Source organism: Sorex araneus, chromosome X (assembly GCF_027595985.1).
Source record: "Sorex araneus isolate mSorAra2 chromosome X, mSorAra2.pri, whole genome shotgun sequence".
In the NCBI taxonomy this organism is placed as follows: Eukaryota; Metazoa; Chordata; class Mammalia; order Eulipotyphla; family Soricidae; genus Sorex; species Sorex araneus.
The window spans coordinates 234,273,739-234,388,331 of NC_073313.1; the positions used below are offsets into that span (position 1 = coordinate 234,273,739).

The 114,593-nt window shown below is 39.1% G+C and overlaps 2 protein-coding genes across 5 annotated transcripts; one reads left to right on the forward strand and one right to left on the reverse strand.

Moving 5' to 3' along the window:
• Nucleotides 1-7,211: 7,211 nt before the first annotated feature.
• TRAK2 (trafficking kinesin protein 2) lies at nucleotides 7,212-78,803 on the reverse strand. Of its 4 annotated transcripts, XM_055120147.1 has the most exons (17): nucleotides 78,587-78,803; nucleotides 52,055-52,345; nucleotides 44,672-44,866; nucleotides 38,527-38,541; nucleotides 36,622-36,692; nucleotides 34,544-34,660; nucleotides 33,561-33,770; nucleotides 32,306-32,384; nucleotides 27,777-27,907; nucleotides 27,331-27,405; nucleotides 24,098-24,232; nucleotides 22,299-22,378; nucleotides 21,816-22,016; nucleotides 19,891-20,192; nucleotides 19,174-19,440; nucleotides 15,550-15,655; nucleotides 7,212-11,401 (listed from the first exon to the last, which is right to left on the reverse strand). In XM_055120147.1, the coding sequence occupies exons 2-17, from the start codon at nucleotides 52,143-52,145 to the stop codon at nucleotides 10,723-10,725; spliced, it is 2,754 nt and encodes a 917-aa protein (XP_054976122.1). In that variant the 5' UTR covers nucleotides 52,146-52,345; nucleotides 78,587-78,803; the 3' UTR covers nucleotides 7,212-10,722. The 4 variants fall into 4 exon arrangements, with proteins under 4 accessions (XP_054976122.1, XP_054976123.1, XP_004601329.2 ...); XM_055120148.1 differs by lacking the exon at nucleotides 38,527-38,541; XM_004601272.2 differs by lacking the exon at nucleotides 38,527-38,541 and having other exon boundaries at nucleotides 36,622-36,698.
• A 120-nt stretch (nucleotides 78,804-78,923) lies between these two features.
• On the forward strand, nucleotides 78,924-110,431 carry STRADB (STE20 related adaptor beta). Its single transcript, XM_004601273.2, has 12 exons — nucleotides 78,924-79,227; nucleotides 86,137-86,256; nucleotides 92,257-92,337; nucleotides 96,455-96,554; nucleotides 99,495-99,616; nucleotides 103,231-103,339; nucleotides 104,778-104,901; nucleotides 106,215-106,386; nucleotides 106,681-106,785; nucleotides 106,941-107,185; nucleotides 108,206-108,248; nucleotides 109,554-110,431. Exons 2-12 carry the CDS (start codon nucleotides 86,245-86,247, stop codon nucleotides 109,695-109,697), a joined length of 1,257 nt encoding a protein of 418 aa, XP_004601330.2. The 5' UTR covers nucleotides 78,924-79,227; nucleotides 86,137-86,244; the 3' UTR covers nucleotides 109,698-110,431.
• Nucleotides 110,432-114,593: the final 4,162 nt, after the last annotated feature.

Consider the following 114,593-nt stretch of genomic DNA (forward strand, 5'->3'; position numbering starts at 1 on the left):
CTGATGGCATATGGGGGATCAAACCTGGGTTGACCTCATGCAAGGCAAACACCCTACCTGCTGTTCTATTGGCCCAAAGTACATAAGTAGAGAAGAGAAGGTAATGAAATCACCACAGTACCTAACTGTGTAGATAGCAATTAATCTCAGTTCTATATATCCAGGCCAGGCCACTTTCTCAATGCCAGCTTATTTTAGAGCAAATCTGTAAATTAAATTAGACTTAAGCCAAATCTTTAAGATAAGAGTTAGATATCTTACTGTATCATGACTCTAAATTTCTATTCTGTGAATGTACTGATTTATTTTTAAGCAGCTTTCTATTCATGAACGTTTGTATGTTCCCTTCCCCTCTATTATAAACAATGCCTTGGTAAATATTCTTTGCCTCTTTAAAAGTAAACGTTTTTGGGGTCAGGGTGATAGAACAGTGGGTAGGGTGCTTGCCTTCTGTACAGCCAACCTTGGTTCCACTCCCAACACTACAGATGGTCCTTCAAGCAGCACCAGGAGTGATTCCTGAGTGCAGAGCCAGGAGTAAGCACTGAGCACAGCCAAGTATGGCCCCAAAACAAACAAACAAAAAATTCTTAAAAAACAAAAACCAAAAAGTAAAGCTCTCTTACTCCAACCACTCAGGGGGTTGATACTGAACAACCAGTATGACAACGAAGCTACTAAACAATGAGGCTAGATGCAAACTATATTGCTGAAAGAAGCTGCAGGGGACTCCATCCACTCCTACAGGTGGTCCTGCACTCTGTAGGAGTAAATTCTGAGGATATCTGGAGGTATCAGATGAGGAGTTTGGGGCAATGAAGGTGACAGAGAGGACATTAAAGGACATGAGGGCAATAACCCTTTCCATTTAGTCTGGCAGTGTTTGATACTTCAGTCGCTGTAGATACCAGGTAAACATCAGTCTTCAATGTCCTTCCAGTTCCCTCCCAAGAGGGAGCCATTGCTGTTTGTTTTAAATTAGGAAGGTTATCCTTCTAGGATGAGCTGGAGCACAGCAGGTAGGGCATTTGCCTTGCACTCGGCCAACGGAGGTTTGATTCCTCCGCCCCTCTCTGACAGTCCGGCAAGCTACCGAGAGTATCTGGCCCTACCGGTGGTGTACTTGATATGCCCAAAACAGTAACAACAAGTCTCACAATAAAGATGTTACTGGTGTCCGCTTGAGCAAATCGATGAGCAACAGGATGACTGTGATACAGTGACACAGTGATCCTTCTAGGATTGGTCTATGAATGCATATATGTATATTGACTTGTAAAGGTTTTGTTTTAACATATATGAGAACATGCATCATGTATTGCTCTTTTTACATAACTTAATAGCTAATGGATATTTCCAAACCTCCACAGGGTGTAACTACTGCATCCAGGAATTTGATGTGGCACTATGTGGCTCTACAAAACTTGTCTGTGTGCACATGTGTATACTTGTGTCTTAAAGATTCAGTTTTTCTCCTTTCCTGTATTTCTTCCTGATTATTTTACCAGAAGCCTGAATAACTGAATGTAATTATGGGTGACATCAAAGAGTCAGTTGAGCCTTCAGAGAGGTCATGATCAGTATTAAAATTCAAAAGAAACCTACATAAAACTTACCTTGCCCAAATATTTGTTCCACCTTTGTAGTTTCCTTCCAATTTCCTTTAAGAGCCTTTAAGAAATCACAAGGTGAGAAATCCTTTCTCGTCAACATAAAATCAGAATTAGGCCAGCTTCTGAGGTTCCAGAACTCAAAATTTTAACTGTCATTCCAAATGCTTGAAATGTCAAAGCAGAAAACCCTGGTATATGTTATTGCCGTGATAAACTTCCTGTAAAACCAGTCCAGATTTTCATCAAAGGCTATTATTGAAATGAGCACAAATTTCCCTTGTAAAGATAATTCCATTTAAATCTTCAAATACTTCGAAGGAAGTCCAACTAGAGGAGAAGATCACTTTCCCATTCAGTTTCTCTTGACTTGGGGCATAAATATTGTTTATAGTCTTGGGAGGTGGCCAGTGAAGGTTTGTTTCTTTCATCACTATGGAAACAGAATGGCAGCACCTCATTGGCTCAGACACTCTGCTTTTAAAGACTGAAGGCTGGAGAACCAGCCAATTAAGAAATTCTCAAGCCAGGCCAAAATAAACTACACTTTCAGGAGATAGTAGAACTAAAAAGCATTCCTAGATTTATTTTTTAGAAGCCAGATATTAAAATTTTATTGTTAAATGTTTTTCTTATTTGCACTTTATTTAAATTAAAAAATTAATTTTCATAAAGTTTTTCACAATAATTGATTACATTCAATATTTCAACACCAATCCCACCACCATTACACCTTCCCACCACCATTACTATTTTTGTACTGCTTGTTATGAATAGTATGAGATGTCTGTGATTTAATAAAAAAGTAAAAAAAAAGTATGCAATGTTACTCGGCTGTGAGCTCCTGGAATTCTAAAATTTTAAATAATTGAGGTCCAGAGACATCTCTGCAGTGAACTGCTCTGTTCTGAGATTCATTTGCGAGTCTCTGGATCATGGCTGTTAATGTGCTTACGTGGCACCCAGAAGCAGTTCATGGGCGAGACAACCAGGACCCCAGAAGGGCAGGAAGATGGGAAGAGACCATCCATTCCTAGCTTCTTGAGGCCTGGAATTTTCAGTCCCTGGTCCTGTATACCAGGGGTTTTCAGCAGATTCCTTCTCTTGTGTGGGATGCTCAGGACAAGCCTGTGAAGACTGGCCATGAGGGTGTCAGCGATTGGGTTCGGGAGGTTTGTGGCCACTGGAGTTCATTTAGAAGCAGGCAGAGGGACAACGATATCTCCCATCTGAGGTTCTCTGGTGAAATCAATCTGGTGCAAGGTCCGGACACATCTCTGCAGTGAGCTACTGTGTTCCAAGTTTCATGTGTGAGTCACATTCCTAGATTTGTGGTGGTACCAAGTACTGAACCTAAGGTTTCTTCATGTGAACCATGCATTCCAGCCCTTTGCACAATCTCCCTGGTCCATAAGAATTTTCATTAAGATTTTTCATTTAATTACTTTTTGAAAGAAGAAGAATCAAATTAGCTTCCCATCTATATGATTTCCAATCCATTTAGCTATTTCCCTGTTCCATAAGAGTTTTCATTTAAATGAGAGAGAGAGAGTGAGAGAGAGAGACAGAGAGACAGAGACAGAGGAGAGAGACAGAGACAGAGGAGAGAAAGAGTGGGGGGAGGGGGAGGAAATACGAAAAGAATAACCTTCCCATTTGTATGATTTATGTGATCAAGCTATTTTAAAAGTAGGCCGGGGGGGCAGATAGGGAGCTTTCCTTGAATGTGGTCAATATGGATTTAATCCCTAGTACCGCATAAGGTCTCCTGAGGGCTGCAAAGGGAACACAGAGCCAGGAATAAGTTCTGAGTACAACCAGGTGTGCACCCCCCCCAAAAAAAAAGTGTAGAAGGTGCTATTTTGAGGAAAGAGAAACATGTTTGAGCCACATTCTACAATGCTCAGGGCTTATACCTGGCTCTGTGCTCAAGGATCATTTCTGGCAGTGGTTTGGGGACCATATATGGAGCTAAGGATTGAACCAGTGTCAGCCACGTGAAAGACAAACCCTTAACTCCTGCATTATTTCTCTGGACCAGAAAGTGCTACTTTTTAAATGGTTACTGCTTCTGTATCTAGCCTTCATATCTAGCTATTCATATTTGCTTGAAGTACAGTATTTTAAGTATCTAGTTGTTTTCAAAACACCAAGCATCATGATTTTACCCTTCAAAGTGATAGGTCCTGATCACTGGTAGTTTCTCTTAGACTGACTGGAGATACCCAGAGGTCTACATACATATATCACTGTCACTGTATCACTGTCATCCCGTTGCTCATCTATTTGCTCGAGCGGGCACCAGTAATGTCTCCATTGTGAGACTTGTTACTGTTTTTGGCATATTGAATACACCACGGGTAGCTTGCCAGGCTCTGCCGTGCGAGCTAGATACTCTCGGTAGCTTGCCGGGCTCTCTGAGAGGGAAGGAGGAATCGAACCCCGGGTCGGCCCCATGCAAGGTAAACACCCTACCCGCTGTGCTACTGTATATTATATATAATATATATACACATATATGTGTATATATGTGTGTATATACACACACACACACACACACACACACACACACACACACCGGCAGAGCCTGGCAAGCTCCCCATGGCGTATTCATTGGCCAAAAATAGTAACAATGATGGGTCTCATTCCCCTGACCCTAAAGAGCCTCTAATGCAGCACCATTGGAAGCACAAGTAAAAAGAGGTTGCTAAAATCTCAAGGCTAGGACTAATGGAGACATTACTGGGCCACTCGAACTAATCGATGATCAATGGGATGACCATGATACAATGATTCCTAGATTTAATTGCTTCTGGCAGTAACTCCCAGACAGGTTCTATGATGGATTTTTTTTTTTCTTTTGGTTTTGGGCCACATCATGTACCACTCAGGACTTACTCTGGACTGCCTTCAGGGATCATTCCTGGCGGTGCTCAGGGAGCTATTGAAGTGTCAGGGATTGAACTAGGGTTGGCTGCATGCAAGGTAAAGGCTTTAACCATTGTACTATCTAATGACAAATTTTTGAATTCCTTTGTCATTTGCAGAAGCCTTAAAATCTAGGGGCATAGACATAGCATCAAGGGCTGTGGTGCATGCTTGGCAAGGTGTGGTTGGTTCTCTTCTGGGTCCCCTCCCGTGCCCCCTAGCACTGCATCACTTGGATTTATCACCTCTTCCCCTCCCCCAACCCTCACCACACACACAGACACCTTAAATTCTATAGTAGTTATTGTCTTCCTTAAATTTAAGATACTGAAATCTGTAAATGTACAAATTGGTCAGAGGATTCTTCATTTACTAAGGAGTTCAAATTTTTTCCTCTTAAATAAAGTTACCCTTTCTTATAGGAAAAAGTGCTTAGTATGGGCCAGTGGGTTTCATTTTCATTTTATTGCAACTTATTATAATAGATTTAACAATTTTATAACAAAAAGTTGCACAAAAATTTATCTTTATTAAATACTATTCTTCCTACAACTAAAGCTAAATACAATGCCACTAGATTAATTTCACATCCACTGGTGGATCACAGCCTGCACTTTACAAAATATTGTTAAAATTCTTTTATTCTTTCCACTTCTCATTTATTATCTACTGTGTGCCACTGTTGTGAGGTGTGTGGCTACATACCTTTCTGTGCTCCATAGAGCTTAGAGACTTTGGAAACAAGACAGAAAACCTCCTGACTCAACAGAGCATGGGCATGTAAAGCAGGGATTTTCCCCTCCATCCTCTGTTTAGGTGTCAGTTTTAATTAGAAGAGGTATCTGACCAAATGAGCACTTTATAAAGATTGTGAGGCCAAGAGAGGTTTCCGAAAAATGATTCTGTAGTAATGATCAAATGAGACCCAACAATGGTCTCAACTAAGAAGCAGCAATGGGGCAATGGAGATGGAGAGCTGAGGAAGCAATAAAATTTGACGTCTGATATCAGGGTGAAGAAATCTGGACTATCTGGGCTCTAGCTCAGGTATTTGAGTAGGTGGCTGAACCATTTGAGACAGGCCAGTCTCGGGGGTAAAGACAATGAGAGGCAGTTTATAACTTTATAGCCTTAAACAAACTGAGTTTGGGGTGCTAGGGAGGGATTCAAGTGGTAACACTTGAGATTATTAAATATTTGGAGAGTTCATAAGGAAAATCTGAGGAAGAAATACTTGAGCAGTCTTCAGAGTTGATAACATTGAAAATTGGGCCAAAGAGATAGTACAGATGGTAAGAAATCTGCCTTGCATTTGACCCTGACCCTGGTTCCATCCCTGGCATACCATATGGTCCCTTATCCTCACCCCTGTGCACCACCAGGGGTTAATTCCTGTGTGCAGAGCCAGGAGTAACCCCTGAGCATTCCTGAGTGTGGCCCAAAAACCAAAAAATCAACTCTTCACTCCCCCGCAAAAAACACCCCAACACATTGAAAATTATTTTCACTCCTATAAGAAGAAGACCAAAAATCTTGCTTCTCAATAACTGTGTTGTCTGAGAAGGCAAGAAAATAAAAATTCATGAAATACTATTTTATGTATTTTTTTTACAGATAAAATAGTATTTCATGAATTTTCCTTTTGAAAATTGAATTTTCCTTTTGAAAAAATCCGTATACATATGGATACTGGGCTTTCACCTTTCACTTGGCCAACCTGAGTTGATTCCTCCTCAAGCTACCGAGAGTATTGAGCCCTCTCAGCAGAGCCTGGCAAGCTACCCATGTATTGGATATGCCCAAAACAGTAACAATAAGTCTCTCAATGAGAGACGTTACTGGTGCCTGCTCGAACAAATCGATGAGCAAAGGGATGACAGTGACAGTGACATATGGATATCATGTTTTTCTGTAACACCTCACATTGCTTTTTGATGTTTTCATGCAGACCTTCTTAAAGTGTTTACAATGAAATTCTTTATCTTATTGCTGGCAACACTCTCTACAAACCCACTTACATCTAAGCATTCATGCCAAATTTGCATAATAGTATTTATTCATTTGAAAATCTGGCTGCTATTTTATAAAAATCAACAAAGAACAGAAGAGCTGATCTTCATAGTAGTGTAACTGATATAATGAAAACAAAGACGAAGTCAACAGGATACTGATAGCCTCAAACCTTTACTCTCATCTGAAGGTTTTTGGACTTTAACACAAACAGTGATAGCCATGTGTGATGTAGATAAGAGAACAAGCATCAAAGAGCCTTTTCTGCTAGAGTCCAATAATTTACAAATCTAGTTTCTTGGAAGCAGTTTATAGAGTATCAAAAGTAAGTTGCAGAGTAGAGGAATAGAGTTGTTTCATACTTCCAGAATGTTTTCAAATCACTGACTTTAGATTTTTTTGTCGTTCTAATTTTGCTAAGAAGATCTAACCTCTCTCTCTCTCTATATATATATAGTATATGTATATATATATATATATATATATATATATATACATACTCTCATTCTAGCCTAAGAAAATAGATCTGTTTACAATCAACTTTTGTGGTTTTGGGTTCGTTTGGCAAATAGAAGTTGTTTTATATACCAAAAGCAACACAATGGGAAAACTTAAGTAGGATCTATGCAAAGAACTGGGACACAAAACATAGGGAGACAAATGAAAAGTTAAGATACTCATGTTTATTATCTGATTTACATTTGACAAAGCAAAGGTAGGTGCACAAAGAGCTGTTTGACAAAGTCCAGTTCTAGGTATCAAACAACAGTATTTGTTGGGTGCCCCAGAGGGCACTTCTGCCCCTCCTAGGTGGTTGGGCAATGTAATGCAACCACACAGTGCATACACTGTTGTGAAATTTGACAAGCCTGCATGCATCTGACATCAAAGATGCGAACTACTGATCACAAAGAGCTCTAGTTTCAGATGTCAATGTTAGTAATACTAAGTACTAGCTGTGTACTTGAATGCTCAGAAAAAGAGAACAGGCTTTGAATACTGTACAAAATACACCTCTTATTGAGAACAGGTTCTTGTGAGCTGCCTTTAACTTCCTTCCTTAGCCAAAGTGTGTTATTCATGTCAAAGACATATAGTATAAAACTTAAAAAAAAACACAAAAAACCCAAATCTACTTAAACTATGGTAATTAACTTCTGTCAGACCCATGTGTAAGGCTATTTTTACATAAGATTTGGGTCATCATAATTTAGAAAAACTTTCAATTCTGAGTTCTGGAAAGTATCACCCTACTAGATTACAGGATACTCAGAAATACCTGAGGTATAATCACCGAGAACCTTTTTTGAGAAAAAAAATACTAAAGTTTTCTACACAATTATAGAAAATATGAAAATGGGAATAGTATTAAACAGACTGAGGAAGAAATTGCTGTAAGGCTCCAGTTCCTTTTTACTATAGTTTGCACACAATTTTGTTATAATAGAGATTCTCAGGCTGTATCCAAAATGATTTTAGGTGGAAAATTTTAAAATGGCAGAACCCAGTTTCAAAGAGGATTCATCAAGTGATAAGCATGCACCAATAGGAAATTATTGTGCTTCTGCTGAAACATCACCATCAGTTTAATTTTCAAAAACCTAAGTCTGATTCTCTTTAATCAGATGTGCTTTTTGGCTATGACTATGCCCTCAACTTTATGAGGCAAACTGATCATGTTAGCACTCGTTATAAGAAAGTGGACTAATTATTTGGAACACTCCAAAATCTACCTTAATTTAGAGCCACTTAAGTGACGTACATAAATCTGGAAGTTTAATGGGGGGTACTACTCTCTGGCTCTCCATTTCACTACTTCTTGGTGTTATTTAGAAACTGGAAACAGGAAGATTATTTTTTGAGAGAATAAATAAGTTTTAAGAACTGGCAAACATAAGCACCCCAGTATTTTTATAAAATAGAAATTTAAATACTATTTTTGAAAAAGTGAATTGGGATATCTTAGAAACTAAAACATCAGTCATCCTTCATCCTTCTGACATTCGGCATCACTTACATTCACTCTGGGCCTGCTGGGATTCTGACTGTGTCTGCTTCAGTCTGCTAGCCGTGGCATTGATTGATGAAGTTTAGAGACTGGGGAAAGGGCACTCACTTTGTGTTAAAAACATTATTTGGAAATGTTTATTAAGAGACTCTAAACAACATAAAAAAACTAACACTCCTACCAGTGCATGCACACTACCTTTTCTATTCTGAGTACAAGTTCTTGGTGCAGGAGAGGTATCTTAAAGGAGAGAAGGAAGAAACATCTTCTCTGTGGATATCTGTGGGAACCCCAGAAGCAAATTTCTCATCAGAAATCTCTCTGAAAGCTGACTTTCAGTTAAGTCAGGATAAATGAGAAAGCATATGCGAACTCAGCACCAGAGAGATGATGTCTTATATCCTACAGAAAAATAGTCACTACTTCGTTCCTTCCCTCATTTCATAAAAAGTTATGTCTGAACTGCTCTGTCTAGATGAAGCCCTGTCTTCTGACAAGGGGCAGACCTTGATCAGCAACCTTCATAAAACAGCCGCTTCTTCCTTAAATACTTGCATCCAAAAGAATAATGCTGAAATCCAATCTTGTTTTACTTTATCATTTTACAAAGCTTGTTAAAAAAGAAAAAAAAATGCCAGAGAAAAAGGAAAAGCTTTTGACTCTCCCATTAGAAAGGCTATTCATTCTAAAGATATCAAGAAAAAGGAGGCAGATGAGTTTTAATTTTATCTTACATTAAGAAAAACCCACAATCAAGCACCTGGATTTTATTTCAGCTTATAATAATTTAATTTGCCTGAGAATTTTTGTGCAAATACAAGTAATCTTTCATTAAAAATATGCATAGCACACTTTGGGAAAAGTTCAGTTGCAGCCAACTTTCCTTACAAAAAATTTACATACATAAATACATACATAAATTTCCTAATTCCTATTGATTGCACACTGGTTACCTGGGATTGCCTTCCAGCTTCCAAGGAAATTGAAATTGAAAACATTTAATTATATTCATATTCCTTGGCTACTGCACTTGTCCAGAAGAAATGCTCTGAAAACAAGTTTACTGTGTTCCAATTCACACATTTTCTCCTTAAAGTAAAACCCTCCCACCCCAGAACACATGCTGGTTTTTATTCCCCTCCCTTTTTTGGATGTTGTATAAAAATACAAATTTAAAACATGAACTTCCATAAGTCACAATACAAAAGGAATATGGGAGTGTTTGGGTTCTCAGTGGCTCAAGGGCCTGAACAGCAAACAGGGAGTCCTCACTCTTCAGATCTTATGAAAAAGGTCAAACTCCCTGTTTGCTTGTGCAGTGAGCAAGCCATTTGACAGAAGCGTAATTTCACCAGACAGGAACAGGGGCAAACATAAAAGCCACCTCAGTGTTGTCTCAATAACAGACTGCCATCACTTCTGCAGCCTTCCAGAGACGCAAAGCTGCTCCGGTTCCTTTTCTCTTACTTTTTTCTTTAGATGGGGAGAGGACTCCTAAGTAGTGCTCAGGGTGCCAGGGGGCCTCCAGCAATACTTGGCTAACCAATTACCTCAGGTCCAAGGATGCAGCACTGCGTGGGCCTGACAGTGCTTGGGAGTGGGGGTGGGGCTAGGGATTGGCACCAGGTGGTGTGTGGGGCCTCCAGAGCTGTACCCGGTGATGCTGGGGAAGAGGGGCACGTGGTGCCAGGGCCATGAGGAGCCCTGTGGGGACTTTACTGAGGTCCTGTGCATACATGCACATGCCCCGGACCCTGATCCACCTCCCCAGGTCCCTCATTTTCTCTTCTCATCCCCTAACCTGGGCTTTCCTTGCTTACACTTACTAGAAACAAATGTGCATGCAACAAGTTCAGGACTTCTAGTATTTTTCAGTATTATGAAATTTATGTTCTAGTCCTTTTATTTCCAAGACAAGAAAACCCAACTGGACAAATACTTAAATCTTTCTTTCAGTCTTATCTCTAAAGACTCATGGTCATTCACGTCTACTTTCTGTTTAGCAAGCCCCTTTCATTAGAGCCTGATTCCAATTCTCTTTTCCTGCTTCCCTTTCTCACATTCACAACCTTCTGCAATCTTCTTTTTCTTTCAGAACGGACCACCAGTAGTGCAAGCTATCCTTCATGTGCTAATGTGCAAAGGAGGTCAGTTAACTGCTGGTCTTCAGTCCTCCTTCAGAATATCCATTTTGGGTGAGGGTGTGCAAACTGGGGTACCAAAGCTACCCATCATTACTGGAAGACTCTGATTCCTTCTCAGTCCACTCAATAAATTGCTACCTGAATTTAAATAAACAGCAGAGCCTGGTCTTTGAAGACCAATTTCTGCTTCTTGGCTTCTTCCATTTTCCTGGGCATCAGGAGTCTTGACCACTCTGGCAATCCCCAGTCTCTTCAGCCTGTCCACTAAGTTCATTTTCAACTGGCCAACATCAGGAGGGTTCCGGGAAGGCCTCAAGCCATACATTTCCTGGAGGAATGTTTCAGCTGGTCGAGAGGCCAAAAAATTTTCAGAGGTATGCACTCGAGGTTCAAAGGGCAAAGGAGAAGGGCAGGGTGAGTGAGATGGTGAGTTTGGCGGGGTGCAAGGGATAGCTAGGGCTTTAGAGAGAGGCTGAAGGAGGGGGCTCTCTGAAATGGGGCTATGGTACACTTTAGCAGAGATGCCTCGTTCTTGTAGGAGTTTGGCCAAGCCCATGGTGCTGCTGAAGGTTATAGTGGAATCTCGTCGGTTGGTGATGGATTCACCAATGCTGAGTCTATAGGACATGGCTGGCGAATTCACCGCTGTGTTTGAGGAACTGCTACTGCTACTTCCACAGGACAATGAAGGAAACCCAGAGCTAAAGAAAAAGAAAAAGAAAAAAGAAATGAGTAGGAGAGTTTGCGAATTTTAAAAACATCTTCAAAATAGCATTTAAAGTATTTAAATAGCAGTTACATGATCCTTAGTAAATACAGAACAGGTTAGCACATTAGAAACTAAACACTGGCCGCCAAGATGTGATCCCGGGGGCTGCACGTGTGTGCAGCCTCTCCGTAGCTGCACGAGCGTGACTCCAGACGCCAGCTAAAGTTTTCGGCATGGGTAGCTCCTTGAAGAATGTCTCCAGACTGAGAACTAAGCCGCGGCCCCATGCCCGCCCAGGAGGAGAAAGGTATTTCTTTCTCTCGCCTCTTCCTTGCCGGGGGTGAAGGGCGTGGTGACCGCCATATTATGACGACCACAGATGGGGTTTACAAGCTTGCAATGATCCAATATCTGGAAGAAATCTCCCTGGACTTAGTCACTAAAGTACAGAAATCCAAAACCTCATATCTCTTCACAACAGGTCTGACTCTAGTGGGGTACTCCTAACAATAATAGTGAGGTTTGTGTTGAAATATTGAATGTAACCAAAGTAAATAGAAAGTAAAGTGAAGTTTATCAGTTACAAGGCGGGGGGAGTACGGGCGGGGGGGCAGGATGGGAGGTATGGGAGGTGTACTTTTTTTTTTTTTTTTTTTGGTGGTGGGATATGGGCACTGGTGAAGGGATGGTTGTTTCTGCAATTGTGTAACTGAGACTTAAGCCTGAAAGCATTGTAATTTTCCACATGGTGATTCAATAAAATAAAATTCTTAAAAAAAAAAAAGAAACTAAACACTATTATAAAATAGATTTGAAAAGCAAGTGTTGGATACTAGCCCCAAGTGTTTTAGGCTTCATCCATGAATTGCCCGTTTTCCTTCTCCTAGAGCTTACCATGCTCTTGCTAGCATCCCTAATTTAGTTAAAGTTTATCTTTAACCTTTCCTTTGTATTTTACCTCTCATTGTCACAGTTCCCCAAGTCTGTCTTGATTACTTGTAAGTCAAAACTTTCTGGTAATTCTGAACTTTGTATTTGTACTGCTTTGCATTTGAAGTGCTGCGCATTTGTACTTGCTTTTCTATTTCCCCTGTAACCTTTTTATATTTCTTTGGTTAAACACAGAAAGACCATTAATGTTATGATCCTAATATTTAGGAGTTGACTGACTCTAAATATATCTACTCCTGAGCATCTGTCATAATTACTTGACTCAGGCTTCGGTTGCTGCAGTTCCTAACACCCCAAAAGGGAGGTCCTGCGATACGAATGGGGTGGACCTCGGGCAAGTGGCAAAGCTACACTGGCACCGAAATGGGACACTGTAAAAAGCATAAATGCATGGTCTTGATGCAAGTTATTACAACTTAGAGACAGGGCACCCACGGGGAAGGCCAAGCTGAATTGGCCTGAGGACTTAGTTTGGGATTTACAGTAAAAGCCTTGCTTGCTCTCAGAGTCCAGAGAACTAAGTGTTGGGATCTTTGTCTCTCACTGTTTATCCAAACAACTGCAAGTATTGATAACTTAGAACTAGAGGGAAGGATGAAAGCAATGTAGATGTCCCTGGGAGACGGAGAATATCTTTGGGTTAGTCTCCCCAACAGAATTTCCTCATCAGATGTTTATCTATGTAGATGTAAATCACACCTATGTCCCTACCTCAAGCCCCCTCAGATGTTCTATAAGTATGCTAGCAGCTCTGCATTAAATGACATTTTCACCATCAGTTTGTGGTTTCCCAGTCTCCTGTCTCTCTTCAGGGGAGGCCTGGGGAGGACCCGGAGGCAACTCTGGGCCACCGAATGCACACAGGTCACAGCAGCAGCCCCCGCATTTGACTTTGTGAACTCAAGGTAAGAATTTTTTTTTTTTTTTTTTTTTTTTGCTTTTTGGGTCACACCCGGCGATGCACAGGGGTTACTCCTGGTTCTACACTCAGGAATTACTCCTGGCGGCGCTCAGGGGACCATATGGGATGCTGGGATTCGAACCCGGGTCGGCCGCATGCAAGGCAAACGCCCTACCCACTGTGCTATCGCTCCAGCCCCTCAATAAGAATTTTGATGTTACTTTTAATAAGGAGGGCTGGCCTATGCCTGGCTGTGTTCAGGAATCACTCTTCCTGCTGCTTAGGGAACCATATGCAGTATTGAGGATTGAACTGGCCTACCAGGCAAAATGCCTTACTAGCTGGACTTCTCTGGCCTAAGGGCAATTATATAAAATGTTATCTTAGTTCTTTTAGAACAATGTAGAAAAATTGTTGATATGCCTGCTCATTATAGACCTTACTGAAATCTTCATTGAACAGCATACAAATCTTTTTCTAAATAAATAATCTGCTTCTACTTTATAGACATTATGTATTATAATCCTATTTTTCTTACACTGGCAGCTAAAAATTTGACTCAAATACAAGGTTCCACATAGCAAGTTTGTAAGACTTTATGATACCAATTTATACACTGGTTTTATTCCTCTATTCATTTTATATCCTTACTCCTAATATTTGTTTTTTCCTTGTACTTCACTTCTAATTAATAATATCTCTCTAAGTTTGTAGGTATCTTTGAGATCTTAGATCTATTTGAGAACTGGTAAGTTAGAAAGAGCTGCAACAAATGTGGCTTAATAAATCTCATGACTACTGGTTAAAGAAACATTGGTACATCTACACAATGGAATACTATGCAGCTGTTAGGAGAGACGAAGTCATGAAATTTGCTTATAAATGGATAAACATGGAGAGTATCATGCTAAGTGAAATGAGTCAGAAAGAGAGGGACAGACATAGAGGGACTGCACTCATTTGTGGAGTGTAGGGTAGCATCACATGAGACTCACACCCAAGGACAGTAGATACAAGGGCCAGGGGGATTGCCCCATAGCTGGAAGACTGCTTCATGAGCGGAGGGGAGAAGGCAGATGGAACAGAGAAGGGATCACTAAGAAAATGATGGCTGGAAGAACCAGTTGGGATGGGAGATGCATGCCAAAAGTAGATAATGGACCAAACATGATGATCTCTCAGTGTCTGTGTTGCAAGCCATGATGCTCAAAAATAGGGAGAGTATGGGGAATATTGTCTGCCATGGAGGCAGGGGGAGCGTGGGAAAGGGAGGGTATACCCAGGATATTGGTGGTGGGGAATGTGCACTGGTGGAGGGATGGGTGTTCAATCATTGAGATTGTAACCCAAACATGAAATCTTGTAACTACCTCATGGTGATTCAATAAAATTAATAATAATAATAATAATAAATAAATCTCATGACTTGTATTTAGTATCTGTATACTGAAAAACTGTATATCTGAAAAACCCTCTACACTTTGGCTTGATTGAGCTCACCTGCTGACAATCACCTATGTCCACTGTCACATTTTGATACCAGAAAGCAATGAATCCTGAAAAAAGGAAACTCTACATGTAGAACCCTCCCCAACTTTGATGCATGTGTCTAAACATTTGGCTATTTTAGCCTGTGTCTTTCTTTTTTTTAAAATTTTTAAATTTTATTTTATTGAATCACCGTGAGATAGTTACAACCTTTCATGTTTGGGTTATATTCTCACAATGAACACACACCCATCCTTCCACCAGTGCACATTCCCCACCACCAATATCCCTGGTATAACCCCCCTTTCCCACCCTCCCCCTGCCTCCATGGCAGACAATATTCCCCATACTCTCTCTCTACTTTGGGGCACTATTTAGCCTGTGTCTTTCCTTTGAAATAAATAGTACGTACAAGCAAAACAACTTTCGATGAGATCTCTAAGTCATTCTAGCAAATGACTGAGCCCAAAACCAGTTTGATTCTGTAGGTGGTATCAGTAGTGAGGATAGCCTTGTGTGAAGACTTCCTCCTCAAATAGAACTATTTGGCTAATTCTGGGTATCACCCTAAATAGGTTATTTACTGCCCTTGGATCAGACCTTTGAGCCTTAAATGCCTCACTTTCGCAATTTACATGATATATCCACTTGCTCCATCAATTTCAAAGAATTATGATCAAATTAAAAATCACAATGTGAAAAAGTTCTAAACGCAGAGTATCACAGAACAATAATTAGAATTCTAGGAATTAAAACACAGAGTTGTGGAAAAGAAGGTCTCAAGTCACCCAGCCTCTTACCTGGGGGTAACCTGAGTGATATCAGAAGGATGTAATATCCTACAGGTGGTGAAGGTGTAGGTTGAGTTTGTGCCTGAAAGACACTTTCCTGGATTCAAGGTTGCGGCTGAAATACAGATTTTTGGAGAATCAAACACAAAATTGAAAGATTAGGTTTAATGGGGTAGGAAACTCATGATTATTATTAATAACATCTATCAGTCTTTTATACAAAACTGTATCTGGAAATGAAAATTACATAAAAGTTTTATTCAGTATCCCTCATTTATACATCTAAATGTTTCCCAAAATGGGTAATAAAACCCCCCCAGGTCTGATTCATAATGATATTAGCAACTGGGGGAGGGAGCACTTTCTGTTTGCTTAAAGAAGGTAGATTTTTCTTGGGGCCACTGAATAATTTTTTTTCCCTTAAAATGGGGCGGTAGGCCCAAAATAAGTGTGGGAATCTCTGATACAGTCTAATCCATTAGTATTTTAAAACTAAATCAAAAGGCTTAAAAATGGTACAGAAGCAAGAGAAAAATACCTTCTGAAATTATGCTTTGAAAGAAAACAATATCTCATCCGATCTTTCTAGCTAAGCTCTCTACTCTAGTGGTTCTTTAACCACTAAATCAAGCATACTTTTTCATAGATTGTTGCAATGTTTCAGAAGTTGACTGTTATAAGTTACAAATAATTAACCAGTCATTTATAAGAAACATTAAAACTCTTATCCTTCAAATCTGTTTCACAGAGTTTAGTTACTGCATTCCTGCTCTTCTGTATTTACTACAGATCACAAATGTCTACTGTGACTACTTTAAATACTTTAATTGTGGCCACTCAAAATCTACAGGTCAAAATTACTTCCCCAGTAATGCTGACACACTGTCTGATCTTCAGCATATCTTTAGGGTTGTTCTTTGTACAGTCGGTATAAAACCATTGTGGCAAGATTATTGGCTCTTCAATACAAATCAAGGCACAGGCACCAAGTTATAATAGTATTTTCCATTGCTGTCCACTTATATGTTGTTGTTTATTCTGAGGGGGGCCACACACGGCAATGCACAAGGTTTACTCCTGGCTCCACACTCAGGAATTACTTTTAGCAGTGCCTGGGGGACCATATGGAATGCTGGGGATTGAACCTGGGTCAGCTACGTGCAAAGCAAGCTCCCTACCCACTGTACTATCTCTCCAGCTCTGTATTATTATTTTTTAAACAAGAGTCACTGATTTACAAATTTTATACCATACAGTCTTTGAAGAAGCAGCAAAAATTATTAAATATTGATTCTCACATCTTCTTAATATTCTGCACGTTTAAACAGAAAGTGGGTAGTAAGTCCTCTATTGGCCTTTCGAATGTACCAGGGTACATTCGAAAGGCCATCTAGAGGAACAGTACTTGTGCAACTGAGCAAATTTTTTGTTGCCATAAATTTTTTTGGTCACATCAGCTGCACTCAGGGGTTATGTCTGGCTCTGCACTCAGGGATCACTCCTGGTGGTCTCAGGGGGTCATACGTAGTGATTTGGATTGAGCCAGGGTCAGTTGCATACCTGACTAGCACCTTACTGGCTGTATTCTCTCTCTAGTCTGTTGAACTAACTGTTTTGTTTTGGGGCCACACCCAGCAATATTCAGAACTTACTCCTAGCTCTGAGATCAAGGGGACCATATTAGGTGCTGGGGATCAAATCTGGGTTGGCCACATGTAAGGCAAGCACCCTACCTGCTGTACTATTTCTACAGCCTTGAGTTAAAGGTTTTTAATGGTACTCCACTTTCACTTGAAAGAACAATGAACAAACTGTCATTACTCAGACACGGGTATTTAGCAGAAGTTTTCTTGCAAATGAAGGCAGAGTGCCCTATTTCTTCAAAACACCGCTGACAATTTTGCTGTCAGTGACAAGAATTTGACTTTTCAAGTGAAAACAAGAGTTCTGGAAGACTTATATCCACTCTGGAACTTGAAAGTTCCCTAATACTAGATCACTTTCTCATAAGATGGTGTGATTCTAGTTATTTTGTTTGTTTTGGAGCCACACCTGGCAGTGCTCAGGTCTTAATTCCTGGCTCTGTGCTCAGGGGTCACTTCTGGTGGTGCTATGGACCTTATGTGGTATCAGGATCGAACTTAATTTAGTTGTGTGCAAGGCAAGTGCCTTGGATAAGGCAAGTACTACCTCTCTGGCCCCTTGATGTGATTTTTAATATATAATTAAACTTGTCAACATACCAAAGATCTGAGTAACTCAGTGAACTAATACTTTCTAAACTATACATGATGTTTTAGTCATGAGGGGACAAAAGATGCTTTCAAACTGCAGGACAGATCAATAGATTTTAATGTAACAAGATATAAGAAGTTTACTGATAAGGCTTCAGATACTAAACAGCTATAAATCTTAAGGAATTAAATTATTACTTATCAAATTTTGGTGCAACAACAAAGAAAATCCACAAATACAGAAGAAGCAGTTAAAATATTCTTTCCTATACCAACTACATACTGGCTGAGGTTGCATTTTCTTCCACTTTTCAGCTAAAACATGCACCCCAGGAGACTAAATGTAGAAGCTGATACTGAGAATCTAGCTATTGTCTCTTAAATCATAAATTAGACCAGCAATGCTATAAAATATAACACTTCCTATCACTACTTAAAAAGCTGCTACTTATCAGAGTTAACACGTAATTATTATTTTTATCTGAATTAATTCATCATCATCATCATCATCCCGCTGATCATCGATTTTCTTCTTCTTCTTCTTCATCATCATCATCATCATCATCCGTTGATCATCGATTTTCTCGAGTGGTCTCAGTAACATCTCCATTTGTCCTAGCCCTGAGATTTTGGAAACCTCTCTTTACTCATCCTTTCCAATGGTGCTGCATTAGAGGCTCTTTCAGGGTCAGGGGAAAGAGACCCATCATTGTTACTGATTTTGACATATGAATACGCCATGGAGAGCTTGCCAGGCCCTCCCGTGCAGGCAGGAAACTCTCGGTAGCTTGCCAGGTTCTCTGAGAGAGAGAACTAGGCTATAAGATGTCTTCCAGGGGTTTGGTTTTATAGTTTCTGGCTGCTGGCTGCTGATGGGATTACACAGCGCCGGGGGTAGTTTCTGGGTGTTTCTGGGTGAATTAATTATGTTTTTAAATTTTATCAGTTTTTATTTCTAGTGTGGTAATTATCAATCGATACAATCCACAAAAACAAGCTCTCAGGAGTTCTCAGTGATTGTTTTTGCGGGACAGGCAGTGTCTGGAGTATCCCCAGAGGTCCTCAGGGTTGCTCCATGCAGGGCAAGCATCTTAACCCCTGTGCTTATCTCTCTAGCCTCTCTCAGTGTTTTAAATATAAAGATCTCCTGAGCTGAAAGGTCCGCAAACCACCGACTGATCATTCTCCTTCTCTGCCCAATCTATTTATGTAGATTGGATAAGATAATGTGGAGATAATTAGAAAGTTCACTAACACTAGAGATTTTCATTACCTTACAGTCAACACTGAGTACACCTAGTGAGATTTATGCAGAAGAAGCCAGCTAATCACAGAATATGCTGGGCTGCACAAAGTACTATCAGCTAGGAGCTTGTAGTCAATCCAGCTTTCTTCTCACCTGTAACCTGCCCACCTGCTGAAGTGATGGGCGGCAGGAAGATTCCTGTTACTGGCTCGGATACTGAAGGTTTCTGTTCCACTTGAAGAGGTGGCTGAACCTGGAATGTGATGCCTTCCTCATCATCCTCTTCTAAATCTGAGAGGTGATAGACGGCATCCTTGGGTAACTGGGTAAAGCCTTTAGTGATGACACCTGGTCTTGGATCGAGGATGGTTCCTAAATTTGGTTGAGCAAGTTGCTGCCAGTGGTACAGAGTTTGTGATCCTGGATGTGTGAGAAAAAAAAGGGAGAGGATTTCATGTTTTATTTTGATTTATTCTTTGTTTTTCGGGGCTATACCTGACTGTTTCATTTTACTCATGACTCTACGATTAGGCATCACTCCTATCGGTGCTCTGAGGCTCTAGGTTTTCCTACTTACCTGACCTGCTGTGTGATCTCTCAGCCAGGGGCATGTTTTAAATTCCTCACAAATATTAAATTTTGGAGCAGAAGCTAAAAATTAGATATGCAGAAAAGTGGTAATAATAAAACCATTTATTTGGACTAAATGTTTTTTATATAATTTTCAAATTAAAGTTCTCGTGGACAAGATATTAAAAGCTATCTTCTATACATCATGCTCTTCAATTTAAATAGAAATCATATTTTCTGGGGAAGGAAAACCAAGATTGCTATTATTGCTAAGGACAGAAAATGACCCTTGTTGATTACCTTCTAAGGGTTTGACAATTTGCAATTTTTCAGGCATAAATCCTCGAAGGCAACTGACAGTGCTGAGGTCGGTGATTTCTGACTGGTTGGTGCACAGTGAGACAAGACTCTCTGGAGGGGTATCACAACCACTAACCACTTCTTCTTTCTGGTCGGCCAGAACCTGAATCTTCCGCTCCCATTCTTCAGCAAAGAATTGCTTCTCACTCAAGTAGTTCTGCCGCCGCAGACTCAGGCGATGCAATGCTGTAGCCAAATCACTATCTGCAGAGGGGTCTGATTGATCTTCATTCTGGGTGTTCCTATGGGAAAATCACATTTATTCACTAGACCTGTAAGGGTCTTGACATCTGGAACCTTTTCCTTCTACAACCGTGATTGTTCAAAAGACTAATCTGTGTTTTATGGGCTTTTTTTAGATACCTGTAATACAAAAGTAATGATATCAAATCAAGATAACCAATATTACCTATAATTCTAGCGATCATTTTAAGTGATTTCAGATAGGCACTATAAATAAATATATTTATAAAAAAAATTACACACACATTTGGTTTCGGGACCACACCAGCAAATGCTTAGGGCTTACTCCTGGATCTATGCTGAGGATCATCTCTATACCTCCTAAAGCGTTTTGGGGACCATATGGTGTGCCAGGGATTAAACATGGGTCGGCCGCATACAAAGCAAGTGCTTTCCCCCCATATTATCACTACATCCCTGCACAAAAATACTTTATTACTGCTGTTTTTCACCTAACTTTTATGGAGGGACTACACCTGGTGACGCTCAGAGTTCCCTCCTGTCTCTGTGCTTAGGCATCAATCATGGCGGTGCTTAAGGGACCATATGGGATTCTGGGGATTGAACCTGGGCTGGCTGTATACAAAGCAAGCACCCTGCCCACTGTACTATCTCTCCAGTACCTCACCTAACTTTTCTAATTTACTTTATTTATGAAACTACAGATACAACCATCTATAAATTCAGAGTAAGTAGTTAAAAAAATTACATTTCATTCAATCAGTGATATCACTGATTGCAAGAGGTACCTTTCTATAGTATGAAAAAAGAAAAAAGTAGGGGCTGGAGCGATAGCACAGTGGGTAGGGCGTTTGCCTTGCACTCGGCCAACCCGGGTTCGAATCCCAGCATCCCATATGGTCCCCTGAGCACTACCAGGGGTAATTCCTAAGTGCAGAGCCAGGAGTAACCCCTGTGCATCGCTAGGTGTGACCCAAAAAGAAAAAAAAAAAGAAAAAAGAAAAAAGTAAACTCTAATCTACTCTAATCAACTCTACTTAGTTGTTGCAAAACATAGTTAAAAATATGTAGATGTGAAAATGTCGGCTTTGAGCTGCACAATCCTCTATGAATATTATAAACATGTAAAAGAAATTCAGAATTGTAAATACTGCATTTATAGTTTTGCAGTATACCTTTTTATTTTTACTTTTCCGAACATGTTTGAAACTGGAGGTATCTTATGATTGAAGGCAAGGCAGCAATTGCTCTTGGCTACTATGTATCAGTTCACAACGATTGATGTTTGTTACATTTTTTTCCTGAGATAACCTATAAAGCCATTGTGAGTTCTGAACATGCTCACAACAAACCTGTCAACACAAACAGGACAATGATATCTGCACTAGATAAAATTTCTCTCAGAGAAGAGATAAAGAATTCCAAACAAGAATTCTTTCAAAAGCTATCGGCTCACTTTTGAATGTTGCCATTTATTTTCCAAACTTTCATGAAATCAACAACCTGTCTTACAAGTAACACAGAGGACACAGTTACTGAAAACTGACAGGTCCAGAAGGCCCTTGGGATAGCACAGAGCAAGGCAGGAGATGGAATATGGGCGCCTTGCATATGATCACCACAGGAAGTGAAGAGTCACAGTCACGATCCATGTTTCTTACCCCGGATTCGCCTCTGAGTTGTCAGCCTGGTTCAGGAGCATTTTGTCCTCTGCCTGCTGTAAACCAGACTCGAAAGGCTTTGCTGTCATGATGACACTTGAACGGTTGGATCCTGGAATGGGCAGGGCTGCGTACGGGGCAGCGCGGCTCCGTGTGTCATTTGCAACCTTGACAGTGTCAAATACCCGTTTCTGCTGGGCTCTGTCAAGACACAAGTACTCATTACTGCCACATGCCACATAGGGTATGGTCCCCAAAACTCCCCTCCCAAGTCACCCTCCCCCCACCGACTGATGTCTAAAGTCAAGAAGTCATTAGAAAATACAATTCAGAACCACAGAATTTTCTCACAGAAGAACTGCTGTGAGGGAAAAACTGAAGAGTAAGGTGATTTGCTATTGAATCTTACCACTTTGCACTGTGGCTTGAAAAAAAAAAATTCATCCTGATGGTTGAGTGGCAACAGATGTGATCTGGACTTACTTTTGCTTAAAAACAGAAGATTCTTCATCCAAACTCAACTTTTTACGCATGGTTCCCTCAATCTCAGCTGCCAGGGATTCCTAAGAAAAAAAATTTGGATTACTATAGTGATCATGTTAGAAGCCTGTATGGAAAAATGAACTGTTGTTAAATTAAAGTCTGTTTTTAAATTTTTTCTTTTTGGGTCACACCCAGTGATGCATAGGGATTGCTCCTGGCTCTGCACTCAGGAATCACTCCTGGTGGTGTTTGGGGGACCATATGAGATACTGGGAATTGAACCCGGGTCGGCTGTGAACAAGGCAAATGCCCTCCCCGCTGTACTATCACTCCAGCTCCCAATAAGAGAGTCTTCAGAATCCCACACTTTTGGTATAATACATTAACAGAAAACATAAGAAAATAGTCACAGGCTAAAATTCAGATGGAAAAGAGACGTTCTGAAAATGTATCTTTTAAATAAGAGCCAATTACTTTTTTCACGATAGATATTTACAAGTAAGCAGTAGGAAAAAATGTGATAAACTGAAAATAACAAAAAAAGAAAGACCTGGAAGGGTTATTAACTAAATACATGCATATGGGTGTAAAGTATGGATGGAAAGATAGATATAGATGTCTTTGTGTGGGTTTATGTATGAACACACACACTTTCCCTAGTTCTCCTGCTGAACAAGCTGTGAAGTAATGATACTCTAGCTACAAAGAAGTTGACTAGCACCAGGATCTTGGATTCTAACCACTTCCTCTTAGGTAACAAGAACTACTTGAAAAATTGGAGATTCCAAGGCTGAGCACAGGGGAAATGGAGGACAAATTTGAAGATCAAACCATTACCAGGGACAAACTGAGTACCGAGACAAAAAACAATCAAAATGAATTATAATCCAATGACTAAAACAGGAATCCATTTAAGTCCATACTAATATAATTAAAGGAAGAAATGAATGAATAGTAGAATTTTTAAAATTATCATTTGATACTTACCATAGTAATAGCTCTAACCTATAAATAACTGAATTAGGTAAGAACCAACAACAGGTGCTCAGATCGGGTTTAAAAGTTTGACAAAGAATAGGATATTAAACAGTCTCAAAGAATCTCTCCATAAAATGATAACTTTTTAAGGATAATATCTGCAGATACTGTCCTTAAACATTTTCATCACTGTAAATTTAATTGGCAAGGCTAATTCAATTCCTTTTTTTTTTTTTTTTTTTTTTTTTTTTGGTTTTTGGGTCACACCTGGCGATGCACAGGGGTTACTCCTGGCTCTGCACTCAGGAATTACTCCTGGCGGTGCTCAGGGTACCATATGGGATGCTGGGATTTGAACCCGGGCCGGCTGCATGCAAGGCAAACGCCCTCCCTGCTGTGCTATCTCTCCAGCCCCACAATTCCTTATTTATTAACATCACTTAGTTAATAGTGGCAAAGATCAGCAGAAACTACTTTAACTAAGTGATTGAAGTTAAACTGACAGTCATCAATAATGGGACAGAGACAATGCATGACACCTACTTGTGGTGGGAGTAGGCCCAATTTCCTTAGGGTTAGTCCCATAGCCTTATAATAAATCTGAAAGGGCATCAGTTAGGTGGAAGGCTACAGTAATTAGGAGTACTTATGAAAATTGATGTTGATATACATATTTAGGTCTGAATTAATAACTGGATTCTAGAAACAAAGAAAAACCATGTCTCAAGGTGCTTAACCTTTCCAGAAAGCATATCACTTTTAGGAACATCTACTCTTAAACAAATTTCCTTAAAAATGTAGTAACTTTCTTAGTTCCTTACCCCAGAAAAAGCGCCATATGACTGGGAGTAAAGATGAGCAGCAGGGCCAGATCTACTACGAAGTTCCTTTATTTCTTCTTGGGATTCATGTAACATTCCCAGACATTCCATATTCCTATCTTGTAACTCATGCAACTGAAAAAAAGAATGACAAATTAGTTTATTTTACTAAAGATAAACTATAAAACCATTAAACTATTAAATAGTTACTATTAAAACCAAAAATAGTAATTCTTAAAAAAACAACACAGGGCTGGAGCGATAGCACAGCGGGTAGGGTGTTTGCCTTGCATGCGGCCAAGCTGGGCTCAAATCCCAGCATCCAATATGGTGCCCTGGGCACCACCAAGGATAATTCCTGAGTGCAGAGCCAGGAGTAACCCCTGTGCATAGCTGGGTGGGACCCAAAAAGCAAAAACAACAACAACAACAACAAACCAAACCCATTGAGAGAGTATTCATTTTGTTCATAGGACTAGTTAACTTTAAGAATATAATCTCGATACAAAGACACTGAAGCAAACTAAGGACGGTACGTCCATTTCAAGTTGCCAGATTTAAGGAAGTCCTGACCAGAATTATACATAAACATAATTTCCTTAAAATCTGAGATGTAACACAGATAACTATAATTGTCAATTAAAAATTTAGTACTTCATCACCTTAAATAAACTTAGAGGGGGAGTCAAGTTAGATTCAGATGATGTGTAAACCATCTCCTTGAATAAATGTTTTGCTATTACTTTGATAAGAAAAAATAAATCATGTATTGCAGTGAAAGGGGGATGCTTCGATTACCCTTGATCCCAGAGTTTAGAGAGGAGGAAGACAGAGAAGGAAAGAAATCAAGAGAAGAAGAGAATAGGAAGTAATGGGTGAACACACATCAGGATTCCAGTTACACTGGTGATAATGATGTCAGAACACTTAATCACAACAAATGGTATCTTGTTCCTTTACAGAATTTTCTTTATAGGTATATACGTAAACATGTTAAAGAGGTTTTATTTTAGATTTTTTTTTCTTTTTGGGTCACACCCGGCGATGCACAGGGGTTTATCCTGGTTCTACACTCAGTAATTACTCCCGGCGGTGCTCAGGGGACCATATGGGATGCTGGGATTTGAAGCCGGGTAGGCCGAGTGCAAGGCAAATGCCCTACCCGCTGTGCTATTGCTCCAGCCCCAGTTTTAGAATATTTTTAACTTAAAAATTGCCACCAGTGTACTATGTAGACCAGATCATCAATGTCAAAAGGCTGGGACACTTATATAATGTGACACTATAGTGTGTAGATTATAGGTTTTCTCTTTGGAACTGCTTAATTAGAAACTTTTATGGCTAACTGAGAATCTACATTTAAAACTCACTCTGCAGTCTTCTATATGCTAAAGAATCACTGGATTATATCTAGCATACAGAATTAATGTTGAAATTTAGAGATCTTTGCTATTTCTCCTAAAAAACATGAATTCTTTTTTTTTTAACTTAAGTGAATTATTCTTTTTTTTTTTTCCAATTTTTTAAATTTTATTGAATCACCGTGAGATAGTTACAAGCTTTCATGTTTGGGTTACAATCTCACAACAATCTAACACCCATCCCTCCACCAGTGCACATTTCCCACCACCAATATCCTGGGTACACCCACCCTTTCCCACCCTCCCCCTGCCTCCATGGCAAACAATATTCCCCATACTTTCTCTATACTTTTGGGCATTATAGCTTGCAACACAGACACTGAGAGGCCATCATGTTTGGTCTATTATCTACTTTTGGCATGTATCTCCCATCCAACTAGTTCTTCCAGCCATCATTTTCTTACTGATCCCTTCTCTATTCCATCTGCCTTCTCCCCTCCGCTCATGAATAGTCTTCCAGCTATGGGGCAATCCCCTTGGCCCTTGAATCTACTGTCCTTAGGTGTCAGCCTCATGTGATGCTACCTTACACTCCACAAATGAGTGCAGTCCCTCTATGTCTGTCCCTCTCTTTCTGACTCATTTCACTTAGCATGATACTCTCCATGTTTATCCATTTATAAGCAAATTTCATGACTTCATCTCTCCTAATAGCTGCATAGTATTCCATTGTGTAGATGTACCAATGTTTCTTTAACGAGTCATCTGTTTTAGGGCACTCAGGTTGTTTCCATATTTTGGCTACTCTGAACAGTGCTGCAATGAATATATAGGTACAGATGTCATTTCTACTGTACTCTTTTGCATCTTCGGGATATATTCCCAGAAGTGGTATTGCTGGGTCATATAGAAGTTTTTGAAGGACTGCCCATATTGTTTTCCAGAAAGGCTAGACCAGTCAGCATTCGCACCAACTGTGAAGGAGCATCCCTTTTTCCCCACATCCACACCAGCACTGGTTGTTTTTGTTCTTTTGAATGTGTGCCAGTCTCTGTGGTGTGAGATGATATCTCCTTGTTTTGATTTGCATCTCCCTGATGACTAGGGATGTGGAGCATTTTTTCATGTGCCTTTTGGCCATTTGTATTTCTTTTTTGAGGGAACTTCTGTTCATTTCTTCTCCCCATTTTTTGATGGAGTTGGAGGTTTTTCCTTATACAATTCTACAAGTGTCCTGTATATCCTGGATATTAATCCTTTATCAGATGGGTATTGGGTAAATATTCTTTCCCATTTTGTGGGCTCTTTCTGTATTTTGGTCACTGTTTCTTTTGAAGTGCAGAAGCTTCTTAGTTTGATATAGTCCCATTTGTTTATGAAAAACACGAATTCTTAAAAATTACCTTTTGTTTTAATCAAATAGGTGAGACGTTTATTATTTTCTTTCCCTTTATTTTTCAAATTAGGATGAAAAAAACTTAGCACTTAAAATTCCATATTTTTACCATAAATTAAATTTGAAGTTCTATTTATCCTGAAATATTGCCTGATTTTAAGTGAACAGACAGAAATTATCTTGTTTTTAAGAACTGTTGGGTTATTAGTTAAGGTAAACTGCAAGAGTCACATATTACTAAATAATTTTATAAAAATAAAGATTTTCTTCCTATTAATCAAGAAGGAGAGCATATTATAGTTTTAGAGACTGACTTTTTAAAATGCTTTCCTTTCTAGATCTCACAGTTAAAATAACTTTGTCTTCTGTTATTTTAAAATCTGGTAGTTCTCTTAATAACTTTTACTTACGAAGATGAAAGAAACTTTTCATTTCTTTCCTCCCATACTATACAAGATAACAGAAGATCTCATTACCTCCATTGTCAGTTGTCTTTGGGCATCTTTGGAAGCTTGGAGGTGAAGCCTCAGTTCTTCTTTCTCAATCACATGCTAATAAAAACATTAAAAAAGACATATAACACCTTCCCATATAAAAATATAGCCTACACTCTCTTGATGACATCTTAAAAAGTTCTTCTGAAGGGCCTAATCTAGAAGTCTATAAAAAGCTAATCTTTCAAAAGTCAAATAATAACAATAAGATTAGCAGAAATACTAAGTCCATCAAGGTGTTCAGAGGATAATGATCACAAATCAATAATCCTACCTCAACCTTCTGAGAATACTTTATAGATAGAAATAGTGACTCAAAAGTAGCACTTAAGCACTTTAAGAGGGCAGGGACTTTATATTTTGCTTATGTATCTAACCAAATGTACTCTGTTAATGCTTAACAGTATCTGTTGAAAGAATAAACCTACTTCTTTAAGTTTGTGCTGAAGATCTACAATCTGAGACAAGAGAGAGGAGATTTCTTCTTGGTATCTGAGCAGTTCATCACTCTTCCCAGACAATTCTTCAGTCATTCTGGACATCTGAGCATTTGTTTCACCTTGGGAATAAAATGAAAATTAAATACCATTATAAATTAGGGTAGGGTGGGTTAAATCCTATTTGATAACAATTGTAGATTTTAAAACATCACTTTAAAACTAAACTTAAGGAAAAATAAAGATTCTTTAGAAAAAGACTAATGTTCAGAATTAAAGAAAAATGAAATTAAAGAGAGATGATGACTCAGAGGCATATGGCTTCAAGTTTTAGTTAGAAGCATTTTATGAAAAGGAAACGAACATTTCTTTTTGAAGAAGGCATGTGCATCAAGCCAATCTTTTCCCAATCTTTTCCCCCCCTCTCCTTTGATTTTTGGGCTATATCCATTGGCACTGGGGCCTACTCTTGACATGGTACCTAGGGGACCATGCAGCGTTAGAGATTGAACCCAGGGCTCCTGCAAACAGAGCATGTGCTCTAGCCCTTTGAACCAGCTCCCTCTTTCCTCAATTTTTACTTTTCTTTTTAAAGTTTTTTGTTTTGGGGAGAGGATGGGGGTTGGGTCACACCCAGCTGCGCTCAGAGTTTACAACTGGCTCTGTGCTTAGGGATCACTCCAGAAAGTACTTGGGGGATCAAACCCAGGTTGGTCACATGCAAGGCAAGCAACCTACCCGCTGTACTATCTCTCCAGTCCCTCCAATCTTTTTCTTTATGAAGAACAAGACAGCTGAAAGGAGACAAGTGAATTATATATCTTTGCAAATACCAAGACATAACCTCATTGATGTCTTTGAGAGCTCTTCAAGGACATTAAAAAAAAATCCCACAAGCAATTTGTTTAGGAAACAAAACAAATCTAACAAAGAAACATTTTAGGGGGCTGGAGAGAAGGTAGAGTGGGTAGGGCGCTTGCCTTGCACATGGCTGGCCTGGGTCCAATCCCCACCCTCCAGCCATCCAGGAGTGATCCTGAGCACAGAGCCAGGTATGACTCCCAAACAAAACCAAAACAAAACATGAAACATTTCCAGAATGAAACAGTTACAATCACTTAAAGATACTGTGGTTTTCTATAGTAAAAGAAGGACTTTCTGGAACACCAGGTACACTGAACAGGGTCTCAAAAACAATCCTTAGAGAGACACCACAGCTGAGGCATTTAGGGAGGCCCCCGTCTGAGCTAAGTCCATTGCCCCAGTGCCGACACCCCCCCCCAGTATATAAATGGTCTAGCTCCATGACTAATCTTGAAGAGATGCCAAGTTGCTTAATCATTCCAGTTCCAAAGCTCCAGGGGCAACATCTGCAAATTTCACAGTACGGACAGCCCAGCAGGGGCACAGTGAATCTTATGGGAAAGTTGTGAGGAAGCCCACCAAGCTCAGTGAGCGAAAACAGTAACACAGAAGGCTCAGCGAACACTTTACAGTTCAGGAAATCATCGGACAATGACTTTGGCAACACCACTGTGAGATATATGTTGTAACAAGCAATATAAAGTAAATTATATTGGGCCTGCTAAGGAAGCAGGTCTGGGAGGAGTGGGTGGAAAATGGGGGACACTGCTGGAGGGAGGTTTACACTGGCGGGGTGGTGGGATTGGTGCTGGAACACTGAATACCTGAAAGTTGTTTTACAAACAATTCTGTAAATCACGATGTTTAAATAAAGTTTCAAACATTTAAAAAATTATTATAGCTCAATATTATTGCAAGCACATACATAAAAAAGATCCCTCCCCGAGTTTCACTGAGAAAATACACATTTATTTCATATGAAAACTTGGACATCGAAATACTATTGTCAAAACTATTTCTCAGTGTCATGTAAAACTATTTTAAAATTGACAGAAAGTCTGTAACATTCTAAAGGATAGCACCAAGGATGCAGGAAAGTGGGTTTGAACTCTGGGCGAGTCACACTGCTATTTTTTAAACAAGTATAGAAGGTGGGTAATGATAGAACTGAAGGAAAATTTTCATTTATGTTACTTCTGGTTCTTTATTACTCTGTTATTCTATGAAGGCAGCAGAGTAGTACAAATAAATTGCTATAATGTGATAATACTTTTTCTAAGTAAAAGCCATACTTTTACAAAGTAAAATAGATATAACTTGGTTTCACTGCATATTGCAATTCCCCTTTTATAAACTGAAGGTTTATGGCAGCCTGATACGAAGCAAGTCAATGGAAGGTATTTTTCTTATAGCATACATACACTTTGTGTCTCTGTCATTTTCTGATTAAGGTAGGCATATTTTTATGAACACTTAATAGGTTGCAAAATGGTTTATAACTTTAATCTGCACTGCAAAACCAAAGAAATTATCTGAATTATTGTGATATTAGCTTTACCGTGATTTGGAAGTGAACCTGCAATACCATGAGGTAGTACTGTAGCACTGTCATCCAGTTGTTCATCCATTTGCTCAAATGGGCATCAGTAATGTCTCCATTGTGAGCCTTGTTGTTACTGTTTTTGGTATACTGAATACATCACAGGTAGCTTGCCAGGCTCTGCTGTGTGGGCAGGATACTCTCAGTAGCTTGCCAGGCTCTCTGAGAGGGGCAGAGGAATCGAACCCGGGTCGGCCGTGTGCAAGGCAAATGCCCTAGCTGCTGTGCTATCGCTCCAGTCCATATTCTAACTAGAGCTGGGTAATCAATTACTTGTTAAAATGAACTCTTATTGTCTGAGTCCTGGTAATAGATTCCTGGTTGGGTAACTTAGAATTCTTTAGGGCCAGTTACAATCAATTTAATGCCACAAATCAGTGAAGAGAAGCCAGAACGTAGTCATGTAAGCCAGGGAAAACGGGCAACAGGCACGGGGAGTTCTAACATCATCAGACCATGAGCTGGAACAGACTAAGTGAGTTCAAATCCTGTCCTACTACTTTCTCGCTGTGTAAGGAAGAGTCAATTGTTTTTAACTTACTCCTGTTTATTTGTTTCCTCACCTTCAAATTGAGTTTAGGTTGTTTCATTTAGGTTGTTCTGATTAGATGTAAAGAGGCAGGCCACTGCCCAGTGTATCATTATAGTTGCCGCCCAGGTAATTTGCAAAGGAGCAAGAAACGATTCCAATATAATCTCTTTACCCGGGCCCTTAGCTTGAGCCATTTAAACATCTCTAGGATGTTAATGGTTAAAATGGTGCTTAGAAATTCTCATAGTACCACAGCACTTGTTTACCATGAGGTATATGTGTATATTTATAGATAAATTAAATATTATTCTCTAATAAAACCAATCATTGTCCAACTGATTTATTTAAAAGAATTGTTTTGGCTAACATCATGTCAAGCCAAAATATTTCAGAGTTTACACATAAAACCAGTTGGTACCTAATAACTCTTTCTGAATTATTAGGTTTTATGCCATTATAAGACCTAGCTCTGCCATTTATCAGTTTTCTATCTTTGGCAAATCGTATTTTCTATAAGATTTTTTCCTCATCAACAAAATAGAATTTTTGCTCCTTTCATCTTAATATCCTGTAACTCATAAATATGTCTGTGTAGTAACGATGGCAATCTGAAACAAAAAGATGGTGATTTTATTTATTTTTTTAAATTTTGCTTTTTTGGGTTTGTTCTGGGGCCACACTCAACGGTGTTCAGGGCTTATTCCTGGCTCTACACTCAGAAATTACTCCTGGTAGGCTCAGGGGACCATATGGGATGCTAGAGATTGAACTCAGGTTGGCCGTGTGCAGGGTAACTGCCCTACTCACTGTGCTATGGTTCTGGCCCCCAAATGGTATTTTATTTGTCGTGTGGACTGAACGAGCATTACAAGATATTTAGTAACTATTTAAACCCATTTCTTGAGATGTTTGTGCTGAACCCATTAAACTAATTTCTGATTTGGCAGTGCCCTCCAAAGAAAGTCTTTGCCCTACCAGAGAATGAACCTACCAAAGAAAAGCCCTGGAAGCTGCACCCACACCCCACCATTGAAGTCACACCAAGGGCTCAATACCACCCTTTCACAAATATTCACTGCAGGGTAGCCAAACTGCAAATAATTTCAGGTACCTGGTGCCCAGGCTGAGGACTCTGGTGTGTTTCAGAGTTAGGGGGGGCAACCTTGCCCCAAGCCCCACCTCCCCGAGCCCACCATCATGTCAACTCATTGGCCCAGACCACAGATCCTCAATACTGAAATTCCGGCAGGAGCACACCAAATTAGATGAAAAAGTCACATAGAAGCTGACTAAACTCCACAAATAGTAACAGATGGTTCAACTAGCAACAAACAGCTTCAAAAATTCTTAGATAAGGACTTAACAAACTCCTCCCACCCCCCATCAGATGTAACAATCTCACATAAATTTTTGTAATCTTAAATATTGGAGCTTTGTTACCTAATCAATTTTAATTCTAAAACTGTGTCAACAATGTGGCTTTTTTCTACATTAAAATAAATAAAAAACTAAAAAGAAACTTACGAAGCTCCTTAACGCAGTCATGGACAAGCTGTTGTTCCTTCTCTTCGTAGGTAATAGTTTCTGTCTTTATGTGACAAGCCTTCAAGAAAAAAAAAATTAGTAAGTAATAATATCTTCTTCTTCTTTTTTTTTTTTTTGCTTTTTGGGTCACACCTGGCGATGCACAGGGGTTACTCCTGGCTCTGCACTCAGGAACCACCCCCGGCCGTGCTCAGGGGACCATATGGGATGCTGGGATTTGAACCCGGGTTGGCCGAGTGCAAGGCAAACGCCCTACCCGCTGTGCTATCTCTCCAGCCCCAGTAATAATATCTTCTAATGGTTCTATGGTGTTAATTTTTAAAAAAACCTCTCATTTTCATTTGAAATACAAGTTCATTATTTACAAACGAACAAAAAAAACCAAACAAAACTGTAGAAAATTTTACCAGAATTTAAAGGTATGACAAACAACTTCCCTTTATTTCCTTTTTTTGTTTTTGGGCCACACCTAGTGGTGCTCTGGATTTAGACCTAGTTCTGTGCTCAGGGATCAGTCCTGAAGGGCTCAGGGGACCATATGGTGTGTCAGGGAGCAAACTCAGGTAGGATTCATGCAAGATAAGCACCTTAATCCCTGTACTATCTCTGTAGCCTCTTCCCTTTATTTCTTTAGGGGTCATTCAAACATGCTAAGTCTATGGCCATAGCACCCTGAACTCGTCCAATCTCGTCAAAAACATGCTTGACCATTCCCTGGGTTCCCTCCCTTCCCATCATACATCTCTGTACTTCTAATTCCTAACCTCAGCTAAGATGCCCACAACAGAATTACTTTGACTCCTTCTTTTTGTACAAGCTCAGAGAGTTTTGTAATTATTGGACATAATTAATTTCTTGGGTTTGGTTTACACTAAGATACTGCATAGGGATAAAATCTAGGCCTCCTGCACATAAAGCATGTGCTTCAATCCTTTGCTCTCTCTCCTCGGATCACTGACAGAGTTCTCACATGGTTGCAATTACACAGTTATTTATGCAAACTCTACAAGATACAGACTTTCTCTGGTTCATCTATCACCTTGCCATTATCCATGGCTACTAATTATCCACTATCCATTTTCTGGTTTCATTAGGATTTAAAATAATTAAAAAAAAAAAAAAAGCAAAGACATGTGCCTTGGCTGCTGCAACCAATTAAAGACCACCCTAACTCCCCCGGAACTGAAGAGTTAAAGCAAATCCTCAGTAACAGAGTATTTCATCTCAACACTACCTTGGATCTAAGGGCCATATTCTCCTCTTCCAGTTCTCTGAGCTTTTCTTGCAGCATGTCCAGCTGCAGCAAACCTTGAGATAAGTTGAAGGATTCATTGAATCTAAGAGGTGTAGAACAGCTGGAATCAGTTTCACTCTCTTCAGAAGCAATGGACACAATTCGAAGTAACTCATCTTTCTTGGACAGCTCATGCTGCAGTTGATTAACCTGCAAATTAAAAATGCTTGCTATATAATTTGTTCCTTATTTCCCGTTACTTATATGTAGTATGGCTTCAAATTCATGGAGCAAATGTTTTTCATCATAGATCAAATTTATAAAATCAGCCATTACATTTTACTGACTAAAGTGATAGGTACTTAAAAATGACATTTTCATAATAGTATAGTTAAAAGCAGAACAAAATAAGGAAACTTTAAGGTTATCAGAATAGATTATTACTTCAAATCCACCTCCTACGCTTTGTACTTCTAAGCTGTATAACTCTGCAGGACTCCCAAACTACTTCCACAGAATATTTCCAATGTAAAGGCTCAAATTGTATTAAACATATTGCATTTATAAAAGTACAAGCACGTTAGAATAAAAATTTGTCAAAAATTAAAATCTAACCATTCTATTAAGTAATATTCAGTACTTATAGGCACTCGAGATCTATTAATCATGGGTATACACTGTTTGAAACAAAACAGCATACAAAATACACACATGAAGGGGTGAGACAAGGGTTAGAGTCTAATCAGGGAGCCACCAGCATCAAGGCCTGAAAACAGCTTTTATATTAACCAAGGTAGAGTCACATAAGCACTTTGTACAAATACATTTCATCTCTATACAATCGGTTCAATGACTGACAAAAAGTCAGAATGTATTGGTGCTATCTGCCTGGTGTCATCTCTTTAGAGATGCCGAAGAAAATAATTTTGTCATTGCTTAAGATCTAACTGTTTCAAGCTATAAAAATGTGACCACAAGCTTACTTGATCAAAGGCTTGTCCCAATTGCTCCTCCAAGGATTCATTCTGCTCAGATAAGACATGGTTCCGCTTTAAGAGAGCTTGTCCAATTCGAGCAGCTAGCTCCAGATCACGGTCCCTCTGTTAAAACATTAAATAGACCTTCTTTAAGTCACAAAACATTAAAAGGGATTTTAGAAACTCTGCACTCAATTTTGCTCAACTCAATAGAATGTCCTAAAAAGCACCATCAGAAAAACCCATTACATAGTTACTCAAATACCACAATAAACAAAGGGCCTGGTACATATAGGTATATAACACTTATGTACCTATAAAGATAAGAGGGCATTTCTTTTACTGGTATCAACTGTGATTTATTCATGATCTTATTACAATCCAGTAGCCTTTGAATATATGATTTTGGGAAATTAGAAAGTCAGTTATTATCTTTAAAAATAAGGAGAGGGCCTGATCCACATAAAAAGTCCAACACAATTTTGTTGATTGTATTTGCCAATCAAGCATGATAATGATACAATACTGGGTATTTATAATATGGGGACCAGTGAGTATGATGAAAAATGTTTCAACCAGGGCATAGTACTTGCCAGAGGCTTAGGGGATTGCAAGTTAGGAGACCAGTTGTCAAGTGGGACACAGTGATAATGTGAAATAAAATAGAAGACAAAACACTAAAAATTGAGGTTATAGGGTTCTACTCAAAGTACAGAGAAGGGATTCTAAAGAAGCTGGTAGTAATGATGCAGGTAGGACTGCAGAAAAGGCAAGAATTACTTTGAGCAGATGGTGATATTCAGCAAAAGCACAGGGCTCTCATCTATATTGTGACAGTGAGAACTATTTCACAGAGTGGGAAACTGCCAATTTATGTCCGCCTTATATACATATGAGTATAGAATCTACTTACATTCATCACTGAAAAAAAATTAGGTTTTATTCTTTTGTTTCACAGCACTTGAAAACAGGCTGATTATCCTCAAGTTTTTAAGGTTCATCACTTTGTTTTTAACATAGGCTAAGTAGCCTATATAAACTCACTAGAGATCTTAGGTAAGAGGGAAAAAGGTGCTTCAAATGAAAGGGGCAGGCGTCCATAAGGTCAAGTAAAATGAAAAACCAAGAGAGACATCTGTAATTGTCAACTAGAAGAAACTCACTATCCATAAGAAAAACATCTTGGACAAAGTAGCCTCAATTCACAGCCTAAAGTAAAAAAATAAATGATTTTAGGTGTTGATCTGCAATGGAGGGCTAGAGCGATAGCACAGCGGGTAGGGCGTTTGCCTTGCATGTGGCCAATCTGGGTTAGATTCCTCCATCCCTCTTGGAGAGGCCGACAAGACACCGAGAGTATCCCGCCCGCACAGCAGAGCCTAGCAAAATATATGTGGCATATTCGATATGCCAAAAAGAGTAACAAGTCTCACAATGAGCAGGTTACTGGTGCCCGCTGGAGCAAATCGATGAACAACAAGACGACAGTGCTACAGTGCTACAGATCTGCAATGGAGCTACTTCCTAAACACATAGCACTGTTCCAGAGTAACAAGGGAATTTAGTTAAAAAAAAAAAGTTTTTAGAAGAGAAATAGAGACAATGATGGAGTGCTAAAAGTTGGCACTTTGGGTCTGGTGCAATCGCATTGGATACCTAACACATACAAATTAACACTTGTGAGTCACATTATCACAACAGTTAAAAAAATTTTTAATTTAGGTTCGATCTGTGGCACCACATATGGTCCTCTGAGTCTGTCAGGAGTGATCCCAGAATACTGAGCCAGGAATAAGTCCTGAGCAAGACTGGGTTTAACCCCAAAACAAAAATAAAATTAAAGTAAATAAAAATGGCCTTTTTTGGACAGGAAGGCTAACCAGTTCTATTATAACAGCAACAAAAACTGAACCCTCTACCTCATAGTAATAAACTTCAGGAAGAGTTTTGTTTTGGAATGCTAGTTGTTCCCTAATTATTTGAGTTGTAATGATCTTAAAAACTCCTAAAGAACAAATATATAATCATTTTTCACTTGATTTCAGCTTTTTTTGTACTAAAGAAAGAAAAGATAAAATTCCTACCTCTGCCAGGAGGTGTGTAACCATATCAATGTCATTGTAAGTTCTGGTCATCTGCTCCACCCTGTCTGTACCTAGAACTAAGACAGTTAAAAGCAACTGTTTATAGGATTTAGGTACAATACAGGTTTAAATATTCATAAGAATTCAAATACAACAACAACCCAGACTTTCACAAAAGTTACTCAGGTGAATAGAAGTATATGCAGAAAAATACTGAGCACGTGGACTGGGGCTGTAGCTCAGTGGTAGAGCACATGCATTGCACATGAGGGTTGGGGTTTGACATCCAGTGTACACACATGTGCGTACACACACGCACAGAAATGAGTCATGCATTAGCTATCCAGGAAGCAGGCCAATTATTACAAACAACATCTCATTTGGGAAAATGAAAATATATATAAAAAACAGAAATGGTTGCTGTATTAGACACCCAAGAAATAATTCAATTATTATAAACAAAATGCACATCATACAACCAATGAAGAAAGCATCAAAGGATCACAGGCAGTCACTGTCTGACTCTCTTCATCCCTCAGTGAGATTAGAACTGTGATCTACTCATACTAGAGAATGTGAGATGGGAAAGCAGGTTAATCACCAATTGTATTACATCCAAATCAATATAAATGCACTGAGAGGTTACGGTGTTTACCAAGCAATCTAATTAGAACTTTGTTGTGATTATCCTGAACACTATGATAACCTACCATGTAAGCCAGTATCAATAAACAAGAAACGGGATTTGTAGAACTTTTATTTATTTTTGTTTGTTTGGGGGTCACACTTGGCAGTGCTCAGAGATTACTCCTGGCTCTGCACTTAGGAACTACTCCTGGCAGTGTTTAAGGGACCATCTTGGACGCCACGGATAGAACCTGGGTCAGTCGCAGGCAAGGAAAGAGCCCGACCTATGCACTATCACTAAAGCCTCTCAAGTTTGTAGAACTTTTAATAATTTTGTTATGAGTCATAGTCTCCTTAGCTTAATTAAAGGGACCTTCACTTTTTTTTTTTTTTTTTGTCATACCAGCAGTGCTCAAGACTTACTCCTAACTGCTTGCTGGGAATCATATGTGGTGCTGGAGATTGAATGGGCAAGGCAAGTGCCCTCCTACTAGACTGTCTCTTCAGCTCATTAATTTAAAGCCTGTCATCTTTATAATAACCTTCCTGGTATCTAGTATCTTACCACAATATAAACTGTATATTTTAATTATGTTACTCAACTGCAGCATTTTTCTATACTTCATAAATTCAGTATATGTATCAATCAATATATATCAAGTACATAGATCAATGTACTTGGATAATTTAACCCCATGAAAAAAGGATAAATATGACCCCAAGGATTCACAATCACAATAATTACTATCTTTCAAAACTAATGACAATTAATTAAAAAAAATCTTTAATCTTGTAGTGTTTCGCATGGCACAGACTTGAGTCTGACTTAGATTGACTTATAACTGGTTTACCTTGAAGATAAGTACATCACAACATTCTAGGCTGCTCAAGAGATCTATTTAATCTGAGTTTTTTTCCCCTCTTCTTAGCATCATTTACTAAATTTAGAAGTTTTCTGGAGTTAATTTATTACTGATAACTTTATTACTAGCTATAAGTAAAACAAAGTATTGGTTTGATGGTAGCAGAAAAATAGCTGAAAGTTATAGCTGAAACTGAAATTAAGAAACCTAAAAGTCTAGAAACATCTAAAGAAAATCTAAAACTAAAAGAAAAACCTAAACATTTTACTCCAAAATAACTTATATTTATAGATAAACTGGCTCCATAATTTAACTGTGGGGATACGGGAAACAAGCTTTTGGGTCTAAGGAACTTTCACAGCTTAATCTGGTAGCATAGCAGGAATGAAGGATAAAAACCAAGGCATATACTTACTGTTTGTGGTCTCTTCTGATCCCAATAAGAAGATGACGGGGGGAAATAATGTCAGTATATTATCCTCTAAATTTCTTACAGAAAAGTAGTCAAAGGTAGCAAAACTCAATGTTAATTAATAAGCAGATCTCAAATGTAAATGTTGATGTTCTAATTGGGGGAGATCTGAAGCATAGGTAGGAAGTAAAATACGTTTAGTTGTTCTGATGTGGTAGCAGAGGCAAAACCACTGATCCAGGATTAACATCGAAAGGAAGAAACAAGAATTCTGGAGACTCAGTTAACAAATAGTTTCTAGGGACCAGGGAGCTAGTCCAAAGAACTGGAGTGGAGCATGCCTGGACTTGGGTTTAGTCCCTGGCACTTCATGGTCACTTCTGGGTCTGAGAACACTGGGCTGAATATTGCTGAGAATGGCCCTTAGATTCCCTGAGCATTGCTTGGGAGAAACAAACCCTGCCCCCAACAGTTCTGATATAATTTTAAAAATCGAGGACATGGCTAATTCCCTGCTCATCCCAGTAATGGACTCTCTGCATCTGTTTTCACCATACCCCACTAATAACATCAAAAGCCTAACGAAACACTAGGCATATTGATTGGTGAACCTATTTACACAACAGTAAAAATCCCACTTTTGTTTTCTATAGTGTTAACTAATCTATACAAATCTAGGCACTAGAGAGGCAGGAAAAACAGACATTAAAATATTAATGGCTATTTCTGAGTAGGAACTAAGGCTGATCAGCTGCTTGTAGGCACTTGCTAATTTTTCATTAAAAAATGAACATTTTCTATGCAATCTTATTAAGAGTAGCTCTTAACAAGAAGTTTCAAAAAGAAATTTTAATTGTTTAATACTTATGGTAAAGAAACTAAGACTGTTATTCAAAATTCTTCACTTTTTATGTTTTATGTGAAATTCTATACACTACCAAGTTTTATGTTTATGTGAAACAATCTATACATTACCAAGTCTCAACTAGTGACCTAATGTATACACAGTTGGTCTATTAATATTAGTCACAAAATATAAAGGAACATAATGGATTTTTCTTTGCAAGCTGATTATTTTTTTCCTAACTTAACACACTATTCTTAATAAAGGCATGATTCTTGGGATGATTTTAAAAGCACTCAAGATAAAGCTCTTAAGCATTTCCTGGCATTTAATTATTATGAGCAAATGCTTCCAAGCCCTAGATTAAGTCCTCTAAGTAATAATATAATCAAGAAAGCACAAGGAGTCAAGTAGTCTGACTATTACATCATTTAAGTCAAATACTACTTTCCTTAGAGTTTTCATCAGTTAATATAAAAATACATTAAATGGCATAAAATGGCATAAAAATACATTAAATGGCATAAAAGTTAGCAATGCTCTGTTTGTTTTCAAACATGAATTTACCTCTTCAGAAAAAAAAGATTTACATTCTAGGGAGATGATAGAGGATACCAAACCCCAGTGGTGCTCAGGGAACACTCCTGGAGGTATATAAGGGTCCGTAAGTAATGCCAGGGACCGAACTGGGATCAGCTGTATATGAGTTAAATAACTTATCCCCTGTACTATCTCTCTGGCCCTAATATAATAAATATTTTTCAGAGCAATGTTTCAACTTGGTTTCCAAAGGCTGTTAATCAATGTTGAACATTTTTAGCATGCTAATTAGAGAGCCCAATGTTTCTTAAAAAAAAAAAAAGAGTGGTAATATAAACAAGCACCTCATCAATCCTACTTTATGCTCTAATTATGCATTATTTCACACCAAACACCCAATTCTTACATATCTTTAGAATGGGAAATAAAAGTTCATTCTATTTGATATCTTTCTTTTATATGAGATGGTACTTGACTTTATCCCTCTTTAAGATGCAGAGCACTTACCACAACCACTGATTTTTAAAAAGGCACCATTTTCATCTCTAACCCTCCCATACCAAATATATATATACATATACATACATATACACACACACACATATATATGTATATACATATATAAAACAACAAAAACACAAACATTTGTTAATACTGCATAATAAGAGGTGCAATACCCCCTGGCAACTATGACAGGTCTTGAGATTCTTATTTCATTTTTCTGTTTTGGGCAATGCCTGGACTTGTTCAGGGGTCACTTTGAGCAGGCCCCTGCAGGCAAAGCATGTGTTCCAGACCACTGAGCTACATTCCCTGGCCCCAGTCTTGAGGTTTTAACCTCCAAAGAAGGGACAGCGATGTTTGCTATTTTAAATAATGAGAATATTTCTACTGAAACAAAAACCAGTCTTCTAAAGAACTTGAGACATCACAAGAGATTGATAATATAGACCACTGAAGGTCAACTTTTCTCAACAGGGATGAAACTGAGAATTAAATCTGTATGTGATGTGAATGATGTTCTAAATTTTCATAGAAGAATACTCAGTAAATAATAGGTAACAAGTTAATTTATATTATAATGTCTTAGGGCATATGGCTTAATTCTTTTGTGGAACTGACGGACAAAGCCAATATAAGAAATTATTAAGCAGCAGACACAGTTATTATTTCTTAAACATTATCAGTTATATTTCATTTCCTGTAAGTATAGATTAATGGTTTTTAGGGCGAAATTTGAGGGAAAGTGTAACTGCCAATTAGATGCAATAATTCCCACAACAGTATTTCTCAGAGAAAGTGCAGACAACTCTCTCTTCCCAGTTTCTTAAATGTCCCCAACTAATGTCACCGTGAAATAGTCACTTAGTTTTAACTGGCAAAGTTTCCTATCAGAGGCCCCCAAATCTGAGTGTGTGAGTGCTATCAGAAGCATCTGGTAAGAATCAGATAGCTGGACTCCACCTCCAGAGTTTCTGATTCTGCAGATCAGGATGGAAGGGTCCAAGAATTAGTATTTCAAGAATCAATATTTCTAGTGAATTTCCAAGTGATATTGATGCTTGAATATAACTAATCCTACCCCCTCTTTCTCTTAAAGATTAGAAAATGACACAGGTGACCTCTTGTTCCAAAATTTAAAAATACTCTGCAAGGTACATCAGGCCTTGTGTTTGTGTTTCCAGGCACAGGTGGTGCTTTCTGATAATGCTAAGGGGCACTGATGGCACTAACTGACCCACCATTCACTGTGGGTCTCACGCTTAGTAAAATTAAGAAAATCCTGCAGTGATCTGTTCTGTATGCAGTGTGTTCTTTGAGTATCTGAAACCATCTGTGTTTCTGACAGCAACTAGGACAGAATTATTTTTTAATCTACTTATTGCCTGCATATACTGAATTTAAAGTAGACAATTTGTTTCTGATTCAGTTGGGGGAGGGGGACTTCAGAGAATCTCTAGTATCCTTTTGATCATGTGAGATAGGCTCCCAGTCCAAATCAGAAATTAGACATCTCAAGGGAATAAAAAACAGTGGGAAACAGTAAAAGAATGTACTGTGTCTTTTTAAAAACCTTTGGTCAATTTACTAAATAAAGTACATCACTTATCTTCTATATTTTGTGGGAGAATGAGTGCTTGGTTCGTATCTGAAGATACTCAAGGTTTATTCCTGGCCCAGTGCTCAGGGATCTCTCTGGTGGGGGCTGAGCGGTCTACATGGGGTGCTGGGAATTGAATCCAGGTCAACTGCATGCAAGGCAAGTATCCTACCCATTGTACTATCACTTGGTCCCTATCTTTGACATTCTTAAAATTCAATTTTATAATAAAATCTGTTATTATGGAGTTATTTGATTTATGTTCTTAGATATATATTATATTGATAGTTCAAATTTCAAGTTAAAGTGAAAATTGCACCACCAGACTAAAGAAACAAGATAGTTTTTCAGAACCTTGAATCAAGAAACTTTATCTTATTAATCGCAGTTTTTAATTATTCCACCCTTGAATATCATGGTTTGTTTGTATACAGTTCTGAAAGCCAGGTATTTTAGAATCTGCTTATCTTTCATTTATAATCTTTGTACTTAAAATTTATTCTAAGAGTTACTCCCCCAAACTATGTTCTGAGACATCTTTCCGGCTACAGTTCCACTTGTTAGCAGCCAGTAGGACAAAGAACAAGTAAACCAAGGGGCAGCACTTTCTGTGATTCTGTCAACATAAGTGATAAACTAAATATACAGATAAAACTTCAGTTTAAAATTTCTTCTCATAAATACTAAAACTCATGGAATAAGAGGAACTTGAAATCAAGAACAGTATTCCTTCAGAAAAGCATTTTCCAGAAAATCTTAAACAAGCAATTTCTTCTGCAAGGAAGTTAAGAGAAAACCTTAAGAGCCTTTATTTAATATTCAACTACATAAAAGAATTACAGAAAGTTTTAACTGAGATTAATATTCAAGTTTAAACTATGCTCACAATTCTTTTTCTGAGCAAGTAAACGGGTTTAAAAACTATTAAAACAAGTTAATGATTTGTTCGAGCAGGCACCAGTAACATCTCTCATTGAGAGACTTATTGTTACTGTTTTTTGCTTATCCAATACGCACGGGTAGCTTGCCTGGCTCTCTGAGAGGGGCGGAGGAATCGAACTCGGGTCGGCCGCATGAAAGGCGAATGCCCAACCGCTGTGCTATCGCTCCAGCCCAGTTAATGATTACTATGAAAATAAGTATTTCACAACAATCATTCTCTAGCCATAATCTTTTAAAGAAAATAGAAGCACTCAATGAGAAAATGTCTAGGAAGTGATGTAATCTCATATATATATATATATATAATTTAAAAGAAAAGAATTTCACAAATGAAAAAAGCTGAACTTGCATACTTCATTATATATTTAGCTACTAAGCACACATTTTTAGTAGTGCATAAATTTTTTGAAGTGTGTGTGCTTTTTTTCAATAAAGTGAAAAGGAAAAAGTCCCCATAATTTAAGAAGTATTTTAAGTTTAAGAAGTATTTTATTTCATTATATCGTTTTTTTTAAAAAAAAGTTTTATTAGTGAATCACCGTGAGGTACAGTTATAGACTTACAAACTTTCATGCTTGCATTTCAGTCATACAATGCTCGACTCCATGCCTCCACCAGTGCCCATTTTCCACCACCAATGGTCCCAGCATCCCTCCCCTCACCCCAACCTGTCCTCCCCCCACCCCACCCGCCTCTGTTCATTATATCATTTTTAAGGGCCTCATACAAAAGAAGTTTCAGGTAAATCTGGCTTAGTTTTATTGATAAATTTTCTATGCATATTTAAGTAAATAAAGACAATAACCACTTAAGAGTACACTTATTTCTCCTTTGGCATTATTAAAATATTCAGTGTATACTGAATGTGACCATATTTGATAAAAAGAAGTCAGAATAAAGAAGATGACGGCTCAGCTAACATGCTATTTGGGGCAACAAATATTAAGAGACATAGAGAGATACTAAAATTTAAAATAACCTCACTACATTTTTCAAAAGTTCCTTTTCATACTCATTTTGGGGAGAATCATGTTACAGAAGGGAAACTGAAAAAGTGTAAGTATGCTGACTTTTTCAGACACTCAAAAGCCTTAAGCCCTGGTGCCGGAGCGATAGTAGAGCGGGTAGGGCATTTGTCTTGCATGCTGCTGACCTGGGTTCAATCCCTAGCATCCCATATGGTTCCCCAAGTACCACCAGGAGTAATTTCTGAGCACAGAGCCAGGAGTTAACTAACCCCTGAGCAACACTGGGTGTGACCCAAAAAGAAAAAAAGAATGACAGCCTTTCCTTCATATATAACAATCAGAATCAATCACCTTTCTATGTTAACTAAATCGTCTCAAATTCAAGTATATGCACACTGAAAAATGGCTAGAGATAGCAAATGTTTTAAAAGTTAACACCAAGATCTTCACAATCTTTATTTCAAAAGAAAAATTCTAAAAGGATATAAAAAAAGTCACTCAAAGAAAGGAGGAAAATACCAAGCAATATCTTGTTCATTTGTGGAGTATAAAAAGACAAAGTACGAGAATAAACAATGGCCCATAATTACAGACCCTGGGAGTCTGCCTTAGAACTGAATTTGCTAGGTGAGAGGAGAGGGAGACCGATTAGTACTGTTGGTGGGTATGGTGTAGCAATACTAGATTCCTGAAACACTCATATTAACAGCACTCTAAATTACTGTGCCTAAATACATTTTAAAAAATACTCACTCATATAACGAAAAGTCTCTTCAGCCAGGACTGGAGAGAGAGTGTCAGTTGCATGTTGCTGCTGGTGTGGGGACTGGGTCCAGTCTTGGTTTTCATAGAGAAACAGGGAGTCCACTCTTAGCTTATACTGGGGCAACTGCTCTTCTAACAGACTCACGAGCTCTACTTCGGGGAGGTCATCACTGGAGGACACATCTAAAGGAGAGATTCCAGGGCAAAGAGATCAATACATTTCAGTTTGCTAGGATACAGGGGAAAATCAGCCAAATCATTTTTGGGAAAGGATAACTAGAGAAACATTAGTCAAAATAATTTCTTTAAAAAAATATATCCTTGGGCCAGAGTGATAATACAGTGGTTTGGGTATCTATCTGCCTTGCACATGATCAACTTGGGTTCTATTCCCAGTATCTCCTATGGTCCTCCAGGCACTGCCAGGAGTGATTTCTGAGTGCAGAGCCAGGAGTAATCCCTGAGCATTGCTGGGTGTGATCCCAAAACACACACACACACACACACACACACACACACACACACATCCTGTACAATCGTTGGTTTTTAAGTTTCTTTATCATAAGAACTTCTATAGTAAAAACACTATATACTTCAGTTGACTCCTTCTTAAAAATATGTATTTACAACATATAACTCTTTCTCCTTAAAGCTTAAAATAAGGAGCTGGAGCTATAGTACAGTGGGTAGGGTATTTGTCTTGCACATGGCCAACCTGGGTTCGATCCCCGGCATCCCATATGGTACATGAACACTGCCAAGAGTAATTCCTAAGGACTGAGCTAGGAGTAGCCCCTGAGCATTGCTGGGTGTGACCCAAAAAATAAAAAATAAAGTTTAAAATGAATTTAGACATATTTATTCCTTATCAATTTATTTAGTGCTGCAATAAAGCGATCTGATCCCAAACAACTCATATACTTGAGACAAAGGGCAAGGTGGGCAATATGAAACAACCAGCAGAAAATAGATGGTTTAAAATAAATAGAATAATAAGTTCTTTAATAATAGAATCTGAACTTGATGGGAAGAATCTTCAAACACTGGAATATTACATTTTTTTTTCTTTTTGGGTCACACCTGGTGATGCTCAGGGGTTACTCCTGGCTCATGCACTCAGGAATTATGCCTGGCGGTGCTTGGGGGACCATATGGGACGCTGGGAATCAAACCAGGGTCGGCTGTGTGCAAGGCAAATCCCCTACCCACTGTACTATTGCCCCAGCCCCCATTTTAATATATTTAAATTCATATATTTAATATATTCTGCCCCTGGATATTTTAAAAATTCACCATTACTAGTTAAATGTTAAACCAGTAACGTTAATATTCCAACTGTGTTCCAGCACTGGAAGAGAATTTAAAAAGTCCTTTATCATTTTTATTTGAAAGATGTGGTACATAAAACTCTAAATACCTTTTATATTACTTCTTCCTAATTTGTATTTTTCTTACTCTCCCACTGCACATTACCTCTTGACATACTTTGTGCCTTTGATCTTAGCTTCCTGTTACAAACAGTGCCCACCATTTAACACCTCCCAAATTTAGAATATTGCAAAAGATAAAAAGCAGACTATCTCCTCTTAATAAGCTTCAAATAATACTAGGGCTTAAAATAGAGAAAAAAACAGGATGTCCTATCCTCTCACTTTGAGATCTGCTATTCCCTTTGTGAATTAATATAAAGAAATATGCTCTAATTCTGGCAAAGATTATTAATTCTGACAAAGTCATTTTAAGAAAACAGTTTACAAGAGAAAACATGTACTATTTAATGTCAACATCAATTTAATAAACAAGTACAAAAAGGATGACAATATCATTTAACAGAGAAGCAAACATGGCTTCATAACCACAGATGAGAGAAATTTAAAATCTTAAATATGATTATTCTAAAGTTCTCAATCCTTAGTAGATCGCTTAAATCAGAGCTCTAAAAATAATACAAATTCCATATAATTATCCACATTTTCCGCCATAATTATATTACATATGTAATCTCATAAGAAAAGAAGCTGATTATTAAAAGACCCAGAAATTCCCCAGAAATTTCCTTTTAATAAGCATGAATACAATTCAGTGCAAATTCATGGTCAATGATCTCCAGCTTCCAGCAAGTAATTAAAAATATACAATCAACTTTCAGTAGATTGAACTTGTTACTTCTATTTGTTTCTTTATTTCTGGTAATGTGCTGCTTATTACTCTATTCATGGTCTAGTCTGCATAAGCTCCTCTTTACTATCTCTCTTCCAGACATTTCTCCATGAGTCTCCTTTCTAGCCAGGTTGCTCTATTTATGAGGCTACCTTTTGTTTTTCTTGAAGATGACATCTAAGTTGGTCTGTCCTTGATACACTGAATTTTCCCTTCATGTGTTCATATCTTAATTCCATCATTCTCCTACACAGGTCTGAAGGTCATCTAGCCAGAGCAGGGGCATGCCTGCTACTAGCTGTGTTAAATTCATGCCAGAATGAAGCTGATTAGAGTGTGTTAAAGACCCATGCCTTGTTCTTGCTCTCTCACTTGGCCTGTCTGTCTGTCTCTGTCTCTCTCTCCTAATCCCTCTCTCTTTTCTTCTCTCTTTTCTTCTTCATTCTTGTTTCTCCAGCTCTCTCATACTGGAGTGTGTACGCCTTAATCTCCATCTCTCACTCACTTGCATTTTCTCTCTCTGTCTCTCTAGTTCACTCTCCTGCTTTCTTTCCACCCTCCTGCCTTCTCTCTTGGCTCCCCTTATAATTAAATATTAGTAAAGCAAATCTGTAATAATAAGATATAATACCTCAGGACCAAATAGTTTTCCCCAGGAATGCAAGGATGATTAAAAATAAATCAGTAAGGGGCTGGAGAGATGGCTCAACTGTGAAGGCACATGCTTTGCATACAGGAAGCCCAAGCCTGATTTTCCAGTACTGCATACGTCCCCTGAAAACGTGGGGGTGAGGTGTGACCTGAACCAAGCACTGAGCCTGGAGTAGACCTGGAACACTGCCAGATGTGATCCCCAAATTAAAATAACAGTCAAAACAAAAGAACTCACCACCAATAAAGTTTACCATACTAAATTTTAAAATTAAAGATTAAAGAGTTAAACTAAAAATTAAAAAAGAAAAGCACTTCAATGAATGATGAATACATAATAGACAAAATGTAATACATTCAGGACAAAAATCTCTCATCCAACCAAGAAAAGAAGGATATATCCTGAATTTGCTTAAGAAACTTAATGATGAAAGACAAAAATCCTTTCTCCCAATTGTAGAAATGTGGCATAGATGTTTTCTCCCATCCCCATTCAAAAATATATAGATACTATATCCCACTCAATAAGGCAAGAAAATGGAACAAGACACATTCAGATTAAGAAGGAATATATAAAACTCCCTGTTTGCAGACATTATAACTATTCTGAGAAAGACAAACAAAAAATATTTGACTTTGGAGTCATACCTAGCATGGCCTGGGGCTTGACGGTGATTTCTGTTAGTGTTTGGAAGACCAAGTTGTGGTAGGGATCATAATGGAAACCACCCATCTAAAGGATGGACTCAAGTCCTTTCGGCTAGCACCCAGCCCTCAATTTCATCCCTGAATACTAGTGACAAACAGCTAAAGAATGAAATTAAATACAGTAGCCTTTAAAAAAAATCTCAAAATCAAATTCAATAAATTATGTGTAAGACATATAATAAAATGATCAAAAAACTGTGAAAAGAAATTAAAGGGAAAAAAAGAAAACTAAGGAAGATAGTGATAAATGGTGAGAGATAACCATATTCGCAGATTATAACCTATCGTCTTGAACTATGGACCTGAATGTGGGGGGCTGTGAAAAATCTTAATGATTTGTTTTAAAATAAATTTCTTGGGACCCGTGAGATAGTTCAATGAAATGAGCACATTTGTGTGCTGGAAGAACGGGTTCAACCCCCAGCACCACATGGCTTCCCAGCGCCACCACAAGTAGCCCCTGGGCACTACAAGGTGCGATCCCAAACCAAACAAAAATGAAAATTTTCTTATGAATTTTTTATCAGTATTTTATTTTTATACCTATTTTATATACTGATATACCTAGGGTCATGTAAAAATTTCTTGGGTGTAAAGGGGTGTGAGTGGAAAAAAAGTTTCAGAATGTCTACAGTCTGTAAAGTCTATGTAGTTCTATTCAAAATCCTAGGACTCTTTTTAGTAAAAACTGACAAGCTGATTCTAAAAAAATGTAGATGTACGAAAGATCTCAAATAGCCAAAGTAAATTCTGAAAAAGAACAAAGTTGGAGAATTGATATTAGCTGAATTCAGGATGTTTACCCAAGAGTTAAAGTAATTGAGACAATGTGGTACTTAGTAGCTTAAGACACTTGTTTTACATGTAGCTGACCCTGGTTTAATCCCTGGCACCACATGTTCAGCCAAGCCCTGCTGGGTCTAAAACAGCAGTATGGCTGTTGGTTCTTGCACAGAACCACCAATCAGGTTGTCTAAGAAACACTGAGATGGGATCCCCAAAATGTAGAGAGTCCAGAAACAGACCCAAATGTACAAAATCAAGCGATTTTTCAATGAGATGACCAAGTTAATTAATACCATGTTTTCAACAAAAAAGCAGACTACAAATAAATCTGAACCCTAACCTCATTCCATATTAATATAAAATGAACCACTGATCTAAGAAAAGCAAAAACTACACAACGTGTGTGTGTGTGTGTGTGTGTGTGTGTGTGTGTGTGTGTGTGTGTGTGTGTGTGTGTGGTGATGGTGGTGGTGGTGGTGGTGGAGCAGGTGTCACACCTGGTGGTGCTGAGGGATCACTCCTTGTGGGTTCATGAAACCATATGGAGTGCTAGGGACTGAGCCCGAGTCAGTCATGTGTAAGGCAAGCACCCTATCTGCCGTACTATTGTTCCAGCCCTGAAAAAAAGCTAAACAACTCTTTTAAAAAGAGCATTTCTGTCATCTTTCAGGACACCTATTTTACTTAGAAATCACATAAAAATATGAGCAAAGTAAAACTGAGTGTTACTAGTATTTAAAACTTCTGCTTGGGGGCTGGAGCGATAGCACAGTGGGTAGGGCGTTCGCCTTGCACGCGGCCGACCCGGGTTCGAATCCCAGCATCCCATATGGTCCCCCAAGCACCACCAGGAGTAATTCCTGAGTGCAGAGCCAGGAGTAACCCCTGAGCATCGCTGGGTGTGACCCAAAAAGCAAAAAAAACAAAAACAAAAACAAAAAACAACAAAAAAACAAAACTTCTGCTCTACAGCTTAGAGAGAGAGAGAATGCAGTGGGTAGAGCACTTGTCTTGCATGTGGGGGACCCAGGTTTGATTCCCAACATCTCATATGGTCCTCTGAGCATCACCAGGAGTGATTACTAAGCACTGAACAAGGAATAAACCCTGAACATTGCTGGATATGGATCCAAAACAAAAACACAAATAAAAGCTAAATAAATAAATAAAAACTATGCTCTTCAAAAGATACCACTGACAAGGTAAAATGAAAAGGTAAGCTACAGTCTGGGAGAAAATATCTATAATTCATTTATCTAAGAAACTTTTTATATCTATGAACATTTGTAACTCACTAGTAAAGCAAATCTTAAACAGGTAAACTGTATGAACAGATAACATAAAATAGCTAAAAAGCACATGAAAAGATGAACATCATCAGTAAACAGCAGGGAAAAATAAATTAAAACCACAAAAAGACATGAGTCAGCACATCCTTTCTAGAATGGCTTAAAACACTGATAGACCCGAGCTTGCTGCTTCTGCCTGCTTCTGTGAATCAAGGTTTACTGGAATACATCCACATTTGCTATTTCATGTATTATCCAGGACTACTTTTTAACAGAAAAGCTGAACAGATGCAATTTAGTAATATGAAGGAATTAACTACTGAGATATCCCACAACTGTGGATAAATCTCAAAAAGATTTTTTTTTAAATATTAAGAGCCAGACACAAAGATATAGAATGAATTATATGGAACTCTAGATTAGAAAATTTCATCTTGAGAGACAGAAACAGATTAGTGGTTGCCTTGAGAGAGTGGGGAGGGGTGGGGGAAATTAGGGTATGTGTGACATGTACATGAAAATAGGCTGCAGCTCCACTTAACGTGGATACACTTTATTGTATCTTGATAAAGCTATCTGTATAAAGTTGAATGGAAAATGGAAAAAAAACAGAAAACTTTAAGTCAAGATAGATTCAGAATGTTTTCAGTTTTAGAAAAGCAGTACCATGCGTTTACTGTATGGTTGGCATGTTTTACAGTATGTAGGATCCCTAATTGGTTTTGTAGCCACAGTCCATACTTTCAAGTCTGAGCCTCCCAAGCAGTGCTCAGGAGGTCAAGGGGCCCTCCTGAGGATCAGTTATTTAATACATGTAAGGGCTTGAGTATGCACTGCAGTGCTAGGGATTACCCGGGTTAATTTGGCAGTCCCGAAGGGCCTCCAGGGCTATACCTAGAAATGCTGAGGGGACCAAGAGTGCTGGGGGACAAACCATGGTCAGCCACATGCAACACATGCGCCTTACCTCCTCCACTATCACTCCATAAACTCCTCTAACACTCCATAAAGGCATTAACATATTTTCACCAAACAAAATATTCGTACTGAGATAACTCTAGAAATAACTGCATACATCAAATTTTGTGGACCCAATGGTTTTCAGAACAAAAGTTTTTTTTTTAAAAAAAACCCTTTTGAGTGTTGAGCTTTGATTGAGTTATACAGATAAGGGCTTCCCAGCCCGTACCTGTGCTTGATACCCTGTATTAGCCCAAGAGCCTCTTTGTGGCAGGTTTCCATAGAGGCTTACGGGGTGTGCAACACAAGCAACTTGTCCCTGCTTGGTGTGAAGAGGAAGCTCCTGCTCATAAGGAAATCACATAGTATAGGGGAGTTAGGTAAAGTCAGGCAACAACATGAAATTGGCTGATTTTGATAATGTGATAGCACTGTAGCACTGTCATCCTGTTGTTCATCGATTTGCTTGACGTCTCCATTGTGAGACTTGTTGTTACTGTTTTTGGCTTATCAAATACATCACGAGTAGCCTGCCAGGCTCTGCCGTGTGGGCAGGATACTCTAAGTAGCTTGCCGGGCTTTCCAAGAGGGACGGAGGAATCAAACCCAGGTCGGCTGCATGCAAGGCAAATGTCCTACCCGCTGTGCTATCAATCCAGCCTGATAATGTGACAGAGAAATGAATTTAGCATGTGTCTGAGGAAACTGAGCTGGAAAAGGTGGGCAAGGCCTTATCAAGGCTTGTCTTATACCTCAGACTCAGACATTTGCATTTTATCCTGTCAGCAACAGCAACAGAAAATTTATTTAGACTCACCAGTGATGCTCTCTGAGTCTCTGTGATTGATATTCATGAGGTTTTCTTCACCTGTTGGTGAGGTAAAAATGGCATTCTGGGACTGACTCATGCAGGATCCTTTCTTGCTTTGGCTGGGAAGGACAGCTTTGGTATGAATCAGAGTCAGGGAAATCCATCAAGCCATTCAATAAGGAAATGGACCTGGTTATATGGGTATTTTCTTTTAACCAGATTTTTCCTGATGAGTCAAATGACATTTGCAGCCAACAAGTGCTCTCATGTGATGATCAAACCCTGGACAGTCATAACCTAAAAAAAAAAAGAACACATCAAGTGACTTTAGAATTCGGCATACTCCTTAGCAAAGCAGTCTAACTATCTGAAAGAACGTTTTCCTAATTACCTGGAGGAATGTCTTCCTACCTTTCCTACACACAACACTGAAAATCTCAGTCATGCTGGATGAAGGAAGTCCAACTGAAGTGGGGGGAAAAGGTACATAATTCATGATTCCTCTTAATAAGATTCTAAAAAATGTAAACTAAAGTGATTGGAAGCAGATCTGTGTGCTGCGTTGGGAGCGATTACCAAAAAGACTGGAGAAACCTTTGGGGATGACAAATATGCTCATTATTTTGACTGTGCTGATGGTTTCACAAGCATAAACACGTATCACAATAACAAAAATGTGCAATTTATACATCTTAATTATAATTCAGCAAAACTGTTAAGAATTTAAATGTAACTTCTTAAAAGTAGACTAATAATATATTGTAGGATCAATATTCTACATTTACAGATACAAACATAATTACAAAAAAGTATAAAGGCTGGGAAGAAAAATAGAAGTATAATGTTGAAAGGCTTTTTAATATTATATATGAAAAAGCAAAATATCACTTGAAAAAAAAGATTATGTCCTAAATCCTAAGCAGACAATAAGTTAACAGTTACTCCTACTAAGTCAACAAAGGAAAAGAAATAATATAAGACAGTACTTTTCAATCCTGGTGTTAGAGACAGTTTGGGCCAATTAATACCACTGAATGTAGCACAGCTACTTACCAGTACACCAACAGAAACCTTTTTTCAACTATAGAAATCTTTCCCCAGGTCTTCTTCTAGTTCTAACAACCATTATGCCTCCAGATAGTGCTAAATATCCTGTGGACACTAGTGGGCAAAATTGTTCCTAGCTGAGAAACACGGATATAAAAATGCTCTACCTCACAATTCTTAAAAAAAAAAAGGGAGGGGAGGAAACATTTTCACCACCAGCTTAGTAAAAATGTTACATGCATTTTTTGAAGACGATATAGAGAATGGGGTATTCCTACATTGCCGACAGAAGTACCAAATGTTTCAAACTTTCGGGCCTGGAGCAAAAAAGGACAGTGGGTAAGGCATTTGCCTTGGCCCCTCACCCCCACCCCATCCTCGAGCACCATAGGAGTTAATTCCTGAATGCAGAACCAGGAGTACCCCTTGAACACCACTGGGTGTGGCTCCGAAACCAGAAGAAAAAACAGTAAGTACTGCAAACTTTCAGAAAGGCTATGTGACAAACTTTTAAATGTCACATACTATAACTTAGTAGTAATTAATCTGGTGACTAAAAAGTAGTAACTTTATGTCATAGATACATCCTCGGACTGGAGGCATTTGCCTTACACATGGCCGACTTGGGTTCAATTCCTCCATCCCTCTGGGAGAGCCTGGCAAGCTACCCATGGCGAATTTGATATGCCAAAAACAGTTAACAAGTCTCACAATGGAGACGTTACTGGTACCCACTCTAGCAAATCGATGAACAATGGGACGACAGTGCTACAGTGCTACATCCTCAAAGTATGGCAGGAGATTGGCACTGGGAGCTCAGAATATTTCTTTATAAATCCGGGCCACTTCTTAGCGAGCAATGTGGGCCGACGGTGCAGGGAGGGAGGTGCAGGCAGTGGGTACTGAACTAAATGCCTCACCCACTCCATGCATATGCATCACCTGATTATCTTCCCATCCCCCGTGCAGTATTTATTTAAAACTAACGACAAAATGTTCAAAGGAAATTGTTTAAGGCAAATGCTCTACTACTGTACTACTGCTCTGGCCCCAAACTCATATTCATGTTTAAGATCAGCTTACTATATGCAATGGAATTCTTGCCCACATATAGTTTACTGTCTGAATTGCCATTCCTAAGTCAAATATTGCGAGGGGAATGGAACAAAAGTTGGATGAAATAAAGATTTTCCTATACCCTAACCAGTGCAAAATTCAGAAGAGGCAATGGGAAAGAATACAACTTCCCACGAAGTACAATATCATTAGGTGTGTGAATCAAATCTCAACTAGAAATTATTTGCCAGCCAAGAAGTGGGAAAATGATGATCCCTGGGTGGGCAACCCAAGCTATCTGCTACCTAGTCTTTTTTTTTATTTTTTAAAAAGTTTTTTATTAGAGAATCACTGTGATGTACAGTTACAAACTTATGAACTTTTGTGTTTGCATTTCACTTATACAGTGATTGTTTACCCCTACCTAGTCTTTATGTCATATTTATCAAGGTCTTTTAAATAAAATAGTTTAAGGATCTGGACTTACAGACTGTGAATTCAGTCTAGAAGTCTGATTTTGTTTGGGTCCACATCCCAAGGTCCCTGGAAACTTAGGGCTACTCCTGGGGGTACTTATGAACCCTGTGATGCCTTGGAAGGATCATTTGTAAAATGGATCTAATAACAGGTGTTTCTATGGGGGTTAGTGAGTTATGAGATGATAATAATAGCACCTACATCATAGTGGGGACTGGAACAATAGCACAGTGGGTAGGGGATTTGCCTTGCATGTGGCTGACCCGAGTTTGATTCCTCCGTCCCTCTCGGAGAGCCCGGCAAGCTACTGAGAGTATTCCGCCCACACAGCAGAGCCTGGCAAGCTACCCAAGGCATACTCGACATGCCAAAATCAGTAACAAGTCTCACAATGGAGACGTTACTGGTGCCTACTCGAGCAGATTGTTTAACAAGGGGACAACAGTGCGACAGTGCTATAGTGTGACACCATAGTTGTAGGAAGGAACTACATGGACTAATACATATATAGCTGTTAGAGGAAACCTTAGAATAGAGAAAACACTGTTGATATTCATATTTCTATCACCATGAAACTGTGCCATGCTAACATTACTATTGCTATTGTACCTTACACAAAGTAGGACACACTGTAAAACTAACTCTTCACTGCTTAATGATGTCTCTCTAATAAAGTCGCATTTTCTTCCTTCCCTCCAATAAGTGAGTTCTGTACATTTCCCCCCTTATTTCTGATACATGTATACACTGATAGCTTTTAGGGTCCTAAAGTAGTAGAAACAAACAGCAAGTACAAACACCACATCTCCAGTGCTTTTTCTTAGTTTGTACAAACGTATTCTTAGCATTTCCTTGAACACATGTATTTTCAATACTAAATATTTACTCAATCCTTTAAGGAACAACTGATATGCCTTTCTTTATAAAACAGCGGATCAGGCATGCATTAGTAAACAAGAACATAGCCCTTGTTATTCATGCACACTGAGGAGAGAAAAAGTAATAGAATCCAGTGACTTATTTTAATGAGACTTAAAAAGAGCCACCAAAACATGACAATGATATAAATACTGCTGGCAAAAACCAACATGGTAAACAACTTAGTTTAGCTTAGCCATGGAAACAAAATGATCAAGTGCCTAAATATAGGAGCTGTGTCTTAAAAAAAATCTTGCTACTTCCTTAAAACAGGATACTCTGACCAAAACAATCCATTAAAAAAAAAAAGCTGAAATAAAATGGGAAATGCCCCCCTCAAGATGAACGCACAGTCCAGAATAATAGGAAATATAGATGTCTAATGAAACTTTTAAACTGGAAATGTATTTTAATTTTTAATTGGTCAAATCATACTTCAAAGATTAATTTAAAATACTTGTTGGCTGCAGACCAGAAGAAAAGTCAGCAGCTCTTTTAAGCTGACATCCCCAATCCAGATCAATGGGATGCTTTTATCTTTTAAAAGTCTTTATCTTAAAAAGTCTACACTTTTTTTTTTTTTTTGCTTTGTGGGTCATACCCAGCGATGCACAGGGGTTACTCCTGGCTTTGCACTCAGGAATTACTCCTGGCGGTGCTTGGGGGACCATATGGGATGCTGAGATTTGAACCTGGGTTGGCCGCGTGCAAGGCAAACGCCCTACCCTCTATGCTATCGCTCCAGCCCCTTAAAAAGTCAACACTTTAAAAAGTGTAATTTTAAATGCACCAGTTCCTGTATTAAATAGATCTGAGTGGAAGAGGGTAAATAAAACAAATCTTATTTTCAAATTCTTAAAAAATGTTCCTAGATGTGCTTCACTTGCCTATTTGGCCCAACAATGACACACATTTTCATATTCTAAATCCTCCCCAAAGCATGCAGGAGGCCTCAACTGGACCAACAGTTTAATCAAGGGCCGTAGGATGCAGGGCAGGCTTGGTCCCAGAAGTGCTGGGGATTCCTGCCACCAGGCTGTCGGTACTGACTCACAGGGTACATGCTACCCACTGTAAATGTCCTGGCCTATTAACAGTTTTCACACAAAACAAAGCAACAAAACCTTAATTAGGGGCCACACTCAGGAATCCAGGAGGTGCCAGGAGGTTCCAAGATGCTGAGGGATCAAATTCAGCATCTGCTACCACTTATGCTATCACTATGGCCCAGAGACTCGTTTTAATGGCTGTACCAAAGATAAACTTTTAAAGAAGTATTTAAAGCCAAAAACCGAACCATTAAAAAAAGGTATATGACAGTTTCCATGGTAAGACCTATAAAAAAGTGGAGTGGGGTGGTGTTGTGTCACAATCAAACTCTAAAGTGGGTAATGGGCGGCAGACCCCCACAGAGGCAGCGACCACACACCAAGAGCCTCGTTGCAATGCCGCACACACCCTGGTAGATGCCAACAGCGGCTAAATCCAGCCAAGCTCTCCTAGCAATGATAAACGAATAGGATTTTATCATGAGGAACAGATCCATGCCCAGTAAATACATGTCCCTCTTTTAAAATGATATTCAATGTAAAGATCAGTACAGTGTTCAGAATATGAAATATGTGGTCACAGCTCTACTTATAAATAGGCTGGGTTCCAAAATGGCTATCCAACTCAGTTTAAGGCTTGAACACCATTAGTGACTTTTAAGTTTATGGGGTTTGCAGTTCTTGCAAATTAATATATTTTGGTTATTTTTTTCCCCAAAACTGCCCTGTTTTATTTTTATACATGGTGAACATTTGCTAAGGCAGGCAACCCCTCCCAACCATAATCACTACCAACAGAAGGGAGGAAACATTTGTTAAGGAATCCACATCAGAGCCTCCCTGCAGATTAGGGAAGGCCTAGAACCCAAGCACTATCTGTTGTTTTTGATAAATTTCCACTGCAGCACTTTCAAGATGCCTTTGGGTGACACTCCTGACTCTAACCTAAGCTAACCTTTGACTAAATAGGCACCCACTCTAACGATGGTCCTCTACCAGAACCATTCATGTTTCTTCACCTTTGGTGGATTATCATTGCCTAAGTAAATGTTTTACTGTCACTGTCATGCCGTTGCTCATCAATTTGCTCGAGTAATATCTCCATTGTGAGACTTGTTGTTACTGTTTTTGGCGTATTGAATACGCCACAGATAGCTTGCCAGGCTCTGCTGTGCGGGTGGGATACTCTCAGTAGCTTGCCGGGCTCTCCAACAGGGATGGAGGAATCGAACCCGTGTTGGCTGCGTGTAAGGCAAATGCCCTACCCGTTGTGCTATCACATAAAAATAGAATTGTACTAGAAAATTACAGTTCTTTGCAATCATTCTTACTGTCCCATCTTAGTTAAGTCTCACTTTCCATTTTTATGCTATGTCTCTTTCTGTACCTGACAATATATCACTGGTATTGTTCTTAGGAACAAAATCGGGTTTATAATACTTATGAAATACCTCCAACTAAACATATATAAAAGAAACATACTATTAAGAACAGTAATGGCTGAGTTGGGAGTAACCATCTGCTCCTGATCAGCCAGATTCCTTGATCTGGAACATATTTATTCCTATCCAGGAAGTGCACTAGTGACAAGTTTGAGTTTGTTTTAAAAGATTTATAATATGAAAAGTTACCAAGTAAGGACAGGCATTTCTGTTCTATACATTAATGACATAATTTTAAATGTTGGCCGTGGATAGTTTCGAGCACTGGTTTCAAATCAAGTTTGGGGAAAAAAAATTATACTTCTAGTATCTTGCTTACAAAAGATAAGGAATTTTTATTCTTTCATGAAATCCAGTCCAAATTACTGAAGTGAAAGGGATAGTATTTCTACACTTTCCACCACAACTAGTGACTAGCAAAAGAGAATGGGAGGTTGCTAATAATAAGTACGATTCCTCAGAGCTTTCACATCACTGAGCTAAAATCATCACACTGAAGGTCTTGGCAAGAAATCACTTAAAATTCAATGAGCAAGTTTACAGAAAAGCAGTAACATATATAGCAAGCAATTCCATACCTTATGAATTAAGCAAATAATCCAAATGCAAGATGTATTGGGGGGTGGTCCAAGAAGGTCAGACCTACTCATTAGCAAAAGTCACTCCAATTCCAAATTCACATCTGTAGTCTCATCAACATACAAATCTAAGAAAATTCTAACCGCACTTTGGTATTTACTAAAGAAGCTAGAAAGCATTATTTATAATAAAATGTTACAAGATAATATTTTGTGGAACTTAAATAATTTTACCCTTCTGGAAAATTTAGACATCTGGTGTACCTAGTACAGCATCCAATAAATATAGTGTCTAATAAAGCTCATCATCACAATTTTTAAATTTTATTTTCAAATTCTGAAAATGTTACTAGATGTGCGTCCTTTGCCCACTTGGCCTAACAATGACACACATTTTGGTATTCTAAAGTTAAAGTAGGCCCAGGGAGACGGCTCAAAGGAACGGAACTCATGCTTTGCATGAGTGCCCAGGTCTGATCCCCAGCATTACATACCCCCGAGAATAGCAAAGAGGGGCCTCTGAGCCAGAAGTAGTCACCTCATAAGCACCACGGAATGTAGGGAGATAAACACCACCCCACCCCTGACCAAATAATAGTCCCACCACCCCTGCCAAAATAAAGTTAAACTCAGAAAATTTCAATAGCTCTTTTCTGTTTCTAATGAGTTATGCAATTACACGCACTATATTATCTCATTGTCTTTCACAGACACTTCATTAGCTCTTCACATTTCCTAGCTAGTAATATTAAAACTGAGAAATCTCATGCTGGATAACTTGATCAGCTGTGCCTCAATGTCCACATTACTAAAATGGAACAATAACACCTATCTATCTTCTAGAGTTGTTAAGTGTATCTAATGAATTAGCATATCCCTATCACTATCATTATCATCCCGTTGACCTTCGAGTAACATCTCCATTCGTCCTAGCCCCGAGATATACACCTAAATAGGATGTAGTATGTAGTATTATTTGTTAAAAATAATTAAAAAGTCGGTAACGACATAGGATCATAAATAACTGATAACAGCATTGATGGTATCTGGTCACTGGCTGTGGTAAAGTGGTAAAGTGGGGCTGCCTGGTAGACTATTTGCAGGTCAAGCTTCCAACAAATGCAGGGTGGAACTGACAGCTGCCAGATTCGGCAGTTCTAACAATCATAAACCTAAGGTAATCCTTTGACACTGTGAATTGTAAACTAATCTTTAGATGACAATTTCCCTCAAATAAAAATCTCATGGTGGGAATGCAGACTAGAGCAATCATTTAAAAACAAACAAAGAAACAAACTTTATGTACTTATTTTGAGAAACTACTTAAAATAAGTACCTAAAGCAGCCCAATGCCCACCAATTCTGCTGCTGGATATATCTATTCCTAAGGAATTCTCATTTCATGCATAAAAACATGTAGGGCACGGTCTCCTGTATTACCTTCTGTGGTCGTCCTTAAGATGAAGCCTGCTCCCTGGTGAATCAAGAGGTAAAATGTGGTGGACACATACCATGGACTAGATAGTCCTAAAAATAGAGTGCTGAGTAAAGAAAGCAAGAAGCAAAATGAGAGAGAACTCACAAATTCATTTACATAACAGTTCTCCTATTATGCTTATATTAAAATGTTTGCCTTGAGCAGCTGAAAATGAGAAGAATTAAAAACCAGGTATGGGATAAAGGGACATTAAAAAAAGAAAAGCCTACTGTTTTTTGGGGAAAGAAGTCCTATTGCTCTTCTGGCAGATTTACTATATAATTATTACTTCATCTTTTCAGCTCTGATAATCTGAACCTGTGCCTGGACATGGAAACATTTCTGAAGACAGTGTGTGCAGAACTAACAATCTCTGCAATCTAAACTATGTGGCCATGGTTCTTGACTAGTCCTTAAAAGGAAAGGTGTTATTATATTCTTGCTGAAGCTCTCAAAGAAATGTAAATAATTTCAACTTAAGGATAAACTAAATAACATAACCAAGTGAGATTCAACCTTAAAGTTGACACTTTCAGGTCTTTGGTGACAATCTGGTGTAAGCCTTTGAAGGGAAGGAGGTATTTAAATACAAAAATGAGAAAAGTTTTTAAATGGTGCATTGAAAAGCCACATTTCTTTTAAATTCCTTTCTCATCTGATGAAAATCAATTACAGCCTAAGAAAATTCCATCCCATTTTTTTCTTTCTCTGTAAAACACACAACATACTCACATATAAAAGTCTTTATTTCTGTTTCACATTGTGAATATAAATAAATGTTTATTCAAAATAATTGAAGCAGTAGATAAATATGAAGGATCAAATGTAAACTATTTTTATGGTGTCAACCTTTTAATCTTTTATCATCTTTCCCAAAGAACTAAAGTATTAGCATGCTATTAAGCAACATACTCATTTATCCATTTTATTTACCAAGTCAACATATTATCAATACATGACATCTTTTTAATGTAACCCTCTACAGATTATAAATCTATTTAAAACTCAGGAATTCAGGACAAATGTTAGTAAACTTGGTATAAGAACTCAAGCAATTCTTTGGCCTTGCAGTCACACATGGCTTCTATTGTCTATTATTTTTGTTTTCTTTTTCATCCATTAAAAATGTAAAACACTGTGCTTAGCTTATTGAACTGGTTGGATCTGGGCCACTGGGCACAATTTGCAGACCTCAGCTCTATGTCAGGACATTTTTGCAGCACGCAACAAGAGAATACAGTAATATCAAACTTTTAAGAATATACACCAAAGATCTGAATAACGAGCACCTATTTCCTCTTTTCAGAATCTACTAGAAAGGAATTTCAAGGTTAGTGTGATGTTCCAGAGTGACAACGAGTATCAACGGGGTCATCGGAAACATAAGAATCCTTTAAATAGCATTGGCTACTGGGAATAGATTACAGTTTTATGTCTTGCTCCGTCATCCTTTTTTTTTTTTCAAGTTTGTTTCTATAAAGGTGATGCCTGACTTAAAAATATCAAAAACAAGGCAAGCTATTATTTGACAATCAAAAAACACTGCTATGCAGTCTGATAAGAAAACACAGTAAACAAAATCAGCTCAAAAGGGTTGACTCAGTTCACTCACAAAATAACTTTTATTTCTTTGAGAGAAAGAGCAATTTGATATTTAAACTCTATCTGAAATTCTGCATTTTTTAAAAAAATAGTTCTGTGTGACCTTTTAAGACAGCACGATCTTCTTTGTACCATCGAGCAAAAGAACTCCACAGGAGATGTTGCGTATTCAATTCTAACAGTACAAAGTCTTGTGAAGGGGCCACAGAGATGGTCACAGGGCTGGAGCATGCACTATGTACGCAGGACCCCAGCTTGATACCTGGCATTGCATGGTCACTGCTCAGCAATCCCCAGCAGGGCTACATATCATCAACGTACAAAAGACAAAACCTTGACAAGGTTTTCTACAACTTCTAAAGAATGGAGAGTGGTCTAAAATGAACAACTGACAGGGATATGGTGCCGCCAGCAGGTCAATCTGTACATGTAGGGTGAGTGCATCAGAGCCAGATGTTGCCTTCAGACTTCCTGATACCCCAAAATTGCCACTGTGCCTCTGGCCGGACTCCAACAACTTGAGGCCAAGTTTACCAAGAAATTAAGCAGCCAAAAGTTAGGTATGTGGGAGACACACCCACAAACCACCTCTGGCTCAGCTATATAAGTTCATTTATTGGCCTTATTTCAGAGACCCATAAACCTCAAAAGAGATCAACAGACGCAGTTAGGGCCTGTAGCACGAAGGTGTGCTGGAACCCGTGACTGAGAACTCCAAGCTCGCTTGGGATGGGACTGGGCCTCCACCCCAGGTACCCAGTTTTCCAGTAGCTTGGCAGTCACACCCACAAACTGCCCCGGCACCATGTAATCGTATCACCAAGAACCAGGACTATAAACTAAAGCTCCCAGAAAAGAGAGTGTCCTGAACATTATATCCTATCCATAACAAGCAATACAAAACAAATCGTCTAACACTGCCTTTTCAGCAGGTTTGAGTGGTGGTGAGACTGGTGTCAAAATATCGAATGTAACCAAAGTAGAGAGAGAGTATGGGGGAAAGTGTCTGCCACACAGTCAGGAGATAATGAGGGTGGGGGGTGGGGTTGGAATGAGGGTGAGGGGTGGGGAATACTGGGGATTTTGGTGATGGAAAATGTGCTCTGGTGAAGGGATGAGTGTTTGATGATTGTATGACCGATGCTCAAACATGAAAACTTTGTGACTATCTCATGGTGAATCAAAAAAAGGGAGAGGGGCTGGAGCGATAGCACAGCAGGTAGGGCGTTTGCCTTGCACGCAGCCAACCCGGGTTCGATTCCCAGCATCCCATATGGTCCCCCGAGCACCGCCAGGAGGAATTCCTGAGTGCATAACCAGGAGTAACCCCTGTGCATCGCCGGGTGTGACCCAAAAAGAAAAAAAAAAGGGAGAAAATAATAGTAATAATGATAAAACAAAATAAAACTAACATTCAGAATAGAATAAAAAAAAAGTAATGTGGAGTTCATGCCCAATTCAATCAGCTTAATCAATGGCTGAATAAATGGCAGTACTCCCTCTTGGAGAACCTGACAAGTTACAGAGAGTCTATTGCCTGCTTGGGAGACTCTGGCAAGCTCCTCGTGGCGTATTCATATCCCAAATACAGTAACAGATAAATACATATTTGTTGGAGAGCCCAGCAAGCTACTGAGAGTATCCTGCCCGCATGGCAGTCTGGCAAGCTCCCCGTGGCGTATTCGATATGCCCAAAACAGTAATGATAGGTCTCATTCTCCTGACCCTGAAAGAGCTCCAATCTTTGGGAAAGATGAGTAAAGAGGGGCTGCTACAATCTCAGGGCTGAGTGTAATAGTGCCCGTTACTGGTGCCCGCTGGAGTAAAAGGACGAACAACGGGATGACAGTGATACTCCCATATTGTAAAAAAATAAAAATAAAAATAAAAATGAACTACTGAACAGTCGAAAGCTTGAAGGAGAAAACAAGGATTTTCTAAAAGAATTATCAAAGTATCTAATAAGGAACACATTTCAACACCTCACCACTGGAGATCAGGGCTCCTTTCAAGAAGGAAATGTTCAACTGGGAAATACATGGAAAATCTACTAGAAAGGGAAATCCTGCCAGCTCAAGGCAGTGTCTTTTCACTGTGTCTGAGTCCCGCCAGCCCCCCAGCCTCACGCCCTTAGCTGTGGGTGTGGAGCTGGGATACTAAATCACAAACTCTATCTACATTATTGTAAATCACAGTGGAAAAAAATTAAAAAATTAAAATGAAATAACAAAGAGTTCTTAAAAGAAGAGAAAAAAAAAAGAAAAGGCAGTGACAGTTTGCACAAGTCGAAGGAATGTGTTTTTTTTTTTTTTTCTTTCTGTGGACAGAGAAGACAAGGAAAGAAGAAAGCCCCATCCAGACGGCAGGAGTTCAGAGGCCAGCAGAACAGCAAGCTGCAGAACTGCAGGGAGGTTCTGGTTTTCCTGAAATGTAAAACTGATGATTCAATCCAACTATTTAGTTCTAAAGGGTATGTCTTGACACTCAGCTGACATTTGGTTGACAAACATATTCAAATATTAACTCACAAGAGATACTATAGACAGAATTTATGTTCTTGAGTGTAAGTAAAATCATCATGTTTGGGTTTTCCTACTTTGGATGTTTGAGCTACACCCAGAAGTACTCGGGGATTATTCCTGGCTCTGTGCTAAGGGGATCACTCCTGACACTACTTAGGGGGCAATATTCTGTGTTGGGGATCCAACTTGGGTCAGCTTCATGCAAGGAAAGTCTGTCCAGACCATCATAATTTTTCTTTTTTTTTAACCTGGTGATGCTCAGGAGTTACTCAGGAATTACTCCTGGCGGTGCTCATGGTATAACAGCTTTTGTGGCATAATATATATGTATATAAGTATAAATATATATTTATATATACATATATAAATATGTATAAATATAGAAATTATATATATATATCACTGTATCACTGCCATCCCATTGCTCATCAATTTGCTCGAGCAGGCACCAGTAATGTCTCCACCGTGAAACTTGTTACTGTTTTTGGCATATCAAATATACCACAGGTAGCTTGCCAGGCTCTGCTGTGCAGGCGAGAAACTCTCGGTAGCTTGCTGGGCTGTCCAAGGGGTTGGAGGAATCAAACTCAGGTCAGCTGCATGCAAGGCAAACACCCTACCCGCTGTGCTATCGCTCCAAAATATATATACATATACAAATTATACACATATATATGAAACCAAATAAGTATGTGTCCTCCCCCCCCTCTATCAGAAAGCATTTTCTTCCATTGCTGAGTGATAAATTTTAGGTACTAGGGGCCTGGGGCTACGGCTCAGTGAGAGAGCACATGCCATGCATTTGTGAGGACAGGAGTGCCATCCTGGGTACTATTCCACAACCTGGAGTGTGAGCCCCAGAGCTCCCTGGCACCACAACAAGTGCGACTTTCAGGGCATCACAGCAAAATGTGCAAACCCCAGACACTGCAGCTAGTGCATAGCTGGATGCTGCAAAGATGATGACAACAATGACAAAGGGAAGAGAAGGAAGAAAGAGCTTTAAACAGAGTTCTGGTGCTACATTAACTCAAAACACACCACTACCTGAATTCTACAAACAATTCACAGAAGATATAAAAAAGTGAACAGATATAATTGTGATGGCAAACTTAAGGATGTATGTTCAAATCAAACACATATACCCCTTGAAACCGCACTCTTACATTGCAGTACACATGTTTTAATTATTAAAATGGTTTAGGAGAGATAGAAATGATGTGCCCTCAATTCTTTATCCCCTCTATCAAATGTAAGCTTGCTTTTGGAGGCTTAAAATCACCCTAAATCCTACAGTTATTTTAAATTTACATTTGCTTAAAGCCTTCAGAAGTAGACATTCTGAAAAGGTGCCAAAAGAAAAAGTGTAGGAGGCACAGCCGGATCAACAAAGTAATCAGTGGCCCCAGGACATGCAATCTTTTATGACCAGGAACCGGGTGTAACTGAAAATGGTGGCGAGTGATTGCTAAGATAGATGAATATTAATGTATTTATAAATACGTGTGAATTCCGGAATTATTCTAAAATATACTAAGACATACAACTACTCTAGTAATCTAATTCTACTAGGCAGACACATTGAAATTACACTCTACTTTCTCCAGTGTTCCTCAACATTTTCCTGACTGTGGTCCTCTTTGGCCTGTTGCCTCTTATGGCTGCCCTTTCCTATAGGGTGGCCCCTAGTCTTGTGCCGTGACCCCCATTTACACGATTTTCCACCTGTAGCCCCCTTGAAATATCCTAGGGCCTACCCAGTTCTGCCTGAGAAACTGCCTTAGACCTAAGACTGTTTTTCAAGCCAGCTGCCACAGCTGACTCCAGACCTTCAAGATAAGGCCACCTTTGGAAGGAAAATGGACACGGAAGAATTTCATTTGCCAATGAACTTCAGGAACCAAATAATAGAAGTTATTTGAGACCTAGCCACTGGTTTTGTGCACTTCAGGAGAGCTCACTGTCCAGATGAAGTGGTAGAGGAAATGAAGGGGCCCTCTTCTTCCGCCTGCCTTTATATAGCTAGTAATCCCCATTCTTCAGAATTCACTCACCGATCTCTCCTTCCGCTCCTCATGTATCTCATCGATTTCAAAGGCCTTGCTCTCAAGTATGTGACATACACTCCCCAAGACTTAATCGTCAGTGCAGATGGGCACTTCCAATGCCCATCACTTCTTGACTTCCAATGAGAAATCTCTATGACTACTTTACAACCAGTACCTTGAATTCACAGCATTCAAACTGAACTATCTGCCCATGAAATCTGTTTCTTCTCTTGCTTTATTAATTAGTTAGATACTAAATCCAGAGATCAGCAGAGCCAAAAGTCTGAGTCGTTTTTCTTTCCCTCAATCCTGGCTACTCATCTACTTTACCAGTTCTTATGAATCTGATCTCTAAGCGTATGCTTATGGCCCTTCTCTCTGCAACTGGCAACTGGCAACTGCAATACTGTTCGCCAGATTCTCAAGCCTCAGCCGTCTGCTTCCTCTGAGCCAAGATAGCTTTTGGGGTGCCCACCGCTATCAAACCACCCTCTTGCATTATTCCCTTACTATACTGCTCCTTACAGGTCAAATGTCCTCTGAATGTACATGCAGGCACACACATTTCACTTGATAATTCTACTGCATATTAAAAGCAAACATTCTGGATTATTTATTGGTTTCTTTTTTTTTTAAGTGAGTTTGTTTAGTATAGCTTTTCTCCAGATCTGATCAACTCTCAAATACTCTGAGAAAATGCCAGTTTTTTCGTATTTTCAATTCTATTCTAAATTAATACTTTTCTAATAATCACTAACACTGATACAATGATGGAGCATATTATGTGCTAAATATTGGCTTAAATGCCTTAAGCACATGACTCCCTTTAATTCTCAAAAAAATACTTGTGGCTGAATAGTTATTGTCAAAATTTTATAGATAAGGAAATTCAAGTTTAGAGGTCAAACTGTCTACGCTAGTAAGAGCCAAGAATCAAACTGAAGTCTGTGTTTTCCTAAAGCTGGGAGCTCTAACCTCTGAACTCTGCTGGCAAGAATCTGAAGTATGGGGGATGTGCGTGCACATATTTTGCCAAAAGCCTGTGAGAATTTCTAATATAATCCTCTCCATTTCACTTTGCAAATTCACATATTGATTAGTGTGTGTATTGGGGGAGGGGAAGACAGTGTACAAATAAGCTCCCAATTTGTTGCTCTTAGGAATGAATTATCTGATACCAAAACTGGGTATATTTATAATGAAGCAAAATGATCTGTTTTTACGTATATTTCTTAAAAAAGAACTCTAAATCTGTTTGTCTTTAAGTGAGCTATGTACAGTACCAAGAAAATAATATAGGTATATTACTGTTCATTGTAATTACTACTTGTTCTGACTTGCCAAAAATAAGTGGAGTAAAGAGATTAAAAAAACATCCCTGGGATGGAGAGATAGTACAGGGGTTAAGGTGCTTCTTCTACATGCAGTCAACCCTGGCTTTATCTCTCGCATCCCATATGGTCCTTGTGCACTGCCAGGACCATATGGTCCCTGAGCACAGGACCATGAATAAGCCCTGCACACTGCCAGGCGTGGTCCAAGTATGAAAAAAAATGAGAAACCCAAACCAAAAAACCCACATCCTATTTCAATAAAGTCCACCTATATTTTAACATCTCATAAATACTGAGCATTCAGTAATATTTGTTAAAGGAACCAATCAATCTGCAGAAGGGGAAAAAACGAGACTACATGAGAAACATGAGTTAAGCCATCTATATTACCCAATACTCACCAGGATTCCAGTAAGAGATATGAGCTATGCAGGGCTCTAGCCCATAAGCCTAGAACATATGTCAAAGTTGCAAACATTCCTTGCATGGACAACTACTGGCAAAGCCACAATCATTAGTACTGCCTTTTTCCCACAGATGTATTTCAGATTTATTGGTAGTAAGATATTCCCCCCTAAAGTCAAGACATGGCAATAATGTGGATGGAAGTGGAGGGTATCACACTGAGTGAGAAAGGTGATAAAGGCAAAAGGAAAGAAGGACAAACACTGAATGATGTCTCTCATGTGGAGTCTGAAAAAACAAATTAATGGAATAAAAAAAAATGGCCAATGTAAGGGGCCAGAGTGATAATGTAGTAGGTAGGGAGCTTGCCTTGCACATGGACAACCTGTATTAGATCCCTCGCATCCCACACAATACCCAAGGCATGCCAGGAATGATCCCTGGAAGGCAGCTATGCTCACCACTATACCACCAACGCCCCTAAGTCCCTGGACAAAGAGCCAAGAATAAGTCCTGAGCACTGCTGGTTGTGACCCAAAACAAAACAAAACAAAACAAAAACAAGGTCAATACTAACCCACACTGGGAGTCTTCCTAAATAACTGAATTTACTAAGGGCTGAATTTACTAAAAGTGTGAGAGAGGACCTAGACACAGTGGTGGAAAGATGCTGACAGTCTATGGGTATGGTATAGCACACTGTTTAAAAATTACTATTATTACTATTATTAGTTTTATAAATCCTGGTGCTTACATTTTTTGACAAAAGGGCATGGCAATGAACATAGGTCCAAAACAAAACAAAACAAAAAAAATCACCCCTCTGAAGGAGAGGTGAAAAAGTCCTTAGAATGACTATAACAAGTAATTACTATACATAAGTCACTACTGACCATAAACTAGGTCAGTATACTGACCATATACTAGAACCATGTAAATTTTTATTTTATTTATTTATTTTTGGGGGGGTGATGCTCAGCACTTACTCCTGGCTCTGCACTCATGAATTACTACTGGCGGTGCTTAGGGGACCATATGGGATGCTGAGAACTGAACCCAGGTCAGCCACGTGCAAGTCAATCTGGCATCCAACTATATACTTTTAAAGGGCTCTATTTGTTTTCTTTCTATACCAATCTCGACTTGCTAATTTTAAGTCTACTTCTAACTTTGCTTTCCCAGAGAGGCTATCAACTTTTACACTTTACTGCTGCCAGTGTGCTGCTGGCAGAGAAATCAGATAACCCAGTTATCAGAGAACCCAGGAGGTGTTTGGGACTGAACCCTAGGACCTGTTTTTCTGCCTTTGGCTGGTTCCCCAAATGCTTCTTTCTTTCTTCCCGTTAACACTGGGGATTTAGCAGGTTACCTTTGGCACTGTGGCCAGATACTTTTCTCACCTCATGGCCTTTTCCTAGGCAGGTGATGAATAAACACAGTCTTTTCTTTACAGTCTTCCAAGAAAAATACAATCCTCCTCTTTATATGAGAATTTTACTGTTAACTGCTATGGAGAAATAGAGTGGATTATAAATACAGAGTGGAAAACAAGGTTTAGAAAACGTTAAAAACAATTTTTTTCATTGTGATTAACCTCTTAATCAGTGTTTACTGACTCTCCCTCTTTATAGTTCCCAGATTATTATGTGCTCACTTATCCTTTATCACTACAGTGTGAATTTCTAGAAGGAATGTAATCTTATTTTTAGAGAGTGGGAGGCAGCTAAGAAGACTTGGGAGCCCCACCTGTAATTCTTGGCTAACTGGACTGATGGTTCAATGTAATGGCCCAAGGAAGCAATGGCTAGGGATTCCTTAGGCTGCTCCAGTGTTGTTCTCGGGTCTCTAGAACGGCATCTGGTGATACTGAGGGGACCATGTGGTGCTCAGAACTGACCAGGGACAGGCACATGCTAGGTACATATCCTTACTTCTATACTATCGCCAGACCCCCTGATAATCTTATATTTGTATATCCTAAACCAAAAAGCAACCAAGAGGTTCACAATACATGCCCAACTATAAACTTAAAGATCTAAAACATTAATACACACTAAATTAGGGAAGTAATTTAATGAACAAAATTATTAATACATTTCAGTCCAATATCAACTGAACAAAAAAACTGACTTAAGCAACAAAATTAAGGGGCTGGAGCGATAGCACAGTGGGTAGGGCGTTTGCCTTGCACGCGGCCGGCCCAGGTTCAATTCCCGGCATCCCATATGGTTCCCTGAGCACCACCAGGAGTAATTCCTGAGTGCAAAGCCAGGAGTAACCTCTGTGCATTGCCAGATGTGACCCCCCCAAAAAAAATAAAGAAAAAAAGAAACAAAATTAAGTTTTGATGGAACACTTGAAGGGAGTTTTTGCTTTATGCAAAACCCTAAGTAAGCATGTGCTGTTAATAGTACTTGTTATTAAAAGAGAGATTTATCATTTTCATAATAGTAACACAGCACCCATTTTACTTGTATCACTATCACTGTCATCCCGTTGTTAGTCGATTTACTCAAGCGGGCACCAGTAACGTTTCTATTCCTCCCAGAGGCTGAGATTTTTGCAGCCTCTCCTTACTCGTCTTTCCCAAAGATTGGAGACTCTTTCAGGGTCAGAGGAATGAGACCTATTGTTACTGTTTTTGGCATATCAAATATTTGACATTTTATTTGTACTGACCAAAAAAGAAGGTAGTTGTCAGTTTCACAGGAAAAGTCAGAACTAAATGAGGTTCTTAACTTGGTTTTATCTTGGTTTCTGCAAAAGCATTGCAGCTGTTTGTGAATATTTAAAATATGACCCACATCAAATAAGAAATTATCCTCTGAAATAGCCTCAAAATGTCCCATATGAATCTCATTAATGGTCCTCAGTGGTTTAGCTTGCTAGTAGCTAAAAGGGATGAAAATAGTTCAAATACAAAAAACCTTTTTAAAGTAAATGATGTGCTTTAAGAATGGCAGTTTCATTTCCACGCATTTTTCTTGGTTTCGAATCTTCTCCTCTTCCTTTCTTCCTCCAGACAGAGTGTTCTTTCTTAAGCAACAAGGTTCCTTTGTTTGACTTATACTACTGGTCTGAATAATACGACCAGCCCATGTCAGAAAGCACTGAGAGCAAAAGGCAGAGCTTGGCACCTGGCCTCCAGACATGTACTTTACAAAAGGGATGGAATTTTTAATTTTTATTTTTTTTGGTGGTTGGGGGAAGCTGGCTTATAATTATGAACCCTTTGCTCTACCTTTGAGCTGAACATTCTTGGTCCCCTTAGGTGAAAAGTTTTTGAGAAGTCCATTTCTATGTTGTTATTTTAAAATAAAATGAAACAGTTAAGTTCTCTTGAAAAAGTCATATAAGCCACATGGAGTGGGGAAGCTGAAAATCTGGTGATCAACCACATGCCACACACCAGTGAATGAAGCACTAGAACATGCCTCATTACCCCCTTGAGCATCTTTTTTTTTTTTCTTTTTGGGTCATACCCGGCGATGCACAGGGGTTACTCCTGGCTCTGCACTCAGGACTTACCCCAGTGGTGCTCAGGGGACCATATGGGATGCTGGGTGGCTGTCTGCAAGGCAAATGCCCTACCCGCTGTTTTATTGTTCCAGCCCTCCTCCTGAGCATCTTTATCTGAGACAATTCCAGACTGTACCTTTCTGTCACCTACCTCTCTTACTCTCTTACTCTCATTCCTCCCACTGATTAATCCACATACCTATAGCTTGCTTTCTCTCCAAACTCCGAGAATTAAATAGAAATGTATTCACAATCATGTACTTGTCTACTTGCTGATGGGAATGTAAACAAGCAATTCTTTTAGAAGAGAAACTGGTGGTTAGAAGACAGAAAAGAACTTTTTTTTTTAAAATTGACCTTTCAATTTTTCTACCCTGGTGTATGTGTGTATAAAAAAATAATAAAGTAATATGTTACTAAACCATCTCCTGCTTTCTCTAAATCTGCTCATCAACTATCCCTATCTTACACCCTTCTTCCTTGGCACTTATCATACTCAAAAGTCTCCCAATTCACTAAAACTAGATTTAAACATTTACAATCTCCCTTCCCAAGGACTTTGGTCTTCCCTTAGTTCCTGTCCTCTCTCCTCACCCAAGTTTCTTTAGAATTTTTTACTCTCATTGTCTTTTCCCTGTCTCTCAGGCATACATCAACCACACTAGGATCTGGTTTCTCTTGGAGCCACTTTCCCTCAGCCCCTACTAACCAATCCTATCATACCTTCTTAGCTGTCATCTATGTTGCCTCTGGCTCAATATCATTTACTATTCCCCCTTCATTTTCCTTCAGGGGCTCTCCTAGGACCTACAATTTACAATGCTCTCTCTAGTTTCTTGATGGGATCACGAGCTCCCTTCCTTGTTTCCTGCCAGTTTGGCATTTTTAAGAGTTTCAAGTGGGACCAGGTTCTTTATTGCTTCCAGTTACCTTTTGGTTTTCTGTTTGTTTCTGTCTTCTGGCCACACTCAGCAGTACTCTTCTCTATAAATTAGCAAGAATAACGTTTTTTTAAAAAGATTCCTTGAAAAACAAAACAAAACAAAAGCAAATTTCAAGGGTTCCTATAACATGGAGTAAAACCTACACTTCACATCAGGGTCTACAGCCTCCTCCCTTCCTCTCCCCTTGCACCATTCCCTGACCAAGGAAAACCCAGAGCTTTTGATACTGGCTTTCATTCCCTCACCACAGTACCTCTTATCTCTGGCTCTCAGCACCTAAAGTACCCTTTCCTCTCAGATCTTTATATGGCAATTACTTCTCATTTCTGAGGTCTACATTTCAACGTCACCCTCAGGAATACCTTATCAGTCTACCTAACCTGATTTAGCCTTTCTGACCAACTGCATTCTCTAACTCATGGGCTAAATCCCCCCTACCACCAACATGTATTACAATTTACTTCCTGGAAGACTTTTTCTAGGAAGGAAGGGATAAAATGCCTTCGTCTCCTTTACCTCCTCCTTGCTGATACACACACACACACACACACACACACACACACACACACACACACACACACATATGAATATAACGGCAATCGTCCAAGCAATATAATAATTATTTACTATTGAAACAAACTACTAAGTGAGCAGGTGGGGAATTCTAACGAATAATGATCAATTCTGTTGCTGAATAACACAGGGCAACAATCTTAAATTAGACCCTTCTAAATCTTAATTATCCCTTTTTTTCATGGCTGGTCAAGTTTTCGAAAGAGAATGGATGTCTGGCAAATAGCAATGATATGCAACTAAGACCCTAGGCACCACATATGGTCCTCAATCCCAGCCAGAAGTGATCCCTGAACAGAGAGCCAGGAATAAGCCCTCAATACAGCCAGGTATGACCCAAAACCCAAAATAAAAATTAAAAAAATTAAATCTCACTTCAATTAAACTTAAATACAGAGGAGAAATAAGAAGCAGTATGTTACAGTTTCTCTCCTGAGGGAGGTTAAAAAGCTAACAAATCTAAGATATAATATAGATCTAAGAAATCTAAGAAAGCAAGATTATCACCAGATAAGACATACTTAAAGAATAGCGGAGCAGAACTGTTGTACAGATGATCACTGCTAGGGAAGCTCATTCCGGGCTTCATGGCTATAAATTCAAGCAAGCTCCTCAAGGATGGAAATATTTAGGTAGTATAAATGGCAGGTAAAGGACAATGGAAAAATAGAGAGGCCTTAGAGCAAACAGCAGAGAGGGGCGGTCTGACAGCAGTGGACAGTCTACTCTGAGTGGGAAGGATTCTGAAAACAGCCCTGGAAACTTTCAATCTGACCAGCTCAGATAAAGAAGTCTGAACTTCATCATACAGTTTCTAGATAGAAAGTGACTTGGGAAATAAATCAGGAGTCAAAATTACAGGATAAATTTCAGAAATGGATAGACCAGAAACAAAAGAGGCTGAGATTCCATCATATTTTGCCCATATTATTAAATCACAGCCATACTAGATAACTGGAAATACTGAGGGAGTTGTGATACAATGAAGACAGGAGTTAGCTGTAAATTTGCAAATAACTTATTTCAGTTTGGCTGAATACTTACAATCTTCCTTGTACCTTATTCCCAGGGTCAAGATATCCCAGACATCTGCTATCCTGTCTCACAAAACTGGCCTCTCCAACCACACAACATATTTCAACCCAAATACCGTATTTATAAAATCAACTTATCAGTAAATCCCCAACCCTTTATCTTTGGTCTTGCTGTTTCTTCTACCTTTAAAGCCCCCTCCATCTTCACCCTCTAGTTCAATGCCTCTTTGCACCAATTTTTTTTTTTGCTTTATGGGTCACACTTGGCAATGCAGAGGGGTTACTCCTGGCTCTGCACTCAGGAATCACCCCTGGTGGTGCTCAGAGGACCATATGGGATACTGGGAATCGAACCCGGGTTGGCCGAGTGCAAGGCAAATGCCCTACCCGCTGTACTATTGCTCCAGTCCCTGTACCGAACTTTGAAGCCATAAAGTGAAATAAAGCCTTGTTTCCCACCACTCTCCACTTTTCTCTTAAATACTTTTTATTAAAGATAGATGCAAGGCTGGAGCGATAGCACAGCAGGTAGGTCGTTTGCCTTACACGTGACTGACCTGGGTTCAATTCCCAGCATCCCAGATGGTCCCCTGAGCACTGCCAGGAGTTAATTCTGAGTGCAGAACCAAGAGTAACCCCACTGCATCACTGGGTGTGACCCAAAAAGTGAAAGAAAGAAAGAAAGAAAGAAAGAAAGAAAGAAAGAAAGAAAGAAAGAAAGAAAGAAAGAAAGAAAGAAAGAAAGAAAGAAAGAAAGAAAGAAAGAAAGAAAGAAGGAAAGAAAGAAAAAGAAAGAAAGGAAGGAGGAAGGAAGGAAGGGAGAGAGAGAGAAAGAAAGGAAGGAGGAAGGAAGGAAGGGAGGGAGGGAGAGAGAAAGAAAGAAAGAAAAAGAAAGAAAGAAAGAAAGAAAGAAAGAAAGAAAGAAAGAAAGAAAGAAAGAAAGAAAGAAAGAAAGAAAGAAAGGAAGGAAGGAAGAAGGGAGGGAGGGAGGGAGGGAGAAAGAAAGAAAGAGAAAGAAAGAAAGAAAGAAAGAAAGAAAGAAAGAAAGAAAGAAAGAAAGAAAGAGAGAGAGAGAAGAAAGAAAGAAAGAAAGAAAGAAAGAAAGAAAGAAAGAAAGAAAGAAAGAAAGAAAGAAAGAAAGAAAGAAAAAGAAAGGAAGGAGGAAGGAAGGGAGGGAGGGAGAGAAAGAGAGAGAGAAAGAAAGAAAGAAAGAAAGAGAGAAAGAAAGAAAGAAAGAAAGAAAGAAGAAAGGAAGAAAGCAAGATGCATTTTATCTCCTCTGACAAACTGTATACTCCCTGCAGCAAATTTACTCAGTTTATTTTTGTATTCCTCCCTCCTTTCATAGCTCATTGAAGAGCTACATAAATGATATATAGCAAAAGCACTGTAAGACCAAAAGCAGACTGAAGATTGGTCGAGTTTAAATTTTAACATTTCCATGTGTTAGATAGGAGCCCCAGGGCAAGCTTTTTCATATTTACTTAAGGAACATCAGTATATGAAAGTGGAAAAGTTTGTATGTTTTAGGGATACAATGTCGCTATACCAAGTTAGTCAGGCTTTTTAACTTCTCTAAGCCTCAGTATCTTATACATGAAATGGATATATTAATAGAGATATCATAAAGTTGTTTCTGAGAGTTTGGCTTAGAACACTGTAAGCACCATAAAAGTATCTTTTAAATATAGCAGGAAACTATGGAATAGTCTGTGATACCTGAATATATAAATATATAAACTTTATTTACTTACTGAAAATAAAATGTCAAAATCAAATCTAGCCTCTATGTACAAAGCACCTATTTACAACTTCTTCCTGAATCTACTTATAATATGCCTTAAAGGTTACCATAAAAGTCTTCCTTATGTTCACAATGGTTTTATTCAGACATTTTGATATTCTGAGACAATCTTGACTTGAGTTCCCTTTGGCAATACATACTCAACTGGTCTCCCTGCCTCTGCCCTTATCCCTTTAATCCATCCTCCAAAGGCTCAACTTGTAGCCTTTTCAAAATGCTGATCAAATGTTCTTTTCTGCTATTGCAACACGCTATTCCATCACTTTAGGATAAAAATTAAAACTCCTTAGCATCCCATATAAAACTGTCCAAATAAGGTCCCAGCCTAGACTCCATCTCTAAGACATCTTGCTATAAACCTGGGTCACACCTCAGAAGTAGATTCATACCATTCCTTTTGCCTTGAAACCCTGTGTTTGTTTGCTCGGTCTACCATAACAAAATATCACAGACTGGACGGCTTATAGAATAGAAACTCATTTCTCAGTTGTACAGGTCTGGAGTCCAAGGTCAAAGTTTTAGAAGGTTTGTTTCCCTTGAGCTTGCAGACAGCTACATAGAGTCTCTTTATGTGTAAAGTTCCTCTTCCTATAATACCAATCAGACCGAATCATAACCCACCCAAATAGCCTCATTTCAACCTTATCGCCTCTTGAAAGGTGCTATCTCCAAATACACCGATTTTCTAAGATTTTGGAGGCCAATGCATTTTACATTAGTTGTAAAGAAATATGCATGAATTATTACAAAAGCATCCTGTTGCAGGGTGTACAAAATTGGTGCTCAAATGTTAAAATTCTGAGTCTGGATTTGACACCCAGTTCCATGTGGTAGCTCTGCTTTAAGTTGCCTATTTACAAAAACAACTCATCGTAGTAATGTGAGGACTTAGATGGATATCTAACACATAGTATTGGGTAAGAGTTTTTCCTCATTATAAAAACACTGCAGGTCTGAACAGGTATAACTGGAAACCATGAATAACTTAGTTCCTTCAATTATTAAGTCATTTTTAATGTATTACCTTAAGACCCAGATTTCTCACCAATTAAACAGGATGGTAACTAATGAGGCACAAAAAGTAGCCATCCACTGTGGAAAATAACCCTCCTTGCTCATATTTTCAATAGTAGAATCATTAATCTTTTAACTGGAAATGACCTTTGAGATGAAAATTCAAACCTACGGCCAGAGAGGTAGTTTAGCAGGAAGGATGCTTGCCTTGCAATCTACAGGGGCTTGTCAGATCCTCAGACCCTGTATGGTCCCTTGAGTTCTGCCAGGAGTGATCCCGCAACACAGTCAGGAGTAAGCTCTGAGCACTGCCAGGAGTGACCCAAAAGCAAAGCAAAGCAAAGCAAAGTAAAGCCAAAAAAAAAAAAAGTCAAAAACTATCAAGTCAAACTGAGCTGGCTCTTAAAGTGCAGCTCTGTAGGGGACATGAATTGCAGGCAGAAAAAAGGTATTTCCACTAAAATAACACAAAGGGGTTCAGGACTCATTCCAAGGTGTACAGGAAGTCAGTACTAGGAAATAACACTCAAAAATACCTTGCAATTACTCAACCTTCAAGGTCAGTAATTTCTGAAGCAGCTACCAAAATCTCTTGTAACTTTCAAGAAAAGCAGATCACAGTTTGTATCTCTACGAGTTACATAAGCAAGTCTCTGAGACTCAGATCAGAGCAACAGGGTCCATGATTAGGGGAATGTACTGATCTCACAAGGGGGTGCAAGGTGCTGAAAAGCATTGTGACCCCCTTCTTCTGTAAATTGCATCCTGTGAATTAACAAAACAGTTTTTCCACACTTGCTGACTGAGACTTGTTGAACATCCCTTAATTGAAAAAATAGAAAGCTGGAATAACTGCTGAGATGATAAAGTCCATGCCAGCCCTTCCCACCACCAAACGTCCTTCACGGTTTGTTTTGAAGTGTCACACCACCAGCATAAGCATGCTATTTGTGGAGATCCCTGTAGCTCGGACTTCCTTCTCCAGCAAACACTTGAAGGTCAAGAACAATGCGCTAAAACAGATTTTAAAATAAACGAGTCCACTGCAGTTTGTTCTGAGGATCTATTCTAGCTTTATGACTTTCCAGTGAAAGTTGATGTGTTTGGAGTTCATAAACTGCACGTTTAAATAAAAGGTGCGTGGATAAGTGATTGATCTCTGTACTATGATTAGGACCCATGAATTTTTCCAGTGTTTGGGGGGTTATCATAAGGCTGGTACCGAAAGGACATCAGCCAGTACCCAATATTCACGTTTGAATAAGGTACAGCAAAATCAACCTCTAGAAGAAAACAGCCCGACTCGATAGAGAAACAGCTTTTTCCCAGACCCTCTCCTTTCGCAAGCATCACAGATGGCGACCGAGGCTTAAGGCTTAACGTAGAGACACGAAAGCCGCTCACAGCTCGAGGATGGAGCTCTGAGCGGATGCTGCCCGGCAGAGATGCTGCTAATCCTCTAGAAGCACAACCGGGATGAACCCTGAGCACGGAGCTCCCCCGTGCCCGCTCTGTGCACCCACGCTTGGGGAAACAACCCACTCCCCAGAGCGCGGCAGCAGCCCAGCGAGGACCCAGCCTTCCCACATCTAGCCTCCGGCCCGGGTGACCGCGCGTGACCTCCGAGTACCCGGGGAAGCCTCCGGAGGAAGTTGGCAAGGGCAAGTTCGAGAGCGCGCAGGAAGGCTTACTCACAGAAATGGCCCAGCTCTGCCGTCCGCCACCCGCACTCCCTCGGGAAGAGAAAGCTCCAAAGCCGAGGCAACCCCAAGAGCAGCCGCCGAGGCTGCCGCCGCTGCCAACCACCCTTCGGGCGTGGCAGAGACCGGCTGGCGACTTCACAACATCATCACCAGGCGACTTGAATTTTTGCAGCGAAGCCAGGTCAAAGCCAGCCCCCACACAACTCGGGGCCGAGGCGGAGACGCCCACAACTCCCAGCAGCCTCCACGCTGTCGGCGCACTACCTGCTGGGAATTGTAGTTTCTGGCTGGGCCCGCCCCTTTCGCCTGCAGAAGTGGCGGCTGCGGAGAGGTACCGCCCCCACCCGGTGTCCAAGGCCCCGCCCCCTCGCGGCCGGGCCCGGGGTGGGAGGCGGGGCCGCGACCTGGGGCCCGGTGGGGCGAAGCCTGTCCCGGCTGGCTGCCTGGGGCTGGGGCAGAGTTACCAGCCGACTGCCCCGGCTCGGATCGTGCCGCCCTCCCGCTCCCCGAGGCCCGCGCTGGGAGTGGGCCTAGCTACCTCGCCTCGTCTCTCGGCTGGTCGGCTCCCACGCCTGCCCAGGCGCCCCCCACAGTGGCCTTCTGCAGAGAGTCTCCCGCCGGGGTCGCTGTCAGGTAACGAGGCGGGGGTGGGGGGGGAGGCCAGTCCGAGGAGGGCAAGATTTAGGGGCCAGAAGAGCACGGCGCGCTGGGTGCACGCCGCGGGAGGTCCGGGCTAGAACTTGCTGCCCCTTCTCGAGCTCCATCCCAAGAGAGTCCGGCTCGGCGTGGCGAGCAGCCCCAGCTCCAGCTCTGCACCTCGCGTCCCCCTTTCCTCCAGGTGGCGGGGCCACCGTCCTGTGAGTGCCCGGACGGCGGTACCTGTTGGGCGGGTGGCCGCTGCAGCTGTGATTCCAGCGGCGACTCGCCTCTGGCCGCTCCTGGCGGAGTTTGCAGACCGTAGACACGCAGGGCTCTGGGTGGCACCGTCGGCGAGTTCACTCCAAGTGCCCCAAAGCTGGACCGGGAAGGAACCTTTGACAAAGCCAAATGCCCAAACCTCCTTATGCGCTGGACACTTGAGCTCAGCGTGGTGTTTTTTCCCTCTTCGTGGATTTGTGGTGTAAAATACCTTTGCCACCACCCTCCGAGCGTGTGACCCAGGATTTGGGTTCCTGTGCAGAACCTGGCACACAGTAGGCGCTCAGTCAATATTTTTTGAAAGCATGAGTCACGATGCTAAATTTGGAGAAGTCTATTGAGTGGTGCGTCGCTATGATTTTTAAGAGTTTAATAGGCTTCCATGATCACTTTGAGAATTATATTGTGAACTTAAACAAAGGGATTTCCCTGCCCCTTCCCCCTTTTTGCATTTCTGGAAACAATGTTCTCTTGCTAAACTCACTCTCTAAATAGCTGTGCGCTCTGATTTACACAGAAAACGTTTCAGATGAGTTTTCCGAGAAATTCTTCTACTCTGTAAAAAAAAGTTAATATAGCTTTATCATAACTCACTTTTCAGATACAGGTGCAGGAGATCGCATAGATAAATTTCTGTATAATATACAAGTATAGATATTTTCGAACATTTTCTATTTATGCCCTGTGCTGAAGCATGCGGAGAAAATCATGGCATCAGTCTACTCCCTCCCCTCCCCTAGCATGGGCCTCGACCTCAAAATGTCTTACAAGATTATCGCTTACTAGTCTGGCATATTAAATTCTCTGGGACACATCCACCCTCAGGGACATCCTCTGTAGTACTAACCATTTTCTCCTTCAACGTTTTAATGTCAGGTATTCCTTCTATGTTTTAATGAAAAAATAGATGATGTAATGGAGCTTAAAGTTTTCTTATTGTTGCTGTTAATATCAGTAAATATTAACTTGGGAAAAGCAGAAGTCAGAAAGCCCCACAATCAGAAAGTTCACTTAATCAGGACGTCTCTGTTCTTTGTGCTGTGAGAATAAGAGCCCAGGTGTTCACAGGCTTTTCCAGAGCTCAAGTGCCTCACCTTTGGTAGCTGTTTATCAGACCATTTGCAAAATTGTTAGGATGCTCACTGCAAGGGTTGGTGTAGGATAGATAGGTTTATTCAGGGCTAGCAACTGAAGGTGGTAAACTTGTTCCCCAAACTTTCTTACTTCCAGGCTGGGTCTAGAGTTGATTGAAAAAGTTAGAATTAAAATGTGTAAGTGGGAGAAAGGGGTCTGGTCTTGAGAAATCCTGGCCAGAGTCAGCAGTTTAATAAATACCCTGGGGGTGGAAGCCTGGCCTTTCTAAAATTTTGTTCAACTTCTACCTTCTGGCAGCTAGAAGATAGCCTTCAGGAGTCTTCCCAGAGGACCTGATTGCTCTTTCCCCTAGATACCTAATTGGACTTGGTTTAACATTAAACCTATCACACAAGCATGGGAACATCCCTTAGGAGGGAGACAGGGCAAAGTCCAAGGAGTGGAAGGTTCTAAGAAGTCCTTAAGTGTAGAAGGAGCTGGAGTTTAGTGCTTATTTACTTAAGGCAAAAGTACTTGGCTGTTTCAGATAACAGTGTAGTGACTTGGTTGTGTGTATATTTTTTCCTGTGCATTTTGTTAGAATAGACTACTCCAGTGAGAATTCTACAGGTCAAAAGATAGGAACACTGTCATGCTTATCAAAACATTACCCACTTACTTTCCAAGTGAGTCTAACCATTTTTGTCAGGATTGTCATATTTGAAAGTACCTTTTAGAACACACACTCAAGCTCTTGTATATCTACACGTAACTGCAAATATTTGTAGATCAGTATTTCCCAAAGTTGAAAATACTGTCTCTGAGGGGTGCAGGAATGATCCAAGGGAGGAGTAGTAACTTCAGGCATAGTTGGGTGTGGGGAGGTTGGGTGTGGGGAGGCACTTCTGTTTGTTGGCTTAAAGAAGAGATATTTTGGGGAGGGGGACACAGTAATTTGTTTTTTTTTTTTCTGAAAGGTGTATGTCTTCCAAATCAGTTTCAGGACCTCTGAATAGGCTCTGTTGACATACTATTTTGTAGTTATGAGCATGTTCAAATGGAGTATCCCATTTGATCTCAGTCACCCCAGAAAGGAAGGAGGGCAGGTAATTGCCTTTTCTCACTGGCCACATCAAACTCCAATGCCTCAAATCAATGGCAGTGAGTAGCAACATAATAACCTCGTTCAGGATTTTTTTCCTACTATCCTCTACCTCTGGGTTGTAGTGAACAACCTGAATAAATTCACATCTTTCCTCAGCAATGAAATTGTTTTATAATATCTCCAGTTTGCAAATAGTCCTTGCTCAGTTATAGCAAATGACTCAATTAAGCTTGGAAACTTCATTAAAATGAAATAATGAAGCACAGTTTGGATAAAAGAGATAACTTTGCTTAGGTATAAGGAAATACCCAAGCATTAGCAGGTTTAGAACTTTACCATTCTTTCTATTAGGTGAGGTTTGGAAGTTTTTAGTGGTGCTTTCTAGCATTGTAACCTACAGAAGTTACATATTAAACCCTTGAGTCTGTTGCAGAACCCTCATTAATTATTGATTAATACCCTATTGGTGAAAATGGGTAGGAATTGCTTAATCATCTGTATGTATTGCATATCTGTCAATAATTCCAGGCTTGAGAACAGAAAAATATCCTAAGATAAAATATATTTACTCTGCATGTAAGTGGAACCCTTTTTGGTTTATTTGTGATGTCATTTGCATTAAAGTGGGACCCACATTGCTTTTTAAATTTTGCTTTCCATTTAATTACAGTGGGTCTAAAAAAAAAAACAGAAAAGGGTTCAGTGACTAGAAATGCTCTTTTTTTTTTTTTTTTTTTTTATTAATTTTATTTATTTTTAATTAGAGAATCACTGTGAGGGTACAGTTACAGATTTATACACTTTTGTGCTTATACTTCCCTCATACAAAGTTCGGGAACCCATCCCTTCACCAGTGCCCATTCTCCACCACCCGTAAACCCAGCGTCCCTCCCACCCTCCCCAATCCCATCTCCCCCCCACCCCACCCTGCCACTGTGGCAAGGCATTCCCTTCTGTTCTCTTTCTCTAATTAGCTGTTGTGGTTTGCAATAAAGGTGTTGAGTGGCCGCTGTGCTCAGTCTCTAGCCCTCATTCAGCCCGCAACTCCCTTCCCCCACATGGCCTTCGACTACAATGTAGTTGGTGATCGCTTCTCTGAGTTGACCTTTCCCCGGAACGTGAGGCCAGCCTCGAAGCCATGGAGTCAACCTCCTGGTACTTATTTCTACAGTTCTTGGGTGATAGTCTCCCACTCTGTTATTCTATATACCATAGATGAGTGCAATCTTTCTATGTCTGTCTCTCTCTTCCTGACTCATTTCACTCAGCATGAAACTTTTCATGCCCATCCACTTAACTACAAAATTCTTGACCTCCTTTTTTCTAACAGCTGCATAGTATTCCATTGTATAGATGTACCAAAGTTTCCTCAACCAGTCATCCGTTCTGGGGCATTCGGGTTTTTTCCAGATTCTGGCTATTGTAAACAGTGCTGCGATAAACATACATGTGCAGATGTTGTTTCGATTGTACTTTTTTGCCTCTCTGGGATATATTCCCAGCAGTGGTATTGCTGGGTCAAATGGGAATTCAATATCTAATTTTTTGAGAATCGTCCAAATTGTTTTCCAGAAGGGCTGAACCAGTCGGCATTCCCACCAGCAGTGAAGAAGGGTCCCTTTCTCCCCACATCCTCTCCAACAGCGGTTGCTTTTGTTCTTTTGGATGTGTGCTAGTCTCTGTGGTGTGAGGTGGTATCTCAAAGTTGTTTTGATCTGCATCTCTCTGATGATTAGTGATGCAGAGCACTTTTTCATGTGCCTTTTGGCCATTCGTATTTCTTCCTTGGTAAAGTTTCTGTTCATTTCTTCGCCCCATTTTTTGATGGGGTTGGATGTTTTCTTCTTGTAGAGTTCAACCAGTGCTTTATATACCATTGATATCAACCCCTTATCTGATGGGTATTGTGTAAATATCCTTTCCCATTCTGTGGATAGTCTTTGGATTCTGGTCAATGTATCTCTTGCGGTGCAGAAGCTTTTTAGTTTAATGTAGTCCCATTTGTTGATCTCTGTTTTTACTAGATTGCTTAGTTCCGTGTCACCTTTGAAGATACCTTTATCTTCAATATCGTGGAGGGTTTCGCCGACCTTGTCTTCAATGTACCTTATGGTTTGTGGTCTAATGTTGAGGTCTTTAATCCATTTTGATCTGACTTTTGTGCATGGTGTCAGGTCAAGGTCTAAACCCATTTTTTAGAAATGCTCTTTTTAAATTTAGGGGCCTAACAGCCCTGTTGGAATGAGAGCTCTCATCCCTCAGGCTGTCCTCAGCTTGCTGTATTTATTGTTTAGAGTCAGTAAACATTAGGAGAACCACAGACATTCTTTAGTTGAATTGGACTTTTACATATCTGAGGGTGTTGGTCAAATATAAACATAAACAGGTTTAGTTAAGTATAAACATACATTTGGGTTTATTTGAACATAAACAGATGTAGAGCCCTTCCTTCAGGGAAAATTCTAGCAGCTCTGACCAGGGGCAGCAGCATCCATCTAGGGGCTCCTGCATTCTGGAATCTGGTCCCCAACATCTCCCACTTCTTATTTCAACGTTCCTTGAACCAGTAGCCTTGGCTGGACAGCTTCCAAGACTTGATTGGGTTTCATTGGAACCTCTCTGGCATCTGGATATCCTTGGGCAGAGGCAATGGGACTGGGTGTTGTAGTTCACTCTAGTTGATCCTCAGAAATAGACTCCAGAGTGGTGAATCTACGGACTGTCCATTAAACCAACCTACTATAATGCACTTACTTAAGTCGTTTCTGCTGCCTCTAATTTATACAAAAAATTTCAGCAAATTACTGAAATATATTGCTTTCTCTTTTCCTTTATTGGTAATCTATATAAATAATCATGTTAAATGTACTTCTTATTAAAATTTGCAGTCATTTAGACTCTTATCCATACCCTTGATTAAGCTTAAAATGATCTGTCTGGGAGACAGAGACAGAGAAGAAAAGTGCTTGCCATAGAGGCAGAGTGGGGGATCAGGAGGATGATGTGGGGCCACTGATGCTGGGAAATGTACACTGGTGGGGGAATGGGTGTTGGAACACTGTGTGACTGAAACCTAAGCGTGAACAGTTTTGTAAGGATCTAGCTCAGTGATTCATTATAAAAGTGGAAAAAAAAATTTTTTTTTAAATAAATAAAATGGTCATTCTGCACTCATGTTAAAGGGTGGCTTTTCCTGGGGATATTACGCTGTATTTTCCTTAGCTGTATTTTCCTTCAGTCCTCGGCCCAGGTTAGCTTTTCCTAACTCCAAAAGCGTCCTTTTCAGTTGCTTCTTTTTGAGTCATGACAGTATTGTTACATGACCATGCTCTTAATCCATTATACTTCTTATGGCCTTTAGGCTGTCCCATGTAGAAGCCAGAGTACTTACTGCTCACTCTGGGTCCATCTAAGTCCCTCAGTTGGGCCTAGCTTTTGGGGTAGGCCAAGAACTAAGACCAATGTAAGGGCAAGTGAAGCATAAGTCAAGTAAATATGACAGATGCCCAGGACTTAATACTTTTGGGAGTCAATTAACTCCCATATTACAAAAACCTCACTTTAATTGTCTTCCTGTATCTATAGAACTTGCTCTAAAATAAAAACATACTGAGGGCACAGAGGAAAGAAAAGAGCAAATATTTTTCTTACATGATAATGTAGTCTAAGGCAAGCATATGATATGATTTCAAATCAAATTATATACTTATAGAATCATATAACTTATATAAATGGGCATAAAATATTATTTAACTATACTTTTAATTAGTATGATAACTTTGCCTCCAGGTTTTGCTCCTGAAGACAAGAATAATGCTATTTCCCCTTATTTATTATTTTTGTTGTTGTTATTATTATTACTTTGCTTTGTGAACTAGCTGTTTCACTATGGCAGACATCTCAGTCCTGTTGATGGTGTGAGCTCTGCGGTGGCTTATCCAGAGTACACCTAATAATGTGAATATGACGACTAAAAGAAGAGCTGTTATGATTGCCATAAAGGATGAGAAATGTTTGAATGGATTGAGATTGCTTACCAGTCTCAGTGGAAAGTATACCATCAGTCATGCTTCAAATAGATCACTGCCGGAAAAAAATTTAGTTTGTGAGAGTATCAAGGTATCAAAGATTACGTTGTAAATGTTGTTTATCATAAGAAACTGCACATATTTTCTAAATAACTCCCATAAATGCTGTGTTTCATTATAAATTTTTGGAAGTAATGTAGAACTGAGTAAAATTTAAATCACATTTTAAATGAACTTTGGTTTGTAGATTTAATATTTCATCCTGTAGAAAAGAAATACTTTTTAAAGACACTTTTCAGAGTGTGTCATGTCATGTCTCATGTCAAGGAATAACTGCTAAAAAGCTTTTGGGTTTATGGCAACTAGTTTCTTAAGGATTTGTTACATATGTATGTTATTTTAATTTGTTTTTAATAGGATATTTCTACATCTTAAAAGAAAATCAGAAATCTTTGTGAAGTAAAGCAAAACTGTCTCCTGGAATAGATGGATTTTTGATAACTTTCTGTGAACTAAAGCGATTCAATGTCTCTTTTGGTAAGTTTTGTTAACTTAATTTAATTTTTTATCAAATCAAAGTAGTATAGATGTTAGTACAGAGCAATAACAAAAAATATATTTTGATGGGATTTTCTAATTGCTAAGAATCTTAAAATGAAAGAAACTTTATGGACCTTTCTTGTTCACAAAGCCAACTGGTTTACAAATAGAAATTTAAAACTAATATGAGGAGACATTTAGCAGAGATACATAAAACATGATATTTTCAAATAAATTCCATAAATTTCAATATTATTCACACCTTTCTTTTTCTTCAAGATCTGTTCTGTCAACTATCTAAAGTATCTATAGTTGAAAATTTCCATTAAAAAACTTCAACAGAAAATGAGTCATAATTTCTATTATATTTGGAGTTTTTGTACCTTTGAAAAGAGCTTTTCCCATAGTTTTCTGATCCACTCATTCTTTTTTGTTCCTTGGTTTTAGAGGCACACCTGGTTGTGCCAGGGTTTACTCCTGGTTCTGCATTCAGGTAACATGGGCTTGGGAGTCCAAATGGAGTGCTGGGTATCAAGCTGAGTCAGCCTTGTGCAAGGCTACACTATCTCTCGGCTCTACTATCTCTATAGATAGTGCTATACTATCTCTCAGGCCTCTACTCTTAAATATTCTATCACTTTGTCTCATTGCCTCTCTTTCTCACACATTTTTTGGTACTTGGATTTGCCTTTCCTGTTCATTTAGCCCTAACCTTTAAATCATGAAAAAATCCCTTTTACAAATTTCCATCTGGGCAAAGGCAAGCACAATATGGCCTAAAGCATTTGGATCAGTGTCTAATAGAAAGTAAAGAGACCAAATTGTTTTCTGTTTATGCTAGCTCCATGGTATCTACTTAAAGTAGTTTTAAAACTTTTATCATGCCACATATAGAATATCATTCAATATTTGGATTCTTGAAATAAAAGAAGTCAGTGACCTTTGAAGAAAGAATGGGTGCATTTAGAGGAATATACGTATTTTACACATGCATTGCTTATACCCATCTTAGTCTTCAAAATTGTCAGTGATTGACAGGACAGTTGGTATCCTCACTTTCAGTTTGGCTCAAGATTGCAAAGAATTAAAGCTGGAACTTAATTTCTCATCTACCAATCCATGTAATGATTTGCAAGTCTAAGAGGCAGAGATAAGAAGTTAGAAGACTGTATTGTTAGTTATTTGGAAACTACAAAGCATGTTTACTTAAATTTGCTGTAAAGAATTTTTTGCACTTAAAAGGAGACCTTTATAGCTGGAAAATATAGTCAGTAAAAGTCATATCTTATTTTCTAAATTAGAGGTTTTTATCTCTAATGGGCAGATAATATTTGTGTGCTATATCAGTCACTGTCATTTCGTTGCTCATCAATTTGCTCGAGTGGGCACCAATAACGTCTCCATTGTGAGACTTGTTACTGTTTTTGGCATATTGAATACGCCACAGGTAGCTTGCCAGGCTCTGTCATGCGGTCAAGATACTCTCAGTAGCTTGCTGGGTTTCTGAGAGGGGCAGAGGAATCGAACCCAGGTCGGCCACGTGCAAGGCAAACGCCCTACCTGCTGTGCTATCGCTCAAGCCCTGTGTGCTATATGGTCTCTTAAATTACTCTTTTGTTTCTATCATGAAAGCAATCATAGGTAATATGTAACTGGGTGCTCCAGTGAAACTTTATTTCTAAGACAGGTGTAGGGTCAGAGGTGGCTGGTGGACCAATTTTCTAATCCCTGTTCTTGAGGATTAATTAAGAGCAGGAACTTTATCATAATTTGTCATTTGACTCAGACATAAAAGGATATTTGATACACAAGGATCCTGCCTGCCCAGGGTTTCCAGCATTGGGGAAAAGAATTATTTGTATCACTTGTCATCCTGTTGCTCATTGATTTGCTCTAGTGGGCTCCAGTAATGTCTCCATTCATCCCTATTGAGTGTTCCCCGCCCCCCTGCACGCAACAGGGAGAAAGAATATATTACTTAATTTGTTATTCCATAGTTGTAGGTATCTTAAAAAGTAATAGGCTGGGGGAGGGAAATTAGGTTAGAGAAGGGACCAGTAAAACAATGATAGCTGGAAATGATCACTCTGGACAAGAACTATGTGCTGAAAGTAGGTAAAGGTATATACATGATAATCTCTCAGTACCTTTATTGCAAACCATCATGCCCAGAAGGAAAAAAGTGTGAGAGAGTGAGTTGGAATGAGGGGGGAAAGAGAATAAAGTTCGGGTGGGGTGGGGCAGAGGTGGGAGGGAGCAGGTGAGAAGGATGGTGGGAGAGAAACTGGGGACATTGGTGGTAGGAAATGTACATTTGTGAAGGCATGGGTATTGGAACATTATAGGATTAAAACCCAATCATGAGTTCACAATAGCCAGAATCTAGAAACAACCTAAGTGGCCCAAAACAGACGACTGGTTAAAGAAACTATGGTACATCTACACAATGGAATACTATGCAGCTGTTGGGAAAGATAAAGTCATGAAATTTGCTTATGAGTGGATGGACCTGGAGAGTATCATGCTAAGTGAAAGGAGTCAAAAAGAGAGGGACAGACATAGAATGACTGTCTATGTCATTCTATGCATGACATAAACTGCACTCATTTGTGGAATATAAAAATAACATAATATGAGACTAACACCCAAGAACAGTATAGACAATGGCCAGAAAGATTGGTCCATGGTTAAAGGCCTGCCTCATGAGCTGGGGGAGAAGGTAGTTGGGATAGAGAAGGGACTACTAAGTCAGTGATGGTTGGAGGGACCACTTGGAATGGGAGATGTGTGCTGGAAGTAGATAAAAGACCAAACATGATAGGCTCTCAGTATCTGTATTGCAAATCATAGTGCCCCAAAGCAGAGAGAGAGAGAGTAAGAAGGAAATTATCTGTCTTAGAGGCAAGGGGTCGAGTCGGGTGGGGGTGACTGGGGACATTGGTGATGGAAAATGTACACTGATGGAGAGATGGGTATTCAATCATTTTATGACTGAAACTTAATGAAAACTTTGTAACTGTATCTCACAATGATTCATTAAAAATATATATATAAAACCCAATCATGAACAGCCTTGTAACTATGTATCTCATGGTGATTCAATACAAAAAAAAGTAGTAGAATATGATAATGGGTATTATAATTATTTGCAACTTGTTAATAATTTTACTTTATAGTCTTTCTGTAATGGTGAAAAATTTAGAAAGTTTTACCCTCTCTTTGAGAACTAAAATGATGTATTTAGAGAAGCATATGTAAAATATTTTCTTTTATTTTTTATAGTGTATAATTATTTTTACTTACATATTATGGTAATTTACAGATTATGTTGCATACAAAAATATTTTGGGAACAAAAGCAAAACATACGGAGCAGGGGTAACAGGAACAGATATCTTTCTTCTAGATGGTGTTAAAGTTTTGTGCTTCCTGAAGGATAAATACTGAGAAAAATATAGAAATTTTAAATACAAAATAGGAGTAATCTAACAATTATTTTAAATATGAGCAATAGTAATATGAATCTTTTATTTATTTTTTATTTTTTTATTTTTTTTGCTTTTTGGGTCACACCTGGCGATGCACAGGGGTTACTCCTGGCTCTGCACTCAGGAATTACCCCTGGCCGTGCTCAGGGGACCATATGGGATGCTGGGATTTGAACCCAGGTCGGCCGCGTGCAAGGCAAACGCCCTACCCGCTGTGCTATCTCTCCAGCCCCAATAGTAATATGAATCTTTTAAAACAGCTATAAAATAAATTTTATCCACCCTAGGTAAACCATTAAAAATGTTGCAAAGAAAAAGACCCTACAGATCTCTACTTATTCATTGTTAGCTTCTGTTCTTTAGAGCAAACTTTACATACAAAAACAAGAATATGTATTAAATTGTGACAAGATTGGTAAGGTGTACAGACTATTGTAATTCAACATAAAATAGCAATTTAGGCCAACTGGAAAAAGAATTGATTTTTACTGAGAGCAAACATTGAAATATTTAAAAGGAAAGAAACTATCAAGTGGGTGCCTTTTTTGTTTTTGTTTTTTTGATTTTTGATCAAATCCAGGTCCCACACATACAAGGTAAGTGTTCTACCACTTGAGCAGCTTCCCTGGCCTATGACAAGTGTTAAGAAGACCTGGATGAACTTTGATTTGATATTAGCTTTCTAATGTTTACACACAACTAATTTCTTGAGATGCTTTAAAATAACTATAAAAGTATTATCTTTTTTTATCCTTTCCTTAGGTGTATCCTTCCAAAACAGTATAAAATTGGCTTCACCAATTGATAATGAATAGATTACATGGGCAATGTTACATTTCTTTATTAACTATGTATAATAAGACCATAATTTACCATGCACAACTAAATTATACTGGAACTAAGTCTCTTTGTATGGAAGTTTGAAGATGCTTATCATATTAGTTTCAGATGCACTCAAAGTGTGGTTTTATGTGGGTAAATATGATTCAAATACTTACTGAAAAGAATGCCCAACATCAAAAATTATTTTAATGAGTACAGAAGGATTAATATGTGGCTTCCTATAATTTGGAAGAAAACTTCAAAGATGATGACAAGAGTTAAAAAGTTAACACCATGGAGCCAGAGAGATAGCAAAGGATTAAGGTCATGCTTGTTTTACATGGCCCTGGTTTAAGCCCTGGCACCACATATGGTCCCCTGAGCACAGAGTCAGGAGTAATTCTTGTGCATAACTGGGTGTGGCTCAGAAAAAAAATTAACACCAGCAGTAAAAATGAGTAAGTATTACACATTCAGAGATTCAGAGAAAAGAGGGCAAGGCTCAGAATAGTAGCAAATAAACATAAAAATATAAAATATTATCAGAACATCACTGTATCACTGTCATCCCGTTGTTCATTGATTTGCTCAAGCAGGCGTCAGTAACACCTTTATTTGTCCCCATCACATGCTAGTGTAGCCCAATGGCATCTGCTTGTTCCAGGAACACAAAGAGCACGTTGTTGTTGCTGTTTTTGGCATATCAAATACGTCACAGGTAGCTTGCCAGGCTCTGCCATGTGGTGGGGGAAAAAAGGAAAAAAATAGAGGTCATGCAGCCTCAAATGCGGTCTCGTGCTACATGAAAAATTGTGTTGCTCTCTTCCAGGAGCTTTGTTTTATAGTCTCTGGATCTTGGCTGTTGATGAGATGCCATGACATTGAGGGTGGGGGGATTGTTGTGGGTGCGACTGCCAAGCTACTGGAAAACTGGGGATCTGGGTGGAGGAGGCCCAGTCCCAATCCCATCAGGCTTGGAGATCTCAGCCACGGGTCCTGCATACCTGGGTTCCTCTGTCAGTTCCTTCATGGGTGAGGCTTGTCCAAGCGTGCAGAGAGTAGCCTTGAGCATGGCTGTAGCTGGGTTCTGGAGGCTTTTGGCTGCCGGGGCTCTGCTATCAGAACATAGTATGACTAAAACCTAGTCATGAACCGCCTTCTGAAAAAATAAATATTCTATTCTTAAACAAAAGAAGAAATATTTCTGCACAGAGCCCTTCTCTCCTGAGTACTCCAGTGGTATGAACACTGGCTTCATTTCAAGGTTCCTATATGCAGTCCTTCTCTCTATTCCTGTTACCTAGACTTTGATGTTTTCTTGTTTTTTGGAGCCACACAGCTTCTCCAAGCTCTGCACTTAAGGACACTCCTAGAAGACTCGGGACCATTTGGGGTGCTGGGGATTGATCCTGGTTGACTGGGTCTTTTTTTTTTCTTTTGAGGTCACACCTGGCGATGCACAGGGGTTACTCCTGGCTCTGCACTCAGGCATTACTCCTGGTGGTGCTCAGGGGACCATATGGGATGCTAGGAATTGAACCTGGGTTGGCCGCTTGCAAGGCAAATGCCCTACCCGCTGTGCTATCGCTCCAGCCCCAACTGGGTCTTTTTTTTAATCCCCAATTTAGACCCCAAATTAGTTTGTGGCTTTTTAAAAAATACTTATTTTTTGCATTTCTGAATTCTAGAATTGTTTCTGCACTTCAAGAACACAAGTTGAATCACTCAGACCTGAAAAACAGCCTGAATCCAGTATTCATCAGTACTTGGTAAGAAAATAATTAAATACAATGAATAGTCCTCCTTTGATTTCGATAATACTGTTTACTCCTTGTTCTTCTCTCTCTCTATATATATATCTTCCTGGTATCTTTTACTGTTTTTACTGTTTCTTCTTCTTCTATCCTGGTTACTCTCCAGACCACTGTAATAGGCTTCTTAACAGGCTTCTTCTCTGATGCCTAAATAGGCTCTCCCTGAGTAGCCCCACTCCTGTCACTTTGCTTGCATAGACCTTGATTGTCTGAAAGCTTCTCAGCTTCTCAGCTTTTCCTTCAGGTCATGAGAAGACTCTCAAATTGAGCAGAATTCAGATCTTTTTTTTTCTTTTCCTTTTTTTTTTTTTTCTTTTTGGGTCACACCTGGCGAAGTTTAGGATTACTACTGGTCACTCCTGGATTTGCACTCAGGAATTACTCCTGCTGGTGCTCAGAGGACCATGTGGGATGCCAGCAATGGAACCCAGATTGGCCTCAGGCAAGGCAAATGCCCTACCTGCTGTACTATCGCTCCAGCCCCAGAATTCAGATTTTTAACCTTCATTCGAAAATATATACCTGCAACTCCAGGATTTCCTGAGCACTAACTAGAACTATCTGTGAAATCCTGATTAGAGTTTTCAAAGGCACCTGTACTAGATTTGAATAAAATCTTGGGCCTCTCTCAAGCTTCATTTACTCATTGTGTTTCCTGCTTTGGTTATTGGAAACCTGTTTAGTAAGTCACCCAACTGGAAACTTTAGAGTTAACCCTCACTCACAAGGACTGCCTCCACCTCTGCTCCCTTATTTAATTTAATTATACACCAAGTCTTATGAAGGTGGTTCTGAAATGCCCTGAGCCCATTCTCGCCTTTACCTGACTATTGCTACTATTCCAGAGGTGTCTTTTGCCTGGAGTACTTCAGGTCAACTCATTTTCCTCTAGTTTCCTAGACAGACAACTTCCTTTCAATATTTCAGCATTAAGCACTTCATATACCTGCTTATATCTCCTTTCACCTTTAAAAATTTTATTAGTTTCCTAAAACCTGTGGATTAAGCTGAAAATTTATTTGATGGCATTAGAACTCTTAACGATGTATGTATGTCTAATTTTTGTTTTGTTTGTTACCACATACTCTTCTCTCTTTTCTCTGCCTCAGAAATTCCTCCTCCTTCATAGAGAATCAAACATGACATAATGAAACCTTTCCTCTGGTACCTTTTATTTCTGCATCTGCTGGACATGCTCATAAAATGGCATTTACTGTATCTCACAAGGATTAATATATATCTAACTATAAAGTTACCATTGGTAGTCTTCATTCCTTTCTTTTTTTTCTTAATTTTCCTTGGGAAATTCTTGTTATTAAAAATATGTAAAGAAACATGCTTGGGAATGGAATAATTTCCACTTTAATCTTTTTCACTGCTTTTTTTTTTTTTTTTGCTTTTTGGGTCACACCCGGCGACACTCAGGGTTTACTTCTGGCTCTGCCCTCAGGAATTACTCCTGGCGGTGCTCAGGGAACCATAGGGAATGCTGAATATTGAACCTGGGTCGGCCACGTGCAAGGCAAATGCCGTACCCCACTGTACTATCGCTCCAGCCCCCTTTTCACTGCATTTTTAACTACAAAATTGGACCTGTTTTTCCAGTGCTCTATTTCCTAAAAAATAAAAAAAAAAAGGTAATCCCAGTTAATCTTGTTTGCATTTTCATCTCATCCTATTTTCACTTTTGTCATTTCACTTTTTACTACTGAAGTCTTGCATTTGCGGTAGCATGTTGGAGCCATGCTACTGCAAATGCATACTTTTTATTTAGGTATTACCCCTCAGGTTGAGGTGATATTCAAAGTTCTCTGGTTAACTTGCTGATGGTAAGAAAGAGGCCTAGAACATCAGGAACTCTTACCTTTTTTGTTTGTTTTTATTTTTTGTTTTGGGGTCACACTGAGCAATGCTCAGGGCTTACTCCTGGCTCTGTGCCTCAGGGTTCACCCCTGAATCGGTTGGGGCGCCATATGGAGTGCTGGGAATTGAACCCAGTTCAGTTGCATGCCCTACATGCACCCTACCCACTGTACTATATCTTCAGCCTCCATTTATTTATTTTTTTATAATAAAAATTTTTAATTTTTTTAAATAGCAATGAGAGCACGGCTATTATTCAGCCATTGATTAAGCTGATTGAATTGCCTCCATTTATTTTTAAATTTTAATATAGTTTAGATAAAATGATAACAATAGTATTAAAGTATATTGTGTCTATGTACAATAACAAAGTTATTGCTCATCTCTCCCTTTTCCCCCTCTTCCCCCATCACCACCACCAAAGTAGCCGTAACTCTCCACCACTGTCCCTAAACCACCTCCAGCCTGGTCCTCATTCAGATCTGTCATTTTGAGATATTGTCTATTCACTTGTTTTGTCTCTTGATATTCTACAGATGAATGTATTAGTCCTCCGTCTTATTATTATTATTATTAGCATTAATAGTTTCTATTATTTAAAATAAATAGAATGATAACAAATAATGTAACATAATACTCTCTTAATGCAATACTCTCCAGAACCAAAACTATTGGGGATCAGAGTGGGGTTTGCCACATATAAGGCATTCTTAACCTTTGTACTGTCTCTCCAGCCCTATGCCCCTTCCTTTAAGGATGACCTTTTCCCTAATGGAGCAGATGGAAGCACTGTATGGGCTGTTTAGCCTGATTTTACTCCATCTAATTACATCATGCCGTTTTTTAAGCAATGAAATGAAAAGCCTCAGTTTATTCTATGTTCTAATCTTTCTATGAGAGGCTTAAAGGCTGTAGCTTTAATTTTAAAAATATTAGGGTCAGAGAGGTAATACAGCAGGTTAGGTGCTTGTCTAACACACAGCTGACCCAAGTATGGACACCCTCTCCTGTCCCCCAGCCCCACTAGGAGTGATCTCTGAGCACAGAGACAGGAGTAAGTCCTAAGGATAGCCAGGTGTGGCTCAAGACCCCCCCCCCCAATTATTGTATGTTTTCTTATACATTCTTTTTATATTTTCTTACATGTGATCTTCATACCTTTGTTTATTTGAATAGTACTAAATTTCTAAAGAAATTAAATTTTTTTCCTTTGTTGGGATTATTTCCAATTGCATAAGATTTTTGTTCTGCTTTCTTACTTTTTGAAACATACCTTTATTCATCTTTAGCCATGAGCTTGAATTTTTTTTTCCTGATCTCTTAAAATTTAGGTATACACCATGTAGAACCAAGTATGTAAAAATAGTTAGCACAATTCCTAGCACATAGTAATGCCGCTTCTAACCCCTTCTTCCTTCCCTTTACCTTGGAGGCAGTAACAAGATCCCTGTCACCTGCTGGTGCCTGTAAAGTCTTTTGGAATGCTCGTGTCCTTTGGGAGATCCTCCTGGCTGTCTTATGACACCAGTGGTATGACCTCTCCTTTCACAGGAGGAGTGTGATTTCACTGCCAGGGGATCTGCCAGCCTGACCCACAGCATCCCAGGAAACCACACATTGCCACAGAGTTACAAACTTCAGAGATCTGTGTCCCGTTCTCATCTCTTACGGGTTGTTTCCCTGACCTCTCTCTCATTCATTTCATCTTGTGAAGAACTTCAGCAATTTTAATAGACTGTAATGTGGATTTGCTTAATGTCTGCTAATAACTTCACTAGGTAACAAGTACCTGTATGTGTAAGTAGAGATCACCACCAGCAGCCACTTGAAGTAGGAGAGAGAGTACAGGCTGTCCTTCAAGCTGCTCCCATCACTTCCCTTGATGTGTTTATTAGATGTGCTGAGGGATTAACAGCCATACTTAGCAAACTTCTAAAACTGTTTACTGGCAATTGTCCTGGAAAATATACTCTTCACTTCCTCTCGGCCCACTTTTCCTTCTCCTTCTTTTCAGACTAAGTTTTCTAACATCAATTGTTAGTAATTATAAACTATTTAGAGCTTAAAAAAAAATTCTCAAGCCACTTTACAGTGCTTTTTTGAATGTGTGTATCTGAAAGCACACTATCAGTATTTTATTATAGGTGGGGGAGGCAAAAACGTTTATACCTATTTTGTTTTTATCCTTTTTTTTTTCCCCGTAATTCAGGTTGACAAGCCAACCCTTTCCTGGTTGCCCCCAGCCACTAAAGCCCCTGATGTGATCTGTTCCACCAATGTTTCTCACTATGAACTCCAAGTGGAGATAGGTAATAAACCTGAGTTTCACATATTTGAGTCTGTACTGAAATTGGTGAGAAAAAGCTTATTTTGTACCAAATGATTCTGTGTATGTGGAAGTCATCTAAACCATAAAACTAGATATAATTATGTCTGTCAAATAGTACCATTTCCTGGGCAAAGAGACAATACATATTGTACTCAGATGGCTGGTACAATCCTGAGCACCACCAGGAGTGATTCCTCAGCACAGAACTAAGAGTAAGCTCTGAGCACCAAAGTTTAACTTAAAGCTTTGACTACAATCTCTCTTTTGTTTATTTTGTTTTGTTTGGGGGCCATACCCAGCAATGCTCAGTGGTTACTCCTGGCTCTGCACTCAGGAATTACTCCTTGAGGTGCTTGGGGGGACCATGTGGGATGCTGGGGATTGAACATGGGTTGACTGTGAGCAAAGCAAGTGCCCTACCCACTATACTATTACTCTGGCCCCTATAATCCCATTTTTATTTTATTTTATATAAAATATGTTATATTTTAAGTAAATAGAAAACAAATTATATATAATAAATATATATAAAACAAAATATGTTTTTAATATTCTCAGAAATAGAAAAGTAATATAGAGAAAATATTAAATATGGAAGTCAAAAAGTACAGAAAATTTTACAGATAAGGTAAGAGATGATTCATACAAATTGGTCTTAATGGAGTTACAAGATAAAATTAAGCACGTTACAATAAATCAACAAAGATGAAATGGCACATACAGAAAAGATAAAAAAATTAAAGGATCAACCTAGAAACTTCACCTAAGTGCTTAGAGTTCCAAAATGAAAGGACCAAAGAGTAAAAGGGTAAAAAATTTTTTTTAATTGTTCTCAGAACTGAAGTATTTAAATAATTAATTAGAAATGTGGGTCGTGCTGTTACAATATGATCCAATATTCCAAAGTAGTTATAGATCATCCATGAATTGTATTTAATATCTACTAATTTATTTAGTAAGTTACATATATGTAGAGTTGAAATGTTTTCATACGAAATATATTTGCAAATTCCAAATGTGTGATATGATATGTATGATAATAAGCTAGATGAGGAAATTCCTTTCAGATATGCACAGTATAATCCCATTTTTAATAGAAACTTTTCTCAGTTAACTTTGGAATAATATATGGATTATTCTTTGTAGCCTTATACATGTAAAACATTTGCTTTGAATATTTAGAGTTAACTGTTATCCACTGCAGATAGATACTGGGTTAGGTGCTTGAGTTCATATCCTCTCTGTGAAGATGAACACTAAGATTTGGCATGAAAGGTCAGTAAAATAAAGTTGTGCGTTAAATGGTAGGAGAGAGAGAAGATGGAGGGTCTACACTAACCACCTCTAGGAATCAAGAAACACAGAAAAAGGAACTGGATTTGGAAGAATGAGGAAGTTTTCCTAGGTGCCACCTTTTAGAAGCTTTAAGTTTTTAAAACTGACAATACCAAGTACTTGTGAGTTTTACAAGTCTTCGTTGCTGTCAGAATACAAAAAAAATCATTTACTTTCCAAACTATTGGAAACTATTACTAATAGTATTGATAATCACAGTGCCTAAATAAAAATAAAATTACAGTGCCTAAATAAAAATTTAAAAAACAATTTGGCAATGTCTTATAGTATTAAACATGCGTGGCCAGCAATCCCACCCTTGTTATGAAATGAAAGAGAAATGAAAATATACCTAATTAATAATTTTTGAGGCAGTTTTTTTATTACCACCCAAAATTTTTTAAAATTCCAATATTTATTAATTTATGATAATACGTTAATTTTGGTATATCCTTACAATGAATTATTAATTATTCAGCAAGAAACTAGTGAAATATACTTGTGTGAATTTCAAATCATATGCTAGTGAAAGAAAACTTTAGACTGTATTTTTTATTATAATCATAACTTTGACACTTAAATTTTTTAATGTGTTTCCTTTTTATTTATATTTTGCATGTAGTTACCTGATTTATATTTTCAGTAATCAAGTATGATATTATTTATATGACGACCAAAAGCAGCTCAGTGGTTGCAGGGGCAGGAAGTGGGTCTAAGGGATTTCTGAATAGCATCTTGTTGTTAGAATACATTATGATTTGGATAACTCACAATATCAGAGTGTTTAGGTATTCTAGTAGGTATAGGGGAATGTCATTATGGTTTTCCTTTGCATTTCTTTAACTCTTTTCTTAAGCTTATTAGATATTTTTTTTCATTTTTGGGTCACACCCGGTGATGCACAGGGGTTACTCCTGGCTTATGCACTCAGAAATTACACCTGGCAGTGGTCAGGGGACCATGTGGGATGCTGGGAATTGAACTTGGGTTAGCCACATGCAAGGCAAATGCCCTACCAGCTGTACTATTGCTCCAGCACCTTATTAGATATTTTTATATCTCCTTATGTATTACCTATTTAGTTTCTGCCTATTTTTTGAAATTGTTACTTTTGTGTGTGTCACTTATTATAAGGTTTTTTTTGTTTGTTCCCCCCCCCCCTTTTTTCCTGTCATCCCTGATATCAAATTCAGTGCCTCATACATACTAGACAAGTGCTCTTCTGCTGAGTTGCATTCTTGGACCACAAGAGTTCTTTGTATACTCTGGATATATTATTAAGTATAAGTATTGCTAAGACTTTTAGCATGAATTTTTGATACTTTTAACTTTATTGGAGTGATTCTCAGGGGTCACTCCTGGCCTTATGTAGTGCTGGGGATCAAACCTGGGTCAGCCACATATAAGGCAAGCACTCTACCTGCTATCCTAATACCATCTCTCCAGCTCAGATATTTTTAACTTTTGATTGTCGGTATAATTGTCTATTCTTAAATTGCAGAAGTTTTCAATTTTGATGGAATTCAAGGTATTGATTTTGTTTTTCTTCTTTGGTTGCTAATAAAAGGTTTACATCTCATTGTAGGAAGAGGGTTTGATGATTTGACTTCTGTCTACCTTGCACAGCATACTCCTACAGGAACACTTGTGACTATCAAAATTACAAATCTGGAAAACTGCACTGAAGAACGCCTAAAAGCTTTACAGGTGACAATTTATAAAGATGCATTAAAAGTAGTGTCTGTGTGAGAGTATGTAAGAATTTTTTCCCACAAATCAGTGTAATGGTTCTATATCTTAGAGAAAGGTAGATCTAAATATTATGCAGTTATAGAATGAGAAGGAATACTTGGAAGACAGATCTAAGGAAGAAAAAAATGTATATTCAAAGGGAGAAGAGATCGTCTAGTGGGTAGGGCACTTGTCTTGCTTGTGATTGATCAGGGTCTGATCCCAGTATCATCTTTCTGTCATTCCACATGCACTTCCAAAGAGGTTATGAGCACAGAGCCAAGAGTAAGTCCTGAGCTCTGTCAGGTGTGGTCCAAAATTCAAACCAAATGAAAAAGAAAAAGAAATGGTAACTATTCATTCTTCTGAATGAATATCATATTCAAAATTCATATCAGCAGATTTATAGCACCCTTAGACTTTTCAATCATAAATAGTCATAGGGAATAGAAAAAAACAAAAGCAGTTTGTTTTTCATCCAGTTCAGTAAAATTAATTTCTTCATTGAGAAATTTTAACAAAATTGCATTTTAATGGATATTATTGTAATACAATTTTTATTGTCATTAATTATTAAAACTTTTTTAAGTAACATAATATAACACTATGGAAGTTCTGGTGTGTGTCTTTGAAAATCAATATGTGTGTCCGCTTTGTCTCAGTTTATCCCCCAATCCTTTTCTTCTGGTAGTCACCAATAGTCATAGAGTTTAAAAATTTATTTTTTGGTTTATTTTATTCATCTCTTTTCTCTTTGTTACCATGTATGACTGAAATCATATATGTTGTTTGTCTTTTTCTATCTGCTTATTTCACGAGGCATAATTCTAGCTCCATCCATATTGCAAAGAATAGGATTTTCAGTTTTTACTTTGATAGCTAAATAGTATTCCATAGTACATTTAAGCCAAATTTTTGTCAGAGGACACTTAGGTTATTTCCAGTCCTTAGCTATTGTAAATAATGTGGCAGTACACATAGAACTGTTTGTATTTCTTTGAGTTGTTTCAGTTTTTTGATAATATACCTCTGACATGGAAGAACTGAGTTATATATAAATTCTAATTTTTTGAGAAATTTCCAATTCTGCTTTTGTAATAGTTGCACCAGTTCTTAGCTCCATCATTGTACAAGGGTTCCCTTTTTTTCCACATCTTCTCCAATACTTATTTCTTATCGTTGAGCTAATAGGCATCCTCACAGGTATGAAGTGATATTTGCATTTCCCTGAAAATAAGTGCGAACAAAAATCTTTTTATGAACATTATAGTGTCCCCTTTGGAAGAGTATCTATTCAGATTTTTTTGGTGCATTCTTCAAGTGGTTGATTTAAATTGTTGGATTTTATCATGAGAGTCCTTATATATTTTTGATATTTATCCTTAGCAGATTATAATATAAAACATCTTCATTCAGTTGGGAATGTCTTTTCCATTTGATGATAGTATCTTTTGCTGTACAAACACTTTGTAGTTTGCTGTAGTTTCACTTACTTTTGCTTTCGTTTTCCTTGTCTTTGGAATTGACTACCATTGTTTCAAACTGGTGTTAAGGAGCTTATTGCCTGTGTTTTCTTTGATGTATTTGATAATTTCAGGCCTCATGTTCAAATCTATAATCCATCTTGAGCAAGACCTTACCACCATTTTCTTTTCCTCAGAAGTATTTTGCAGTACAAGGTCTTTTGTAGTTCCAGATAAATTTCATTATTTTAGGGGCTAGAGAGATAGTACTGCAGGTAAGGTGCTTGCTTTGCATGCAGCTGACCTGGGTTTGATCCCTGGCATCCTATATAATCCCCTGAGCACCACCAGGAGTGACTTAGAGCCAGGAGTAACCCATGAGCATCACCAGGTATGTCCCCCATCAAAAAAAAAAAAAAAGGAATTAAAAAATAATAAATTTTATTGTTTTTATTCTATTTTTATGAGAATAAAATTGGGATTTTGGTAGGAGTTTTTTGAATCTGTACATTCAGTTATTTTAATGATGTTAATTCTTTTAATGTATGAGCAAAAAAATTTTTCCATCTCTTTGTATCTTGTTTTTCTTTCAAAAATGTCTAGTAGTTGTTCATGTACCGGTCTTCATTCTATAGCACATAAATTTTGTAGCCTGCCTCTTTACTATCATTTTTATAATTTCAAATAGTCCTTTAATAGGATCTTTGATACATATATATATAATCTGGTCATCAGCAAATAATGTCAATTTTTTACTTTTTTCCTGTATGGATTCCTTTTATATCCTTTTAGCATTTAATTCCCTTAGCTATAATTTACTATTTTGTTTTGGTTTTGGTTTGGGGGCCACATCCGACAGTGCTCAGGTCTTACTGCTGGCTCGAACTCAGGGCAGGCTCAGGAGACCATGTGGGGTGTTGGAGATTGAATCCGGATTGGCATGTGGAAGGCAAACAAACACCCTACCCACTGTACTATCGCTCCACCTTCGAATTTACTACTATTTTGAAAAGTAGTGAGAGTGGACATCTTGTAGGAAAAACACTGTTCTTTATATTGAGTGTGCTATTTGGTGTGAGTCTACAATATATGACTCTTATTATGTTGAAATACATCCTTTCTATACCCATTTCATTAAGGGATTTTAATCATAAAAAAGATAATGAATCATGTCAAATGTTTTTTCTGTATCTATTGAGATAATATTTTTTGCCCCTTTGTTAATAGCGGTTTATCATGTTTTTCAAATTGCTTATGTTGAACCATCCCTGGGGGGGCAAAAATCTCCCTCTCCCTTTTTTTTTTTTTTTTTGGCTTTTTGGGTCACACCTGGTGATGCTCAGGGGTTACTTCTGGTTCTGCACTCAGGAATCACTCCTGTTGGTGCTTCAGGGACCATATAGGATGCTGGAAATTGAACCCACATTGGCCACATGGCAAGGCCTGTCTGCTGAAATAATTACTCCAGCCTCAACTTTCATTTTACTATTATCTTTTTTGCTCTCTGTCTTATTAAATTCTGCACTGATTTTTATTATTTTATTTTATTTTCTGATTTTTGGTTTTGCTCACTAATCATTTTCTATTTAAAGAAGGGAAGAATTTTGTTTTGATATTGTCCAAACTGTTAAAATATTTTTGTGTGTACGTACATTGCACAGAAAAGATTTTTAAAAATTAACCAATATGTTCATAGTGTTTTTTTAAGTTTACATTCTACTTCAACTTATTTACTTAAGCTTTTCTTTATTTAATGGGCCAGGCCACACCAACAGCTCAAGGGCTGTTTCTCGCTTTGTGCTTAGGAGTCACCCCTGGTGCCAGGGATCAACAAGGGCTCAGCTGCATGCAAGTGTTACCTCTTCTACTCTCTCTCCAGCCCTTACTTCTTTATTAAGTATGTGGTCTTGGACATTTCTAACCGTCCTGCAAAGTGGGAACCATGATGTATCACATATTCAGTGTAGTGGTTGTGAGAGCTAAAGAGATTATGTTAGCACTCAGTGCTTAGTACTCAGAAGTACTCAGAAGTCCCATTGACTGTTAGCAGCCACTCCTGCTGTTACTTTCTTCTTAAGGAAAATAAGATTGATTTTAAGTGTGTTGTCTTTTGCATGTCTGTCCTAGAAAGCAGTGATTCTATCTCACTTTTTCCGGCACCCCAATATTACAACTTATTGGACCGTTTTCACTGTTCGCAGCTGGCTTTGGGTTATTTCTCCATTTATGGCCTATGGTAAGAAAGCTCATTTTAGCTAAAACAATTTATTTAGCCTGGATGTTATGAGAAGGAATTTAGACTTACGAATCACTAGTTTCAGTTTTATAAATACGAAGACCAACTCAGGATTTTGTGAGATAGTTCTATGTTCGATTCATATTAAATTTTAGTCTCCAGTAAAAGTAGATTAGGTATGATCCCTAAGCCACCCCTAATGCTTCTCCAGGAAGGCCACACATGCGTATGAGCTGGCTCTTCTTTTACTCCCTCTCCCTCTGTGAGGAGCTACTATTACTTTCAGGTGGGCGTGGTTTCCCACCTGTGCACACCATCCCTCTCCCTGCTTCAGAGCAGTGTAAACTTCCTTCAGTACCCTGAAAATGCACGTGTGTGCCTGTCCATCAGGGATGTGTGCTTTTTATTTTTATTTTTATTTTTTAAATTCTTTTTATTAATTCACCATGTGGAAAGTTACAAAGCTTTCAGGTTAAAGTCTCAGTTATACAATGCTCAAACACCCAATGTGTGCTTTTTAAGGATGGGATGTGTGTGTAGTTTTAATTTAGCTGTCCCTGGTGCTCACATGGTTCTTAGGACAAAGCACTGCTCAATCGAAATATTGAATAAATAATTGGGTTCTTTCATTTTTTGGAGACATTTTGTGAATTGCCTTTGTGTTAAAATATATACATATATATGCATATGTAAACACATGTATACACACATGTATTTTTTCCCAATTATATTGAAAATGGTTCCGTCTCTTCCTATTACATAAAATGATGTCATTTAAAAGAAGTTGTTTTGCAGGGAGGAGGACTGGTCAGTGGTTGGAACTAACCACAAGTGTATGTGAGGCTGAGGGTAGATAAGATAGAGAAGAGACAAGTATGATAATAATAGCAGGGAATGATCACGCTGGACAGGATCTGAGTGTTAAAAGTAGGTAAAGAGATATTGTTGATAACCTTTCAGTATCAATATTGCAAACCACAGTGCAGAGAGAGAGAGAGAGAGAGAGAGAGAGAGAGAGAGAGAGAGAGAGAGAGAGAGAGAGAATGTGCTCTTGCCATAGAGGTAGGCAGGGAGCAGGAAGTGATGGTAGGGAACCTGGGGACACTGGTACTGAGTAATGTACACTGGTGCAGGGATTGGCATTGAAATAATTTATGGCTGAAATCTAATGAACATCTTTGTAAGGGTCTATCTCACAGTGATTCAATAAAAAAGTAAAAAAAAAGAGAAATAAAAAATAAAAGAAGTTTTGTTTTTTAATTCTTGAATTTTGTATAGATTGCCTTTGCATAGGAAAGTTTCCTGACTAGACTTCAGAAGTGACAGATATATTACATATGTGCATGTTTGTGTCTGTTTATAAATGAAAGGTTCATTTAAGACATAGGTAGGAGCAAAATTGCTCCCAGTGTTTAAAGATTTCAGGGGTTTCTTTCAGGTTCAGCCAGTCAGCTCTTGAAGAGGTACTTCCCTGATGGAATGACTGAAGCTTTAATAAGAAGCATCCTTTTTGGAGCAGTGAAAGGGTTAAACTATCTGCACCAGAATGGCTGTATTCACAGGTACTTATTCATATTTTGCAAAATGAAAGATTTTAGTGGAAAAAATTTTTGGAAGCTTTAGAGCAGTTGTGTATGGGAAAGGGGGAAATAGGAAACTTATCAGTGAAATTTGAGGGAGGCAAGGCAAATAACTACAGAAAATGGTTACATTTTATGTTCATTTACCAAAGAAATTCAGTTCTCTCTGTATCTAATTCTATGTTGGATACCAGGGTGGAAGGTTGAGCTCAATGTCCTAGCAAAGTATTTAGTATAAGGGCAGGTCTGGTTCAATATTCTGGGGTGTGGCTGAATTTTCTTTTCTTTTCTTTTCTTTTCTTTTCTTTTCTTTTCTTTTCTTTTCTTTTCTTTTCTTTTCTTTTCTCTCTTCTTTTACTTTTTAAGAGCCTCTTAGTTTATTTCTTTACATATTTATGTCATATTTGTACTGTGTACAAATTATAGCTAACTCTTTCTTTGATTTCTTCATTGCAGCACCTTAAAATTCTGTCAATCCTGTTACCAAAATGTAGATGCAAAATAAACTGAACATTTAAAAAATAGTGTATCCTTCTAAAACACATGGGGACTTTATTTTACTTTTTAATTAAGTTACTTTTTAAAAGAAACTTGTTTCAACCTTCCTAATGCTTTCTTATCTTACTATTTTTATATTTAATCAGCGTTCTCCTTAGCTGAGGAATTCTAGCAGATTCTGTTCATTCTGTTTATCTGATTCTCCTATGCTTTTTCTGACTGCTAATCATTCTGCTGTACCAGTTTCCAAATCCAGGATTTTAGTGGAAAATGAGGCTCTCTTCTGATTTCTGTGACAACTAAAAGAAGTTTCTCTGTAAAAAATACTGTTGTAAATGATGAGTTATGCCATCACAGACTTTCTGGATAATATTGCATTTAGCTTTAAATAATTCTTTTATGCTTACAGTATTTGTGTTTCTAAATTTACCCTTAAATCTTCATTTAATTTACTCTTTAACTGAGTGTTTTGCAGTAGCATTCTAAAGTGCTGATTAATCATTTAATTCCATGCCTAGTTTGGAAAAAAATACTATCATTCTCAAACATGTAGATTTCAACTATCTCTCTAGTTCTATTGCTTTATTAACTAGCTGAAAGGATTTCTTAGTTCTTGAACATTTTCTACATATATGTGGATATATGTTGGATACATGTCCATACATATAGCAGTCTGCTGCTACTTTAAAAGGAGTATTTTATTTCCAAGAGACTACATGGATTTGTTTTGACAGACTTTTGTTATTTCTTTCCTTGGCCAATTTCCTAGTATTTAGGATTGTTTCTTTTTGTTCTAGGAGTATTAAAGCAAGCCATATCCTCATTTCTGGTGATGGCCTAGTGACCCTCTCTGGCCTGTCCCATCTTCATAGTTTGGTTAAGGATGGACAGAGGCATAGGGCTGTGTATGATTTCCCACAGTTCAGCACATCAGTGCAGCCGTGGCTGAGTCCAGAACTACTGAGACAGGTCAGGTGTGGCCTTTGCATTGGGATTGTCTGTATGTCTCGAGTGTCTTCTGAGTTTGCCTAAAGGAGTTTTGTGCCCTTATATTTGAATTGGTAAATGGCCTCCTTTAAGGCTTCTTTCTCTTTCATGTCAAAATTACCATGTTAGGAATATTAAAACTTACATTATGTGTCAGGTAATCTTGATTTCTCATTTAGGTTTTTTCCATTCACCATCCTTTATCAAAAAAGCACATGTGTGTAACTTTTTATTAAATTATTTACACTGAAGCACTTCACATTTATTTTCCTACAGGATTTGCATGGATATAATGTAAAGTCAGACATTTACAGTGTTGGAATTACAGCATGTGAATTGGCCAGTGGACAGGTCCCTTTCCAGGACATGGAGAGGACACAGGTGAATGCTGCTAAAATCCTGAAACACTTCCCTAAGAGCTCCTTTGGTCTAGATAATTCTTGTTGAGTATATTTGACATGGACTCTTAAAATCTTTATTATTGTTCTTTTAATATTTTCTCCTGAAAAATGTTAAAGGATACTTTCCCTTTTTAGATGCTGTTACAGAAACTTAAAGGTCCTCCTTATAGCCCACTGGATGCCAGTATTTTCCCTCAATCAGAATCTAGAATGAAAAGTTCCCGATCGGGTGGCGACTCTGGGATTGGAGAAAGTGTTCTTGTCTCCGGGGGAACTCGCACAATAAATAGTGACAGATTACAAACCCCAGCCGCAAGAACTTTCTCTCCTGCCTTCTTTAGTTTGGTACAGCTCTGTTTGCAACAGGATCCTGAAAAAAGGTAATGGTGTTCACTTCTACACTGCATAAACATGTGTGTGTGTGTGTGTGTGTTATATTTTATAGAAGCTTTTTCATATTTCCTTCCACCAAAATCCTTTATCAGGGCCAGAGAGATAGAGAGGGGTTAAGGCACTGCATGCACCCAACCTCAGTTTGATCCCCAGCACCACATGTGATTCCCCAAGGACCAGCAGGAGTGATCCCTGAGCACTTCCAGATGTGCCAGTGAACAGAAAATCTCTTATCTGTCTCTTGATGCAAAAAAAAAAACCTAGAGTAATCTAGAAAAGATCAATGCTAAAAACAAGTAGAAACAATAAGGAAATGGGAAATGGGAATGTTGGATTCAAAGCTAGAAAAACTTCAACTCCAAACTCAGCGGTATCATTTCCTGAGTTTCTTGTGAATTTCATTTACTCTTTCCACACAGTAATCATTGCATATAGTTTAAGAAATTTTAGGAACTTATGAGAAATACGAAAGTGTTAGTTTTTTTAAACGGCTATTTTATCATAGATAACTATGTGTATTATTTATTTAAATTCTAGCATAACTGTATCACTGTCATCGATTTGCTCAAGTGGGCACCAGTAACGTCTCCATTGTGAAACTTGTTACTGTTTTTGGCATGTTGAATATGCCACGGGTAGCTTGCCAGGCTCTGCCGTTCGGGCGAGATACTCTCAATAGCTTGCCAGGTTCTTCGAGAGGGGCAGAGGAATTGAACCTGGGTTGGCCACATGCAAGGCAAATGCCCTACCCGCTGTGCTATCGCTCCAGCCCAAATTCCTGCATAGGTCTTTGTAATTTGTAAGTGTCCAATAAATGAAAGAAGGGTACTTTTAGAATACTTCTTATTAGTCAAGGTTGAAATGAAGAATTTGACTCCCTCATATTCTTTCTTTTAATTTTTCAGTATTGGATTTTATAGCTCTGAATAATTTTCTAGTATATTTGCACTTAAAAGTCTGCAGTCTGTGAAATTCTGATTTTTAATGACTTTTAAAAACAATTTCAGGCCATCAGCAAGCAGTTTATTGTCCCATGTTTTCTTCAAACAGGTAAGCTGATCTGTCTTCTGTTATCTACATGTTTTTAAAGTTCTCTTTAAGAATCACTTAGAGGGGGGCTGGAGCAGTAGCACAGCGGGTAGGGCGTTTGCCTTGCACACGGCCGACCCCGGTTCGGTTCCCGGCATCCCATATGGTCCCCCGAGCACCGCCAGGAGTAATTCCTGAGTGCATGAGCCAGGAGTAACCCCTGTGCGTTGCCGGGTGTGACCCAAAAAGCAAAAAAAGAAAGAATCACTTACAGGGCTGCGTAGATAGCATAGGGGTCTCTGCTTGGGACCCTGGTTTGATTCATGACATGAAATTACCTTTCCCTACACCCCCAGCAACATGTAGCCCTAGAGGCCCGGAGCATCGCTGAGCGTGGCCCAGGTGGGGCCTGAGCAGCACTTCGTTCCCTGGCCCTGCCACTGCACTGTGTGGCCTGGCTAGCCGAGTGTTGCAAGAAAGGGCCTCCCTGAGAGCACCCCCAGCCCCTTAGAAAATGCCACCTAATCTTGTTTGCTTAATAGGTTAGTTTGGTTATTATGGTTCCTGGGTGGTTCGATAATGGATTCTCTGAAGTACTCGTATTTTTGCAAAGCAAAACAAGTAAAAACAATATTATGGTATATTACATCTCCAATTTATATTTTAACTAATTTAGAGACATTTGGCTAGAAATGATGAAAGGATAAAACAATTGTGATAAAAATCAATTTATTTTGCTATGATTTAATATTTTCAGATAACTAGATTCAAAAGGAGTGTTAGTGAAAATACCTAAACACATTTTAAATAATTTTTTGGGGATCTGCTCACACCCAACGATGCACAGGGGTAACTCTGGCTTATGTGCTCAGGAATTACTCCTGGCAGTGCTTGGAGGGACCATATGGGATGCTGGGAATTGAACCCAGGTCAGCCGTGTGCAAGGCAAACACCATACCCACTGTGCTATTACTCCAGCCTCTCACTGTCACTGTCACTATCATCCCTTTGCTCATCGATTTGCTCAAGCAGGCACCAGTAACGTCTCCATTGTGAGACTTCTTGTTATTGTTTTTGGCATATTGAATATGCCACGGGTAGCTTGTCAGGCTCTGCTGTGCAGGCGGGATACTCTTGATAGCTTGCCGGGCTCTCTGAGAGGGGTGGAGGAATTGAACCTGGGTCGGCTGTGTGCAAGGCAAACACCCTACCCACTGTGATATCACTCCAGCCCCTAACATAAATTATTTCAAAATGATTTTTTGCTAACAAAATTAGTATATTGAATGTATGTACCAGTGGCCTTATTTTGAATTTCTTTAACAGATGAAAGATGAAAGCCCGGATTCAATCCTTTCTCTATTGCCTCCTGCCAATCACAAGCCACCAGTAACTCTGCCTCCTGCAGCACCATGGACTGAGCTGGAATGTGAATTTCCTGATGAAGAAAACACAGGCTGGGATTTTTAGGGCTGCCAAATTCTTTTATGTCCTATATACTTGACACATTTTTCCTGCTGCTTTTTCTTCTGTATTGCTAGGACTAAAAAACTAGAATTATACTTGAAAATACAGTTGGTGCACTGGAGAATCTATACCATTAAAACCACTCTGTTCAAAAGAGCATGAGTTTATAAGCCTTTTGTTAGCTCAGAATACTATAACAACTCCAGGGAAACTTCAGAATTGTTCATCTACGTGCATTTAATGTCATTTATTCTCATTCTTTCCTGAAGCTGTGACTAACTCCTCTTCTTGATCTTATAACGTAATTTTGAGCCAGTTAATAATTTTTCCATTGTTTTGTGTGTGTGTGTGTGTGTGCGCACGCGTGCACGGGCATGTGTGTGTGTGTGTGTGTGTGCCCTTAGGGGAACGAGCCTTCAGAGGATCGTGCTGCCAACTACATTTTTACTTCAGATTATGTAGCATTTTTGATCAGCTACTGTTAGACCAACAATTTAGATAATCCTGGCACCTGTTTTTGGTAGGAGGAAGATGTTTATATATCTCCATATTTTTCTGTTGATACTTATGGTAACATCAGACAAACTGAGCCTCACATTAAATCATTCACTTGAGATCTACAGAGAAGTTGTTATTTGCTTTTTTTTTAAAAAAGGGATTAAAATAACACTTTTCTATTAATGTAATTTATAGATACTAAATCATGCACCCCGTGGGAGCTCAATAAAGATTTATTGAATTAAGTTTGTGCTTTAATTTTCTTCGTGTCACTGGACAAAGCTAAAACACAGATTCTGATTTGTTTTGCCAAAGAAAACTCTCGCTCAAACTAATTAATTGACATAAATTAGTGAGTTGGGGTATAGAAGTATCTAGTTCAATTGTGACAGATGTTGCCCTGACCTTTATAGTGGCATTTTTCAACTGGGAGCCATATGGCTGTTTTGGTTCCCCAGGATGTTACAAGGGGAACACAGGATACTATCGGGGACAGGGAACAGGCCTGACATGTGCCTGACCCAGGTTCAGTTCTTAGCACTACATGTCCTCCTAAGCATTGTTGGGTGGAGTCCTGGAGGCCCCAAGCACCACTTGGTATGACCCATAAGGCCTGAGAAGCATCGCATCACCAACACACTGAACTGATGACCTAGTTGGTGAAGAGCCTCCTGAGCATCACTTGAGAACTCACCATCGAAGTGAGAACGATGTTCAGTATATAATTTGAACTGTGCTTGGGGGTCAAAGAGATAGTACAGTGGGCTGTACACTTGCCTTGCAAGCAGCCCACCTGGGGTTGATCCCTTGCATCCCAAATAGTCCTCTGAGCACCACCAGGAGTAATCCCTGAGCACAGTAAGCCCTGGTTATGTTCTCCCACACACATTTGTATCACTTGTCATCCCATTGATCTTTGATTTGCTTGAGCAGGCACCAGTAACCTCTCCATTTGTCCCTGTCGCATGCTAGTGTAGCCCAATGATATCTGCTTGCTCCAGGAACACGAAGAGCCTCAAATCATTCATTCAGGGTTTTGACAAAGAAGTCTGACCATCTCATTGGTGGGCGGCCATGCAGTCTTTTGACGTCCTGTGGAATCAAGTCAGTAACAGCTCTAGTCCAGCAGTTGTCTCCAAATCGCATTACATGTACAGTCCATCTGATTTTTGACACCTCCGCAAACGAGACAGCATCCCTGATTCTTGACCGTCAATGGAGGTCAGAACTCCAGATTTCTTCTCTGACTTGAGTGAAACATGATACTCTTAGCATAGATTTCTATTCCTCATTGGGATACCCAAATAGCGTTCTCCTCCTGTTTGCATAGGTCTCAGGTCTCTGAGGCGTATGTTAGTACAGGAAGACGGTGAAATCGAAAAGATGTGCCCAGAGCCAGAGGTTCTTTGTTCTCTTAACCACTTCTTCAACGTTCTTGAAAGAATTCCACACTGCTCTCTTCATCCTGCGCAGTTCTGGTGCCAAGTTGTTCCTCATGTTGAGGAACATGTGTGACCCAGGTACACATAGCTGCTGCATTCAGAGATGTTCATTCCATTGAGCAAATGGAACGTCAGGAACTAGTTTGTTTTTCATGAACATCGTTTTGCTGAGATTTAGCTGCAGTCTGACCTTTCCACACTCATGGTCGAAGTTGGCCAGCTTTGTGCTGCTTGGCTAATGTTTGGCATTATGAGAACGATGTCATCAGCAAAGCGGAGATGGTGTAGTTGCCGACCGTCTATCTTCACTCCTCTTCCTTCCCATTCCAGTCATCGCATGATATTCTCGAGGGTGGCACGGAAGAGTTTTGGTGAAATGGTGTCGCCCTGCCAAACTTTACGTTAATGATCCCTTCTTTGTAGAATGGTGAGATCCTGGTGGTGAATCCGTAATACAGCTCACGGAGGACCCTGATGTATTAAGTTTGAACTCCCTGTTTGGCTAGGGCTTCGATGACTGCTTCAGTCTCAACAGAATCAAAGGCCTTCTTTAAGTCGATGAATGTTAGGCAGAGTGGCATCTTGAACTCTCGCAAAACCTCAATGAGCTTGGTCACTGTGTGGATATGGTTGATCGTGCTGAATCCTTTTTGGAACACGGCTTGCTGCATTGGTTGTTCTTCATCTAGTGTTCTGCCAGTCCTATTCAGGATGACTTGTAGATGATGGAAAACAGGCAGATCGGGTGATAGTTGCCAATGTCATGGATGTCTCCCTTCTTGTACAACAGGACAGTCCTGCTGGTTTTCCACTGGGATGGAACCTTGCATTCAGACAGGTAGTGTGTGAAGAGTCAAGCCAGTGTATTGACGAGTACTGGCGGCAGATACCTTGGGTGTCGGGTCTGACCTTGTCTGGACTGAGTTCTGTACTCTTTACCGATGAAAAGAGAGTACAGGGAATATTGTCTGCTATGGAGGCAAGGGGAGGGCGGGAAAAGGGGGCTATACCGGGGATATTGGTGGTGGGGAATGTGCACTGGTGGAGGGATGGGTGTTTGATCATTGTGCGATTGTAACCCAAACATGAAAGCTTATAACTATCTCACGGTGATTCAATAAAATTTTAAATGTTGAATTGTATCAAAAACTTTTCCAGTATTTATGTATATCATCACGAATCATGAAATCACGAAATCCCGTTGTTCGTTGATTTCTCAAGTGGGCTCAGTAACTTCTCTATTTGTCCTATGCCTGAGATTTTAGAAGCTCTCTCCATTTGGCCTTCCTAATGGTGCTGCATTGAAGGCTCTTTCAGGGTCAGGGGAATGAGATCTGGCTTGTTACTGGCTTTAGCATATGAATACATCATGGGAAGCTTGCTAGTTGTCCCATGTGGGCAGGAAACTCTCAGTAGCTTGCTACTTTCTCCCAGAGGGAGAAGTAGGTTCTAAGATATTGAGCAGCCACAAAGTGGCTGCACACTTCTGGGAGCTTGCTTTTAAGTCTCTGGATGTTGGCCGTTGATGGAATTACACACACCTGGGTTCCTCTGCCGGTACCTTCATGCATGAGGCCTATCTGAACGTGTGGAGAGGATCCTCGAGCATGGCTGTGGCTAGGTTTCAGTGGTCTTTGGCCACCAGGATCTCTGCTCGGGGCAGGGAAGGAAGCTGGAGCCCATCCTCTCCAAGGGATCCCAGAGAAGACAGCCAGGCATGTGGGCAAGAGACTCTATATCATCATGTAATTTTTATTGATGTGGGGGTACTGCATTAATTGATTTGCATGTACTGAACGGTCTTTACATCCCTGACATGAATCCTACTTGATCATCATGTTCTCTTTAATGAATCACTGTGAAGTGCAGTTACAGACTTACAAACTTCCGTGCTTACATTTCAGTCATACAATGATCAATTACCCATCCCTCCACCAGTGCCCGTTCTCCACCACTAATGTTCCCAGTATCCCTACCCCTCTCAGCATCCCCTCACCCCCCGTGGCAGGTGCATTCCCTTTTACTTTCTCTCTCTCTCCTTTAGGGTGTTGTGGTCTGCAATGCAAGTATCGAATGGCCAGATCATGATGTTCTCTTGTTGTGTTGTTTCATTCAATTTGCCAAGATGTTGGTGAGGATTCTTGTACCTATGTACAGCAGAGATATTAGCCTTCAGTTTTGGAGGACTTGTGTGTTTACACATGTGTGTGTGCCCGCACACACACACCTGTGCACTTTTTGCATGTCAGATGAGTGTGTACACTCTCCTCTTTGGATATCAGAGTTGTATATGCCATATGTAAATTTTTGGTGGTGTCGTCCCTTCAAATTTTTGCAAGAATTGGGCATGATTGGTATGAATTCTTCTTTGAAAGTTTTTAACTATTTGCTAGCATTTATTCAAAGGGCATGAAAACACTGATTTTAAAAGGTATTTATATCCCTGTATTTATAGCAGCATTATTCACAATAATCAAACTATGATATAAACTGAACTGCCTGTCAACACATGACTGGATAAAGAAACTTTGGTACATGTGCCAATTGATCAGATGAAATTGTGTCATTTGGAACAACAAAATGAATGGAACTTGAGGTGGTTTTGCTAAGTGAAATAAGGGATTAAAAGATACTTTATGAATTGATTTATAAGTGGAATATAAATAACTAAATCAAAAGGTCTGAAAAAATTTAAATTTACCCAACCAAACTAATCAGACTCAATAAAACAGTGGTTGTTACTGGAGAGAAAATAGTATGTGCAGAAAGAACTAGTAGAGGGATCTTTCTGGTTACAGAATGACAACTGTGACTTGGTGATAGTGTGATGAATCCTATACACATATGAGGCAAACGGGGATTGAGATTTCCATCTACTAAAAATTTCCTTCCATACTGCAAGCTGGATACGAGTTTTCTTCTGTTATACTGTTTATCAGTTTTCCTATTAGTTCCAAGT

Bases quoted from the DNA above. Each gene is read 5' to 3' on its own strand.
- TRAK2 (XM_055120147.1), bottom strand. From the start codon at position 52,145: ATGAGTCAGTCCCAGAATGCCATTTTTACCTCACCAACAGGTGAAGAA. The intron at 34,661-36,621 runs GTAGGAATTTTA...ATGTTTTAACAG, and splicing joins TTACACACCTCCTGGCAGAG to AGGGACCGTGATCTGGAGCT. The intron at 32,385-33,560 runs GTAGTGTTGAGA...TTTTTCTTGAAG, and splicing joins ATATGGCCCTTAGATCCAAG to GCTTGTCACATAAAGACAGA.
- STRADB (XM_004601273.2), top strand. The intron at 106,387-106,680 runs GTCAGGTGTGGC...ATTTTCCTACAG, and splicing joins GTCCAGAACTACTGAGACAG to GATTTGCATGGATATAATGT. The intron at 107,186-108,205 runs GTAATGGTGTTC...AAACAATTTCAG, and splicing joins CAACAGGATCCTGAAAAAAG to GCCATCAGCAAGCAGTTTAT.